Here is a 144,179-nt window from a genome sequence, read left to right on the forward strand (position 1 = left end):
TCAAAACATAATTTAACATTACAAATTCCATGCTAGGTGTCGTTGACGAAGACGGGGCAAACAAGTACAGACAATAAGTCCTCAACACAGACGCTTGGCTGGTTAGACTAGTTTACAAGTCACAGCACTTTACTCCTCATAGGGCATAGTAAGCGTACACACAAACACAATCAACTAGAATAACCACAGGCTGCATGCACCACCAACCAACGCAGATTCAGTCTACATTAAGTTTGTTCTCCAGACACATGAGGTCATGAGAATTCTAATCAGTTAATCTCTGAGTCAAAATTTGAAGAAATTCCCTAAAGGCAGACTTGAGATATCGTGTTCAATGAGGCCACCCAGACTTTAACCTTTGACCAACCAAATCTAAATCAGTTATGTGTCAAAGTTACTATTTATACCGAGTTTGAAAGAATTCCCTTTTCTACCAGGAAAGGATCTTGTTTTCAAAACAAACTGTATCAATGTTTTTAAGTTCTCTCTAACTCATACCTGACTCCCGTCGGCCCCCCCGCCGTCCCTTGGTGACCACAGCGATCTCCGTCTCCTCCTGCGGCATCTGTGTGATCTTCTGGAGAAAATGCTTTTCCAAGGCCTCCGCCATTAGGACGATATCATCCCCCGGCTAAACAAACAAAGAAAAACATTAATATCTCTCGTCTCTTTGAGTTATAACGTAGGTTTGGTAGGACACTGCCTTGATGGAATCAGAACTACATGTTGTTGGGATTCATGTTGCTGACCTTGTTGTAGATGTAGCAGTTTGTGAACATCGTGTTGAAGTCTTGGATACACTCTTGGGCGTTCCAGTAGTAGTTGCTCTCCAGGCGTTTCTTTATTGTGCCCATGTCCATAGGAATCTTGATGATCTTGTAGTAGTCCTTGAAGAGAGCAGGTGAAGAATAGATTGTTGATGAAATAATAAACATGGACTAATTTGTCCCGCCAGTTTCATAATGAACCACTACTCATAATTTCATAAGAGGTCTATAACTTAGTGTTCTGCTCTGTGATCCCCCGTCGCTCTCAAAAGAACATTTAAATTGGACCAAATCTCCTCCGGTCTGATCTCAGCTTTTGTTGCAATAACAAATGTTTTTTTAAATATGAAGAAATAAGTATTGCAAGTACTTCTACTTATTTCTTCTTTTTGACAAAAAGAATAACCGAGGATTTTTTTAAAATTTTTTTTAAATCAAGTGAAGAAGTAGAGTCCGGTAAACCGAGGCAGAAAAAAAGCATATTCTGCTGCACTGACAATCACCTGCACTGCAGTGTCATTTGCATATCATATTAATTTACAATATCATTTGTGTATTTTGAACTACACCACAAACACACATGGACACAAGACTCACAGGTAAATTGAGTTTGATGGCGTCTACGGGAGCCTGGAAGGGCCATGCAAAGTGGTGCTTCCATACCGTCTTAAACACCACTTTAAGCAGGTACTGAAAAAGAGCAAAGTCATAAAATCAATTCAACTCAGATCCAAACACCGGGGAAAGTTTTCATGTATTGAAAGACACAGAAATCTCCCTCTACCTCCAGCTGGTTGGTCTGTCGTTTGGGTCTGGAGGGGTCCCACGTGTCGGGTGCTGGGGCGTTGAAGGCGAGAGGGGGTGGGGCAGAGGGAGGGTTCTGGCTGTTGCCTGCCTGCAGTCCGTCTCCCATCGCAGCGGTGGGTTGCAGTGGCTGAGCAGACAGTTGAGGCAGTCGGGACCTGGCAGGGGCAGGCGGGACTGGGGGGACCCCCCTCAGGCCATTCCACTCCTCACTCGACTCTCTGGAAGGACGAGAAACAAAATTCATCATCACCGCTGCTGCTGCCACTCCTGCACTTTTTAGTGAAACCTGCTCTGACTCAACTTTATCAGCCCATGAAACCACATTCAGTATTGCGCCACACGTCAAAGATAAATCCAGCCCATTACATTGTTTCATCTGTTGAAGAAAACCTGAATGTTAACATTGGCCAACACATTTTAATTTTCTTTTTTGGTCAAACTGGCTAGATGTTATATAAAGTTATATCTAATATTTAAATTAAGAACTGACCCACCCACCCCTGTCAACTTTCACCACAAATGGAATAAACACTAAATGTCACATCGACTAAAAATCTGGCAGTTTCCTTCACCCTCTTGGTTCCGTTACTTGTCACGTCAGCAACATGAATTATTTATTGTAATTCATAGAGAAATTAAGGTATAATGGGCTGGACTGGAGCAAGAGAAAAAGATGATTGGGTGAGAAATACCTTTCTTATACACAAACATCCAGCAGTTACAGATAAACGTCTAAAAGAGGACATTCGACATGGAGAAAGAACAGTTGTTGTTTCCTCCAGATAATTGGGTTCTCTAAAGATTAATGTCACTTTATGTACAATGGAGCCTGTGGTTGTAAAGTGAAGAGAACACAAAATTTCAACATTTCCTTTCTAAAGGCCTTAAATGGCCCTGCACCGACTTACATCAGGTTTAAGAAGGAAGCCTGTCGTTTTGCAGGGACTCACATGTTTGTTGCCGTGCCGCTGTGGTCTAATCCGATTGTGTGATCATATCTCGGTTGGTGAGGGGGCGATTTCCTGAGGTAACACCTGAAGTCCGTCAGAGGCGCGCTGTCGAGGCAAGGAAACCGCAACACGCCGGTAGAGGGCTGAGTGTCACACCTGTGAGAGAGTGAGAACATTATGTCTTTGGTTTATAATGATGTTTAAAAACAGGAAATATCTCTGTCCACACCAGCATTGGTGACATACACTGATCGTCTACTCTGCAGTTTGCTGCTTAGTTGTACAAAATGCTGAAAACAAGAAGCCGCAATTTAAGGTAAGAGAGTTGCGATTCCTTTTCTTGGAATGATGATGAAGTGGAACTGTTGTGTGTGAGCAAGGCTTTGCTGGTAGTTGAGCCATGACTGACATGAGAGCCAGTGTCATTTCCAAACGTCTCTGTATTTGTCACTTAAAATATCCGCAGTAGTGGGGACGGCAAACGTAGCAACACTGAAGCGCTTTAAAAGTAAAGTGTGGCCTAAACCTGAGGTAAACATAAAGACACATGGATGTTTTTAAACTAACATTTAAACACATTAGCAGATTAAAGATTGATCGTTCTGTGCAGTAAGCAGCCGAGACCAGTCCCACAGAGAAAGTGGTATTTCGATACGACGGGAATGGGACAGATAAACCTTGGAAATGTGACGTCACCTGCACCTTTATTCATTTGTGGCTGTAGCTGTTTTTACTCTTGTACAATTTTCCAAACTGATCTACCACCAGCCAGTTGGAATCAATTAAAGAGCCTCTCGTGAATATTTCATGAGGAAAACAACTCAATCTAACTGGATGTGCTCAAATGAACTGAGACTTACGAAGACACACAACAGGTGCTTGACATGTTCCTTCTCGTCTCGATGTGTCAGTAAAGGTCTCTGAGCTGTTGCAACCCTTCGCTTATCTTTCTGTCTGAAGTTTCAGCCCTTTGGTGCTTTGCCACCATGACACTTGTGAATGTGTCTTTTTTTTATTCTGCTGCTATTCTGCCGTCGGTCAGGATGCCTGCAACTTAAGGATAAGAAGGACCACATGCACGCATTACAAACCATGTATTGAATTACCAAATGTTCTCCTCGGGACAAAGAGCAGTTTGTCGGGCAAACATCATCCTGAGTCTTCTAATGCTTCTTCTATAACTTTTTGTGTGGATGCTTTCCTCATGTTCAAGTATAATTTGTTGTTTTATTGTGTTGTGTTGTGTATTCCATTCTATCTTGTTTGAGTGTTAGTCAAGCGATCTGACAAGAGTGGGAGTGATGAGATTTCCATGATTTATTGGATGAAAAGACCAAACCCCGACCTCGGACCTTGACAGTTTCTAGATTACTGTTTATCAAGTAGGTTGCACTGCTCAAAGGTTTTTAACGGGAATTTCACAAAGACGATGACAGCTTGTCGTCAGTCTGTGTTGAGCTGAAACTTTTATCCACTGATGATGTCAGCTCAATTTCATCGCCAAATTACCTAAATATTGATTTTAAAAGATTAAATGAACTATGCAAACTTATGTATATTAAAAATGTAAACAAAATGGTGGCAAATACTGTGATAAAAACTGCCTTCTGTTATACACTCATACTACATAATATTATTAAAAGTATTAAAAAGTTATAAAGTTTGCATTGGTATTCATGTTTAGCCATATGAAAACTTTAAGTTTACAGAGCGATGCATTTATTTTTACATTTTTCGTAAGAGAATGTTTATTTTCTTAATGCAAGGTCTATATATTTGGTTTGGTTTTCCATTTATTTATAGTTAGTAAAAATAAAGTTTAATAAGGTTCATGGTTAAACTGTAAAATCTCCCGCCTCACTTAGATTTCTATAGCAAAAGGATTTGATAACGACTTCTCTGGAATCATTGGTAATTGTTTTTAAACATATATATATATATATATATATATATATGGACTCAGCAATAAGACAATATCAATAATTATCCCAATATAATTTTCTTTAATAACAATATAACAAAGATTAAGTATATAATGATATAATGCTTATGAGTAGTAAGATATAACACACAACTGATCTCCCTCAGATTAGTACAAAGTTTTGCTGTTTATTAAGTGTTTATCCTTAAGAAGAGTTTAAAACCGAAATAATAACACGACATTTATCCAGATAGTAAACGTTATCAGCTGATATGAAGGTTTTCATCTCAATATAACTAGTCCAGCCCTGATATATATCGACTAATATATCAGAATCTGAATTTTTGTGTTCTCCCTGATATCAATATTGCCATAGGCCTAATAAATCCATATCTGTCGACAAAGTTCCAGACATTAATTAATGCTACAACAAAACAAAGCATGTATCTTCAGTGGAATATTCACAGGAACAAAGTTATTAATGCCGCATCCAATATAATAAGATAAGATAATCCTTGATTAGTCCCACAATGAGGAAATTTGCTATATTACAGGAGCAAGAATCAAAAATAGGCACAAGTAAGTAATAAGTAACATGAAATACTTCAGTGTAAGGAATATAGAAAGATATGAACGGAATAAAAACGAATATAAACTGTGTAAAAACAAGAAACCCACGTGCAGAGTGAGACTATGCACAGTGAGTGGATTGCACATAAAATAATGATGTTGCCATTTTTAAAAACTGTGGTCAAACTGCCACTGGTACGTGATAACATCAGATGTGAGTGACCAGCAGGACGAGATGAGAAGGAAATCAGACCAGAGATCAGCTCACCAGCCTTATCTCTAACTCCTGCAGAGTAAACACACGTCAGCTGACACACAGAGCCGAGCACGACGCGTTGAAGAAGTCCTTCAACGCTCAATCTACTTATTGAACCACATTAATCAGCCATTTTGCTCCTGTCACAGTCTGAGGGGAGCTACGGAGCCGGCGCAACTGCGCGTGGTGAATACCGCTACGTATCTTACGGAGGGTTCCTGCGCAGCTGCGGCTAGCAGCGTCTTGCTAACCTTCCTGTCACCGCATCGCCATGTCCACTCGCCGTAAGTGACAGTGACAGCTCCGCACGCGCACGGCCGTTCAGAATACCACTCGCACGCGGTTCACACGCTCCACATGACGCACGTCGCGTCTGCGCCACCTGCGCGTAAACTACGCTGCCGAAAGGTACGTAACTTATGTCACGAATACGGCCTGCGGGGCTACAAACAAACAGCCTAGCCGCTAACAGGCTAGCGTGGGAGCGACCTGCAGCGAACGTGCGCGCTGACAGCACGGAGGGTCCCGCTCCGCGAACAAGGACGAGCGCCGCGAGGGGACGGGTGCGACCCGGGGGCGTCCGCGCTGAACCGTGCTAAGTTAAAGGGCTAAAATCCATCTGACTCGTGTGCTCCAACCCGGTGCGAGGCCTGCGGAGAGCGCTCATGCTCCGCTCACCGAGGAAGCTCACTGACAGCGCGCCAAACGCGCCACCGACGGCCGGCGCGGCCGCTCCAGCGCGTCCCGGAGGCTGCGAGCCGTGTTCGGGTGAAGCTCCGGCACCGACCCGGAGGCGCGGGACGCGGGTTTTACCTTCTCCAGGCGGGTGTCAGCCGCGCGGACCTTCCTCGCCCCAGATCCAGAACAAACAGTCCCGTTTGACGTCGCTGACGTCAGACGCACGGGGGCAGGGCCGAGCGTCTGTCAGCGCAAATGTCACCCAACCTCGGCCCCGCCCACTCGGCCGCACGCCCCGCCCACCCACCCACGGGTCTGCATCACGCAAGAGACTGAAAGAATTTCAAGTTTCAATCTTAATTAAAAAAATTGTTGAATCAAAACCATTCAACCTTTTTATATGAAGTAAACAAGTCAGAGTCTGAAATAATTAAAAATATTAAATCTATTTATATCATTTATATACAGTCTATGGATTGAACAAGTTTTAATTTAAAACTATTCAACCTCTTTATATAATTTATATAGATTCAACAGGTCAGAGCCTGGAATTAAAATGTTTTATTTAAATAAGAAAAAAAAGATAGTTTAGAGCTTTTCAATTTCTTCATATAAATCCAACAGGTCTGAGTCTGAAATAGTAATAATTAAGAAAACACATGCAAATCACTTGAAAATCACTTAAAAAAAACATTTCTTTGGAAAACTGCATGTGTAACAATAAACTGCCCTAAAAATATTGTATTTTCCATTTTCATTTAAATATTTACCAAATATTCCTTTATATTCACTGCTTCTATATTGTCTCTCCCTCGTCCCAACCAAAATAAAAAAGACAAACATTTCCATAATAAAGGCATTTATTATTAGTTTTCCTGCTTTTTCAAATTGATAAATAAAAACTAATTTTTCTTATTTCAGTTTTCTGCAGGGATTGTATTTACTTATTTTAAATAAAAAAAATTTACAATAACCCAACATTTTCATACAACTGTATTTACAATGCTGGCAATATATGTTAACTCAGTTTTATTTAGTCATAACAGAACATATTTATAAAACAAAGGTAACAAACACAGACCTCTGCCTCAATTTCTCGGCTATCATTGTTTACATAAAGTTGTGTATTTATTTTTGAATAACTTTAATGGATAAATCCTTTACCTCAGCGGTAATGAGGCACTTGACTGAATTTGGTAGATTCATCATAACTGTTGCAACCAAATTTAGCAGTAGGCTACATTATGTACAATATGTCATGTTATTATTGTGTCAGATGTAACAAGGTCAATTCTGACCTCTATAGCTCAACATGTGAATAACTTATTCTAAAATGCCTATCTGCGATGTGGACTATACTTTAATTATGCATAATTTGTATTGTTGTTAATCAGTGCATGTCTGCATGTTGTTTTTGGTCTTTTACTTACCCTAAGACAAATTACCTTCAGGCTTCATTAGGTTGAATAGTATTATATTGTACAACTACTACTTGGAAGCTGAAATGCAGTGAAAGGTGAAACGTTTTTTTCTTGTAAGATTTAACAAACTGACTTAATAACCTTTGTGTTTGTTGACAATGTAACATAGGTGGTCCAGCCTGTCACTGCTTTAACTTCTCTTCTTTTGACTTAAGGTAAATGACTCCATTAAAATCTTCAAAACAAAAACAGTGAAAGTGATTTCTTCAACAAGTTTATTTCTTATTCAGAGTGACACAAAACCATTAAAGAGGACGACGACTGAATATCCCACTAACTCTACAAACAGTAGAGTTCCCCGTCGTATCTCAGTCACTGCAGCTGCAGGAGAAAAACCCACATCGTTCTAGATTTAAGTAAAACTGAGAACAAACATCCATTCATCATGAATACTGATAATAAAACAGAAAGCTGCGACATTGTGTCAACTCTGATCAGAAGAAAAAACAAAGTACATCATGTCTCAACTTTACAATACTCATGACAAATTCGAAACAAATGAGTCCAAAATTTAGAGGCACAAGAAAAAACTATTAAGAGGAACAGTTAAACATTCTAGGAAATACAATTATTTCGTGTCTTAAAACAAATGATAAAGTAACGGTACAAACCACTGCAGTGGTGATGTTTAATATTATTATGAGAGTTCATCAGGAAGCTTTGGAGATCCAGTCTAGCTAATAAATAGAGGAACACCAACATGAGCCGTTTTCAGACATGACCTCCGGGTAAAATCCGTAGAATTGGTTTTGGAGTTGACCCAGAGTTTACCTTTCACCTATGCACCACACAGCGAGAGTTTCTCTGCACAGACGTGTTCACACCAGCAACAAATCCTCTGCGTTATTCAGGCAAGAGGTGGAGCAGCCGGGTGCAGCAGACAGGAAGTGACGTATTAACTCTGCTGCGAAGACCACGTCGTTTTGTTTATGGCAGCCGGACACCGTCGTCAGCTCTTATCACCATGTGTCGTCTGTGTGTGTGTGTGTGTGTGTCACCACGTTGTTTCATCTTTGCGTCCATCTATCGGATAAAGTCCACAGAAACTGCGCAGCGTCTTCACTCTGACATTTGCGTTCACAGATTGCAACTCCTCCGGGGGAAATATGGAGAAACTGCAGAAAGCAGCTATAGTTAAAGTGATCTTTTTATCTAAAAACTGCAAAAAAATAAAACTATTTCCCAAAATGTCAAACTGTTCCTTTAACAACAACAAAAAAAAGTCATTATAGAAAGAAATGGAGGGAGCAGGTACAATATGTGTATTTGTTAATAAGCCTGACAATGAAATTAGGAAGCGAGGGTGGAGGGGTCGCTGACTGGTCCAGACAGATGTTTTAGGTCGAGAGGTCAAACCCAGGGTGCAAAAGTCATTTGTGATTCTCTTCCTCCTCAACTTCGGCTGCCTCCACTCCTTCATCCTCATCCTCCAGCTCGCCCGGTAATCCCTCTTCGCCAATCTCGTCGTGCACCACATATCCCTCCTCCCCCTCGTCGTCTTCTCCCACTTCGAAACCATCCTCTTCTTCCTGGTTCTCCTGCTCCTCCTCTTCTCCTCCCATTCCTAGGTCCTCCTCCATCTTTTCCTCCTTTGCTGCTTCAGTTACTGCTTCACCCTTGACCGCCTCTTGGCCTGCGCCTCCCTCGGCCACCTCCTTCATCTGACCACCAGCAGTCTGACCATCGGTTGCTTGAGCGTCTGCCTTCTGACCATCGACTGCTTTACCGTCGGCTGTCTGATCAGCTGTCTCACTGTCTGCTGTCTGATCATCAGCTGTCTTACTGTCTGCTGTCTGATCATCAGCTGTCTGATCATCAGCTGTCTTACTGTCTGCTGTCTGATCATCGGCTGTCTGATCATCAGCTGTCTGCTCGTCGGCTGTCTGCTCATCGGCTGTCTGACCATCGGCTGTCTCACTGGTTAAGTCCAGCTCGGACACGTCCATCACCATGGAGTCATCTGGATCCTGGTCGTCCTGGTTACCAGTGAACGGGTTTTCACCCTGAAAATGACAGAACAGTTTTAAGTATATTTGCTTGTGTAGAAGCCGCCCTACACTCACGATCACATGAGATTCAAATAAGTGTCTTCAACAATATGTTTTGCAATTTGGCGATATTCCGATTTAAGGTGCTGCTCTAAATTTCAGTTAAAAACATGAACATGAGCCCACAATCTCTTATCCAGGTTCCCACATGCGAAGCAAAGAAAGGTACAATTGTACTCGTACAATGCGTTTTAAGCCCCTGGCCAGAAGCACGACACTGTACATACCTTGAGGTAACTCTCCAGCTTCTTGCCAATGAGTTTGTGGTTCAGGATGCTCCGAGCGACAGACAGGCTGCCCCTCTTCGACTGCTCCATCATCCCCTTGAGTAAAAGAAAGCACAGCCCCAGGTCATTCACAGGTAGGGATAGGAAGCGGAGTATCATCAACCATCATTAGACCAAGACTGTAAGTGTCTTCGTTGGTTCAGTCTGTACGGGACTTGTGGTAATGAGCTCTATATAAAATATACGACTAGTTTAAAAAATAATCTGTTTGTACAAAGTATTATTGAAACAGTTTACTGATATAATGAAGATAATTGTTTTTGTTTTTTTAAAAAAGGTCTTGAATTGTACATTTAAGTTTTGTGTATGAAAATGATGAGGATGTGTCGTACCTTGCGGTTGTAGTTGTGGTCAGCAGACTTGACGTGTTTCTGTATCAGGTGCTGCTGCATGGGAATGAAGAGGTCACATGCTGCACAGTGAGCAGCTTCCACCTTCCTCATGAAGTGCTCCATTCCAAGATCTACGGGGGCGAGTAAGATTTCTGTACTTAGCAATCACTTTGCCTGTACACACAGACACACGTGCACACACACCAGCTGTTACCTACCTCTGGTGAGGTCCTGCTCTTTGTAAACCTGGCAGATGGCAGCGCTGTGGTTCTCTACCTGGCTGATCCTCTGGTCCGTCTTCGTAAACTTGTTCTGCAAATACTCCTACAAAAACACACAAATAAAGTTTTCAGTTCCATCAGAAAGAGAAAATACCAGCACCAACTGTAAATACAGTGAATTACAGTTTAAAGCAATCGCCTTTGTGAAATATATTTAATTTGTCGAGATTCACATGTAGAACTTCACGATATGGTGAAGAAATTACCCGGAATATGCAAAAATTTGACTTTATAAAATTATGATTTAAGGACGGCCACGCTCTGTTTAAGTGCGCTCAGGAAAATGATAGAATACAAAGTGTCTAAAAGCTTGAGTGTGATTGTGATGAATCTCAGTCTCACCTGTAGGAAGTCTGTTGTGGGCTTGGACAGTTGGCCGGAGAGGAACTTGAAGTGGTCCTTGTGGAAGCGACTGTCAAGATGAGTTTCCATTTCCTCCTTGTAGAAGGAGCGGAACTTGCAAACCGAGCAGGCAAACATCACCCTGAGAAGACAATTCAGAGGGTCAGGACCCGACGCCACTCAGAATACAGCAGCACAGTGAGAAAAGGAGCAATGGTGTAGATACAAAAACCGAACAAGGGGGTGACGTAGTGACTTGCGAGGAGTTGTTGTTAGGTGTTTTAAATGTTCTCTCTCACCTTTCCAGGAAGCCCCGTCTCTTTCTCATTTTGGGGTGCTTGTCTTGACCTTGTACTGGGCTCTGTTTCCCCTGTGGCTTTTTCTTCTCCTCTTGCTTGGGTGAAGCTAATCAAGAGCACGAGAGCAGAAGTTAGACGAGCAAAGATTAACACGAGACACAAATAGTACAAGACAAGTAAGTGAGGTAAAGTGAAACTCACCTTTATCCCCATCTGTGTCTCCAGCAGGTTTTGTCGCCTGTAAGACAGGAACCTACATTTAGATAAAAGGACAAATAAATCTTTATTTTTGTGCTTGGATTAAGAATAAAAGTTGGTCTTTATATCTTTACAAATGATGTTTGAATTCTTCTGTCCTGGCTTGATAGCTGTGCAACAGTCCAGTTAACGCAGTGATGTGCCATCAGAACAAGCAATGCAAGCGGGGCTCAAGTTTAAAAAATGGACATTAGATTAGAAATCAAAGACTTTCTGTGACTTCTCACCTCAGCTGCAGTCTTTGGTTCACTGGCACTACCGTTTTTCTCAGCTGGCTCTATGGACACAGACAACAGAACAACAAACGTTACCCACCTAAGTAATGAGGTTGTTTATTACATCCGCCAACGTAGAGATGTTTTACAGCTGTCGGTTTGTTTGCTAGGAGAATTTAGGGAATAATTCATGGATCTTGAGGACAAAACTACGGCACATTTAGGGGACTGATATCTATGCGTATCCAATTTGGTGGAACTTGATTGAATTTAAGGGGACAGTTTGGGCCTTGGTGGAGGTAAGACAGTTTGTGTTGTTTTTTTTGTACCTTGGGTAACCTCTGTCCCTGCACTCTCCGTCTTATTTATCTTGGACTCAGGTTCATCGGCTGGAGTGAGCATCTGTTTTCTCTTTTTCTGGACATCTGGACGTTGTGGCTTCACCTGCTGCTGCTGCTGCTGTTGTTGTTGTTGCTGCTGCTGTTGTTGCTGCAGTCAACAAAAATCAATTCATATTTTCTAACAAAAGTGACAGTACATCCAGAGCTCCTCATCAACACATCAATGAATTCTACACTTCATGCTGGTCAAAGCCAATTAGCAGTATTGATATGGCTCTTTTTAATGGGAAGTTTCCACTTGAATAGCGTTAGCCTTATCTTAAGAAGACCCGGGATTGGGGCAAAAGATACAAAAAAATAAAAAATAAAATCTATAAAGTGAATCAACGACCCCACAAGACAAAGAATTGGGCAGAGAACTGTCACTTGCATTTCTGACCACATCCAATAAGGGCTGGGGGAAGATTATATGAGCAAGTGATGTCTAAAATGTGTGTTGGGGGTTATTTGTGACATTTTGATGGCACAGCAGGCACTAGCTCTTTAGGCTGACTTGCCAGTTGGTAGAGGGAACACAAACAGGGGAATCAGAAAGGGCTAAACTTTTGCCCAGTGTCTGAGGAGGTCTTATTTGGCAAGAGGTACTTACTTTGTTGAGGGGTCTCTTGCGGCCTCGCTGGCGGCCAGCCCGTGGGCCCCCTCCAAAGTGCCTCCCAGGAAAGTCGTGAGGCCCTTGAGCGGACCCCTGATAGAAGCCCCCGCTCTCAGGGTACATGCGGTTGGACAGGAGGGATGGGAGCTTGCCTCTACCACCTCCTGGAGAGTGGCCACGGTGGGACTGGCCACCACTGCCACTGCCACTTCCCCTCCCACCGCCTAATGGAGTGGAATCAGACCTGAGATTTCCAAAACCTCCGCCAGCTCCTCGACCCCCGGCACTTCCACCCCTTCTGGGGGAACGTCGGCCTGCTCCTCCCCATACCCATGCTCCACCTTCAGAAACTCCTCCCTGGCTACTGGTGAAGGAATCCCTCATATTCTGTCGCATTTTAGCGACTCCATAGGAAGAGGACGGGCTGTCAAAGCCTCCGCCTCCTCCTAGCCCCATTCCCCCTCCGAAGCCAGAGCCTGCTCGCTGACCCAACAGCAGATTGTCCCCACGGCCACCATCATAGCCATAGCTACTGCCGCCAGATCTGTAGAGATCTCGGGAGGAGGCGAGGGAGGAAGTGCGCGAGTCGAAAGACTCGTACTGGTCAAACCTGCGGGAGGGAGGGAGAGGGTTGATAGAGAGAAGCACAGAGCAAGGGAGGCAGGGAGGACAGTCAGGTTCGGATTTCTCCACCTGCTTTTCCTTCTCCTCCATGATCTCGCTTTCTCCATTTGTTTTGTTTGTATTTCACAAACCACAGTAGATCAGAAATCAATGATCCAAAACAAGTTATTACGCTGCTTGGGGTCTTTTGTGATGTAGTGAATTTATTCTTATTTTTGCTCAGTTTCATCCAACCACATTTTTCTGTTGGAGATCAAACACTATCCTGCAGATTATGGAAATGCAGTTTTTAACGCTGACAATCCTTCAACAGGCATGAACATGGTCCATGAGAACCAGTGGCCCTGAGACACAAGAGGTGACATATCCTGGAAAGTGACTGGACTAGAATGAATAATCAGGAAGGGGATTAAAAATACATCCTGGAGTTTTTACCCAGGATTATGGGCATTGTTTAAATTAATATGGCAGGCAACCTACAGTAAACATTTCAGCTTGACAAAGTAATATCAAGCAACACTTGAAAACTCATCACTTGTGTAACCTAAAGCCAGAACATAGGGTTAGGTCACATGGAGGATGAGAGGAACAAAATGAATGAACAAATAAACAAATCAAGACAAAAGTAATGTTCAAGAAGAGCTATATAAAGATGGCTTCATGTTCAAGGATGTATGTCTCCAGCAGGGGGCGGCCATGCATTTTCACAACATGTAAAGTTTTGATGGATCACAACTTTTCTTACCAGCAACCAGACAAACCACAACACAGCAGTCAAAGCTTCGTCAGATGCACTGAAATGAAGCCTGTGGGCAACTCGTGCCCTTTTCATCCCAAACAGGAGGTGAGGCCAACATGTGTTCACCAAAACTGAGTGTGAAATGTGAGTAAACACTAAAACAACCTCAACATACTTAAACAATAACGCTACGTGTCCAACCACTTATTTTTAAGAATACGGGACCCACACTAGGACAAGATAACTTGACTTTTTCATTACCAATAGCTTTATAAGACTAAAACATCTTTTTTGCGTCAATACGAGTTAAGACATTTACCGAGATGTTTGTCCAGATGAAAGGAAAAACACTTCGGGGTGGACTTTTCCAGGCATTCAGAAATATGGTTGGGTACTGGCTCAGCCGGTGCTTACCAGATGGAATCCCAGTGCAGATGTTGTGGCCTTGTGTCCGTGGAAACTTTAACAGCACCCGTCTAGTTAACATTTCCCTTAACTCCGGTGACAACGCTCTCTCTACATGGTTCAGGCAGCACGCAACATAAGCACTAAGTTAGCTAGTAGCTACAAATCGAGTCGACGCAACAACTGTGTATATTATTGATTGATGACTTCCAATATGAAATACACTAGTGGGAAATTGGATGCTCTTGCTGTCATGCATGTGTGAAAGTGGTGATGTACGGATGAAGACAATATGGATCAGAACGAGGTGAAAAGTTTTTACCTGTCTCCCCGGGTCCCTTTCAACCCCCCCTCCAACTGAGTGAGCATGTCAAGTCGCTGGTTGATCTTGGCAATGACCGCGTCTGCATGCGTGCCTGAAGATGAGAGCATGGATGCTCCAGATAGACTCCTCTTCATTTGACCGCTGCCTCCTCCTCCTCCACCTCCTCCTCCGTAGCCCCCGAGCCCGGACATCGAGTCCTTGTAACCTCCACCGTACATGTCAAAACCACTAGAACCTGGGGGAGTTGAATATAATTATGACAAAGTGACCACTAAAAACAGATCAGCGCTTTAATCACAATGACGCCTCCTCTCAATTTGACTCTTTCCTATTCATGATTACAAATTGTTTTAAAAAACTGTAGTTATACGGCAAACAAATACAATATCAGAATTTTAATAGAGATACTGTTGGCTGCAGACCTGCTCAGACCCTGTATTTACATCTGATCACAAGTGGACAGAATCCTGTCTGTCCATTCATGTGATCGGATCTCACTTTACCGCTCTGTCATTTGTGTTAACAAAAAACAAATCATGTTTTTACCTAGTCAAGAGTATACAGATGTGTCTGATGTCAGCACACAACACACATTCGGCTTTGTAGGCGGTCCTACATATGTGGCCACATGCATCCCAGAATGTGATCTTTCCAGCAAAGTGAACCGAGTGCTACGACCGGTTCAACTTGTGACCCCTTTAGGAACGAGTTTGCTTTCTCAGTCTAACTTGCGGTGACTCCACCACAATATCAACACTAACCACCACATGATGATCTTCAATTTGTAACAAATTTTCTTCATATCTGCGCGCTTTCATTCTCTATTTCAGCTCGTCCTGACTCCACTTGCTCTCAAGAACAAAGTTGTGGTTGGTCTCGGTGGTCACGATGAACCCACCCCATCCTCTGATGTAGTTGGTTCTTTCTTCTAGACCAGAACCGAGCTGGTGCCAACCTGAAACCAGTTTTTCTGACCGAGAGCCTGTTAACTGGTCATCGAAACACAAAGAACTGGTTTCAGATTAGGCGCTGGTTTCGAAATGGCCCTGGCGGAAAAAGGGGCGTGAGCGATCGGGTCTGCGGCGCATCTCGGGTTCAGAGTACAGAACTAAAATTAGTGCTGAGCACTGAAGATCGGATCACACAGGGCAGATGTAAATACCAGGTCTGAACTGGGTCATGGTGTTATTGTGTGGTTTTCCTCCACCGTGCAGTACAAGCATTTATCCACACATTTCCTTACCTCTGCTGCCAGACCCCCCACCTCCACCTCCCCAACTGTAACCTATGAAAGAAGAAAATGGGAAATTGATTATTTACTCGTTTCAAACTTTAGCTGACAAAACATCTGGCAAACAACAAGTTTAAAAGGTCTGTGTGGATTCATTTCGGTCACTCTAGTAGATACATGCAAGGATAAAAAATATCCTGGGAGCTTCCCTTGAAACACTGCATTCGAGAACTCTGCAATGTGAATTAATAAAAAAACAACTTTTGGACACATCTTTAGACAGGCGGCCATTTTATTCACTTTAAAAGTGTGTTATCCCCAGGCTGACTCCATTTTAACAGAACTAGCTACATCAAGCCCAACAATGGGCCACAATCCTTTATGTTAGCATGTTAGCAAATAAGCACCCTGCTAATAAAACGGGTTAGCCCGGCGAGCTAACGGGCACTCGCATGCGTTTCCTTGGTAATAAAAAACACAATCTCACTATCAACACAACCCTAATATTACCAACAGCAATCAGCCAGCAGGTTATTTTGTTCAGCGCAAACACAGGCTAATGTTTGCACGTCGCTTCCATCGGCTAGCTGAAACGTGAGCTAGCTAACGGCTAACACTTGTAACAAAGCATGTGGCTAACCGGTACGAGAAAAAAAAAAAACCAAAATAACATTCGTAACTGCGCACTATTTAACGCAGTTAATTTTCCTATCTGTATATTTACCTACAAATAGAAAACTGGGTCTGTACCTGAACCGTAGCCTCGATCCATGATGATCCCGTCGCGCTGTTCACACAGTTGTTGTTCGATCGCTTCTCAAGCGGAGAGACACCCCGCGGCGGTCACGCCCGTTATGACGTCAGCGGAGCGCCTGTCCATTTTGTAATCGCCGCGTTGTCTTCGCACTGCCGCCACCTACTGCCTCGGAGGTGTGGCGGCGCAATACACTCACTGTACGCTAATAAATCAATAAATCAATAAATCTATAAATCAATAAATCAATAAATCAATGAATCAATAAATCAATAAATCAATAAATCAATAAATCAATGAATCAATAAATCAATAAATCTATAAATCAATAAATCAATACATATTTCGTGCCTTCTGTATATCTTTTTGCCTTTTGTATATCTGTCCTTAAATAGATAAACAAACGTTTTTTCTACTCATCCTGTGCCACCGCACTTTACTTTAAAAAATATCTATACATACCACAGTGAAGGTGTATATATTACGTACATACTCAGCATTTTTTATTAAATTTGTAATTTGTATTCTGTTGTCCTTTTCTTATATTTTCTATTCTATTGTCTGCCTCATTCTGAACGGCCTGCTGCTGCAACAACTGGATTTCCCCAGTGTATGAATCAATAAATGTTCAACTACTGAGCTCTCTGTTATTCCCAGTAGCCTTTTTAAACTGGTACCAGTCCTGTGACATTATAACCAGCAGCCTGCAGAGCAACACTCCCAACACAGCATCAGTCTGTAGACACAGAGAAACATCAGCTCAGTTCTACTTTCAGCTCAGTGAACTCAGAGTTTCAACTTCACAAGAGGGCGACAGACTGGACCCAGCTACTGAGAGTGTGTGTGTGTGCGTGCGTGTGTGTGTGTGTGTGTGTGTGTGTGTGTGTGTGTGTGTGTGTGTGCGTGCGTGCGTGTGTGTGTGTGTCATTTGTTTCTGCTACAATACAGACATATTTTAGTTTTTGTTCCTCAGCTTCTCTGTCAACACATCACATCTGGAATAAAGTTATATCAAAATAAGTCTAAAGAAGAGTCAACAGCTGGGGGAGGAGGCTGGATCTCTCTCTCTCTCTCTCTCTCTCTCTCTCTCTCTCTCTCTCCCCTCCACCCCCCTCTCACTCCCATCCTCTCTCTACCTCCCTCCCTCCCTCAGTCTCTCCCCCTCAGTCTCTCCCTCCCTCCCACAGTCTCTCCCTCCTCTCCTCCTCCCTCTCTCTCTCCTCCCTCCCCTCTCTCTCTCTCTCTCTCGCCCCCTCCTCTCCTCCTCCCTCTCTGTCTCCCTTCTCTCTCTCTCTCTCTCTCGCCCCCTCCTCTCCCTCCCTCCCTCTCTGTCTCCCCTTCTCTCTCTCTCTCTCTCCCTCTCTCCCTCCCTCCCTCTCTGTCTCCCTCTCTCTCTCTCTCTCTCGCCCCCTCCTCTCCCTCCCTCCCTCTCTGTCTCCCCTCTCTCTCTCTCTCTCTCTCTCTCTCTCTCTCGCCCCCCTCCTCTCCCTCCCTCCCCTCTCTCTCCCTCCCTCCCACAGTCTCTCTCCCCTTCTCTCTCTCTCTCTCGCCCCCTCCTCTCCCTCCCTCAGTCTCTCTCTCTCTCTCTCGCCCCCTCCTCTCCCTCCCTCCCTCTCTGTCTCCCTTCTCTCTCTCTCTCTCTCTCTCTCTCTCTCTCTCTCTCTCTCTCTCTCGCCCCCTCCTCTCCCTCCCTCAGTCTTTCTCTCTCTCTCTCTCTCTCTCTCTCTCTCTCTCTCTCTCTCTCTCTCTCTCTCTCCCCCTCCTCTCCTCCCTCCCTCAGTCTCTCCCTCCCTCCCTCCCCAGTCTCTCCCTCCCTCCCTCCCTCCCTCCCACAGTCTCTCTCCCCTTCTCTCTCTCTCTCTCTCTCGCCCCCTCCTCTCCCTCCCTCCGTCTCTCCCTCCCTCCCACAGTCTCTCCCTCCCTCTCTCCCTCCCTCCCTTCAGTCTCTCCCCTCCTCTCCGCAGCTGGAGCTCCAGTTGACCAGCGTCGCAACCGAGCGATGCGCCTCCAGGATTCCCGTCCTCTTCTCCCTTTACGCGGCGTGTTCGAGCTCCTTCAGCCTCTCACCTGACCGAGTGCTTCTCTGCAGTTCCTCCTTTACACGACGTCAGTCTCATTTCCAGACGAAACTTCCCCCGGACCCGGTTTTCAGCCCTCTCCCAACAGCGAATTCCTGAGGGAGGATTTGCTTCGGAAACACCGACTCGTTTCATTTTGAAACCCGCCACCTGACAACTGATAACTTCACCGAAGATGGTTCAGGAGACACCGGACAGACTCTGATTTGTGTCCTCAGACTCGAGAGCATCTCCAGGCAGAAGAGCAGGGAGCGGAGGAGCGACCGTCTACAGGCTGTTCTAAGGTAGAAACAACACTCAGACACTGGTTCATTTATTGTGATATAATATCCACCCAACAAACCCTGCTGTTCCTCTGTGGCTGCTCTGGTATTCGTTTGTTGTCTCAGTCACTCACATAATCAGAGTCATATTAAAACACATTAGATATTCGTATGTATTTGTACTTTCTATTAACTGGATAAGAATTTACAAAAATTCACCTGCAACCTTTTTGATAATTGCTGGTTCCAGCTTCTAAGATTTGAGGAGAGAGTTTTTGACGAAAATAATTGACAATTTCACCCGGGATTCTGGGAAATGTATCCTCTGACAATTGAAAAACTCAGACATTTGAGAGAAAATAGCCAACTGATTAATTGAAAGTGAAAATAATTATTACTGTTGCAAATTGTAGCTCCATTCTCCTCTTCCTCTAACCCATCTCAGATCTGGAGTTCTATGCTGGGCCCTCTGTTATTCTCCCTATGGTGATAGCACTTGCATAAATTGCTGAATGATGTTGTTTCTTTTGTCAAATTGTTAGTTTTGAAATGTTACAAAAAATGTGCCAAATTATAAAATGATAAATGCTTGTGGAGAGGGGCTTCAGATTCTGTTTTCAGTACACTGAAGCAGTGTGATGCCTCTAGACTGCCTGGAGGAGTCAGGGTGGATGGATGGAACTAATGGAGGAAGTACGGTGTATAGATGGATCTTATGGAGGAGGAAGGGTGGATGGATGGAACTAATGGAGGAAGAAGGGTGTATAGGTGGATCTTAAGAAGGAGTCAGGGTGGATTGATGGATCTTAAGGAGGAGGTAGGGTGTATGGATGGATCTTTTGGAGGAGGTCAGTTGATGGACACATTTTATGGAGGAGGTCAGTGTATGGATGATCTCTTAAGGAGGAGGTAGGGTGGATGGATGAGTGTTTGAATTTCACGGGTTCACTTGAAAAGGCAACGCTGCTTCCTTTTTTCCTTCCAACAGCTTGGGTGATCAAATCCCACAAGTCCTCCACCTCCATGACACCAATCATGACGCCTCTTCCTCCCTACAGGACGATCCGCCTCTGCATCAGAAACACGTCCCAACTCCAGCTGCACTGGTCGTCACGCTTTAACTTACACTGAAACTCCACGGTGTCTGACCCTGTAGAGCCGTGAGAAAACCACCACCAACCCTCTCCTTTCTGATTTTTCGATGATGCGTCGCGGTGGCCGGGGCAAAGAGTTTCTGGGAATGTGGGGTTTTCGTGTGACGGCAGCGATGTGCACGTTGCAGACTCGTTGCATCATGCTGTTCTCTAAAGGTCGGACAGACGCTCATGGATGTTTTTTCTCTAAAAAGGCCTAGAGCCAAGCAAACTCCTTTCCTGTTGTTGTTGGGTGTGTCTGCTTTAGAGCCCCTTTCCACCCACACTGTCTGATGCAGAGTGGGAGTGCTGCTCATACATATGGCATATACTGCGTGTGAGTGTGTGTGTGTGTGTGTGTGTGTGTGTGTGTGAGTGGTATGTTTATGTGGAAAGGGAGGAGGGAAAGAAGGAAGCTATAGGAAAGGAGGGGAAATAAGGATGGAAGGAGAGTGCGAATAGGGTGAAGGTAAGAAGAGAGTGTCAAGGGTAAGGGTAATAAGTGAAGGAAGCGAGAACAGGTATAGGGAAAGAAACAAAGGAGGCAAAAGAAAGTAAAAAAGAAAGTTAAAGGAAATAGAAAAAGAGGCGATGATGAACAGCAACAATTTGACAAAAGACATAAAAAAACTACTTAAAAAAGAATGAAGGAAGAAAAAATGAGAAGTGAAAAAAGAAAAGAAAAAAGTGAGGAAAGTAAATAATAAGGAAAATGTCAAAGAAAGAAAGAAAAGATGGGGAGAGAGAAAGTAATGCACTCGGAGGAAGATGAATGTGGAAGAAAAGGTAAGTAAAGCAAAAGAAAGAAAGAGGGAAGAGTTAAAAAATAATAAAGACATAATATATAAAGGATATAATATATAAGAAAGAATAAAATAAATATATAAAGTGAAGAAAACAATGACAGCAAGAAGAAATGACAGAAGTAAACCCAGGAAGAGTAGAAAGGAAAAGAGGTGAGAGAATAAAAAAAGAAAAAGAGGTGAAGTGTAGCCAAAGAAAGAAAGTGAGCACAGGAAGGAAGCACGTAGAAACTCCACCCAAACTGATGGTGTGCAGCCGAAAAGAGGAGAAGACCTGTGATGAGCCTCCTTCTTTTTCCTCCATCACTCTCCTCCTCCTCCTCCTCCTCCTCTTCGTACCTCCGGCCATCCCATACTCGGGTGGCCTCGACCCTCGGCTGGCTCCCTACTTGCCCTGCTGTTTGTATATGGTGGGTTCAGTGGGTTCAGCTCCGCTATAAAAGCTCTACTCCCCCTCTTTCTCCCCCCCGGCACAGGCAGGAGTGAGCAGGCTTCATAGGAGGAAGAGGCCTCCCCTGGTTCTCCTCCTCAACATAACTTATTTTGACTTTTCTCCTCTGCTCCTCTCCTCTGCTCCTCTCCCCTGGCTCGTTGGCGGGTTGCGGTATCGTCTTTGGGCCCAGCCCTGGACCAGACATTCATTTTTCTCCTCTTAGTTTCTAACCACTAACTAACCACTGGCTCCCTACATCTCCCCTCCTCTTCCTCCTCCTCCTCCTCTTTCTTAGGAATGTCTTATTCACCTCCTCCTCTCTCTCTCTCTCTCTCTCTCTCTCTCTCTGCCTCGTTCCTCTCTCCGAGTCTTACATGCTAAAAGCTCGCGAGCATCTGTGCCAACATCTGCAAATAAACGGACAAGATGTACACACATGCTGCGAGCGCAGATATCATTAACATTGTCAACATGCCGACACCGTCCAGCAAAGACACAGACCCCCACTGACAGTATGTGCCGACCACCTGTGAGGGTGCACACACATCCATAAACCTCCCTTTCTTCTCCCTCTCTTTTCCGTTATCCTCCTGAGAGCCCAGCGCCGGGGCCTTCACTTCCAAACCAAACATAGAGCAAATTCCACAAACCCCACCCCGGCAAATCACTCCCCCCTTCACCCTCTCTCTCTCTCTCTCTCTCCCGTCTTATTCTCCCCTCGCTCCCTCTCTCTCTCTCTTTCTCCTTCTTCCATTTCTCTTAGGTCTTGTGTTTGGGAAAGGAGGCGAATGAGAAAAAGGCCTGACAGAGAGGGAGTGAACCAGGAGAAAGAGAGAAACACTGGATAAAGGGAAAGAATATGTCTTGGCAAAGTTGGAGAGGAATGATTGTAAAGAGGGATCAGGTGGCAGGGCAGATGGGCGTAGGATCAGAAATGGACTTCCTCTGTGCTCTGGTCCATAGATGTGAAACTACAATGGACAGACTGTCAGATTACTTCTCTCCTTTTTCAGCTCTCTGCTGCTTTGAAGATGTCGAACCATTGATTTGGTGTCTGCTCCGCCAGGGCCGCAGCCAACACACACTTTCATCCAATGTAACCTGGCAAATACTCAGTTAAATCATCTTGTCCATAAAGTATTAGAACATAGTGAAAAACACCCCCTCACAGTTTCCCAGATGCTAAATTACTTGTTTTTTTAGGCCAAATGTCCAAAGCCGAGAGAGACTCAATTTGCAATGACGTAAAGAGGAAAGCAGAAACGTTGAGGGACAGGAATAAGTGTATGTCTGGATAAATGCCCTTAATGGTTAATTATCAACATTTTTTATTGATTTGTTTTCTACCAATGGTTTTATTCAATATTTGCCAGCACTATTCTCCCCACGGACATATAATGGACAGAAATGACATCTTACACAGAATAAATGACTGAAATAATTTGTATAATAGGAGACTGGGAACATTACTGGTCGAGCTTTGATCTGATTCTGCGGAAAATGGTGACATAAATAACTGAAAACTGTTGTGGGTGCTGGAAGGTTGGTGGTCAGACAGCCTGTTGCAAACCCATCGCCAAGCAAGAAAGTCAATATTAGATACTTCTACAAAACCCAAATTCTTTGGCCATGTTTTATGACCAGTGGTTTACATGTTTTGCTTTCTACAGCTTCTGCTACATGGTTTGTGCGACACAAATAAACTTGTCTTATACCTTGGACATGTTTTTTCTAATTGGCAAAAATGGTTCTTGTCAAGGTGAGGCGACTAAAATACCAAATTATGGACATTGTTAATGAGAAAGTTACATTTAATTGCAAGTCGGTGATGGTGTGCAAACCTCAGTTCCATTACTTCATTTTTCGACACCCAAACCTGTTCCTCTTCACTACACAGTTAGAATTTGAGGAAATCGTGGTCTGCTAGTTGGTGTGAGCAGCTAAATGCAAACATGCTAGCAGTCCAGTATCGAACACGGACACATTGGACATGCTTGATACGAGCTGAGTCTCAATTTAGGGGCCGCATCCTTCGTCGGCTGCATTCGTAGACAGACAGCGGCGTGACTAGACTGTCCCAATTCAAAGGTGGATCCTTCCCGGCCCAGCATTTCCCATGATTCATTGCGCTTCCGTGACAAACCTTTCAAAGAGGTAATGGCGATAGATTGAAGAGACATATTTTCATGCAGTTTCCCATAAGCAGTGCCAATGCAATTCCCAATAATAGTGACATGTGTGTGTTAATGTTTACTCAAGTTGAACTCAAAAACACACATTGACTCTGTAAAGTTTACAAAATAAGCTTTTGCAAGAGGCTGCAGGTCGGATGTGGGGCCTAACGATCAAATATCAGTGTTTAGATTTATTTAAAAAGACACTGACAGATGCATTTAAGTCAACTTTGAATTCCCAGCCGTTCAATTAGTATTTATGCTTATTCCCCTTCTGTCCATCTGTCTCTTGCTTCCGTTCCTTCGCTTTCATCAATTCTCTTCTTAACCTGAAAGTGAAAAAAAGATCCACGCTGGTTTTGTTCAGATTTCAAACCCACAAATCCACAAAAATCAGGATGAAATTCTGAGGTTATTTTAACCCACTGTGACGAAGCCAACTCAATTATTAATTGTTTTAAAGACTTTTGAAGGAAACTGCCGAGGTTATTTAGCCGCGCGGCAGCTTTGCCTCCGGCAGCAGGATGGAGGAGCTTTAAGGTGGTATGACCCTGAGAGCGCTGCAAGAAACCAGTACAAAGTGATTTTTCTCTTTCAAATGGCATGTACACTAACTCCCATACACAGAGACCATTGACTAGCAGCTCCACAGGACTCATATAATGCCAGTTAGCATTAAAATGTTATTGATTCTTCCTGCTTAACTCTCCGCTGACTTTTTTCCAGCTCATTACTCTGTAATTTGATGGAGCCTTTTTCCTTTCTCTGCCTCTTTGTTTCCCCACTGAGAATGAGAGGAACGGCCTACAGTACAGCTGGGATTGGTTATTATTTACTGACTTGGCACAGACGCGCGCGCACACACACACACACACAGTGGAAACAAATTGGGTGAATCTGCTCTGCACGTAGGAATGTGAGGCGCATGTGTTTGTATGTTTTAGGTCTGGATGACAGGGCTGAGGGAATGAAAGAGGGATGCAGAGGAAGAGGGAAAGGAAAAAGTAAAAACAGAAAGGAGGAAAAAGGCAAAAAGAGAAAGAGCGAGAGGGAAAAATGAGCAATAAAAAGGGAAGAAGAGTTAGATTTCTGTGATGCAGACTGATGTCGGCTGCATGTCAACGTGACAGTCTTACTGTCTCTCTTCCCCGACTCCCCTCCTTCCTTTCTACGTCCTCCACTTCCCAATATTCCTTCCCTCCTTCTTCCTCTTTGTCCTTTTAACACAACCCAGTATATCTGCACTCGTCCCTTTTTTTTTCCAACATCCCCGGCCGTCTCCTTCATCCTCCTCTCGATCTTTAGTCTTTCTCTCTCCCTCGGTCCTCGGAGGGCGGCGGTGGATGAAAGGATTGGCAGAGGAGGGAGGGATCTGTTGCTCTGCTGATGGTGAGGAATTACAGGGAGGGAGAGCAGAGAGTTAGAAGTGAAGAGGTTTCTGTGTTGACCTTGTCCCGCTGCCAAACGGTGGGATGATGGCGGTGGTGGTGCAAGGGATTATGGGAGGGGGTTTTGAGTGAGGAGCAGGGATAGGGAGGGCAATAAATGAAGAACGAGAGGGAGAGAAAAGAAAGACTGGGAGTTGTACTGCAAGAAAAGAATTAGGAGAAAGAAAGTTGTGGCGAGGCAGTAAAATACACGCGATAGTGAATTCCGGAGCAGAAACTAAAATCCAGCTCAGTTAAACTCTTTCAAAACAAGGATTTCAGGTACAAGATGAATGAATACGCCGCCCTGGACGTATAACTGCTCAGTGTTTTACCATCCTCTTGTCCGTAAGTGTTTCCAACTCCCTCAGTGATGCTGCGGTCATTTGTCCACTCGGAGGCAGCATCACAAAAACGTAAGAACACAACTTACAGATGTTACCGCTCGTGAAACTGTACGTGACAAACAATTCACATCCAGTGAATAAGTCAACGTGAGCGTGTTTCTTTATCTTGAGATGGACGACATGACTGCTCCCCAAAAGTGAAGATGCCCCCCTGGTGGCTGGCTGCAGAATAGGTTCTAAACTCGGCCTCCTCCGTGTTAGTGGATGGTATCAAACAAAAAAAACAACAATGGGAATAAGTGGAGAGGCATTGCCCATCTTTACACATCTGTCCAGCTATTATCCGGATAACGTGACATTGCTGCTGTTTGGTGGCGGCAGCTGGAAACCACAGTCGGAGCAGAGAGACTGAACCACAACAGTGAAGTTAAATCAAAACAACGAGCTGAAAGATGCTAAAATGCTCCACAGAGCTGAGAGAAAGCTGAGAGATAACTCAAAAATACTGACACAGCTTTAAAATACGTTATTAAATGTGATTTTCTTCCATTTGAAAAATAAAGACGGCTAAGTTTAGCTTTCCTTTATGAGAACACGATTAAAAAACATTAAACCTCATGGACAAAGCAGCCACCACTTGGTAAGATGGTCCATGTAAACTGGTATCACGTTGAAGGTTTGTATACTATGACTATACATGGCTAAGTTCATCTTCCAGCTACAAAGGGATAAACTGGGATGAGGTGGGTTTATCCTTTATTCCAGTCGCGGCTGATCTCCTTTCCATTTCTACATCTTCCAACCACTAAAGCCAAGTATTTCTCCTCTGCCCTCTGTTTGTCTAACAATGAACTCTATCAACCTCCGATCGTCTTCCCTGTCGACAGCAGTTGCCAGTATTTTTCAATTTCTGTGCAAACCGCCTTGTGTGTTAAAACTAAATCTTCCAACATGGCACTCAGCGACCCAGAGATCGCGTCTGACCTTGTTCCACTTTAGCTGTTGAGAAGAAATACAACTGAAGTACAAATATAAAAGACTCTCCCTGAGAAATGCAACAAGGTAACGCAGCATCGATTTCTGGTCTATTGGAGCTTCTCTCCGCAGGAAAAGGAAAAATAAACCGAACCATCGAAGAACGTTATGATTTTTGAACAATGTCCCTTTAATAGAAGCTAAGAAAATGTCCCCATCAAATAAAAACGATTTCATGAACACAACTCAAAAGATATATGGTTGTATTTTTGACATTAAACGTTGTTCTGTCCAAAGTAAGGCTACAGATTATGGGGTGTCTGTGTCTAATTAGGGAAATGTTAATAGTTAACAACCTTATTTATGTGACTACATATCTTCATTCTGCATCCCTACGTATCCATTGTTGATTTTGATAGTTTATTATATTTGTAGGTTCAGTTTAATTCCAGTAAATGGCATTATTTAAACATGTCTTAAATGGAAACCCTACATTCCTTGAACTAGTTTGTGTTAAACATTAGCAGCATATTCAGATAATGAGAATAATCTTATGGATCATTGCCAAAATATCGTTATTGAAAAGGTTTTGATATTGGAATCAGCCCCCAAAAAATCTGTCTGACTCTAGTTTTGATAAAACCCGACAAGTACTAAACATCCAGTTGTGTCTTTATGTAAAAACGGTCAACGCACTTCGTTGCTCTAAATCTCTGGGTTCTTAGAATTAATTTGGCGATGTACTGAGAGTCTGGAAAGAACATTTCTTCAAGTGAAGAATGAAATAATCCTGTTTCGGAGAGATTACTCGCCCACTCCTCCTCCCTTGACAGCTGCCACCACTCCCCTCCTAAGTGGTTAAGACGCCAGTGTCAGTGTGAGAGACACTGCAGGCTCTACTGGTGGCGATTGCAGTCTCGCTCTGCAGAGTTGCATCACTTAGCGCTGTGGAGACGCAAGAGAAAGAGAGGGAGAGGGAGAATAGGAGAGGAGAGAGGAGGAGAGGGTGGGAGGCCATGTCTGTCTCCCACAGTTTTCCTCCCTGTTGTTGCCGTTTTTTGCCGCTTTTTGCCGCCTCCTCACTCTCTGTCTCCCCATATGATGCCATTTTTCTCATCCAGAGGAAAATCCCCCCCTCCCAATGCCGCCATAAAGAAGGTGTTGTGAATCACAGCTGACATCATATAAAACAGTGGTTCAACACATTCACAAGTTGTGAACACTGACAATAAATTTCCTTTTTTCTCCTGCTGCTGTGCACGGCGGCAGGAACCACCTACGTGCAGCAGTGGTTTTGTTTTTTTGGGACTCGGGTTTGAAACATGATAGAGTTTTGGAACTGAAAGTTCTGGTCGTATTCGGATGCCGAGAAAGAAAAGAAGAACTCTTGTTTGTCTCCCACGTTTTGCCCACCAGAACTATGTTTGTCTCCATCTCACCACATCGTTTGTACGTCTGTGTGGTAGCTACAACCCCCTGTTGTTTTCTCCACGATCCTCAGTGTCCTCAGAATCCCTTCTTCTCTTCTCCTCTCCCTTTGTTTTGGTTCCACTGCTGTCGGAGCAGGTGTCCACTTTCAGCCAAATCCAGGCATTTTCCCATGAATGCACATAAACCCTCTATACAGTCAGGCTCCCCTCCTCCTGTCCCCGCATGCCTCAGAGCCACAAAAACAAAGTGTCCTGCCATCGTTGCGGCAGCATTGCATAATACCTTATAAGGCCGATGGTAAGATCAAACGGTGTAAACCCTAAAAAAACAAGGACTGACATCATTCCTGAAGTGATGGACTGTCCTCAGTCACTCCTCCCTCCTCTCCAGAAGTTTCTCTGCTCGCACATCAAACACAAACCCTCTAAAATACCAACTTCTTAAAACTGGAGATTCTGCCTCCTCAACTTTACGCCCTAACCTTCTCTTTAATTCATCACACGTATGCTAGAAGAGGATGAAGAAGATGAAAATATGTGTCATAATGCAAACAATCCACGGAGACGCACCAGACCCCCGGAGTCAAGAATGTCTCATTTGAGCAAATCTCCTCTGACAGGACGGAAGGACGTGAATCAGAAAAAAATGGAAAAGGGAGTTTTTAAAAGAAAGAATCACTGGAGAATAAAAAACGAGAGGGAAGAAAAAAAGGAGTGGGAGGTGCGGAGGGCAGAGGAGAGGGGAGGAGAACGGGAGAGGTATGCTCTGCTGGAGGACTGGGAGAGGAAAACCACAGGAAGGAGTGAGAGGGAGGGAAGTAAAGAAAGACAGGAGTAAAAAAAACAGGGAGAGAGAGAGAGGCCAGATCAGGGCGCTGTGGAAGCAAAGGTTTCCTGTGAGAGGGGGGAGAGACTCTTGTGTGTGTGTGTGTGTGTGTGTGTGTGTGTGTGTGTGTGTGTGTGTGTGTGTGTGTGTGTGTGTGTGTGTGTGTGTGTATATATTACACCCGAGCGGCAGCCACACTGTACGATTTTACAGTGTAGCTCTTTGAACATTTCTTTTAGTTTCTTGTGCATTTCTATGAGAAACCATAATTTTTCTAAGTGTGATTTCATGTGTGTGTGTGTATTTGTACGTTGCATGTGTGTACTGCACAACTCTAGTGCACACAGTGATTCTCACACATCTACTTTTCTGAGTAGATGGAGACATCAGCAACTGTGGGTTTTGCACAATTTAGTGGGAACTGTTGAATACACTTTAAAGGTCCAGTTGGACTGAATATAAAATAATCCTAGTGATGTTTTCACTCGTGTGTTTCATCTTAATTGTACGAATTGTTGTTTTTTTTACCCTAGAATGGGACCTTTATATTGAAATACTTTATATTTACATACTTTTATATTCACATCAGGAGCGGGTCCTCTCTACGGAGGCCGCCATGTTTTTTACAGGAGCCCAGACTGGACAAACTAAACACCTTTTGAGTTTTTATGACAACTGAAGGTTTCCACAGGTTCTCTTTAATGTTTGGAAGGGGAGGATGAGGGGTATTCAGCTGCAACGTGACACTTCACCACTAGATGTCACTAAATTCTACACACTTGAACCTTTAAGTTATACTGGAAAAGCTAAGAGCATGCTACACTTGCACAATGCTGGTTCTTTTCTTCTGAGGAATCAGCGAAGGCTGCTTCGTGACTGAAAAGACCCAATAAGCGAGCGGTTGTGAGTCTACGTCGTTCTTTCCATTTCTGCCCCTCGAGACTAAAACGCAGTCCCACATTTTTCAAACTAAAACGGGTCCAGCAGCGTTTCGACATTTCTCTGTTTTAGCGGCTGTAAAACTTTGGAGTAGTGTGGACGCCAGGTGTGTCCGTAGCAGAGTTGCTGGGTTTTCAAACGCAGATGTCGTAGTGTGGATGCAGCCAAAGTTATGGGTAAATTGAAGGGCTGGGGTGGGGTTGGCGTTTAATTGAGACTGTGTGGGGGGGATATAGGGAGTGCATTATGACATACAGGCAGAAAAACAAGTGCGTGCGTGAGTGACTATATGTGAGTACGTATGTTTGTGTGCAAGCGTGCGAGCAGTCAGGGTGTTTTTCTAGGCAGGAGGGGATCCATAAGAGGGTCCGGGCACGCTGCCCAAACGCAGGTCATGGAGGGAAAAGGGGGGGAGGAGCTGCTGGAGGTGGGGGTCCTGTGCACGTCTGCTGTGACTTGAGTGTGCGTGTGGATGCCTGGATACATATGGTCCTGTATGTGCATGCCTTCACAATACCTCCAAATAGCAGAGTGTGTGTGAGAGAAGTCAGCGAGGTTGCTGTGGAATGTGAAACCAGTGTGGTGAGGTAGCTGGCAGGACGGCACACGGACCTAAACACTGACTTCATTGTGGTTTAGCCTCTGCCTCATATTATGTCGGGGGATCCTGTCGGTGATTGTGGAAGAATTTGTGGCGACAGCGAGTTTAGAAGTCAAGGAGGTGTACATGTAGCTGGAAAGTTGCCGGTTTGAATCCAGTAAATTAAGAATGCTCTTGCTGTCAGCTATCATTAAAGAGCCATACGGCGAGAGACCCAATGGAGGTTTTGCAGTTGTGTCGCAAATCTACTTGCAATCCACGTCTGGCGCCATTTAAGAGGTCGGCTGAAGACAAACACTGGATGACTATATAACCACTGTAAAGAAAAGCAGATACCTGGAAACACGTCTGCACCTTCTGACACGTACAGTTTATCGTCTGTTCTTTGTGTAAAGTCTCCGAGATAAATTTGTTTCCAGACTTGGTTTCATGAAAAGTTTGACATTTTGGGAAATTGGCTTGTTTGCTTTCTCTCATGTCTCTGCATTAAGTTTGTGGCTGGATCCGGGATGCGATTAGCTTAGCTTAGCTTAGCTTAGCTTAGCATAAACACTCGAAGCTGCTAGCTGTCCCAAGTTTTATAGGGATGCACCGATCTGATATTGACATTGGATACTGGACACATTCTTATAGATTAATCTTTGACAATAGGTACAATCTCTTTAGATAAATTTGGGTTTGTTTGCAGGATTACACCAAAAAATACTCATGGTCATTTTTCAAAATTTTTCACTGATCTCTCAGAGAATGATTCATGGATCTTGAGAAAATCTGGATCTAGAGAATTTAAACATGATTTCGTAAAGGGACTATTTGGCCTTTGGCTCCACTGAGGGTCCATTCTAGTTCTATGTCTCCTTCTGCTTGTACAACTTCATTGCACCCATATATTTAACTGTAAAGGAGAGCGACCATAGCATAGAGACAGCTACAAAACAAATGGACAAATGGTCAGTTTGGAGGTATTTCACCTTCGCTTCACCAATAAGTTCTACGACCTAATTCTCTTCCGCACAATGAGGCATACAGCATATTAATTACCTCTGCCACGGAGGTTGTGTTTTCATTTCCGTTTGTCTGCGTGTCGCGAAAAACCACTGAACCGATTTTCTTGAAAGTTGGAGAAACGGTGGGGAACGTGCTCAGCGACTGACTCCGATATTTGTGTTCCCGCATACAGCCCCTCTGGGTGGATTTCATTTCTCAGTTCAGTGTTCAGTGCATGTCCAATATCCAGAGTTCAGTGCATGTCTGACAGCGGCTTAAATCTGCCATTGGCGATGTATTTCACACGGCTTTCTCCTGCCTCTCTCCTACATATCTACATGTTCAAAATCCCCTCGCCTATATGGGAAAAAACCAACAACAACCGACACCCTGAAAATGACACGGTTTAATAAAGATGTGGGTCATTAAAGAAATACAAACAAACAATGACGATTGGTGCAGACAAGACGATGCTCCAGTGCTGACACGGTGCTGTGGGCTTCTGACAGGCTGGACAGAATCAAGTATGAGTAAATCCTCAGCACATGACAGGCTGTTTGCTGTCGGCTTGCGTGAAAGCTTTAATTAACGTGTTGAAGAACGGTGACAAATACAAATCAAAACAAAGCACTGATGAGAAATAAACATGTCAGAGCTTTTCTCCCAGACAAACTATTTAATGCTGTTAAATGCTCTGTTTCTAAATCCCCTCGAGGATCGTTGACACTTCAGTTGACACATTTCTAATTACTTATTGGCAGATTTGTTGCTGGTGTAAATCTTAGCGGCTCCTGCTATTTCAAGAATCCACGTTTAGAAAACAGAAAGCGAGTGATGGTAAACTGAGTCAATATTAGACCGGCTGAGGTGTTTGTAAAACAAACAGAGGGCCGAGGATGTCGTGGGCATCTCTCTGGTGTAAATAAAACGTGTAATAATGAGACAGAGAAGCAGAGGTTGGCTGAAAAAAACACGTGTGTGAGCTGGGTCGTCTTTCCCAGCAGCTGTGAAGCATTTCCCTGCAGGTTTGGTCCATTTCACTGCAGAGTTTTCCGCCTTTGGTTTCCTACTGCGAGCTTGTTTTTTTTTCTGCCTTTGAAACAAATGTCTGGATCTTGAGTCACTCGGCCTAACAAGAACTTACGAGTTGAGTCACGGACCAGTCAGAGGAGCGTTCCTCGTCTCGTGCTCCGTCCAGGGTATCATATCGCAATGGGTGGAAAACTACTGCAGAATCTTGGTGAGGCTCTAAGTGAAGGCGGACCACAGAAATGTAGAGGATCACAATAACGAAGAAGCCACGGCGTAATGCTTCTCAGAGCTGTTTCCCTCAGGAGCAGAGCAACAACGCAAATTCTCAACACAGCAACAACTCTGGTATTATTGACTGAAGGGTCTTTGAATACTGGACTAATACTGCTGAATACAAATAGAAGTAAACCTGGTCTATAATTAAGACTTTGTGCTTAATTGTGAAATCAAACTTGTCTTTCTATGTTGTCCTCCCATCTGCTCATTCCATTGATTGATTATTTGATGGGATTTTTTTTTGATAAATGTGACAGCAGCCATTTTGGCTCTATGGCAGTAGGAAAAGTGCATGTGTTACTAATAACGCTGAGGATCGCTGTGCTCCACTCAAGGGTTCCAGTAAGACGTGACAGTGAGCCAGAGTGATCAGTGCCAGGAGCCTGAAACTGAAACTAAATGGAATTCAGCCATCATCACTTCTATTACTTACACATGTGATTTTCCTACTGCAGGAATTTCCTGTGACGTTCATTCTTTACATTCAAGAAAAGCCTTACGGCACACGGTGTATTTTCATATACTCTAAGTACTTAAATACAAATACCATTTTCATTATATGTGATACAACAAATGACATGTAACAACAGGAACAATGGTAAATATTTGTTGTTGTTGTTTTGGTGAAGCCACATTCGCGTAGGTTAGATTATGTAAGACGTTATTAACATTGCACACAGTAAGTTCCATATAAACTATAAACAAAGATAAACTAATCAACAAAAGTATGAATAACTAAGTATATTTAGAGTTATGGGAAATGCAGCTGACAATGAGCAGCTGTGGTAGTGCAATACATTTGCAATATGTAGTTGTTTTGGATCATTGAAGAATTAGGCAGAAGTTTTATTATTATTACTCAAATTGTTATGTCATTATCATTTAAAGCATTATCAAAGTTTTTGTTTATTTATAACTTTGATTATGCATGTCCCTCTGTTTAAGTATTTCAAAAGAAATTAGTGATTTCTTAGAAAAGCAAACAAACTAAAACAATAGTTCTGTCGAAGACCTTTTTCTGAGTTTTCTCTTTGCTTTGCCGTCATCACACATTTTCCCTATTGATGCAAAACCATTTTATTCTCACTGGGAGACACTGGGAGTCTCACTGGGAGACACTGTTCCTGTGGTTGTTTCTATATCAGGTATCAGACCTGTGGATCTGTGTGACTGCAGCTTGTTGTGCTGCTGCCTAGTGGATGGAAAAAATAAATACATGCTGGTTTAATCATTCTTTCATTGCTTTTTCTGATTCTTTTGAACACAAAGTCCCAAATGGCAGCGGAACCACATTCAGTTCATTTATTTCCGTGCTTCTGTCTCCCCAGGTGCAGCAGCAGGAACCAGCAGCCATGCTGTCACTGGACGAGCCGCTGGACTTGAAGCTTCCCTCGGGACGGACGCACGGCCCAGTGAGATTAGGAAAGAGGGCTTGTCCTTCGTCCATCTGTGCGCCGCTCAGCACCACACGACCACGCCTGCTATGTTCCACCTTTCCTTCACCGCCCTCCTCCCCAGGTGAGAATTAACCAGAGGATTTCATAAGCCATGTTCCAACTTCAGGAATCGTCCCCTGGAACTATTGAAACATGTGCGTTTCCACCGCAGTTACAAGGGTGTAAATAAAGTTCCCGGTACAAAAGTCCCTGCAGGTTACAAAAACACCAGAACCTTTGGGGGTGGGGCTTGTACTCCAGCATTTTATTTTTTTAAAAGCCAGAAGAAAGCCTCCGACAGACGTCCTGAGTATCTCTTTTATAATCAGAGGGAATTGCAAACAGTCTAAAGTCAAAGTTTATTTAAATATTCGCCCACTTCTTTATCGCTGCATCTCCCCTCACATACGGACATGTCTTGGCTGATGCCATGTTGCACTGAGGCCACACATGTGATAATGCAATAGCATAATAAGTGGATTATCTGTTCTCACTTTCCCAGTAATTTAATATTGTAAATCCAATGAATGGTCGTCCTCAAATAGACATACATTGTCCCCAGAGTGTGATAACAAGAGCAGCATGACACTGACATAAAGTGTCCTCAAAGACAACCACCACATGGGCTCTGTGACCGGATAACCTCCTACTTCAGGTATCTCATTAAGTGTTTCACCTATATATATTTTCTTGGAGTTAATTAATGCTGTTTTACACCGGTTGTTCACAAATATTAATAAATATTCTTTATTTTAACATTGGATCAAATGATCAAGTGGCATTTAGAAGAGAAAAATGTGCAAAATGTTGGTTAAAATGTCAAAATCATAGACTGAATAGAAAGATGGACGACATGACAGCCCCCTCAATGTGAAGCCGAATCATCTAGACTGCCCCCTGGTGGCGGCTAGCTGCAGTATAGGTCATAAACGTATCAAAGACGTTTGGCTTAATTTTTGTTCAACAGCAGGAAGTGGAGCCACGTCCATGTTTTCATACAGTCTATGCTCCAAATGTACATCGAGTACATTCATTTGCAGTAGCTACAGTTCATGATCGCTAACCAACCTTTAAATAAAACTACAGGATCCACAGAAAGGTTTTAACGATCCCATCATATCTCCTCTAATCCTCCACGTAGATTCCCAGTCTCCCTCTCATGAACGACCCGGGTCCTGCTTCACTCCTCCGGCCATGGACCTCAGCCTGTCCCCGTCCTCCCGCCACGCCTCCTCCCTCTCCCCGTCTCCTTCCTCCCCCTACTCCCCATCCCCGTCCTCCCCCCTGGAGTCCCCTCACAGCAGCCACAGCCCCCAGCCTCACGTGTTCTCTCGGGTGAGTCCAATGTTTACGGTTTTGTCCAATCGTGGGTGTTTTGTGCAAAAGTTTGTTCTGCTCAATAACTACATTATGTGGATTTAGACTTCTAATTTCAAGATTTGGATTCTGTGTATGAGTGGCAGGATTGTGTCGGGGCCATGATCTGATTCTCACAGTAGAAATATAAAAGAAAAACAAACCTAAACTATTTATTTGTCAAAAAACAAATCCTTAAGAGTTGAAAATCAAGATTTGTGACTTATTCCCGGAAAAAATGTAAACATGCCCCATGTTGCACGTCAATGTATAAAAATCTGCCCTTTAATCTGCATCCACAGCAAAATTGAATTGGTTCTTCACCATCTGTGAAAATATGTTCAGCAGTTTTTGCATGATCCTGCCGACAAACACGGCTTGGTGGAGAAATAAGTCCCACAGGTATTTGTCTTTAGAATTGAAATGTGTCAAATCAGAGTTTATTTGTTGCTTGTTTGTACAGTGTAATGTTAATTAGTGTAAATCAGTTAATTGAATGTGTCTGATCAGTCTTCTCAGGTTATTTAAACCCACTGGCTTCTGACTGCTTGTCTGAAGGCTGTAGCTTTGTATTTCCAGCGTAGACATGTGAGGACGATGATCGTTGGTTTATGTCAGCGTCGTATCCTTGATCTCTTCAGACAATCAGTAATTTAATCTCATTCACATCAGTGCTTCTGTATCTTCACCCCCTCCCTCTTGCCAGTATGTGTTTCGCTTAAATTCAAATGATCATAAGAACCAAAATCTGCTGTTTCATAAAAAAATGCACATGAAGAAAAAAACTATTTTTTGTGTCTGCGTGTTATAGCTCCATCTTGTGTGTAGGCAGGAGCAGAATAATGTAACCAGAAGCGGGTCGTGACTGAATGTGCTCCGCTCTCCTTCAGCAGCGTTGAATTGAATTGGGATCCTGGGAGTGAATCTAATTTGTCGGTGCAGCGTCTGCACACAGTCAGTCCAGTGACTCCAAATCTAATTCCTGCCATATTTAAATGTTCAAACATCAAACACACAAGCTTCTTTGTTTGAGAGTACGATCTTTCCTCCTGGCTCAGATTTATTGTTCAGCTCCGAAAGTACTTTTTAAGAAAATTGTCTGTTAGAGACGTTGGTTATTTCCTTTTCATCTACTGATTGGGTTCTTTGAAACTATTACTGCTGCTTTTTGTTCATAATAACTCACAGCGCTGACTAGTGTGAATTTTTTTACTAAAACAGTTTGAGCATTGATCCCAGTTGTAACAGGAGAGGAAACGGTGTAAAAATGTATTTGTATCAGGATTAAGTGACCAAAATTATCATGGTTGTCAGGATCAAATTATGGTTTTCAGTTTGATCTCCATACTGTTAAAATGTGCTAAAATGTTCAAAAAGTACTGCTACACAAACTGAAGTATTTTCACCGAGTATTATATTTAAATTACATATTTATTTTCAATAAAATGAATTATAATAATGCACCAACAGTAAATGTGCATAAGTGCATTCTAGTTGTTTTTGTTGAGTTACATATTTGCGGGGGGGGTTAAATATCAAGTAAAATCAGATACAAATGAACATTACAGCTTATTTTAAATTAGCTGAATGGATTATATTAGTCTTCAAATTTTTATTTTATTAAAGGGCGAGAAGCGAGAAGCGAGTTTTGGATGATTGGAGATTGGTATGAATGTTTTTTTCACCTTCAGGAAGCAGCTCGTCATCAAGGTGTGGAGGGCAGAGCATCACCGCAGGGGTTTCCGTTCTACCTGCCCATTGGAAGCCCGTCGAGGAGCTACAGCTTCGCCTCGTCCATGTTCATGGGCCAGAACAGAGAGAAGCCAGTTTCACCAGAGCCGTCACTGGACGGTCAGCTCGCCTGCCGCTGGATGAAAGTAAATATAAATATTAAAGCAGAAACACAAATAAACAGATGAATCAATATTCTACACAGGTTTTAGATGTATTCGATTTCATGAGTACAGGTGTGCGAGCAATGCATTTTGCCACAGGCTTATTAAAGTTCCCTTGACAATGACTCCACACAGAAAAAACATAATTAATCTCTGTCGAACATCGAGCTCAAAAATTAAATGACACATTTAAGTGTCAACAACAATCGAGCAAAAACTTTCATCTGTTCATGAATTAAGAAAACATGAACTTAAAAGGTAAATCATAAGAATACCATAGAATAAAGAAACACATGGTCCTAATTTACAGGTAAATTCAGATGTAAAATGTTTTTGATTCAGGAAAATAAATTAAATCAGCTCAGTGATATTTGAGATATTTGGGTCATCGCTCTCTCTCGCTCCTCTATCCTGCAGTGCCACCTGCTGTTCGACTCGCTGCAGGACCTGGTGGATCACATCAACGACTTCCACGTCAAGCCTGAGAAGGATTCTGGGTACTGCTGCCAGTGGGAGGGCTGTGCTCGGAACGGAAGGGGTTTCAACGCCAGGTATGTTCACACTAGTGGTAATTGCAGTGTCAACATGAACTGTGCTTAAGCAAGTATTAAAAGAAGATGTCGAGCAAACAGAAAGTGTGTGCGTGAATCACAGATACAACAGCGGTTACATCAGAGAACAATGAAAGAAAATATATTTGCTAAGTTTCATGTCCTGTTACGAACTTTGCATAAAAAGCAGAGACTATTTCCCTGTTTTTTATTCAAATATATTATTTCATTGGAAGTCTGCAGCCGCCCCTCATCTTCCTCATCAAGATACAATCACAAGAGGACAGCTCTAAGTTCCTCAGGCCAAACCTGATATTGAAATGTGTCCTGAATGTGTTTCCTGTTACCTGATCGGATCTCACCTCTCCGCTCTATATGCAAATTCAGATGTCTGGAGAAACCGGCTCGGATGTGTGCGTTCTCACATTCAGCCCTTCTGGAAAATGTTAGTTCAGCCTGTGTCGGAAAGCAGCTACACAAACTTGATCACTCCAGTTCAAAAGCTACAGTGAAAAATGAAATGATTGTGTAGCTAGTGTACGAACAGAGGCCATTAGAGGTAAAGATAATTTGAAATACGTTCACCATTGACAGCCTTATAAGGTAACATAACTGGGTCCAATTCAAAAATCCACATTCTCCAAACTGAACATTTCAAAATCAACATTGTCTTGTCTATGTTGTGCGTTTTTCTTAGATACAAAATGCTGATTCACATCCGCACACACACCAACGAGAAGCCGCATCATTGTCCCACCTGTAACAAGAGCTTCTCACGCCTGGAGAACCTGAAGATCCACACCCGCTCACACACAGGTGAGTTCACGGGGACACAAAGTGAAGAGGACGGCAAAGGACCAGTGAGTCTGATGTGTCCAGCAAAAGACTTCAGCCAACAAGGAATCAATACCAACAAGTATATCTGTGTATCCCAAGCCTGATATGTTATACCCCTGTGCCACAGACATGTTCCTTCATTAGAGTGGTCTCTTCATATTTTCATTTTAGTCACATTCACTTTTTTCACTCTGAAGACGACGGGGAATAAGGGAAGTGAGGGAGGGGCTTAGGATCTAAGGGCTCCCCTGGAGTTAGAGTGTGACCGATCGCGGTTGGAAACTCGCCGTCCACCATCACATCAATTCTTTGGAATCAAACGTTGGGGAGGAGGGTTGATGTAGGACACAGCAGAGGAGAATAGATGGAATGAAAATCAGTTTCCTCCGAACAGAGAAATCAATCATTTACATCCCAGCAAACATGAATCCTTTCCCTTGATAATGTTTAATGGGGCTTGAGTGTTTCCTTTTAGAGACGTTGTTATGCTCCACGGTTTATCAGCGTCATCTTCAAGAAGGAGAAACGAACAGGACTCCTTATCGATTCTTTCTCGGAGTGAGATATCTAACCACATCTGCAGGTGGTGATATGAAATAAAAACGTTGATATATACAGTATAAGTATCATGAACAGGATGAGAGTCAGCCACACCCATGCATTCATTCTTGTGTACACTCCACACAGCGAAGGCAAATACAGTTTGAAACGGTTCAGTGACCTTTTGAGAACACAAGGGATTCTTGTTTTCAGTGTTGAAGGTCAAGGACGTGTTCACGTGTTGTCGGTTATTGGTGGTTTTTCTCGCCCCCGTCTGCAGATCGAGATCATCTGTAACGTTTTTCAACATTTTCCTTGATTTCTCAGATAATTCCTGGACCTTGATGAGAACAATGCTGGTTTATTTAGGGGACTGATGTTCATGTTTGTGTGAAATTTGGTTCAGCTCGTTTGAATTCAAGGGGACTGCTGGACCTTGGCGGAGGTATGAGTGTCGTTGGGCAAGATACCAAACCCTAATTTACGAGTGTGTGTTTTAACGTGTGTGAGGGTCATGTGGTGAAAAGACCAAAATCAAACCAAACCGAACCAACTACCCCCACAGAAACATGGTGATACCGAACCACATCATTCCAATCTTCTAATGATAGACACATCGTACACACAAACAACAAATTATGAAACTTTTGCAGAAAGCTCGTGGTTCAGGGTCTTGGTGTCATTTCAGTGTTCTGTCGATAGATCATAGAATTTAAGAGGTTTCTCGTGAAATTGTCGTTGCTCTGGACCAACGTAATCAGCCATTCTTACTTTGCCGTTCTTACATAATTTTTCTACCCTGTTGCAACGCCCCTACAATGTATATGTAAACAGATATTTTAAGCATCTTCAGTGTCACCTCTTCATACTTTCTCTGGATTTGTTTGTATTTATACTGTGAACAAATAATCCATTGTTTGAATCTCTCCCTTTTTCCTAGGAGAAAAACCCTACATCTGCCCTTATGAAGGCTGCAGCAAACGTTACTCCAACTCCAGCGACCGCTTCAAACACACCCGCACCCACTATGTTGACAAGCCTTACTACTGCAAGATGGCAGGCTGCTTGAAGCGCTACACAGATCCCAGCTCGCTACGCAAGCACATCAAGGCCCACGGGCATTTTGTTGCCCAGGAGCAAGGAGCAAGGCTGGGGTCGGGGCTGGGCCTGCTCGGGCACCAGAGCGCCGCTGAACTGCCCTCTGTAGGCGCAGCCCACATCATCATACCCGGGGCTGCTGCAGCTCTTCTCGGGGGTCTCGGAACCTCTTTGCCTCTCTCCGCTTTCTGCCATGCCAGAGCCCTGGGCCACCACGGGGCACCACTCTTCTCTGTTGGAGGAGGCAGCGGCATGGGGCCTCTCGGGCTCTCAGACTCCCCTCTGTTGCACTTTGGACTGTCGGCGGCTTCGATGTTAGGGCTGGGAGTTCTGGGAGGTCTGGGACGGATCGTGGGGAAGGAGATGGAAGGCGAAGAACAAGAGGATGAAGGAGACTTGGGGGAGGTGTTGAACCTGTCTGCAGGGGTGGTGACGAGACGTAATGACGCTCTGTCCTGGGTGGTTGTCCCCCCGAGGGCGCTCCTACTCAAACCAGCTGTGGTCAGCTAAGAGGTGCACTCAGCAATTCCAAAAGAACCAGGGAGTGTTTATTTGTGGTTTTCTTTGTCTGTGTTTATGTGCATATGTCAGGACGTGTGTTTTTTCTACAGAAATACATAAGAAAAAAAAGTCAAAGTTCAAAGTGAGCGAACAAAACCAAACACACTCAGTGTCTGGTCGCACAATGTTTTTGCACCACGCATGTTTCAGTTGTCTCACAATGAAAAGGGTAACTTCACCCAAATTACTGAAAACATGTATGATTTAGTCCTGCAGAAGCATTTTTACCTCCTGAGATTTTCAAGTATCCTTCTAAGATGAAGATGTACAATCATTCATGGTCGCCAGAGGATAAATCCTACTAACTTTATCCTGTGCCATAATAAGGTCAACCGGTCAACAACGTTAGTCCTACTCAGCAAATGTTAGCGTGCTAATATGTTAAAGCAAACAATACACCTGTAATCATCATATTAGCATTGTCACTGTGAGCATGTAGGCATACTAATGTTAGCATTTAGCTTAAAGTGACCATGCTAACATGCTATATTAAACATTATACCTTTAACAATCATCATATTAGCATTGTCACTGTGATGTTAGCATTTAGCATAATGCGCCACTGTGCCTACAGCCAAGAGCTGCTAGCGTAGCTGCAGTGTTAAGAACAATATATTTAACGATATCCGTTACAATCCATTACATGGAGGTGGTGGCAGATGTTTTAGAGGAAGATGTCTCAAAAACTCAGGAGATAAAACATCTGTCTGCTTGGTCTGTTTCCAGAAAAGTGAGGAAAACATGTTTTGATTTGGGGGAACTGATCCTTTCATATTTCTTGATCCATCCATATCCTCTCGTTCATCTTTGTGATCAATAAGTATTTTCACAGCAGACAATCAATTGTATGAGATTTACTGGACCAGGTGCACCAATCATTTTTGCCCTTGTTATTTTTTGACAACCCCCACTCACTGCTTCACACTGAATTCACAGATACAAAACAGCAGGATTATGGGGCGCAATGGGAAATACAGTCCGTGATGTACAGTTAATTAATACATGTTGGAGATTTCATCATGATCGGCCTGTGCTACAGCCATTTATACGTTTCCTTCTGGCAAAGATAAGAGTTTGTGCAATTAAGGGGTTGAAATTCAAAATATTTCCATAAAATGACACCTGACTTTAAAAAACATTTTAGTTACGTGTAGGTTAAGTCGTCTACTTACAAAGATTAAAGGCTATTTAAGTTATTCAGAATCAAACCCTTTACGGTCTGACTCCTAGTTCGATCTTTTAAAGACGTTCACTGTGGATTTAATCCGACATGTGCAATATGAATTAAGATAACAACCTTATGGATTTAACTCACAAGAGCTCCAGCAAACATTTGAATTACCCCCTTGGAGGAAAGCTATATCTCCTGAGGCCTATCGCCATGGACATGCATTTATGACGCAGTTATCTCTCTGGGTTACTCATGGTTACAGGATCTTGACTCTCAGCCGTGGTGCTGTTTGTCTTGACTCAGAGACCTTGACACAGAAGACATGTGGGACATTTACAACTGCGATAACGTGACAAAAAGATGACCATGTGATTTTTCAAGTCGCAAGAAGAAAGAACGAGAAAAAGACTGTATTGACGTAACTGAATGTAGGTTTGAGTTGAACTCCTTCGCTTGCAGTTTATTGTAGCTAACTCCTTGCTCTGCTTATCAGTACAAAGACAATGATCTGGATAAGGTCAGCCATGCCTTTCAGACAGAATGAACTGAAGAACACATTCAACCAGGAACAACCTAGACAAAGGTGTGTATTAGGAAATAATGCGTACACATTTGCTTTTGATAGTTTTCTAAACACAAAAAGGTACAAGAAGAAGCCAAACAATGGTTTGAAGAGTATTTTGGAAGGGGACATGTTTGACAATGGCCACAAGTGGCCTGTATCTGTGTTGTTGTATCTTGTATTCTTTGTTTGCACATTGATTTATCCTAATCAGTATTTCTAAAGTGTCCAAGTGCCTTGTGTTTCAAGTGAAATATATCACACGTTATATTGAAAAACATATTTACGCAAATGTAAAGTGTATGAATCTACTTTTCATTACATTTTAGAGAACTGAATTTTAATAGGTTGACAACAGATGTGATTTGCACATCAGGGCCGCTGCAACACTTTTTAAAGACGTCACCGGTGTTGACTATGACGACAACTCTGTGAAAATAAACACCAACAAATGAAAGAAAATCTGCTTCTGTCTCCTGTTGTGTTTGACAGCGAAACACCTGAACACCACTTGATGATTTGTGGTGGACTGTGTAAACTTTGGACTTGTTGTTTGTCAACACAGTGATTGTTCCTCTGTTTATGAGGGAACCTTCCTCTGCAGGTAAAGATAGCGTCAACATAGAACCTGTAGCTGTGAGTCAGGGGAGACCAGGGATGGTAGGAACGTTTTTTACATATCTGTATCTTAGAGATCTGTTATTCACATATTAACATATGCAGCCGATGTGAACATCACATTTGTGTAACGGGGGCGGAAAGGAGGCACCTGGCTTATCTTTGCGCGACGCGGCGCGGCACTTCAGCGTCCGGTGTAAACCCGGCGTAAGTGTCGCATTATAATTGATATCACTGATTGGCTTATGCATTAATAAAATGTGACATGGGGTGGGAGGGCTGAGGTAGAGTAGATTTAAAGCAGAAGCACAAACCTGAAGTTCCTGTTTTTGGTGACTCTGTGTGTCCAATGCGAGAGATCAGTTGAGCACTGGAAACCCTCGCCCTACCTTTTTCTACAGACGTCAGAGGTTGCAGAGATTGTCCTCGTCTCTCGAAGTGAGTCGCTACGGGGAGCAGGACGTGCGCGTGGCCACAGGACTGGAGCACCTGGATTTAGTGGCTCGAGCAAACTTCACGAAATAAAGAAGAATTAAGGGAATAGGGAAGGAAGGAAGGAAGGAAAGAAGGAAGGAAGGAAGGGTCGCGGGAGTCATGGGGAATGTAGGAGGTGTCTCAGGTGCTAACAGACTGAAAAGGTAAGAACTTTTCTCTCCCTTCAAAGTAAATCGTTTAGTCCAGATCTCACAAATCTGTAGAGAGATTGGATTTAGTTTATTGTAGCCTCGTGCAGAAAGACACTAAAAACCTGTCAGATGACCGTTAATGTCGAATGATCATTCGGTGCTGATTCAGCATCCACGCGGTTGTTTTCCAGTTTCTTTATTATATCGATTTCAATCATTTAAGCTCGTTCAGGACATTAATGCCCCTATTTTTTATTATTTCTAAACCATTTATAAAAATATGTATCTGTCTCTGCAGTTTTTCTTTCATTCAAATTTACAATTTTTAAAACAGCATCCCTATCTTATCTGCAGGAAATGCATTTTCTAGTTAGGAATAATAATAATGCATTTCCTTTGAAATCCTCATTGTGAAACTGTCGGAGGTTTTCACTCCTGCTTCGTCTCCCAGACTAATCTGTTTGACAGTTTGACAGTTTGACTCTGACAGTGCTGTCACTAAAACACATCAAACACACACGCACACACCAAAGAGACTACATGGCATAACCCAGTGTTGACTCTATAATGTCAAAGAGTTAATAAAACAACAAGTCAACCACAGTAATTCTCTCTCTGAAAGAGGATTAAACTACATGTGACAGCTCTCTGGTTACAACTCCTCACTTTTATTATCATGGAGAGAGTTTGAACTTTCTCTGGCTGCTACATTTCTCAGATGAACAGGCACATTACGTCACCAGGGTCTTTTGTATCTGTCTGTAACTGACCAGCTGCGGCAATGGTCCTTGTTACACGTCCCAACTTTCTGCCCCGGTATTTAAGGGAGGGTGCAGGGAGGGTGTCTCTCTCTCTCTCTCTCTCTCTCTCTCTCTCTCTCTCTCTCTCTCTCTCTCTCAGTGTCTCCCCCACCTCCCCCTCTCTCTCTCTCTCTCTCTCTCTCTCTCTCTCTCTCTTTTATTTATACAACTGCAGCAGTGGGTGGAGGCTCTGGGGGAGAACTTTTCTCTCCCGTTGTTTGTTTTTGGGCCTAAATACCACAAAGGAAGCAGAGCAACACTCGTCCTGGTTAACTTCCTGTTCGGTATGGCTAAACTGGCCACCTGGAAGAGCAGGAAGAACCAGATGTTGAACACGCCTTCTACAGCCTGACCAGTAACATGGAAGCTTTTACGTCTCAGTGGGGGATCAGACAGGTTTTATGTTCAGTAGAGGAGGACGGTTCACTGGTCCTTCATTTTTAAACTCCATGTGTGTGTGTGTGTGTGTGACATGTAGTTTTTCTTTTGTAAAATATGAGTCTGATTGAAGTGTTATTTATTAATTTTGTTTTTGCTGATGCATGAAATGATCTAAATAAAAGTTATCTTAAAAGTCAAAGTCTCTCTCTCTCTCTCTCTCTCTCTCTCTCTCTCTCTCTCTCTCTCTCTCTCTCTCTCTCTCTCTCTCTCTCTCTCTCTCTCTCTCTCTCTCTCTCTCTCTCTGTTCTAGTTTGAAGGACTTCCTTATTTTTGTCCGTCCCATTTTTTTAATACATTATCTCAGTTGGTCTGTGTAATTTTAGAGTCTTATCTGTGTCTCTCTCCTCTTTACAGTCAGGTTTCGGAGAGCCTAACTCCTCTGAAGAAGCCTTTGTTTCACCTCTGGTTCAAGATCCTGCTCGGCCTAGTGCTCCTCATGTTGTGCTTAACTCTGTCCAGTGGCTCTCTGACATGGATGACCTCTCCACTACAAGGGCATTACCACAGGCTCCTTAATTGGACCAATCAGCTTGAAGTCCCATTTTCTAACAAAATTCATCCAAGCCCCACAGTTAATCTCAGTGAAATCGAAGAAACCACCCAATCCCACACTGAACTTCCTACAGCACTTCCTACTGCAGCACCTACAGGAACTTTGTACCACCAAGCCTACCCACGCAACTACCACTTCATTATGAATAACCCAGAGGTGTGCAAAACCAAAACCCCTTTCCTGATCCTGATGGTTCCAGTAGCACCAGGTAACTTAGAAGCCCGGGATGCCATCCGGCAGACATGGGGCAACGGCAGCGTGGTTCAGGGGGAAGTGGTGGTAACTCTCTTCATGCTTTGACTCTCTGAAGAAGCTGATGTGCAGCAGCAAGAGAAGCTCCAACAGGAGAACCTTCAGCACCACGACCTGATCCAGAGTAACTTCATGGACACCTACCTCAATCTGACTATCAAAACCATGGTGATCATGGACTGGCTGGCTACCTTCTGCCCTACAGCAGCATACGGCATGAAAATTGACTCAGACATGTTCTTGAACATTGACAATCTGGTGATTATGCTGCGTATGCCGGGTATACCCCAGGTGAACTACCTGACAGGGATGCTTATGTGGAGCAGGGAAGTAATCCGTTCAATGGGCTCCAAGTGGTATGTCTCTGAGGAGTTGTACCCAGACCCCTTGTACCCGACCTACACCCTGGGCATGGGATACGTCTTCTCCAATGATCTTCCAAGGAAATATGTGGACATCTCAATATCAATAAAGACCTTTAACATAGAGGATGCCTACATTGGCGTATGCATGAAAAAGCTAGGAATTGAACCCACATCACCACCAAATCCCTCCCAGTTCAAGGCCTATAACGCGAAATACGACCGCTGTGAATATTCACAGATCATCACCTACATCCTTGGTTCTGCTCAAGAGTTGATAAATTACTGGACAGACTTGAAAAGGCCTGAGCCACCTTGTTAGGACACTGACTACTACAAATACAGAGAAATCGTTTGGCTTGAAGGGGTTGGGTGACAGAGTTCTGGGAATTGTACTTATTTATAGATTTATTTTACCTTAGTTCAGAATGTGAATGAGCCAATTGTGAGTCAATACAGTAGTTTCTAAACAACTGCACGAAATAAATATGAGCATTTATTAACTTTGGTGAATTTAAAACTCCTAAAAAACTTTATGAAGGATATGTGTATTTGTTAAGGTTTTGTTTCTCATAGAAATGGGTGGAAGTGGAAATGTAATCAGGGTTATTGGCGCCCTGAGGATCTTTTTGATGAGAGGGTTTCTGTATTGTTTATCCTGTATTTGTATGCACAAGGTGCATTTACATACAGTACATTTTTTAATTACATTTTATGCAATGATGCTGCACAAATGTTGCAATGGGTCAAAACCACTCGAAGCTAATGGAACAACGATGCCATTGGTACATTTTTGGGAAGAAATGTTGAATATTAAAATGATTACCTCTCAGGTAACCTTTGAAATGAAAGAAGCCATTGGCAACTGACAGAAAGGTGCACAAGTTATTATTTTTTAAATGATAACAATAAAACAAACTACTAAGGAGTCCTTTAAAAAATGTTGGAAAAGAAGGTGACTGACTCATTAACTTAATATTTGTCTGTCTGTGCTCCTGCTCTTTGTTCCCCTCTTGTCTCCCCTGTAGCTGATTCTTCTACGAGGTGGACCTGACCTCGGAATTAAAGCTGCTCAAGGGACGTTTGGGACGTTTGGTTCTGATTTTTATATTGTGTTGAGTTTTAAATTGGTGTCAATAAAGCTCATGGCTCAGGTGGTTTCAATGGTTTTCTGATTTGAGTTCTTTAATCCCCAGTGGGCTGTCCATTGACGGGCCTTATTAAAACAGATTGGGTTCCACTTTTACTACAGTGTCTTTGAAGGGTTCAGGAAGTTGAAAGTCCAAGATGGATGGATTCGTCTTAAACAGACTTTTTCAGACCCTGATCACCGACTTCATCTGCAAATGTTCGAGACTAGATGTCAACACAGTCACGTGACTGACCTTATAAAGCTGGGCTCGTCGCGCTCAGGTGTATCCGGGTGAAGACGCGTCCTCATCAACGTCCGTCAAAGTCAGGAGCTCCACCAGCGACCGTCCGCCATTGTTGTGCAGGTACCTCGCGTCCCTGGGGATCCCTCTGCGTTTCTCCTGGTCCGTAAACAGCGGTCGGTTGGACTCGTCACGCCAGACAACGCTGTAGGTTGCGTGTAGCGCCATCGCAAACGGGTAAGAGCTGTGTGTCTAAGAAGATGTTCGGAGTTCAGTTAACGTGATCACCAGGTAATCTCCACCTGGGGCGATTAAGTGATCTTCATTGACTGCTGTTCGCCACGAGTTGGAGTTTTAAACCACATCTTCTGTTTAATTCACGTGTTGTATGTTTTTCTTCATAACTTTATTCCCCCCATTTTTGATTTATGATGGATTCAAGATGATTGTTATTTGGGTTCTAATTAGAGAAATATTGCCTTGCCAATGGTTTTTGGTTTTATGTGAAATTTCACTTCCCATCTGCCCACAAGCCGTTTCTGTGGTTTGAGGTTAGGTAGGTGATGGCATTCTCTGCGCCGCAGATCAGCTGTGTGTCGGTTGTCTGTTTTTCACACGCGCTGTGTGTCGGTTACTGGCGGTGGAGTTGCCGGTTTATCTCCTGCATTTCCTTTAAGAACAAGTTGGTTTATGCACTGAAGTTAATGTCAGGACTCGTATGAAGATGCGCATCTTCCGGTCTGTCGATAACAGTCAGAGCCCCGTTAGAACGAATGAGTGGATTCAGAAGGTGACACGCTGGAGGGCTTTTACTTTGAAACAGGTTCTGAAAAAAGTGTTGTAACTACATTTGTGTCTCAGACCGATACACGTTGTGGTTCACAGCAGAATAAACAGAGAAAATGATCTTTCACATGAGTTTTAATGTTTATCTGAATTTATGTCACAAACAAATGGTTGCAACACTTTCTGAATGCCTTTTCAAAACTGTGTAGTACTGGTATTTATTTGTGTACAAGGGACTTCTTTCATAGAAGGAAAAGTCAAATTTATGGCCACATTCAAATCAAAGCCTTTATGTAAAAACATTGTCCTGCAGTAGCAGCTCCTCTGCAGAACATGCACGCTATACATTGTGCATTGTAAATATGAATTGATATTAATTTGAAAATTTTTGCATTGAATAGAAAAAGTTGCACAACTGCCCTGTGTATATTTATTTCTTGTACATTCAGCCTTTAACAGAAATTGCAAAAAAATAATAAGTATGACCCTCCTGACTTTTTTTTTGGAAGATATCAGGGTGGTAGATCTCGAGGCCAAGTGATCTTGGCCTCGAAACACTTAGTTAGTAAAAGCCTTGCCAAATTAAATAAATGTTCTCCAGAGAATTTATAAAAGCTCCCTCCCTCTAACGTGTGTGTGTGTGTGTGTGTGTGTGTGTGTGTGTGTGTGTGTGTGTGTGTGTGTGTGTGTGTGTGTGTGTGTGTGTGTGTGTGTGTGTGTGTGTGTGTGTGTGTGTGTGTGTGTGTGTGTGTGTGTGTGTGTGTGTGTGTGTGTGTGTGTGTGTGTGTGTGTGTAACCACCAACACTTCCTTTCATTGTTTTATCATGTTTATATATTATCCAGTACTTGTTGTATTTTAGCTCAGCTGTTTGTCACATTCATGGATAGGATATCTCGTTGCATTCAAGGTCTTCTGAAGTGTCTGGTTTGATAAATAATTCAGAAAAATTGTTTTTTTTATGTTTACATTTGTAGAATTGTTTATATTTGGTTGTATTTTAGATCTATTTATATTTTATGATAAAGTTGATGGTTAAGCTGTAGAATATTAAGCCTTAATCATTATCAAATTAACAACAACACGACTAATACAAATTTGAGGTGTAAAATAAATGATGAGATTAAATGTGTTGATTAATCTGCTGTAACTGCTTTTGATCACTGATTTCTAATTACTTTCTCAATTATCAGATAATACGTGTGTATATCTATATATCTCGCTCTCTCTCTCTATCTCTCTATATCTCTCTCTCTCTCTATCTCTCTCTATATCTCTATCTATCTCTCTCTCTATATATATATCTCTCTATCTCGCTATATATATATCTCTATCTCTAGACAAATGGAAAAAAAAAGAGTTCTAGAAACTTTAGACACTGATTTAGTAAATAAACTGGTATATTTTGTTACTGGTCGACCCGTCTGGATTCCTGTGAAGAGCAAGGGCCTGCAGGGAGTGTGTGGACTGGCAGGATTCCTGTGAAGAGCAAGGGCCTGCAGGGAGTCTATGTGGACTGGCAGGATTCCTGTGAAGAGCAAGGGCCTGCAGGGAGTCTATGTGGACTGGCAGGATTCCTGTGAAGAGCAAGGGCCTGCAGGGAGTCTATGTGGACTGGCAGGATTCCTGTGAAGAGCAAGGGCCTGCAGGGAGTCTATGTGGACTGGTGAGAAGCTTGATTTGTCTGTTCGGGGTTTTACTGTGGAACAGAGAAAACGACGCGGCGCAGAGGTCCGTTCAAGGTAAGTTAGGAAAGGTAGCGATGGTGCGTTGACTGCCCATTGGTGACCTCCGCAAATCAGAAAACTCAGCGACTCGAGTGTTCCACTAACGATGCGTTTAAAAAAAGTGATATTTCATGACTTCGAACATGTGCAGTGTCTCCTGGTGTTTTCTGCTGTCATTGTTGGTTAATTTGATTTACCGATGTGCTCGTAATCTCTGTCGGGTGAATTGAGAATATAATTGAGTTTTAGTTGTTTGCTTGGATTTTATAACTAACTGTGTAAAGTGACCCGTTTCAAGAAATGGACAGAGCCACACTATTCTTTCCACCAATTGCACCTTTTTTATAAGATTTTACATTCTCAAAAACATCAGTTACCGAAATATTGATTTTTTTTTTTTTAATCCCAATCCTTGAGTTATTTTGTTGGTTAGTGAAAAGGTAAAAGTCCCTATCTGGTAAGTGCCATGCAATATCATTATAATAATAAAACTCATGGCCAATGACAAAATAATTAAATGTCTGATTTGTTAAATTATATGATCAGTGACATATAAAATCAGTGTCTTGAAAATTATCTAGTGAAAGAACAATAATATCTCAACAATATGTGATGCTATTTAATACTTTGTTTATTACTTTAGATAAAATTTAACAAAGATTATTAATTATATCCAAATGAATACAGACGAGTATAGACTGAGCTTTGACAGTGTTTGTCGCCATGGTATTCACACTAAACAAAAGAACAAGAGTGTGTGGTGAAGCAACTAGAGGATCAAAGCGGCGGCAGCAGTCACTGAAGAGCTGGTGAGACTCTTTTGTTATGGATTGTACTTGCAAATATTGGGTAATCGTTTGAGATAATCGCCACATTACAGCTTAAATGTGATGCCAGATTAAAACTAATGTTTCCATATATCCTCTTGGTCACTCTAAGGTTGCACAAAACCGATTTCAACAGGCTCTACCTGCTGAGTCGCGTTTACCCCCTTAAGCTCCTGGAACATTCTATTGAGCACAAAGGCAACAATGTGAACCGTGCTGTCTTTGAGAATCTTGGGTGACAAGTTGAGATGAAAGTGTTTCTTTGGCTGAAGAACGGTTATGACACATCCTAGGAGGAAGAGATGTGTGTACATGTATATTTATGTTTCCACTGACAGATGGTAGATGACTGAACTGTGAGCTGTTGTTTAATCTGGATTGTTATTTCTGAGAGTGCTGCTGTCGTTGGATAACACGAGTCTCTTCTCTTTGCAGTTTCAATGGAGAACGGGAGGATTCAGATAAAACACATCTTTATCTGCATCCTGGGAGTGGCAACCATCGTCTTGGTCAGTATGAACTTCGACAGGAGATTGATTCTCGGGAATTCAGTAATCAAGAGTAAGCTATGCTGCTTTTAAAAGTCGAGGAACTACCTGGCTCTAAGAATGACTCGATAACATCACCACCATCAGGAGAACCACAATGGGAGGATCTGGGCATATCATGTGGCCTATCCAGGAACTACAAATTCATCATAAACAACACACCGACGTGTAGGACCAGGTCTCCTTTCTGGTCGCCCAGTGGTCCCAGTCGCGCCCAGTGATGTGGCGCTCGGGACGCCATCAGAAAGGTATGGGGAAGTGAAAGTGGTTCGGGGTGAGGTGGTGGGGGCCGCTCTTCTTAGTGGGCCTGCCTGGAGGAGCTGATGCTGGGCGCAGCAAGAGAAACTCAATCCCAGGAGAATCCTTCGGCACCGCGACCCACAGTCCAGAGCGACTTCCAGGACAGCCTACGGCAACCAATCTGACCATCAAGACCATGGTCATGCTGGGTGGCTGGCTGCTCACTGCACCCAGCGCTTCTTCGTCATGAAGATTGACTCAGACATGTTGGTCCATGTCCCCAACTTGGTCAAACTGTTGCTTGATCCCGGCACGGCCAAACAAAACTACATGACAGGTTTGGTGTGGTGGCACAGCCCAGTTACGAGAGACCCATTTAATAAGTTCTACCTCCCGAGAGGCGTTATCGCTGGGCGGAGTTCCCCCTATCCTCTGGGCATGGCCCTACGTCATGTCCCTGGACCTTCCCTGGAAGATCCTGCAAAGTCTCTCCTCGGATTAAACCGCTCTTCATTGAAGACGCCTACCTGGGGATGTGTCACAAACCTGGGCATTTCCCCACCGACCCCGGGCTTACCATGTTTATCGTCGGCCCGTGCATCCTCTGAGCAGCTGCAGCTGTCTCAAAGGTCATCGCCGTGACAGCGGCCAGGCATCGCACAGATGTGAGATACTGGGAGACGAGCAAAGGACCAGACGCTAAATGCTGAGCTTCAGATCATGTTTCTTTGAACTGAAAGTAGTTTCTTGTAGGCGATGGTGGGCGACTTCATCTCATGTTAGTCTGGGGGAAAAACCAGAGTGAAGTTTATTCAGTTTTGCGAAGTTGAACATAAAATGTTTGTATAAAATATAATGTAATGCTTTGAAACCACAATATTTGTGTAATCTAATGTTTTCTCAACTGGCTGACAGTTCGAAACTGTGCTACTTCATATCATGATCTGAACCGAGTGTCTCTGTCTGAAACATGATTTTATCCACATGAAGAGATTGAAAAAATAGGCTGTTTTGAATTTATAGGCGTGTTTGGAGGTAGCAACTTTAAAAAAATCCTTGTGGATTCAATCATCTCTTGTGTTTTCGGGGAAAGGATCCTGCTTGATTCTCAGACAGTCAGAGAATCTCTTGACATTCTCTCTAGAGGGGGTGTAACTGCAGAGAAGGTCTGGACAGCCCAGTTCTGCAGCAAGAAGTAGCCTACTAATGATTGGAGAAATCTGTCTGTTTGTCTTTCATTTTGTGTTGCTGCGAGTCTGCAACGGAACTGTATAAAGATGGGCGACATGATGACTCCTCAAAGTGAAGCCACCACGTCTCCATCGCTGTTTGGCTGCAGTAGGTCATAAACCCTGCCTCCTCCATGTTAGTGGATTGGACTTGGACCAAAAAATGAATAATCAAAGTACAAAAGAAATCAATGATTTTTCTCTGGTTAATATCATTTATTCTTATCTGATTTTATTCAGCAAGCTTAGTCTTAATTACTCATCTGGTTATTATAAAAATGGGGTGAAATGTCAACTTTAGTATCTTAACAGATTTTGGCTTCATTTCTGGATGGAGACGTGTCGACCACGTTTATTTACAGTCTATGGTTTGTAACTAGAAACTATTTAATCCCATCAGGCTATTTTCATCACCCAGTTGCTGGTTTATTTTGAAATGTTGCCGCTCATACCGCTTAGAATTTGAAGGTGCAATAAAATGGACGTTCATAAAATCTTGAAAAGCGTCATATTTGGAAAATGTATGTTGCAATTTATTAAGTTAGCAGTGAGTTTTGTTCCTGCCTCTGCAATCAACCCTCTGCACTGCTGTAGTTGCTCCTTTTGTCCACAAGAGGGCAGAATAACACCAGGTAAAATCTACAGCAGGCATTAACACAAACGGCATTAGATTATGAATGAGTATTGAATAATAATCATACTGGCTTTGATGTATTTACATCTTTACTGTACAGTTTTTACAACATTTAAGTTGATAATATTCTAAACTGTCAGAATTAAACGCTGTTTACAGCCTGATTTGATCTCAAGCTAAATTTTATGCTGACCTGTGGGCCTAAAGTGATGCATAATGAAGGGGCGTGGCCTCTGTAGCGTTACCTGGGTGCTGTGCGCGGATGCCGTGGCCACCTTTGCTTTATGAACTGTGGGTAATTGTCAAAGTGTGTGTGTGTGTGTGTGTGTGTGTGTGTGTGTGTGTGTGTGTGTGTGTGTGTGTGTGTGTGTGTGTGTGTGTGTGTGTGTGTGTGTGTGTGTGTGTGTGTGTGTGTGTGTGTGTGTGTGTGTGTGTGTGTGTGTGTGTGTGTGTGTGTGTGTGTGTGTGTGTGTGTAGGGAGTTTTCACAGTGGGAAAGTTGCTTCCTCCTGATATATTTCTACTCTCTTTCCTTCCAGTTTTGCGTCTCTGCTGTTTTTCTTGCATGGGCCCTTTTGGATATTTGTCAGAGGGCTGGAAGGAAAGGTATCAAGGAGATTATCCGGAGTACAGTGCAGGTCTGAGAAAGCAGCTACTGACGTATTGGCACCAACACCTCGGCGTCAGGTGCTGGCGGTGAACAGTGGGTCTCGGCCTTGAGGACCGTGACCTTCCCTTGGTCTCTTCCTCTCTCCAGCTGTCTGATCTGTTCTCCCTCCGTCAGATAGGGGAGGATCCTCCAGTCAAGGCCCTGCTCGCCCTCTTGCTGCTGGCGGCATAAATCTTACACATGTTGAAAACCCAAACCCTGGCTCCATCATTCGTGTGTGCTGCCATCTAACGCCAGAATCCCGGCCTCAGTGTCTGGGACCACGACATAAATCACTGCTGGCTCTCACCCACTGTGCAGCAAAGTGCCAGGTTACATCTGGCAAGTAACTGTCTTTTTCTTGAGTGTGAATCCTGTTAATGATGCAGTGAAGCGAATTGCTTCATGGACAGTCTGGAGTTTTGCGCTTTGTCTCAGGAACAAGATTTACAGTCATTACCTGAAGCAGCAAGTCGGAGCAGGATGACTCGTTTGTGTTCAGACACATCGTCACTTCCTGTCTGCGCCCACCCGGCTACTCACACACACACTGCAGAGAATTTGCTTATCTCCTTTTCTATCTCTAGCAGATTGGGTTGGACTAATGTTTATATTTATATTATTTAGGTCTGAGACAGATTTGAATAACAATGAGAGAAAGCCCGAAGAAAGTACGAAAGAAAATGAATGTCTTGAAAATATGTAAATCCTTTAAATGTAATATAACTTGAGTCCTGGTCATGAGGTCCAGTTGAAATCTGTTTAAAGTACAACACAGATACTTTGAAAATGTAAACCCCATCCCCCTCTCACCCGTCATGTGCCGCTCCGTGGACCGATATAATTTACACGAGGTGAGTCGCTACGTTTAAAAGGACAACAAATTACTAACTTAAATAACACGATACTTACTTGAACATAAAGAACAAAATAAACCCAACCCAAATAATAAATGAAACAATCTGCATAACCTACCAGGTTTAGCAGTCAGTTACATTATATGTGTATGTTCGAACTGGTTCTTGCAGTTTATTCTGTGTTCAGCAGGTGGAAGCACCACGATTTCAGACAGAACCAATGTACTGGGCTCTGGGTTTGTACCCTCATGGTTAAATGCACATATTGTAAGTCACTTTGGATAAAAGCATCAGCTAAATGAAATGTATTATACAGAAGAAATAAAACATTGTGCAAATAGATAAAATGTCTTTCTACCTCATCTGTAACATTCAAGGTGATAATCTCACAGAGCTGTTGATAACAGTCACACATCAAATCTCTCCACTTCTCTCAGTGTGAAAACATAATTATATAATAAATATGAGAACTGTTTACAACAGTGGTGTGTGGAGATTATAATCTTATCTAAACTGTCTAATTCACTATAAATTCCATAACAGGCTAAATAAAGCAGAGATGGTAATAGTAATGAGTGGTTATACCAGCCTGTATCAGAACATTTGTAAAACATATAGTTACTATCACATGCAACTTACACATGTAGCGTATTGATATTAACTTATTAACTTATTAAAATCAAGTCACAACTAAACACACGACTCTGTAGTAATTGTTGGTTAATTTGCTTCGTCTGTTCACCGTGTTAAATAAACAATTACATATTAAAAACCACGCCCGCGGAGGAGCAGCAACTAGGAGGTCGCTTTGGTAAACTGGCGCCAGGTGAACGCCCACTGCGAGCCTCGACTCATCTTCAGAAAACTGCGGCAGATCACGGACTCTGCGTTTCTCCTGATCGTAAACGGCGGTCGGTTGGACTCGTCATGAACAACTTCCAACAGGTGCGTGTTGCTTTTTTATGCCAAACAGGTAAACTGTGTGTCAGAAGGTATTGGAGTTCAGTTAACGTGATCTGAGTAATCTCTCCTGGGAGCGATTAAGTAGTCTTCATTAACTGCTGTTATACGGTTGATTTTTAACCATCTTTATGGCTAATTCGTATTTGTATGTTTTCTTGATAACTTTATTCCCCATTTTGATTTATGATGGATTCAAATTATTAGTTATTTGGGTTCTAATTGAAACTATGCCTTGCCAATGGTTTTGGTTTATGTGAAATTTCTTCCCATCACACAAGCCGTTTCTGTGGTTTGAGGTTAGGTAGTATTCGGCATTCTCTGCGCATGAGATCAGCGCTGTGTCAGTTGTCTGTTTTCACGCGCTGTGTGTCAGTTCTGGCGGTGGAGTTGCGGTTTATCTCCTGCATTTCCTCCAAGAACAGGATTGGTTTATGCACTGAAGTTAATGTCGGGACTCGTATGAAGATGCGCATCTTCGGTCTGTCGATAACAGTCGAGCCCCGTTAGAACGAATGGAGTGATTCAGAAGGTGACGCTGGAGGGCTTTGCTGAAACCGGGTTCTGAAAAAGTGTTGTAACTACATTTGTGTCTCAGACCGATACACGTTGTGGTTCACAGCAGAATAAACAGAAGAAAATGATCTTTCACCTGAGTTTTAATGTTTATGAATTTATGTTACAAACAAATGGTTGCAACACTTCCTGAATGCCTTTTCAAAACTGTGTAGTATAGTATTGTTTGTGTGCCAAGGGACTTCTTTCATAGAAAAATAATTCAAATTGTATTACATTAAATCAAAAGCCATTATGTAAAAACATTGTCCTGCAGTAGCAGCTCTCTGCAAGAACTGCATTGTAAATATGAATTAAATGTAATTTAAATACTTTGCATTTGAATATAGAAAAGTTACTGTACCTTTGTATATTTACTTCTTGTACATTCAATACTTTAAACGAAATTGCAAACCAAATAATAAGTATGACCCTCTTGACTGGTTTGGAAGATATCGGGTGGTAGATCTCGTCTTATATTTGGAATTAAAGTGATCTTGGGCTCAAAGGTTGGTGACCACTGATTTAAGCTGAAGACTGCAGTAACTCTTTGATCTCATAGATCCATTGTTACAGTCATATCTTACGTTATTGGTTGCTGCAATACAGTGAAGTGATTCCTTCTTAAAATCAACCGCAGAACTTTGTGGCAGACTTTCCTTATCCTAGTAATGTAATGTATCCTAGTTTTGATTGTCATGTGTAAAACGCCACAGAGTCACTACCAGGATGTGGCTCAAGACTAATGCTCTATGTGAGAGCACTCCAGACTGGCTGTTTGTCACATTCATGGACAGGATATCTCGTTGCATTCAAGGTCTTCCTGAAAGTGTCTGGTTGCAGAGCATCGCAGGTCGCCAGATAACGTGACCTTGTATGTTCATCAGATCGTGACGTTGATTCCGCATTCGCTTGGAGGCCGAGGTGGAAGTGGTTAAAGGTGTGTGTGTGTGTGTGTGTGTGTGTGTGTGTGTGTGTGTGTGTGTGTGTGTGTGTGTGTGTGTGTGTGTGTGTGTGTGTGTGTGTGTGTGTGTGTGTGTGTGTGTGTGTGTGTGTGTGTGTGTGTGTGTGTGTGTGTGTGTGTGTGTGTAGACTGCTTCTGCTGTTGTTTGCTGGGACTTTGTTTCAGGAGGATCAGTCAGATAAACTTCTTGAATAATGTGTAATAATTGTACATTTAATTTAAGCAGAGCCTGACTAGGTCATTTGTTGGATGATAAAATGGACATCGAATCTATTGTTTTGCAGATATGAACACTTTTTATTTTGCAAATAAATAATTCAGAAAAATTGTTTTTATCTTTACATTTGTAGAATAGTTATTTATATTTGGTTGTATTTTGGGTTATTTTATAGTTGCAGTAAAGTACAAAATACAGCAACAGGACTAATACAAATTTGAGGTGTAAAATAAATGATGAGATTAAATGTGTTGATTAATCTGCTGTAACCTTTTGATCATAAATTTCTAATTACTTTCTCAATTATCAGATAATACAAATATGATATCAAGACAAATGGAAAAAAAATCTGCAAATCAGTGTCTAGAAACTCTAGTGTTTTCACTACAGGTAGGTTAATAGTAAAAAAGAAATCAAAATTAAATCAGGTCACCGTCTCGAGACATAATATTCACAAGACGCCACTGTGGGCTGTGTCTAAACTCTAGACACTGAGACTAGTAATTAAACTGGTAGGTGTCTTTACTGATGAACCCGAAGTCGGATTCCTGTGAAGGGCAAGGGCATGCAGAAGTCTGTATTGCACTGGCAGGAAGCTTGATTTGTCTGTTCAGAGTTTACTGCAGAAAAAAGGAAACGACGGCGCAGAGGGTCCGTTCAAGGTAAGGATTAGGAAGGTAGCGATGGTGCGTTGACTGCCCATTGGTGACCTCCGCAAATCAGAAAACTCAGCGACTCGCGTGTTCCACTAACTGATGCGTTTTAAAAAAGTGATATTTCATGACTTCGAACATGTGCAGTGTCTCCTGGTGTTTCTGCTATCATTGTTGGTTGGTTTGATTTACCCAGTGCTCATGTCTCTGTCGGGTGAATTGAGAATATAGTCAGGTTAGTTATGTTGTTCACTAGACGAATTTTCGTCTCTACAAACCTCTGCAAACTCGCCTAATCCCTGGCAGACAGTGCCCGTTTACAGATAGCAAGTTCCGCGTTCGCCTGAACACATACAACCAGGAACGGGTTCCGCAGTGGTGGGGGCTGGGGAAGGGGCGTGCCGCCGTGGAGTCATGGAGCAGAGGTGTTTTCTAATTAACATGAGTGGCAAATCACTTGTTAGAATTTATCTCACTTCACCATTGGATGAAACCACAGACGAAAAGTCACTTGTGATTGGCTGGTAGGTCTGTTGCTATTGGTCACCCTGAGTCATTGTAATACACACATTAAACCCCTCCCACACAATATTAATAATAATAATTAATATATAGTTATTACTAATAATTTATATATATATATATTATTAATTAATATATATTAGTAAGCCATTACCAAAAGCACTGCAGTTACTGAAGACTATACATTTCACATTCTGCTGATGCTTGATGTTATATGTTGAACATATTGTAGAGGAAAAAAACATTAACAGGTATATGTTGAGTCAAAGCTTTATTTACATACAGCACAGGCAATGTAAAGCACAACTGGCCTAGCCAGTGAAAAACTAATCAGGTGAAGCTTGACAAGTCTCTTTGCCGCCTCTGGGTCATACGAGGTGTGGGGACTCTGTCGAGATGCCTCCAGTGTGTAGACGTCTGTGGTGTGTAGCTGTGAGATTCAGTGTAGCTTCCCAGTCTTATTTGAAGTGTGGCACACAGGTCGTGACTCCTGGCTGTGGAAGGATGGATCCATGTCATCTGCCTTCAATCAGCTATTAAACAATCAGTACAATTAGCACAGTTCAATGACAACATACACCTACATGTAATGAAAAGTGATCTAATGAATCTTATCTTACCCTCTTTCTTCTCTATCCGACTCCTGAACTTCTCAATGCTGCTGCAAGAGCTGCAGGTCAGTTGGATGTACAGTAAGTTCCTTCATACTGGCTCTTAGTACGTCTTAGTACGTCATAGGACAGGCAGCTGGAAAACAACATGAGTAACATGAGTATATTATTAAGCGGGAATAGCCTCGCTACATCACCGTTGGAAGATCCACAATAAAGCAAACACAATTACTTACATACAATGGCGTCATTTTCCACACTGCAATCGGACTTGCAGCTAAGAGTCTCGGCCAAATGTGCAGTGACCGCCTCAGTTGTGTGTGTGTGTGTGTGTGTGTAGAGGCTCAGGCTGTGGCTACTGGCCGTGAAATGGATCAGATAAAGTAAACCTGGAGAATGTATTTTATACAGCACCAGTGCGTCTCTTCTTTAATCTCACCTAAGCTCCGGTTAGGTGACGGCCATTTGCCTCCGAGGTGTGAAGAGGCGAACTGATTTCTATTAAATACAACAGGACAAAAGTCACGTTTATGAAAAAACTTAGCAAGAACAAACTCTTGAGTTGAAGCAGTTCGTACATATTTAAACATGCACTCGTTCTGCTCAAGCACTCGATGCTCTCTTCTTCATTTAGCAACTTTCTCGCTAATCCCACAGTTGTTAACACGCTATTCAGATCTAAGAGAGTGTGTGTGTGTGTGTGTGTGTGTGTGTGTGTGTGTGTGTGTGTGTGTGTGTGTGTGTGTGTGTGTGTGTGTGTGTGTGTGTGTGTGTGTGTGTGTGTGTGTGTGTGTGTGTGTGTGTGTGTGTGTGTGTGTGTGTGTGTGTGTGTGTGTGTGTGTTTCACTGACATGGTAGGTGACTGAACTATGAGCTGCTGTTTAATCTGGATTGTTATTTCTGAGAAAGTGCTGCTGTCGTTTATTGAGACTGTAATCCGTGGCATAGTCTCAACACGTTGGATAACACGAGTCTCTTCTCTTTGCAGTTTCAATGGAGAACGGGAGGATTCAGATAAAACGCATCTTTATCTGCATCCTGGGAGTGGCAACCATCGTCTTGGTCAATATGAATTTAGACAGGAGATTGTCTCTCGGGAATTCAGAAATCAAGATCAGCTATGCTGCTTTTAAAAGTCGAGGAACTACCCTGACTCCAAGAATGACTCCTAAAATAACAACACCATCATCATCATCATCATCATCACCAGGAGAACCACAGTGGGAGGATCCTGGGCCATATCATGTGGCCTATCCACGAAACTACAAATTCATCATAAACAACACACCGACGTGTAGGACCAGGTCTCCTTTCCTGCTCATGATGGTCCCGGTCGCGCCCAGTGATGTGGCGCTCGGGACGCCATCAGAAAAGACATGGGAAGTGAGACAGTGGTTCAGGAGTGAGTGGTGGGGACACTCTTCTTAGTGGGCCTGCCTGGAGGAGCTGATGCTGAGGCAGCAGCAGAGAAACTCAGTCCCAGAATGATCTGCACGCGACCTGATCAGAGCGACTTCCAGGACAGCTACCGCAATCTGACCATCAAGACCATGGTCATGCTGGAGTAGCTGGCTGCTCCTGCACCCAACGCTTCTTACGTCATGAAGATTGACTCGGACATGTTGGTCAATGTCCCCAACTTGGTCAAACTGTTGCTGGATCGCTTGCGGCAAACAAAACTACATGACAGGTTTGGTGTGAACGCAGCTAAGTTTTTGAGAAACCCATTTAATAAGTTCTACCTCCCGAGGAACATTATCGCTGAGCCCGGAGTTCCCCCTATCCTCTGGGCATGGCTTCGTCATGTCCCTGGACCTTCCCTGGAGATCCTGCAAGTCTCTCCTCGGATTAAACCGCTCTTCATTGAAGACGCCTACCTGGGGATGTCACGGCTTGCTGACATTCCCCCACGCCCCGGAAAACACCATGTTTATCGTCGACCCGTGCATCCTCTGACAGCTGCAGCCTCTCAAGGTCATCGCCGTAATGACGTGAGCATCGCACAGATGAAGAGTTACTGGGAGACGAGCAAAGGACCAGACGCTAAATGCTGAGCTTCAGATCATGTTTGTTTGAACTGAAAGTAGTTTCTTGTGGGCGATGGTGGGGCGACTTCATCTCATATTTAGTCTGGGGGGGAAAACCAAGAGTGGAGGATTTATTCAGTTTTTAGATTACAATATTTGTGTAATCTAATGTTTTTCTCAAACAGCTGACAGTTCGAAACTGTACTACTTCATATCATGATCCTGAACCGAGTCTCTGTCTGAAACATGATTTTATCCACATGAAGAAGTTGAAAAAATGAGCTGTTTTGGTTATAAACGTGTTTGGAATGTAACTTGTGGATTCAATCATCCCTGGAAGGTTTTGAGAAAGGGTCTCAACGATTCTCAGACAGTCAGAGAATCTCTTGACATTCTCTAGAGAAGTGTAACTGCAGAAGGTCTGGACCCAGTTCTGCAGCAGAGTAGCCTACTAATGATTGGAAATCTGTCTGTTTGTCTTTCATTTGTGTTGCTGCGAGTCTGCAACAGACTATGTATAAGATGGACGACATGACTCCTCAAAAGTGAAGCCACGCGTCTCCGCCAGCTGTTTGGCTGCAGTGGCGGTCATAAACCCTGCCTCCTCCATGTTAGTGGATTGGACTTGGACAAAAATGAATAATCAAAGTACAAAAAAAAATCAAATAGATTTTCTCTGGTTAATGTAATTTATTCTTATCTGATTTTATTCCAGCAAGCTGAGTCTTAATTACTCATCTGGTTATTATAAAAATGAAAATTTGAAATGTCAACTTTAGTATCTTAACAGATTTTGGCTTCATTTCTGGATGGAGGCGTGTCGACCACGTTTATTTACAGTCTATGGTTTGTAACCAGAAACTATTTAATCCCATCAGGCTATTTTCATCGCAGTTGCTAGTTTATTTTGAAATGTTGCCGCTCATACCACTTAAGAATTTGAAGGTGCAATAAAATGGACGTTGTTCATAAAATCTTTGACGTCATATTTGGAAAATGTATGTTGCAATTTATAAAGTTAGCAGTGGAGTTTTGTTCCTGCCTCTGCAATCAACCCTCTGCACTGCTGTAGTTGCTCCTTTTGTCCACAAGAGGGCAGAATAACACCAGGTAAAATCTACAGGCATTAACACAAACGGCATTAGATTATGAATGAGTATTGAATAATAATCATACTGGCTTTGATGTATTTACATCTTTACTGTACAAGTTTTTACAACATTTAAGTTGATAATATTCCCCAAACTGTCAGAATTAAACATGTTTACAGCCTGATTTGGTCTCAACGGCTAAGTTACCCCTTCATGACCTGTATGGGCCTAAAATGATGCATAATGAAGGGGCGTGGCCTCTGTAGCGTTACCTGGGTGCTGTGCGCGGATGCCGTGGCCACAACGCTATGAACTGTGGGTAATTGTCTTTGTCAAAGTGTGTGTGTGTGTGTGTGTGTGTGTGTGTGTGTGTGTGTGTGTGTGTGTGTGTGTGTGTGTGTGTGTGTGTGTGTGTGTGTGTGTGTGTGTGTGTGTGTGTGTGTGTGTGTGTGTGTGTGTGTGTGTGTGTGTGTGTGTGTGTGTGTGTAAAGGAGTTTTCACAGTGGGAAAGTTGTTTTCAGACATGAACTCAGGAGGATGTCGGCACGACGGGGTCTGGACTTTCTCCGGAGTTTTCCTTTCACACATGAGCAGCCCTTGTGCATTCCGGCTCACACCGTTCTAACATAAGAAATCTCAGAGCGGATGTGACGTGTAAATTCTTCCTCCTGATATATTCTCTCTTTCCTTCAGTTTAAGTCTCCTGCCTTTTCTTGCACTGACCTTTTGGATATTTGTCAGGGGGCGCTGGAAGGAGGGTATCGGAGATTATCCGGAGGAGTACAGTGCAGGTCTGAAAGCAGCTACTGACGTATTGGGCACCAACCTCAGCGTCTGTGAGTCCTTGGCGGTGAACAGTGGGTCTCGGCCTTGAGGACCGTGACCTTCCCTTGGTCTCTTCCTCTCCAGCTGTCTGCGATCTGTTCTCCCTCCGTCAGATAGGGAGGATCCTCCAGTCAAAGGCCCTGCTCGCCCTCTTGCTGCTGGCGGCATAAATCACACACATGTTGGCTTAAAACCCTGGCTCACACATCATTCATTGTTGTGCTGCCATCACGCCAGAGATCCCGCTCAGTGTCTGGGACCAGCATAAATCACTGCTGGCTCTCACCCACTGTGCAGCAAAGTACCAGGTTACATCTGGCAAGTAACTATCTTTTCTTGTGTGTGTGAATCCTGTTAATGATGCAGTGAAGCGGGTGCTTCATGGACAGTCTGGAGTTTTACTTTGTCTCGGGAACAAGATTTACAGTCATTACCTGAAGCAGCAAGTCGGAGCAGGATGACTCGTTTGTGTTCAGACACATCGTCACTTCCTGTCCGCTTCCTGAACACTCACACACACACACACTGCAGAGAATTTGCTTATCTCCTTTTCTATCTCCTAGCAGGTTGGCTTGAATAATGTTTATATTTATATTATTTAGGTCTGAGACAGATTTGAATAACAATGAGAAGACCGAAAGAAAGTTGGAAAGAAAATGAATGTCTTGAAAATATGTAAATCCTTTAAATGTAATATAACTTGAGTCCTAGTCATGAGGTCCAGTTGAAATCTGTTTAAAGTACAACACAGATACTTTGAAAATGTAAACCCCATCCCCCTCTCACCCGTCATGTGCCCCCTGCAGACAGTTGTCCTCTCCGTCACCCTGACAAAACACAGCAACACACACACACACACACACACACCCCTGCTCATCTGCATGATCCATTAACTCATCTGATCACGGTTTATTTTACTGAGTGCACCTTTATAATTCATGTAAAAGTCAATTTACAAGATTCCCTCACGTTATCTGAATAAGATTTTTAAATACTGAGGATTGATTCGGACAGAAAACTACAGAAGTCACTACAAGAGCCTGATACCAGTGTTGTTTATGAAAGACAAAAAAACCACATAAATATTAATACATTAATCAATATACAGAAATGTAGAAGTACAGAAAACTCTGAAAACATCAGACTTTGACAAACCTCTAATGAGGAGAATCAGTTTTTATGTTCAGTATCTAAATCCACATGATGTTCTGATCCGTGTCCGACCTGAGACCACGTAGTGGTTTGATTTATCACTTGTACACACACATTGTTCTGTGTAACAAAGGGAGTAGGTGCCTCCATGTTGTCTGCAAACATAATAATCATCTTTATTTAAAACAAAAAGGAAGCAGCAACTAAAAGACGTCACAAATTCAGTCAATTTAAAAGACAGCAGTTGAAAAAGTTCACTCACTAAAAGAAAATTAAAATTCAAGTAAAACCAGAGACGTCTCTCAGAAAAACTTATAAGAAATTGAGTCAGCCGACATTATTTCCTCGGGCAGATCGTTCCAGATCGTCTCAGAGCCAGATGAGATGATTTTGGTCCCTTTAGTTTCCAACCAGCTTTCTGAGACAGGTAGCAGACGTCTGCCCGAGGATGTAGAGGTAGGAGCTGGGGTGTAGGAGCTGGGGTGTAGGAGAGGGTGTAAGAGCTGGTGTGTAGGAGCTGGGGTGTAGGAGCTAGTGTGTAGGAGCTGGGGTGTAGGAGCTAGGGTGTAGGAGCTGGGGTGTAGGAGCTGGTGTGTAGGAGCTAGGGTGTAGGAGCTGGGGTGTAGGAGCTAGGGTGTAGGAGCTGGGGTGTAGGAGCTGGGGTGTAGGTCAGATACACAAGACTGAGAAAGACTTTAAACTTAAAATAAAATTCTAAAACATGGAGCCGGTGTAAAGAGGCTAAAACAGGAGTGATGTGATAACGTCTCTGGGGTCTAGATGAAAGTCTGAAAATATGCTCCACTTCATTTAGCAGTAGAGTTGCCCCACCACCGCCCACAAGAAACTACTTTCAGTTCAAACAAACATGATCTGAAGCTCAGCATTTAGCGTCTGGTCCTTTGCTCGTCTCCCAGTATCTCTTCATCTGTGCGATGCTCGTCGTTGTCACGGCGATGACCTTTGAGAGGCTGCAGCTGCTCAGAGGATGCACGGGGTCGACGATAAACATGGTGTTTTCCGGGGGGTCGGTGGGGGAAATGCCCAGGTGCTTCAGACACATCCCCAGGTAGGCGTCTTCAATGAAGAGCGGTTTAATCCGAGGAGAGACTTGCAGGATCTTCCAGGGAAGGTCCAGGGACATGACGTAGGCCATGCCCAGAGGATAGGGGGGGAACTCCGGCTCAGCGATAACGTCTCTCGGGAGGTAGAACTTATTAAATGGGTTTCTCAAAACTGGGCTGTGCCACCACACCAAACCTGTCATGTAGTTTTGTTTGGCCGTGCCGGGATCCAGCAACAGTTTGACCAAGTTGGGGACATGGACCAACATGTCCGAGTCAATCTTCATGACGTAAGAAGCGTTGGTGCAGTGAGCAGCCAGCCACTCCAGCATGACCATGGTCTTGATGGTCAGATTGTGGTAGCTGTCCTGGAAGTCGCTCTGGATCAGGTCGCGGTGCCGATGATTCTCCTGACTGAGTTTCTCTTGCTGCTGCCCAGCATCAGCTCCTCCAGGCAGGCCCACTAAGAAGAGCGTCCCCACCACCTCACCCTGAACCACTGTCTCACTTCCCCATGTCTTTCGGATGGCGTCCCGAGCTGCCACATCACTGGGCGCGACTGGGACCATCATGACCATGAAAGGAGACCTGGTCCTACATGTCGGTGTGTCGTCCATGATGATTTGGTAGTTTCGTGGATAGGCCACATGATACGTTGACAAAGATCCGGGACTCCAGTTGCCATCAAAGCTGAGATAGATGAGGAAGACGGCCGCCGTCCCCAGGATGCAGATCAAAATGTGTTTTAAATGTCTCCTCCTGTTCCCCATTGAACCTACAGAGAAACGACACTCGTGTTGTCACATGACGGCAGCAATTCTCTCAAATATGATTCAGGTAAAACAGCAGCACACGACTCAGTCGTCCACCATGTTTGAGAGGAAGAAACATGATGTAATGATTAAAAACAAATGCAATCGTTAAAAGCTTTATATCAGTGTAATCATTCCAAATGTTTTCAAGTAGCAATCATGCAAATTATAACTGATTTATACAAATGACTGTGCTGTAAACAAAATGATATTTAGGAAACAACGGTTGTAATAATGATTATATTCTAACCATGTTTTGTATTTTTAGTCGTTCATCTTCTCTGGTGAAGTTACATGACTAAATGCTGGAAAGACTGTATTTGATTTGCATTCACCGGCCACACTGTCAATAAAAATATTTTAAAAACCACGTCCACATATTTACAGATTGATTTTTTTTCGCCCAGATGATGAAACTTAATTCTGTTTTCATCCTGTCACAAGGTTTTTTAATTCCATATCTGGGCTCTATTGCTGTGGGATCTTCAAATTGTTTTCAAATCACTTCTTATTCTTTGCTTTTAAACTGTTTACTATTTGTTTCAGTTTTCAACTTGGAAAACACCTTGTTACTGTGTGTTGAAGGGAATTAATGAAGATTTTTACTGTTATTCTACAAGTTTAATTTCTATTATTATACAAATGTATTATTATAATATTATTATTAATAATATGTAGACACATTAAAGTCTTGTCTCATGAATGATCTCAGTTTAAAACACTTGATGCTAAATGTCTATAGTAGGTTTTGATTGATTTTCTCCTTTTACAGCTTAAAGGTGTGGATGTTCCCCGTGTGGCGCGGTCCCACCTCTCCCCGGGGAAAGAGACTCTCCCACGGCGCAGCTTCTCACTCACCACCGCTGCAGAGACTCGGTGAAAACCTGGTGACTCTTCCCTCTCCTCTCCGTTTTCCGTCTCCGTGTAGGTTTGGACGTTTTTCCATGACTTACAGAAAATGTACCAATTACTGTCACTTCCTCGTTTCAGTCCAGTAATCAAGAAAACCCGAAGTGGAGTTTCTTGATTACTGGACTGAATGGAAGTGGACGGACATCAGAGAAATCCTGGAATGGAGTCCAACACCTCTAACCTACGGTGGGCGAGAGAGCTCAACGCGTGCAAATCAATTTGAGGACACGTGCGCTCACAAGGGGACACCCGCGCGCGCACACACACACACACACACACACACAGAAGATGCACCTGCTGTAGTGTGTAATGCTTTGAAAGGTCCGTCACCATTGACCAATAGAAGACTGAGATCATTTCTCAGTCCGTCCGACCTGGAGAAAGTCATTCATGCTTTCATATCCTCACACCTGGATTACTGCAATTCTTAGAGTGCAACATGACACCTCACCACTAGATGTCACTAAATCCTACACACTGAACCTATAACATTGCCTAAATCACATTTTTGACTGTAGGCTATGTCTTTGTAATCCCAATAAAAGACTTTTATCCTTTAAACACAAGCAAACATACCAAAAAAAAAAAAAAAAAACTGACCAGAACTAAATCTGTGAAATACTCTTCTATCACGTGTACTTATGTCTTTGTCTTCTCCAACGCCGTGTCTCTGTCCGTCTCACACACCATGAGCAGAGTGAGCCAGACTCCGTGGTGATTTAGTGGTCGCAGACAGTGAGAGGGTAGAGGCCAAGCTCTGGATCTCATACTATCTCTCCCCATTCACCAGCCCATAAATAATCACACACACACGGTGACACCAGGGAAACTGCAGACGGAGGAGATGAAGGATGGAAGGAGAAAGACGGAGGGGGAGGTGGTGTCTTTTGATGAACAGAGAGAGAGAGAGAGAGAGAATGAAGACAGGTGTGGGAAAAGAGAGAAATAGGGACGTCCTGCTGGTTCCAGTTCAAACACTGTTTGATTGATTGATTTGCAAATGTGGACTCACCTTTATTTTCACTTCTTAAAAGATAATTACTTGAGAAGCTTTGATTATGTTTCACTATTGGATGTTTTTGTTAAAGAGGCAATGCATTATTATCAAGTAAATGTTGATTTTGCACAATGAAACTAGTACAAAGCCCAACAAACAAGTTTAAATTCACTACATCTGAAGTTTTATTTTCAAGATCCATAAATTACTCTCTGAGAAATCAACAAAAAATTTGCTAAACGTCTTACAGTGTTAAAGAAAGTGAAAATAAATTCCTAGATCTGCCGCTGAACCAAAATGTAATAGATTCAATCAATGAAATCAAATGAAATTTGTACAGCCCGTATTCACAAACCACAATTTGCCTCATAGGACTTAACAAAGTGCGACATCCTCTGTTCTTTACCCTCATGAATAATATAATATAATATAAATAAACTTCAAACAGGAACCATAGAAACCTCAGAGAGATTTGATGTGTCCCTCTCTACCAGGACGGACAGAAGAGTAATAGATGCCATGTGCAGCAGAGCACATCAACACAATTACAATATTTACAACACTCACGAGAAAAGACAGCGACTAACATAAATGAAGATGTTTAAAGTATCAATACAAAAGAAATGTGTCTGACAGAGATGAAGGGAGCAGCAAGGACAGCTGCAGTGACTGTGTTGTGTTGTTGACGTCCACACTCGCTGCCGTTTCCCTCCTCTTTACATTTTGTGGACTTCCTCCTCACCACGAGGACCCCTGCCACTCAGGTTCTCACGATCCCTGTCGGAGAGTCACTGCGGGCTGTGAGAACCACCGCCGGCCCCCCCGACCGTGCCGGGGTCTGCGCTCCCCTGACGCGAGCGCGCAGACGCAAACAAAAACACACACAAACATGTCGCTGCTGGACGTATATGTTGTACAAACAGATTCACACGACGGCAAACACGGGCTCTGCATCCTGACTTCACTCCATCGTCTCTTAAAACAAACACAGCTGCAGCTGGAGCATCGAATGTGCTTTGTGTGGATCATGTAAACCATATGTGATCAGTCTCCAGTACATGTGTGTGTGTACATTCATGATAGTGCGTCATTGTCAGCGAGGAGCAGGAGTAGAGGAGGCAGTAACTAAGGCGAAATCTATACTACTATTTGAAAATTGGCGATTTCAAACTAAAACCATCACTGTTCACCTGGAAACGCACATTAAGTCACTACGGTGTAAACAGGAATTGCTTGATTAATAGGAAAAAATGTATTCCCACAACAGGGACAGCAAAAGCTTTGAATTGATCCCCCACGTTGTGTCCTACACTGGAAGCTGACGTTGTCCTCTGGGAGGGGGTCACGTGAAAGGAGCCTGATGAATTAGCGAAGGCTACGACTTGACTGAAAGGACCCGATCAGCAAGCGGTTGTGAGCGTCTGCGTCATCTTTTCCAATTGTCTCGGTTTCAGCTCGTCTAGAGGGGGTTTTCAAACTAAAACGGGACCAGCAGCATTTCCAAACGTCCCAGTTTTAGCGTCTCTAAAACTCCGGAGCAGTGTGGACGTCCTGTGTTTCAAACCAGAACGTAGTGGTGTGGATGTCACCTTATGATGGTAGAGGATCAGGTATTTGCAGTCAGATTAACTTAGGCTGTAGAATGTGCGCCTCCTCCCCAATCGGGGGATGGAGGCGTGTTGTTGAGGTGCAGCTCGTACACCTGCTCGACCAATCGTGAGTCACTCTCAGCCATCATTCGTTCACTGTGTTTTTAAAGCATCTAATAACTAATTAAAACCAAACCTGAACAAACGTACCTAAGACGACAGAGACCATCTTTGATCTATTTGTTGTGTAATTTGATATTTTCAGGTTTGGTCCATGTCCTATCTGCTAACATGGAAGAAGCGGGGTTTATGACAAGTGCTGCAGCCGTCCACCAGGGGGCGATCAAGATGATTTGGCTTCACTTTGGGAGATGGTTTCCTCCAGCAAAGTTCAGCTCAGTTCATTTTGAGTTCATCTGCAGATCTACACTCTCCCTCCGTCATCTCTGGAATATTTGTGCTCTTTTCGTTTTTTCCCCCGTCGCTGCAGCATCGTTGCCTCGGCGATGGCGTCCGTCCTCACGAGGCGTCTCACGAGGCGTCTCACCACAGCTCATTAACAGCGCTGATGACTCCGGAGCCGCCGCCGCCGCTGCTGCTCTGAGATTCGTCATTAACATCTGTTTGTGGCCGGCGAGGCAAAGGCTGAAGGCCGCGAGAAAACAAAACAACAACACTGACGAGGCTGACGACTGCAGAGTCTGGAGCGTGGACGCAGGACGGGTTCCCATGGCTGTGTCCTCCTCCTCCCTCGTGTTTTCCTTCCTCCCCTCCTTCCCTCTCACTGTCCCTTGTCAAATCCCTCCCCGTCTTTACCATCCTCCCTCCTCACTTTCTGTCTTATCTCCCCCTGTCCTTGTGTCTATCACCTCTCCTCCGTCCTGTCCTCACCTGCTCTGCCTCTTCTCTTTTCCGGCTCCTTCTCTCTCAAAGCTTCACTCCTCTCTCTCTCTCTGTCGGAGATAAGATGTGGCAAAATGAGACTCTGCTTCAAAGTGGGAATCCTCGCCTGTGTCGGCCCTGCCAAAGTGCTCATGAGCAAATTCATCACAGCTGCATGAGTGTTCTGCAGCGTTTGTAGTCAAACATGGCATCTATAGAAGGAAGAAGACAAAACAAATGTTCTTTAGTCATGAACACCTTAAGGGAAAATGTGCACTGTCCTTAACTCTGAAGCAAATTGATGTGAAGTGATGTTTGTTGTTCACTTCATGCACCTTGATGTGTATTAAGGTGTCAGGAAGGCAGCGGGTTTATCACACTCACTGGATTGATGCATCGCATTTGTCTCCAGCTGCTTTCAGACGTTTTACTGAAAGTTTCCAGAGAGGCTGTACTACGTGAGAACGCAAATGTCCGAGTCAGTAGCCATGGACATTTTACAAAACTCTTCCTCTCAGCGGATCATCGTGTTCTGCCCCAGGCGTTCAGGGACAGTCTCATTCTGGGTACTTCATATGTTAAAGGTATATATATACTATGTTTATGTTTATGTTTACTTATTAATTGTTTGGGCAATGTACTGCAATGACCCCTTCAAACTTATTTTTAAGGTAATAGTATTTGTATTAATGTGTGTATCTGTATACATATTATATATATTTAAGTACATGCTGTGTATGTACTTTTTGTATGTGTATGCATTTACATGTATGTACATTAACTCAAAGGGTTAAAATACTAATGTAAAATATTAACTTTTTCAAAGAAATTAAATTAAGAGGGAAACAGGTGTTTTACTATTCACGATAATAATAAACTAAACGCACTAACCGATGACCAGAAATATCACACTCACACACACACACACGGCGTGTGTGTGTGTGTGTGTGTGTGTGTGTGTGTGTGTGTGTGTGTGTGTGTGTGTGTGTGTGTGTGTGTGTGTGTGTGTGTGTGTGTGTGTGTGTGTGTGTGTGTGTGTGTGTGTCAGGGTACAGGTGGCAACTTCATCATCAGCGGTGAAAAGTTATATTAATACACCAGAGTTAAGAACAACTGGTGTGTGTGTGTGTGTGTGTGTGTCAGGGTGCAACTTCATCATCAGCGGTGAAAGTTATATTAATACACCAGAGTTAAAGAGGAACACACACACACACACACACACACACACACACACACACAGACATGACAGTTATATGGAGAAAGAAAAAGGCAGAAGTCAAAAGACAGAAAAATAAAATCCTTCTGCTTTCTGGCAGTGAACCAAACACAGAGTCTGACTGCCCCCCCCCCCCTGGGGAGAACAACTCCAGGCCTGAATTCCTTTGTGTTATTTCATGTTTTCCTCTCCACCACAGTTTCTCTCTGAAACACAGTCTGTGTGCGAGCCCTCCATAAAGCAACTTCCCCCACGTCTGCACTGCTGTAAAACAAGCTGTGTAGTCAGGGCGATGTAGTCAGGGCGATACAAGCCGTTTGAGCATTTATTCCATATCCTTGATATCAAATGTCAGTCCCCTCCACTAGTTCGGTCTTTGTCAGCACTAGTTGGACATTTGGTCGCACTAGTTCAGCATCTTACTGTACTAGTTGAACAAAAAATCTTCCTAGTCACTCTTTTTCAGCAACTAGTGCCACTTTTGTTCAACTAGTTACAACAGAAACCTTACTAGTAACACTGTGCACTGAGCACTAGTAGCACCAAAGTCCCTACTAGTTGGCTTTTTGCCGCACTAGTGGCCCTCTGGACCGAACTAGTAATGCTGAAAGTGTTACTAGCTAACTAGTGAGCTGCAAAAGCTCTGACATGTAAGCTAGTCAAACATGGATTCAGCTCACTAGTAAACTAATTTTCTGCACTAGTTGAACTAGTGGGAGCCAAATGTCCAACTAGTGCTGACAAAGACCGAACTAGTGGAGGGGACTGACATTTGATATCAAGGATATGGAATAAATGCTCAAACGGCTTGCCATAAAACAGACAGGCATGACACACACACACACATGTACACTGCCTGCTCTGCACAAGTCAAATAAGTGCACACACACACACACACACTCCCAGAGCAACACCCCCTGGATCTTATCCCTCTGTGTTTTCCTGTGTTATTTACATTCCTGTGAAGCTACAAGTCTGAGGAGGTTGGGAGGGACTCAGGGAGACGAGCGAGGGTCTTACACGGACAGAAGTCATTTCCGCTGCTGTGTTGGGGGTGTGGGGGGGTCTGTGAAGGGTCAAGTCTTCCCCAGCCCCGACTGTGTGAATCACATAAACACTGCGACTCAAACACTCCCACTTGGTACCCGAGTGCAGCCGAGGAACCTTCCACGCAACACTCTGTACTTGTTCACAGACGTGTGGCTGTGTTGAGGATCCACTGAGGAGATAATATGTAACAATGAATTAAGATGTCTGAAAACCTTGTGTACTCACATTATCACAAATGATGGAGGGAAAAACACACGTCCAGCCAGTTACATGTTTTTACCTTTTTTTTATTGGTCACTTGTAATTGATCATATTCATTTATTGCTGTTTGCTGCGTAATGTGAATAAAACCATCCAACTGGGTCGTTGTTTTGATCGAGACCTCATGTGGCTGAACGACATATTGCATGTTTAAGTCCTGCGGAACATTCTGGATCATTTCTAGATGTTAAATCACAGTCAAACAAACAAAGCCTCCAAGATAACTTTGAATCACCAACTGAAGTAAAACTATTTTTGTACTTGGTAAATGCTGTTTTCCTTCAAACGCCAGGAAACCAGTTTATATATATATATTATATATGACATAAGAATTAGTGTTATTATGATTTGTTGGTAAATCAAATGACATTTATGTGTAAAGTTGCTGTAGCGATGCTTTAATCCCATCATGTGATTATATTACATTATGATTATGACTTTAGAAGGTGTAGAAGTTGTTCGTAGCCAATTGCAACATACACTTTATTCAATACTATTAAATAAAAAACACAAGCTTCTGAAGAATTTCAATAAAATAAGGAGAACAAACATGGATGCAAAATTTGTGAAAAAAACAACAAATAAATGTACTAAAAAAATGTAATCTTTTATTCTAAATATAAACTAATTTCAGCTCATAAAAACAAATCACTCCATTTATTTCTTTATTTAAAAAATGTAATCTCACCTTTTTAAATTTGTCTGCCGGCCTTGTTCTTCACTTGTTGTTGAGAGAAACGTTATCACCCCCCAGTTATCAGAGCTTTAAACAAGATGCTGTGTTTTTAAACTCGTCAGTTTCACGTATTGATTTGTTCCCATGAGAAAATCCCTCTTCGGTGTTTCACTGTAAAGCAGCAGAACAAACACAAGTGTGAAGGATCAGGGTCGTTGTGTTTGTTTTCTCGCACTGCTGTCACACGCACGCACACACACACACACGCACACACACTCGACACACACACTCGACACACACACACACACACTCGACACAAAGCAACTCTTTACTGGGACTCATCCCACAGCCCAGCTGGCCTTGAACCCACTGATAACGGCTACGTACAGTAAATGAAGAATGTGATTAAATGATTAAATATTAATGAACTTTTCTAGTTATGATCTGCTCAAAGCTGTTTACAGTACAAAACCCATTCACCCATTCACACAGTGCGTTTATTCCCAGTCCCTCTTCTATCACACACACAGCAGTTGTCAGGGGCAGTTGTGGTTCAGTGTCTTGCCCCAGGGACACTTTGGAATACAGACTGGAAGAGCCGGGAATGGAACCACCGACCCTCTGGTTAGTGGACGACCCGCTCTGAGCCACAGCCTCAAAATGTCCTTCTGAGACACGTATGTCAAGGAACTGACTATGGCGTCTGAGTTTGGGCAGTTATGGCTCAGGAGGTAAAGCGGGTCGTCCACTAACCGTTTATCTATCATATATTTTTGCTTGTTAGAGTTTGTAAGCAAACCCAATAGTGGACAGAATGCAATGAAATAAAGAAAATTATTAAAAAAAAAAATAAGATAAAAGAAGAAACGGCCCATTTAAGGGGGATTAGGTTTTCAGTTCTGAGATGAAACAACTCCAACGTAGTTAAAACATGATTTCACTTTGGGATCAAATCGACGACGAGCACATTCCTCTGTGTTTTTATTGAGTGTGAGTCATGTTGATGGAAACTGGACTTCATCTGGACACAGCTCGTGCAAGTCCCGGCTCGACTGAGTGACCGCCTCGTTTTAGACTCTCAGATGTCAGTGTGTGTGTGTGTGTGTGTGTGTGTGTGTGTCGCTGCTCATGTATGTGTAGATTTTATGTATGTATTTAAAAACTCTATATTTAGACGTGTGTCTTGTTTTTCCTCTGTCGGATGGATTGTTGACATCTGTCCGGCCGTGTTAGCACATGTGAGTGACACCGGCTCCACTGGCGGCGCACGGCAGTGTCGTCGGCCGTCTGGTGAATGCGACGGCAGCGTCGGGTTTCGCCGTGTTCCCGTGCACGCAGCACAACCCTGCGTTTTTTTACTTTAGTGTCTCCGTCCACAGCTCATTTGCAGCTGAGGTGACAAGTGGAAGTATTTGGTTAGAGCTGCAGCGACGACTAACTTTCCCAAGACTGGGTATAAATACACCGGCTCAAAATGGAAAGGCAAACTTGGAGGGTGAACTGTAAATAAAGAGAAATGTAATGGGAGGGTGAACTTTCGTAAAATCTGCGGCGAGGAAATGCTCGTAAACCCGCCTCCTCCATGTTAGTGGATAGTGCATGGGCCAAACTAAAAAATCTAACTACATGTTAAAGTTTCTATTATTAAAAATTGGGGGAAATGTCATGATTGACAGCCGAGACTGACTCATGATTGGTCGAACCAGTGGAGACAGGTCACACTCGCGTCGGGTGCGGACAGAAAACACAGGATCACCTGTCAGGTTCACGTCAGGCTCGGTTAATTCACTCTCGGGCTCGGATGCGTGCAGCTTGTTGCACTGCCACCTAATGGCCAAAAAGAAACAGTTAATGCAGCCGCTAGGCTCAATGAATCGCTACATCGTTTAAAAAACAAGATGGTGAGTGTCACTGGTGCGTGTGCTGCTCCTCTGAACCACATGATCGATTGAGTTATGTACCTGTCAGATTTAATTATGTAGCTTTTGGATCACGTTCATCTGGTTTTAAACCTTTGTTTGTAATCAACCTTTTATTTCCTTCGTTGCACGACACTACATCTTCCCACTGAACAGTTTTCCTGACCTCAGGTTTGTCTTCTTCAGTCGTAGACCCCTGGATCATAGAATGTTTCGGCCATTATTACTAAGCCCCCTCGGGCCGAGACGTGCAGGGTTGCCCATAGCCGATCACGTTTTATATAAACGTCGGTTTTAGGGTTTTTTAGGTTTAAATTTATTCAGTTTTCGTGAAGTCAGAATTAAGAGCGGGATCTAATTTTCTATATACTTTATTCTGCTTGTTTAATAGCATTTAGATTGTGGACTCCATGCCTGGTTTATCAAGTTTATTGATATTAATTTCTCCTCTAAAGCATTTAAAACTTCTGACTCACCACCTGATCAAGTCCCGGCCTTTCTCGATATCCTTTCCTGCAGCTGCACAACTCCAGGATCCCATCATGGTCCAGAGCTGGTTCGGACGTGATTCTTAGTCCTAGAGGGGGTCGTGCCAGATTTCTTAATTCACTGCAAACATAAATCAGAGACAGAACATGTTACTCACATCAACTGTAATACAATAACACAAAGCTGTATCTTGTGCAGAGGTGTGTGTGATCCGCTGATATGCGTCACAGCTCTGACGTGGAGAATAAAGCACCGGACTGAACCATCCTTCCTGCTGCGGATCTCTTTTGCAGGTGCCTCGGCCTCGGGGATGCGCCCGGCTGCGCGCTCTGGCTCCAACTCGGCCCCTCCCACTTCTCCAGCTCGTATAAGTGCTCGCTTGCTTCACTTCAATGAGAGCTATTGTTGGAGAGTCCGTGCGCCCCTGAACGCTGGCGGATCCCGGAGCCGGACCCTGACAGACGGATCGTGCGCTCCCGTGACTCGCCTCCTCTTTGGTTTTTAAAGTTTGTGCGTAAACGCGAACTCTGCTGCGTCAGTGGAAGAAGTTTGTGGAAAGTTTTTCTGGGGTTTTGCATCGAGAGACTCGCTGACAAAGTGGATAAAAAACATTTAGCGTGAAACGCTGCTGCAGTGCGTCCCCGCGGATTTTGGATTACTGTGCCAAGGTACGTGTCTCCTGCGCTTTTCTCCCACTTACGATTGTTTCTAAATGTGCCTTTTTACGCACAACGCGAATGACTCACCCACTCCTTCTCCTCCTCTGAAATGAATGTGATTCCACTAGCAGTTAAATGGCAGAACTCCTGCTCATGTACGAAGTCTTTATGATGCTGTGATATCCATTAGAGCCAGTGCGCAAACCTGTGAATCTGCAAACTTTGATGCTCTCCGATAATTGATCCAGGATCAGCCCCCCTGCTGCGCCTGTGCCCAGAAGTCCCTGGCTCGCATATGAAAAGCTTCCCTTGTGGTCGGAGACTTTTTTTTTTACTCAGCGTATCCATTGATTCCTCTTCCCCGGCGCACGGATCACTATCTCGGGTCAGGATCTACCCGGCCAGACGCGCGGGCAGGAGAGACACAGGGAGGAGTGTTTCCCTGCAGAGATATGTGGAAACAGGATTAGCTCTTATCTGCTGTCATTGCTCCAAACCGTGCTCGTGTCGAATGTATCGGATTAGAGGTCGTTATCTGCCCCTCCACGGTTTCTCGCACTTGTGGCTGTTTGTTTGCACCTCGGATGGAGGATACTTTAATCTGTGATGATCCCCAGAGACGAATCAGGAGGTTCCCGTTGGGACAAACAGGCTTCCTGCGGGGTTTTAAGACTCATGTCTCATGCAGTGTGAACTAGATCTTATTTATTGTCTCATTTTAAATATATTTTGGTCCAACAAACCAAACATTGCAACAAGCTGGAGTAAATAATTGAAGCTTATCTTAAGAAACAAGTCAAACTTTTGGACTAATGATAAAACAAAAGAACGAATTTTGGAAAACATTTTGGCCATTTTCACTGTTTTCTGACAGTTTAAATAATGAGTGATTAATCAAACATTTACTAGCTTCTTCCCTGACCTGCACCACAACCTTCACACCAAGTTCATGATAATCTGTTTCTGTGTAATCCTGCTAACAGGCAGACGGACGAGGTAATAAACTAGTATAGTAATGCATGGCCGAGTTCCTCTGAGAACCCATTCACTGTTCAAGAGCTCGACGATGAGTTCGGGGACAATAAAGTTCCAACTCAATATTATTTTTTCGGTGAGTGGGCAGGAAAAACAAACCCAGTTTGGAGTGCGAGTCTGGGAAAAGCAAAGAAAGGTGGAGACGGGGATGGACCGGAGCACCGACAGGAGAGCGGCTGAGAGCAAAGCAAACATTCCTGACTCGGTGTCTCAGCAATTTAATTAAGGTTCCTGTGAGATGCTGCAGCGAGCACCTCGAGGTGAAGGCTTAACCCCCAACTCCCACCACCCCGACCCCCCACCCACCCCTGTTTCCAGCTTGGACTAATCCCAAGGGGTCAGCTAAATAAGTGTTTGGGTCACGCCACGATGACAACTAAATAGGGGGGGGGACCCCCGAAGGAAAGCTCCCCAATCAGGGAGTTAATAACCCCATGAAGGAAGTTAAGAGGTACAAGGTGAAGGGGATCGAGACATGGGTTGGATGGTGTGTGTGTGTGTGTGTGTGTGTGTGTGTGTGTGTGTGGATGAAATTTCAGTTGTTATCAGCCACACCAACTAAAAGCCCCTCCTCTTAGTGGAGTTTAAGTGTGCCCTGTGGTGCTCTGATGACACACACACACACACACACACACACACACACACACACACACACACTTCAGGTCAGATTTCGGTCACTGTACCACTGGCGGGATATATTTTTATAGGGAGATAAATTCCTGAAACAAGCTGCTATTTTATTTCATCCGCTACTGATCGACTCGTGGCAAAGTTTTTCTTGGCCCCTGGGGACAGAAAGCGTTTCCCTCCTGTTGTTGTCCTGACCAAAACATCTTCTTTGGGTGTTCTTCCCCCCCCTCGGCGTCCACAGCGCTCGGCGTGTGCAGACGCTGCAGAGAGGCTCGTCTCCAGCCACGCCCTCCTGCTCGCTTGTTGTTGGTTTTCTGTTCGATCTGTTTTCCATCTTGGTTTTTCTGCCACGGCCCTGAAATTTGCTCTGGGTTTTCTCTTTTATGTTGAACCAGAATGTCACACTCACTCTGCCTCAAATCCTCGTGATACCCAACCCCCGCCAGACTCCTCAGTGATATTGGAAGGTCTACTGCCAAAGTTTACTACAGTATAGTTAAGGTTATGGAAAGATCTTGTGTATATATATATATATATATAAGCATGGAAAACAAACTATGGTTAAAGCGTGGTAAGGGTTTGGCAATGAAATCACTTGGTTAAGTTTAGATAAAGGTTGTGGTTATGGTTTAAAAGTTTGTCGTGGGCGGTGAAAGCTCGACTTTACGCTTCACTAAATGGAAACACTGCAGCTTTTCACACTGGCATTAAAGCTGCTGTGTTAATCGTGCACTGCAGATCTGTCCAATATGATTCAGACTGATACTCGGCTTTAATATTCATCCGCACTTTCTACGTTTCAGTTTGAACATCCATCACCTTTGCTAGATTTTACATCTGCGGTCCACACAACTCTGGAGTTTACGAGCCCCTAAAATTGAGAAATGCATCTAGCCTGGTTTTAGTTTGTGTATTTGTATGGACAGAGATATGCAGTTAAAATCCTCATCTGGACGGAGATTGTTTATGTTTTCAATTTAAAACTTAAAATTGACATCCTTTTTGGTCTTTTGGGTGTTTTTGCAACTTTCCACGAAAATTGGCCCAAAAAAAAGGCAAAGTTCCACATTTCCAGTTGCTATTATGTGATAATTCTAAAGAGGCATATCTCCTAATATCTTGCAACTTTTGTATCTTGGGGAAGCGAATGAAATACAACTTTTAGCGCCCTCTAGTGGTAGTGTTACGTATGACACTGTGCCCCGACGCCTTGAGGAAACATACTGCATCACACAATGCACCAATTCAAAAAGTGTTGTATTTTTCCAATAATAAGAAGAAACCAACTCTATTTTTAAGTAGAGGATCTAAATGTGAATCCTGATCTCTTCCCCCTCGTGTTGTTGTGCAGATGTGTAGGTGGGTGGGTGGGGTGGGTGGGGGCTGAGCGGCGTGTCAGCTCATTTGGGAACCAATTGTGTATAAATATATAGAATTTGAATTAAGAAAATACACATAAATGCACATTTTCTGCATCAACAAACATAAACCCAGATACCGATGCGTCTGTGAACTGTTCATATTGAACGGTCCAGCTCTGATTTAAAGATATTGATTCACACAATCTGACCTCTGTATTTGTTAATTTGTTAAATTCTTAAAACACTTTATAACATGCGTAATGTAGATGAAGCCATTTGGGATATGGCTAAATTTGGTTTCTGTTTTCAGCGACACGTAAAGTCTCACGTTACGTCTTTACAGGCTTCCTTGACACCACAGGAATGCTTCACTCAAACCTACAGCAGGCGGAGACTTAACGTGCCCACTGAAGGGGAACCCCTACTTTCCAAGAACATGAACCCACCCATCCTCCTCACCCCCTCACCCCCAGGGAGGGTTTAGGGGGGACGCTACTCCTTTACTAACCCATGAAGCGTGTCTCTAAACCCCCTCATCCTCACAGTGTGTTGTATAAACAAGGAGGTGCGGTAGGAAGGTAAAGAGCGTGACACACACACACACACTGTATAAACTCCGACATTCCTCCGCAGTACCAGGAGACACCAGGAGATGAAGATGCCTCCGACAGCAGATCTGTGGTCAGATTTCTCCGCAACAGAAACACAAGGCCGAGATTGTAACAGCGTTTAACCTCTTGATAACCTGATATCAGCAGTTTTCTCTCTCCGCTCGTGTCCCCTAATGAAGTGTTGAAAGAAGTGCACGTGAAGTTGAAGTTAGAACAGTTGCCGTGTGTTCGGGTTTATCTCGCGGAGGGAAGCAGTTGTATGGAATAAACGTTGTGTGGGATAAAAGCCAAGTTTCTCCAAATAATGACGTAAATGTTGCGAAAGGCAGAGGCTCAGATGTCAGACTGTGTTTTCACTCTCGTATTCCCGATTTCAGATTCTGGCTCCAACAGGTTCAGATCAGCAGTTGTGTCTAAATCCAGCTGCAGCATCCTTTGGAGTAGAAAGCCGGGCCGAGTTGAGATGGTTTCCAGGGAAGTATCTGCTTCACCAGCTTGCGTTAGCTACGTCGTTCGGAGTCGTGAGCAGTGAGTGGAGCTGTACTTTTGAAGTCCTGTCCTTCCACACGTCTGACCAATCACGAGTTAATTTCCTCTGTCAATCATGACGTTACACCGGGACATGAGTGGCTGGAAATGACAGACACCACCATCTGGACATGGAAGGGGTGGAGGTCAGGACCTCTACTGTAGTCAGCCACCGGGGGGGCGATCGTTTTCAGTCAACTTCATATACAGATATCGTTACAGGTGGATTTGAAAAGTCGTCCATTCCAATAGATTACAGTCTGTTACTTAGTCTGAGGCACTAGTCTATTATGTTCGACCAATCAGAATGAAGAACTTCTCTCCAGGACCCAAACAGATATGAGCTGTTTCAAGCAGTGACTGTATAAACAGGTCATATTCTTCATATCAACACCCAATCTGTCTGATGTCATAAAGATAACACATCTATCCTCCGACAGCCGTCACTACCTGAGGGCGAGGGGGGGGGGGGTGCTCTCAACTTCCAGACCTCTTTTAAATACCCCCTTTCCCCCCTGAGGGCACATAGTCTACCTGTACACACACATCCTCACACTCAAAAGCCCTCAGACCACACACACACACACACACATACAGACACACACACAGAGTCCAGTTTGAAGTACACAACACCGTTTGACCGTGGACGCGTGCGCCGGAGCTCACACACGTGTGCGGCGCAGCGTATTTGTCGGGACGTGTGAAAGATCGCTGAGCCAGTTGCCTCGGGTGGAAGTGGAGGTGAATGGGTCTTGTGCCTCGGGTGTGTGTGTGTGTGTGTGGTGTGTGTGTGTGTGTGTGTGTGTGTGTGTGTGTGTCTGCATTCAGATGCACATGTAGTGTCATGTTCCCCCTTTTACTCTCGTTTTGTTGTAGCACTGACATGCAAATCCTGCTTTTGTGCTACTGCAAATCTGTGTTTACCTTTCCTGTGCCATTCATGAGTTGTTTTGTGTGAGGCCACCGGCAGCACAGGGATGTTAATGCAGGAAAATCAAGCGGGAGCCAGATAAACCGGTGATGAGAGACAATAAGACAATAATCAGGGGGAAACTGAGCTGAAGTGGTTTGAAACCGGATGATTTTTACAGACACGAAGTTTTAACCGATTTGGTTGACTCATCGGTTTTAAACGTTATTCAGTTCGATGAAAGAAGTTCATGTTACAAACAAGTTCAGCGGGATATTAATCCAATCTAATCCCTCAGTGTTGACTGGAGATAATCACAAAGATGTGGTGGAAATACACAGTTTACGACAATGACAGCAACGAGCATAGATTCACAAAGGGAAACTGCCCTTTATCACCACAAACGTCTTTTACCACTTGTGTAAGAATCACGTCGAACTGTTCGGACACAGTTGTAAGAGGTTGTAAGAAGCTTTTGCCTGTGACACACACTCGCATGTCAATGAATCATGAAGATATAAAGGAGATGCTGCCACGACTTAACTCTGCAAAGGCCCCAATTCACACGGTCGATAGCCACAAGCTAGGCGCCAAGTGTGCCACTAAAACGGGAGGACAAGGAGGTGGGAGCTTTGATGATCTGATGTATCGATATCTGGATATGAAAGTTTGGTTATGTCGCTCGGCCCTGGGTGTGACTGTTTAGGTCACACCCAGGTTTAGTTTGATTGATTGACAGTTGTGGTGGGAGTGAATTAAGATGTGATTGATAGGTTCGCGCTGTTTGGAGCAGCGTCAATGGAAGGGCTCAAAGGTCGATGAGATTATCCCACCATTGTTTTTTTTTCTCAAAGTAAAAACAACTCGTTGGCAACATGAAGCTGGATTTCATCCCAGGAAGCTGCGGCTGCTGCTTCACCGCAGACAAATCAAATGCCGATCAATTAGTGTCAAGTGTTTCTCCCTGAGATTCAACTAAATTAAAGATGGTGTTGAGTACTCGTTGCTTGATGAGGTGCAACTCGCAAAGGTGTGGCTTGTTCCTCAACTAATTCAACCAGGACATTCATAGTTTGGCCTCAAGTCATCTGCTCAGTGTTTGGGCACAGGAGGAATTATCCCCAACAGCCTTGTGTGTGTGAGTGTGTGTGTGTGTGTGTGTGTGTGTGTGTGTGTGTGTGTGTGTGTGTGTGTGTGTGTGTGTGTGTGTGTGTGTGTGTGTGTGTGTGTGTGTGTGTGTGTGTGTGTGTGTGTGTGTGTGTGTGTGTGTGTGTGTGTGTGTGTGTGTGTGTGCACACAGTCTTGCCAGACCCAGTTATGTTGTAATACTCTGCAGCTCATTATCAAACTGACACTGTAGCTCCTACAGTGTTGAAGTTACACTACGTTTTCGCAGGTTTTTCTGACTAATCCGCGCTAATTTGGAAATCAACACCTTGAGCGCTTTTCAAAGAATCCGGGTACACGCTGTATACGTTTGCACACATCCATTCTTGCACAGACAGTTTCTGCTCCCCCTGCCTCTCACACACACACACACACATTCACACATGCATGCACACAGAGCCGCCGTCGTCCTCGGAGGCCCCGCTTCAGCTGGCAGGGGATTAAGAGGTCAGGAGTCAAAGGAGGGACCAGTCAACCTGCCGAGCACGACGAGAAACTGACCAAGCAGAAGAAGACTCACAGATATTGTGCTGAATCAGAGTAAAAAAACACAATCCGGATTCTCCGAGTTAGAAAAGTCGACCCCACGGAACAAGCGCCGCACAGCCGAGTGTGTTCTGTGGTTCATCGTGATCCCACTTGGCTTCGAGCCGAGCGTCGGATGATGCTTGGACCACCAAAGATAGACAAACAGATGAAACCAGCATGTTGGGGCTTGTGCAAGATTCACAAGTGTTACTCACTTGTTTATCGAAATGAGAGCTGGTTAAGGTCACGATTTCAACAGTTGGCTCGGATCTTAATGTCAAAGCTCGTGAGGTGTGTGGCATTTAGAGAGCAAAGGGGACTTGAGGGCAGCTGTAAACAAATATTATAAAACCTTATAATTAATGTAGCGCAGTAAAAAAAATCAATTCTCATAATGTTGACAGTAATACACAGAATTATGGTTTAATATAACGTTTCAGTGAAGAGTCTAAGATGGTAAATATACTTCTTGAGCCTGACAACATCTGTCGGCGCGGCTGCAACAATGAACCCAGTCAATCAAGAGGGCAAAGGAACAAAGGCACAGAAGAAATGACCCATATAATACAAAGTGTCCAAATAAAACAACTGTGGAGCTTAATGTGTTTCTGTCAATTAAACTCAAACTGCAGGAAAACAAGTTCAGAGCAGAACTATGCCTTTCATTGTCTGTGGATGGCAACGTTTGCTTTACTGCAAAACAGACCCGCAAATGTTCAAATGTGCTGAAAGCTGAGAATAATTACAAACCATGTCCACAACAACCTGTCAGCTTTAAACTGTTGTGACTGTTTAGCATGCACATTTTTAAAACTGTTGTTCTGGAGTCAACGAGGCACAGATTATTTCTTCATCACACCCACGTGACATGTCTGCAGAGAGCAGGAGACAGACACAGCTCGTCGCGTCGTCCTGTTATTTGCACCCGGGTGAAAAGTGCAAAAGGCAAATCAAATTTATCTGATGAAAGGAAACGTAACTCTCCCTCCGACTTTATAACCAGCTGTTTGTTTGACTCGGTGCCGTCTCAGATGAAACCTCCGTCTGAATCGCTCGGCACTTGACTCTCCACTCTGTCCTGTGCCCAGCGTAGCAAACTGTGGCTGTGGGCGAGCCTGTGGTATTTTTAATTTGGACATCTTGTTCACAGATGAGAGCCGAACGCCACTTCAAAGAGAAGGGAGCGGATCGACAGTGAGGCTGCAGCAGCGTCAGTGCAGCGGGGGGGCGATAATGTTGCTCGTTCACAGAAAAACGACGATAAACACAGATATTGTGAACAAACGTTAATAAAGCACAAGCTAAAGAATTTAAGTGAGGGAACATTAAACGTCAGAAGGTACAAAAGATGACATTTTTGATTTGTGCATAGGCCGTATATAAAGAGGGACGACAGGATGAAGCTCCCCAAAACGTCTTGATCGCCCCCTGGTGGTCGGCTGTAGTATCGGTTTAAACCATTTGCATCCTCCATGTTAGCAGATGGGACATGGACCAAATGAAAAAGTCAAATACAGTTTCCCCAAACATTATAGGTAGTTCTCATCACACTGATGTCCGAGGGTTATTCAATGTTATAAAAAAAACATTGAAACTTCCTGATTGACAGCTGAGACTGACTCGCGATTGGTCGAGTGGGACCTCAACACCACTGTGGATATTTTGGCTTCATTTTGTACAATAGGAAATTATGCTCGATTATGGCAAAAGTTATAATCACGATAATTCTGGTCGATATTGAACTGACGATTATTTAACATGTTTACTCACGCATTTATTGAACTTGAAAGACAGATAAATCCTTAAGATAATATGCAATATATTGAGAGTTCTTTCGTATACTTTGTTGTTGGAAGCCATAATCATAGCTGAATTTCATCTAATCGCCCGGCCCTAACTGGACGGGGCTGTACTTTAATTATTGCCTGTAAAACCCATCGTTGTGCTGCCGGTAATTCACAGGATAATTGCGTCCGCTCTGCTCATGTGTAAGTGCACCAGCCTCGAGTCTGAGGGAACAAATTAAGTAATTGGAGGGTACGTTTAGGGACGGCTAACTAAACCTTGTGTTTTCCGACACCTGCCAGGCTCTGTTTTAAAGGGGGACAGTGTTTATTTCCTTGTGTCTGTCGTGTGTTTTGCACCGATGCACTCGCGCCGGCCACAGACAGTCCATAAACACAGACAGACCCAGACAAGTCCAAGACAAGCAGTCTGTCGTTCAGTCAGCGGCAGGAACGTTGCTCCACAGCTTCGACGAGGCCAAGACACACCAGACTGCTGCTCTCAGCGGAACAGATGGGATGTATTAAGACAAATTGAGGTAGCAAAGGCTGATGGAGCAATTTCCCGCGTCTCGCAGCAGCAAGAGAACTTGTATAATATATCTGTGCTGGGTTTCAATTGGGCTGTTAAAATGTGCCATTGCTCAAAGGGCTGGGGAAGGGGTGTGTGGGGTTGAGGAAGGGAAACGTCGATGAGTTTGTCTGTAAGTTTGCAGGATTGTGCAAAAAACTACTGAACGCATTTCCACGAAACTTGGTGCAAGGATGCGGTATATGTTTTTCAAAAATCTGGCATGTTAAGGGGACTGAAATTTACGTTTGGTATTTGGTGCAGATCCAAATAAGAATCTGGATCCAGCAGATTCAAATTGGGCCTTAATGGAAAAGTGCCATTCTAGCTCCCAGAGTTTTATATAATGTATAAAGCGATGATAGCTTGTGGGTTTCCTTCATATTATTGCCTCTGCTTCATTAGAGTGTTTCTAATCTTGGACGAGGAGAAAACTATGCAGCTGAGGGTCACATCACATCAGGGTCGGCACAGAGAACAGCTGAATAAACAAACAGCCGTGGACGTGGAGTAAAAACTGCAAGTCGACTCAGTAATGTGCCTACGATTCATACTAATGTACAGTATTTTCAAAATGTATTAGTGTCTTGAAGGAAAACTGAGTTTATAGACATATAAACCAGATCTTTTCTTTGCTGGAATAAAAAAAAAGTGGTCTCAAAGGATTTCAAGTAGGAAATAAAGGTTTTAAATGCCAGGATTGACCGAATATAGAAAATATTTAGGTTTTGCAGGATAATGAAAGTTCTTTTTGAGACTGGCTCTATGAGAGAACATGTTTGGGACGTTCTGGAAAGGAGAGTGTGTTTTCTTTGGAATCGCATCCGTGTCCCTACGGACAATGTGAAGAAACCAGTTCCAGTGTATCTGATCTCTGCGTCTTATCAGATCCACGGCTGTGATTAACACGACCGAGCTGCACTTGCTCAGAAACGTACCCGTGTTTGTTAAGCTGAGCCTCTGTATGTTCTCCGGTTGACGGAGTCACATACTTGGTTTTCCCATGAAATTCAACAGGACAGATAACATCTTTAAAGGAATCTGAAGGGAGCAAGGCCACACTTTCATTAGAACATTTCAGCTCCTTCGAGATTCATTTAAATTCACAGTTTGATAAAACTACTTTCGAAAGTCGTTCTAATGACGATTAAAGTAAAGCAATTTATTTGCATGAAGTTTCACGACTAAATGACCCAGAAGTATCAATAAAACGGCCAAATCATCTCGTCCCCTTTGCGTGAAATGTTTTTAAAAAGGACAGCGTTGTTTGTTATTAGTGCAAAAATCAAGTGAAGTCACTTGTGGCTTCAGTGGGAATCTATGCGTGTGTTTGTGTGTTTGCGTGTGTGTGTGTGTGTATCCACGCTCCCATCCATCCTCACAAACACAACAACACCATTTTCCCCTCCTGGTTCCCTCTCCAAACATCCCCTCCAGCCTCGGGGCTTTTTTGTTTTTTTCCAGAGTCGTGTGTCAGCGCCCGCTCTGCAGCGGAGCATGTCGTCGCCATTCCTCCACATTTCAGAGTCCAGTTACACCACAGAGGCGGCGCCGCAGCTCGCAGGGTCCTCACAAACCGGCGAGGTTGTGATAAAAAAAAAAAAAGAAGCATTGCACAACTTTTGGAGTTTTGGAAATTTACTAAACTTTGCAGACTTGGTTCATTGTTGCCCAACACTGTCCTCTGCTCCGAGTTATGTTACTGCTTTTAGTGTTGACTGTGTATTTTTGGGCTTGTTTGTGGTGATTTTACTTTCTTTAGTTGCGGCTGTAACCTGTAATTGGTTTTATTTGGGCTGTTGGGTTGAAATGGAACATTCATCAGAGTCCAATTACATCCTCCGAGGTGAAATGTTGCTCTGCTGGTTCACCGTGAACTCTCCTCCGAGGTCGACGTTTTAGCCATTTCATACATTGCCTGAGCAGCACCTGTGATAAGTGTTGTAACAGTCGTGGTTTAGTTACACAGAAAAACACTCCCTCAACTGTTGCATGCAACCAGTAAATCCTTTTAATTATGAACTCAATTATCATTTCAATTGCGACACGCAAAGTCGTTTTCCACAGAACAAGAGGGTACCGACAAAGAAGGTTGTTTGAGGTGTGAAACCCGTCGCCTGCAACTGCTCCTCTGACTGTGGCTGCGCCTTCTCAAAGAATTAGAAAGGATTTAATGATGAGACAATGCTAAGAATGAATGGTTAACACCATTAATTAAGTCTTAACAACTACTCAAAACGCTTTACAGTACAAGTCACACACACACACACACACACACATTCATTCACTGTCAGCACAGCCATCAGGGGCGATTTGGGGTTCACACACTTTGGAATGCAGATCCGAGGAGTCTGGGATCGAACCACCGATCCCTCCGGTTAGTGGACGACCCACAAACCCATCGACTACACAAGTACACTGAATCAGAGTAAACACAAGTATACACAACACATCAGACTTTTAGCATCAAACAAGAGAGTGTTAACGTGACCTTTGACCATTTTGAACTAAATCACTTGTGAGGTAATTTTCAGCTGATTTTCTTGATGCGTTTACAATCTGCAAAGTAACTGAATGAATTGCGGACACAGTGGCTTGATTCAGGACTTTAAATAAGTCGTCTGTTATTCGCAGTGAGTCTGACATGAGCCTGTGCTCGTGGTGGAGTGAAGGCAAACAGAGACAGAGCCTGGGATCTGTCCTGATTAATGATGTGTTGACGAGATAAGAGCTACGAGTGTGTTTGTGTGCGATGACATCAGAGGTCTGAACTCGGTCTGATCCGTGAGTATAGGTAAACATCAAGTCCGATGCTCTCCGCAAAAACAATTGGCCTTTTTGTTTTCCGTCCGCGGTTGTTTGCTATTTTGAGAGTTTTCTTAATAAAAGCATCAAACTTTATGTAACAGCTGCAGGGAAACTGATTTTCTGGCAGTGACATTTTGCACAAATAGCACAAGATGATCTTTGTCCAAACTAAAGTTAGATTCAGATTTTCCTCGGCAGAGTTGACCTCACAGGACAGATTTTGTGTGCGTGGAGAATAACGGCAGGGATCAGATCTCGGATCAGAACGACCCCACGAAGAGTTAAAAACATCAGATTTTTCTGTTCCTGTGTAAAATGCAGCCTTTGTTTCTGGGTCATGAACCTGCTGAGGTCACTGACTTTGACCGAACCAAACAAACACACACACATGTCACTTTGCACTAATTGATTCCCCTCCCAGCAGAGACGCGAATTAGGGTTTCTCTGTGTGTGTGTGTGTGTGTGTGTGTGTGTGTGTGTGTGTGTGTGTGCGCGCATGTGTGTGTTTACTTTAAAGGATCTTCCAGGAGTTAAGTAAATAGATAAGTGACAAAGTAAACACCCATCCCACACACACACACACACACACACACACCCTAACGACATCCTACTTCAGTTGTACATTTCTACACACACATTGAATGTACGTGCGTCATATTAGTGAAAGTCGTCCTGTGTTCACAACATCCAGACGGTGAACTTTTCCCAATCATAATCCAATTATAATCGTGTGTGTGTTAGTGTGTGTGTGTGTGTTCCTATAGAAATCTCTCTCTGCAGTAAATCCGTCCACACTCCCTGACCCAACACTGGGATAATGAGGTGATCCAGCAGCAGGGGACAAGTTCGTAGAGGTCTTTGGGCCATGGGTTTCAGTGTGTGTGTGTGTGAGTGTGTGAGTGTGTGTGTGAGTGTGGCTGCAGCAGCGCTCATGATGGTGTAAATTTGTGTTTGCGTGAGACAGATATGATCTGGGAGACGTGTGATTGTAAATAACTGCTCTGATTGTTGCTGATTTTCTGCCATGTCTGGAAATTTCCAGCACAAATTACTTATTAGGCCAGAAGTCAGCGCTCAGGCAGCGTGTCGCTCGCTGCCGTGGCGACGATCCGAGCACATTCTCATTACCACAGATTTCACGTACGGCTCCGCTCAGTTGGAAAATGTTGAGCTCTAATACAAATGTGCCTAAATTCCTACTTTGTTTCGAGGCAATTTGGTCATGTGACGTTTATGAACAAGCAAAAATGAAAGGGTAATTTACTGAGTCTCCACGTGTTTGGAAAACTTGCACCAAATGACCTGTGACAGCATCGAGCACTGTTGCACACACAGTTAGTCACAGTGCCTCGAAGCCAAGAGGTTAAAATCATGGTTACAAGTGTTTTAAAATAAATATTTACACACAGACGGCAATAAAACAAGTTAACATAAACATTAACATAAAGCCTGAAGTCGTGTTCAAGGAGACAGTCAGAAGTCAAAGGGACATAAAACTGTGTGACACGTTCTGCAGGAATTTCACAACGTGATTTAAAGGAGGGACCCAGTTTCTGTCATGTTCTCATCTACGCTACGAAGAATTCTGCCTTTAGGTACGAAAAGAGACGCGTCCGTTGCAAACGATGTAACCGTCCACTTCCAATGCGTCTTTTACGTTGGCATGATTGTCAACAATACATCCACCAGAGGGCAGTGCAGGGTTGACAGTTTCTGACAACAGCAAACGTGGCGACGGTGAAAGGAGGTTGTGATTAAGTAGCTTTTACGAAAGAGGCAAACGTGGTCCAGCGCACCAACTTGAAAAGGCACTTCACCATTTTGACGTTACACTTTCCCTATGATCGTCTAGTTTGAACTATCGCTACACTGCCCCCCTGTGAGTTTTGGTGGTACTGCTCCATTTTGTCCGTTCGTCTACATCCGTAGTTTTTAGAAGACGTGGACAAATACAGACGAAAGGAAACACAGAGTACGGACTAAAGGCTCCGTCCATATCCGTCTAACAACGCTGATCATAAATGAGCGACATGTCCCTGCACTCAAAGTTATTCTAAATATAATAATCACTCTAATAACTTCTGTAGATGATCCTCTAGAAGACAAAGTAAGTTATTTTCCAGTGTTATTAAAGTCGTACTCATTTGTGTTGTTACTACAGAGTCGGACTGTTGTCGTCAGCTCATCCAACAGCGACAGGAGAAGAGGCAGCGAGGAGTTTGCTCCACGACAGTAAAATAAGTAAGTAAAGCTGTCAAGGTTTTTATGTTTTTACGTCTGTTTGTTGGTTTGTTTGTTGTTTGTCAGGAGGATTACGCAAAAACTTACAGAACAGATTTTGGCAAAGCTTGCTGGAAGGATGGCACATGGTCGTTCTCCTTAAACTTCGGTGCAGATCCAGGGTTTTGTTTTGTTTTCACACTTTCTTTAACGTCGCCATTTTTGAACGTTTTCACTGTTTTCCCAGAGAATAATTCATGGATCTTGATAGAAAGAATCTGGCGTATTTAGGGAAGGGATAAAAATGAGTGCGTGAAACTTAAGGGTCTGTGAGGTACGTGCCAGTCTAGTTAAGTGCATCGAAACATTGAGTGATTACAGGCACAAAGATGCAGATCTGGCTCGTGTTAATAAGTTAATGTGTATGAATGGGCAGCTGCGTATCTGACACATCGTCCATAGAGGAGAACACAGAGTGGAAACTTTCCCTTTGGCTGGTGAGCCAACCTGGTTCGGTATTTTCGGGTGGCACAGTTGGGCACACCTCTTGGTTTCAGGGTGAATTTTTGTTACACTGGTTTTTCCACTGAGGGTTTGACATTTTGAAATCCAGCGACGAGGCGCCACATGCACAGTCAGGCATCGTGCCACAGCAGCTACAGCAGCAAGACAGTCGTGGATGTCAAAGGTTGTGTGTCTGTGTGTGTGTGTGTGTGTGTGTGTGTGTGTGTGTCTTCACCTCACACTCCACTGGCTGCGAGCCTGTCCTGTCTGTCAGCAGTTGGGAATAAGTACGTTACCTGCGCTCACACAGGTGTGCCACAGGGCACCTGGCAGTAGGAACAACCCCCTCAAACATGTCTCCTCTTCTTTAAATCCTCAGGGAAGTTGCAGATCCTCCAGGTGCTTTGACGTCTTCTGTGAGCGAATATTTTAATCTCTACAGTTGAGAAAAGACATTTATTCCAAACCCCTAAAAACAACTTGATTCTAGCTTGTTTTTGTTTTTTTTACGAGCTGGAGTTGAGTTGATTGAGGTAGATTACTCCACTCTTCTCGACTCTTTTGATGTTTTGTCTGTGAAGCGTGAAGCAGTGAAGCGTATCATCAGTCCCTCCCCCCGTCACCCTCCGATCTGTCAGATCCCGGCCTGCCATCACTTGTTTATATTTAAATGGCATCTCGCCTGGAGCTGAGATACTGACAGAGGTCACAGACACACAGTTGCTCTTTTCTTTTCAGCAACAGCAAAGGATCAGTTGGGTTTTTAACTTGGGTGTTAAAACTTTAATTCTTACTGCACCCAGTTGTAACACTGTGTGATAGTTGATATGCTGCATTACCAATTTTCCCTTTTGGATTCTGATAAGTGATCCTGGACTTTGCGAATCGACTGATATCGAGAACTGATCCGATTCCAGTGCATTTAAAAATATAACAACTTATATTAGACTCACAGACTTTGGTTAAACCCTTTTCAAATACTTTATGTGATCGCTAATGTTTTGTAATTTACAATATGAGCTTTTCACAGACAGTTATCAGTGTTGGTGTTTATATGGAAAACTTTTGTTTGAAAGAATAAACAATGCAGAGAAGACATATATGTTTTTACGAATCCTTATATCAGTATCAGAGTTTGTTTTTGCCTGTTATCAGTCTCGGTCGGGCTCCGCTAAGTTTGTCACTATTAACATTCCTGTTGTTCTGGACAGTCCACATGAAGAATAAGTGGTAATGGAAGTAAAACACGATAAAGACTAAACGGTCCTTTTTTTCTAGCAGGCATTCAGACTTGTTCCACACAGATGTACCCAGAAAACTTTTAGTACCGAGCTGACGTCAGCCAGCAAGTGCCAAACCAAGAAGTGTGGCACTGAAACAGGTGTCGATGATATGATACCACTTCCTCATAAGACGCAGTGTTTGGTCAAACAATATGAGAAACGTTCTGGTGATGCTCCGGCACCATATTAAAGTATTTCAGTTTCATTAAAAGCTCTAAACTCGTGTTTTTTATTGTAGATGGTTGTATTTACAGTGTAAATATGTGTGTAGACATTAAAAGATCTATCAGACCTTCTAGTCTCACACACACCTCAAATATCTAAATTATATCTATAAAGTTTTAAAATAGTTTGGATGATTTATTGGCGTTTACCAATGTCGGAGACTTGTCACTGCAGTTCTGTTCTGGAACCACATCAGTGGGAAGCTAACATCAGTTTTACCACAGAAACCTCAATCAAAACACAGATACTATCGTCAACAGGCAGGTTCTGAGGACGGGCCTGTTTCCCCTGAGAGCAACATTTCCTAAATCCTCCGAGCAGAGATTTGACGGGCGGCAGCAGCAGGGGCGGCGTTGGCAGCGGTGGCAGCAGCAGCACACCTAGATACCACTTTACATTTTCATCATAGCTGCAGGAGCATAGCTCGCATCTCTGCCATACCTGAGTGAGACACCAACGACACCCAGGCGTCACCGAGACAGCCCCGTGGAGCGAGGCGGGCGAGGTCGCTGACAAATGATTGATTATTAGACTTCAGTGGATTCGGTGGTTCTATAATAACATGTACCTTTGCCAAGGAGGTTACGTCTTCATTGCTGTTTGTCTGTCTGCAGAAACTACTGAATGATTTTCTTGAAGCTTGGTGGAAGGGTGGGGGGGGTATGGGCGGGTGGATCCAGCGTCTTTTTAAAAAAAAATCTCTTTCCAAGGGAATAATTCATGGATCATGATTGAAAGAATAAAAGACATATGGAGAGGACTGATATCTGTGAGTTTGTGTAACCTGGTGCCGCTCTAGTTTACATGACAATCTCCCCACAGCTTTTATAATTACTGGGCGGAACCAGGTTAAGCAGAGGTTATTAAATGCCTTGCGGCTCTTCCAAGCATTAACAAGGACAAATAAGACCATTTCCGCCTCAGACAAAGAGGTTGTCTCTTCATGAATATCTAAGTTACCAGCTGTTACTGATAATGCAGGGAAGGAGTACGAGAGGTTTATAAAGACCTGGTATCTGTGCTGACAGATCTGATCTCATGTACACAGCTACGTCTGTTTACCAGTCGTGATCGGATCTAACTTCCCGGCTCTGTATGCAAAAACTCACGACCATCATTTGTGCTAGTGCAGATGTGTGTGTGTGGTGATGGTGTTGTGTGTGTCGAACGAGCGAGGCAGCGAGAGAGAGAGTTGGGTTGACGCTCCTCTACATGCAGCTCAGGACGGATTCGAACACACTGAAAAGAACGTGGCCACATGCGTCCCAGACCAGCTCCCAACGTGGACCGATCTCAGGACGTATTTGGGTGCATTCCGATCTAAATTAAGCGCTGACCACATGTGATTGGATCTCTCAGGACGGATGTCTAGGTCTGACGGGGTCAAAGTTGGTTCGAAGGTTAGAGGGGGGGAAGGACTGGTGGAGAAGAAGAAGAAGAAGAAGAAGAAGAAGAAGAAGAAGAAGAAGAAGAAGAAGAAGAAGAAGAAGAAGAAGAAGAGAAGAAAAGAAAGAAGAAGAAGAAGAAGAGAGAAGAAACAACCACAGTATATAAATCACAGACGTGACTCACATCCGATTAGGATCCAGCAGCCAATGAAAACTCCAGGAGAGAGGTTCACAGAAGTTCAGCTACAAATGACAAGAGGAGATGAGCCGTCACACACTGCGTTATTAACTTGTTCCAGAGGTGCCTGGTCATGCCCCGTCTGTGTGTGTGTGTGTGTGTGTGTGTCACGCATTTTGTCAAAATGAGTGACAACATTAAGAAGACGGTGAAATCCAAAAGAGGTAGAACTTCCTCTAAGAGCTCGGTGACGTGAGAAAACAGGACCAGCGTGGGAGGCTGTGTATGTAATTGAGCTTTTACACTAATAGTTAGTGTGTGTGTGTTTGTTTTTTCTTTCACCTAGTCTATTGTGTTGAGTGTGACACATTCATGTGCTGCTGCTGTTAGTCTGGAGGTGTTTTGGCTGCGTCTGCCTCGCTGCAGGTACGAGTTGGTTCACTGTTGTGTGAGAAGCCCTTTGACACCAGTGTTTGCAAATAGAGCTCAACAGCACGGCCCCAGAAGATTCATTTTCTGAATAGAGGTTTTGATAATCAGCCACAATATTTTAACCATCCAAGGTAACTTAACAGAGACTGTGAAACAATGTTTTATTCTCCTGTAGACGCCACAAGTCTGTATGATATCAACTGTGTTTTAAGGAAAAACGTGTTTTAATCACAATGTTGATGCCATGGAAATGTTTCCCACAGCCGTGAAAACCATGACGACAATGATCGGAATGTTCAGCGTAATATTAAGACAAATCTGCAAATGCGTACCGAGATCTGTGTCGCGATAAATCTTCAAATGTATTCACAGATAATAGACAATCAATCAATCACTCACATTTTTTTTTGTGTAGCCCATATTCACAAATCATAATTTGTCTCATAGGGCCGTAACAAGGTGCGGCTGATAAGTGGCTGAAAGACGAGTCAGCAGTTACGGCTCAGACGCACCTCGCAGTCTGCGGCTGTTTTATATGATTTGTGCAGATCTGCACATATGTGGGGATTTGTCCTTTTCATCTTGTCCTTTTACACATTTATAAATCGGATTATGCACGTACAGATTGACACTTGTGTGTTTTGCCGTCTGCTAAGCGTTCAGTCTTGTGGATGCATCACTTTAACCGGACTCCCTGGATTGTATCACTGTTTATTTCCGTCGCACCTGAAACAACACAGCCACACCTTGTCCTGCTACTGCAGAGCTATGTTTAGCAATACAAGTAACAACAGTGTCAGCGTTTCCTATTCCACTTTCCTCTAATGGACTGGTCCTTCATTGTTTGTGCCGTATTGTGTGTTGTTAGTTGTTAATGTTAATGATGATTGAGGCTGGAGGCCGTCCTGGGTGTCGACCCATCGTCTCATCAACCATTTGGTGTGTGAGCTGCCGTCATTCTGACCAGCGCCATCTTGGTTTGTGAAACCGGAAGGAACCAAAGTTGGAGGAGCCGGGGGTGGAGCCTAACTGAGAGTTTGAGGACGGTGCAGGCCCAGTAGCACCTGTGACCTGCACCCATTGGACGGTACTAGCTGTCAATCACATATAATCCACGCTAAATGAACCATAATTTACAAAATGAGCATCATGCTTGAAACTAGAGATTGAGACATAAACTCCTCAGGAAAATGTTTACTGACTTCCTTTAAAACCAGTGGAGTCGCCCTCTGCTGGTGATATGACAGAAGACAGGTGTCAGGCCCCTCTGCATTGGCTTCACTTTACGGATCCGGAGTCTACCTCCCCTTTATATACAGTCTATGATATGGAGAGATTAGCTGGAGTGCACGGAGGTGAAAGGTCAGCACTTCTCAAAGTGTCTCAGGCTGTAGCTGCACTTCAGTGATTAGATTCAGTCGGTTACTTTATCGAGCCGAGTGAGGGAGGAGTGTTTAAAATCTGCCTCTGAGACTTAATATATATTTTTTTATTATTTCCTCACACACTTGCTTGAGCATGTGCACACTCTCCTGAGCGACTCGGCACCAACAGCGTGTCGACTTCATCTGCTTACACAATAGCTTCTGCAGCTAAAGACTTTTAGACAGATTGAAGTCGTTAAACTCAGATTTTACTGCTGAGCCTTTTCAGACGTGAGGTAACAGGATATTCCACTGCGGGGAGTTTTCGGGGGTGTGGGAGTGAAGGTAAAGTTCGTCCCACTAACTCATGGGCCCCCTTTTTTCTCTCCACGAAAGTGACGCAATGTCCCTGCAGACCGGCCAAATTCATGATCCGTGCTCTGTCTCTTTGTACCTTCACTCCTGACTTTCCTGTCCTCCTGTCTCCCACACAACCCCCCCCCTCTTCTATGCACTTTTACAGACCATGAGTTTGTACAATTGTAGTGGGGATATAAGTCATCGTTGTAACTTTACAACAGCTGTAACAGCTCACTCTGCTGCTCCTTTAGCAGCCATGTGGTTACTGCTTTTACAGTATTTCCAGTTTCCCTTGGTGATTTATTTAATGTCCTTAAGGCGTCCTACTTCCTACATTTGGTGTAAATAAAGAAAGAAAGCCAAGCCTCCGTCCTGGTAAGAATCTCAGTGCTCATCCTCGACAGAAACAAAGAGGGAGAAACAACAAAAAGGAACATTACACGTTGTGCTGCTGCGAATCCGCCATTAATTGGACATGTTTGACGTTGATTGGGATGCACCGGACTATGTTGGAGAGTAGAGGAGGAACTTGAGCAGGACGTGATGTATGAATCCTGCTGCGGAGATCATGTGTTTCTGTTTACATCACATCGACCCCAACGGCGGCGGCCCTCATCACCAAAAGCTTTAGAATCTCGAACGTCTTTCCAAGTTGACGTCGACGTCTTCTACGTGTGTGACACCTCTGAGATATTTATATTCTTCCAGTTTCTTGACATTTACGTTTTTCATAAGATTTCAGAATAATAAGTTCAGAGTTCAGTGCTTGTTTGAAAGCAGCTCTGCAGATCCGGACCCAAAGATAAACACAATGCATTTTGGGTAAGGTGACTCCTACAATCCTGCTGCTGTTACCTTAGCGAGGACAGTGTTTGTATAAATGATTTAAACAACTGGTCAAAACTATGAAAAATCCGATGTGAGTTGTAATGAACTTGATTAACAGCTAATGTTTGTTGTGCTTGACCAGGATATCTGAGAACGTGATCCCTCTGCCGCAGCTCGAGAGAACGTCAGCGCTGTCGTATCTGGCTTCTGTCAAACACTTATTAAGTCTCAGTTTTGTTTACAGCACATTTTGGATAAATTGAGGCCGTCGTCAGCTACCAGCTTTTAAATTTCTCTCCCTTTCTCTTGTGTTCTTTTCCTCATCGTCTATAGGTCTCCCTCTCTTGTTTCTTCTTTCCTCCGTCGCTCTACCTTTCTCTTATCGGGGGGGGAGGACAAAGGTTTATGTGGGCTGTTCATTCTGCCTCACAGTGAGGGATGGCTGCAGTGTATTGTGGGTAACAGAATCCAGCTGTGTTGTAGACTAGTGTTTGTGTGTCTGCTGGTGTGAACATGTGCAGGAATGTGCGTGTGTGTGTGTGCAGTATGTGCTGCAGGTCTCACGTGCACGTTGACCTGTTTCATGTCGTTTTGACGGCGACGCTTCTCTTTCACCACGTGTCCTTATCTTCACTCGTACAAATCGCTCAGGACTTACTGTGTGCCGCAAAGTCTTAACAGCAGAAAACTCCCTGTCACATCTGATCATGAATTTTTGACGTTGGGGAGGGAACATAAATCCAGGTTATGGGATTACAGTGTAACGCTCGCAGGGTAAAACTGCTGTGCATGTTTTGACGTCCTAGGTTGATGTTAATATCGCAGTTGGCAGATTCTTGGCTGTGGGACATGGGCACGGAGTCTCTATCAAACTGCAGGACCAACAGCCCAAGATAATAAAATAGACGCGCTCAGATTAGGCTGGAAACATTTTGTATTTCACTCCTTCTCTTTCCTCCCACTGATCTCCAGTCATTCCTTTTGAAAAGCTGAGACAGCTTCAGAAATAGGAGGATTTATATGTGAAGCAGCTGCGATCGAAGTTCAGAATAGATTCGCTTTTCTGCAAATGATCTGCTCGGAATATATATACTGTGGAAAAACTCTGGTTTACGATACTTCTGCTCTGCCAATTCCTTATTTAATGCCTGACCAAAGAGATTTAGAGCGTTTACATGGTTGAACTGAACAGTGCAACAACTACTGCGACTGATAAGTGATGGAAGGATAATTTCAAAGACGATACAGATTATGCACAGACTCCTAAAAAGTGGAGAAAATCTGCAGCGATAAACTAAATTAGAAATTAAAGGAGATTATATTTTGTCTTTCTTTCCTCTAGGTTGTTATTTATGTTTTTTAGTGATTGTAAAAGTTCTGCAAATGTTTTTTTCTGAACATTACAATTATGAACCTGAATATAATGATAATATGTCTAATTTAAGCACTTGAAATCAGCTGCTACAATATTTCCAAGTTTTCAAACTGATAAAACCAAATCAGGATTAATTTAGGAACTGCTACACACCAGGAACAAACCATAATTTAACACATGCAATTATTATTTTTTTTTAACTCAACTTCAAGACAGAGATGCAGAATTTAGCTTTTGAAAAAGGCAGAAAGAGCCAACGCAAAGAGGCCTGAGCGTAAATCGAGGTAAATGGGAACAAACTGTACATCTTGTAAAATCGACTTGACACATGGTTTAATCTACATGTTCTAACACACGACCAGAAACACACTGTTTACTCAGGATTTAAAATGGAAGATATATATCCTTGGGGTAAAGCCTGTTTACTTTTTCCTATACAGACTTAAAGCCTCCGTTATGCACGAGTGCTTTCTTCTTTCTTTCCTTCATTCATATTTCGTTCAGTCATTTTCTCACGAGCTTACTGTTCTATGAGCGACTGCACACAAAGAAAGATCCAGATTCCCGAGCTGAGTGCGTCTTTAAAGCCGAGATGTAAGGACATGTACCTGAAACAAAAGCCTTCACATGCCTCGTCATCGCAGTGATACCTGGTCGTCGGTGCAGCATGAGGTCGGACAGCTTCAGTGTGTGTGTGAAGGTGTGTGTGTGTGTGTGTGTGTGAAGGTGTGCGTCGTGTGTTTGTGTCTTAGTGAGAACAATGCTGATGAGAGCAGCTCTTTTCTTTCTGCGGCTGCTGTGACAGAGTGGTTCGGTAGCTTTAGACGTTTCTTTATGTGAACTGTCTCCACTCATCTCTGTGCGCCGGGTAAAAAGAATGTCAGTGGCTGGGTCGTATTTATTTCAGCACATTTGCACAGTGGTCGTTCTCGTCTGAAGTCAAACTAACGGATAATGGAAAGTTAAAATCTATATGTATTTCAGTTTCAAGGTTAAACAACATTAGCATTCAACCACTTCCTCAGTAACTATTCTCTTGTTGTTATGATCTTTTATTATTTGTTAAACTCACCAAAGAGGTCACGCTTTTCATCGTGTGTCATGAAAATAATTTTCCTTGGATACTAGATGTTAAAAACTACTTAGGACTGGAACAATAAAGTTGTTTGTTGATTAAAATACTTCAAAAGTGAAGCAGAGTTCAGGTACAAGTCCAAATATTTCGTTCAGTGCTATTTGTGTATTTAGGGAAGAAGTTCAGGAGTTTGGGAGGATCAGGGTTCGACGTGCACAATTTGACTTTCATATTTTCTCCCCATTTCCATGTTTTGGCCCCGAGACATTGTACCAACAAGACTCCAACTGTAACTAAACTGTAATTGGAAACCGATTCATAAAACTTGTCACAGAGCAGACATCACTCTGTGGTTTGCAGCAAGACACAGCAGATCCAGAGACGTTTATTCTACACACTCAGTTTTTTTACCCTTTTGCCGCATATTTGTCAGCATCTTGCATTGACTTTTATATCAAACAGAAAAGCACCAGACACATGTGTAGAACTTGTGTTCACAGACGAGCCGATTGCAGCGTCCAGCCACATTGTTTAGTCTGTCCTGTGAGTCGCAGGTTGGAGGTTTGATCTGTTTCTGAAGTGCCGCTGAAGTCCTGAAACGAGACTGTCAGATTTGGCAGCTTCTGGTTTATATTAGTTGCCCTTGAAATCCCAGTTGTGGTTCTAAACACAAAATTAATTTTGTAACCATTTAAATACCATTGATTTCTGTAAATAGTCACTTTGACCTTCCTCTCTCTTGCCTCACTTTCATTCTTCTTTGTTCTCTTTTCAGTTTGATCTCAGTTGTGACAGAATTTGAGGGAATATTGCAAATTCCTGACAAACCCTGACCTCCGTCACTGCATGAATGGAGGTGTGGGGCCAGAGGTGCGCTCCTGACTTCATTAGCACATCCTGGGTTTCTCCTTCACTTTCACGTCAGGAGTCCTGGAAAGGGCACGAGTGCAAGAATTTACTAATGCAAACCAGGTCAGGGGGCGAGGAAAGAGGGAGTGATGAAAGCGGGAAGAAGAAGAAGGGGTGACATAGGGATATGTGCTCGAATTTATTGGACGTTGTCGTGAAAATACTGAAAATACCAAAGATGTAGCCACCTCCATGTTAGAGGGCCGTCGGGTTCCAGTTGGTTACGTTGGCTGGGCAGATATTTTACACTGCACATGTCTGTGATGGGCGAAAACAAGCAATCACCATGCATCAGGCTCAAGTCGGGTTTGGACACAAAAAAAACTGCGCTGGGTTAGTTGTTCCTGTTTGGTCATTTAAAACCTAAACCTTGTATAACAGAATAGATCAGTGTAAACATGAAATGTGTGTATAAACATTAATGTATGGAGAAAATCTGTGTGTGGCGCCTATTTTTTCGGTAACACGATAAGGCAAATATGTCAAAACATATGATTGAATGTTCGGGGGTGTATGTGTGTCTTCTCACTCACAGCATATTTGCTCGGAGTATGTTTGTATGTTGTAGCCGTGTGGCTGCGGGTGTCCAACTGCTCTGCGGCAGACTGGGTTTCACGCACTAAGGACTGTGTCATAAACACAGGGAACAGGCTGAATGTGTTTCTCACTTACCCCAGGAAGGGTCACCCTGGGTGGGCTGTGTTAACTCATGGTCTTGGTCTGTGGGTCCTGATCCCGGGGGTATCTGCTCATTAAGGATATAAAACATTAAATCCACTTTGATGGAGCAGTTAGTGTTTGTATATACTGTCTGCCTGTGTGAGTGTGGAAGCTAGGGTTTGTTGATTATGCTTGTTTATGAGCTAATAGATTTAGACTTTAGGAATTACATTGAGAAAAATACTTCTTAAATGTTCTTCTTCATAAATTCATCAGTAACGGTGTCTTTAACTGGTTGTTTCATACTGTACTTAGTATGTGTCACTAACACCAACCGTTTTCTTTCTTGTGTCTTTCAGAGTTCCAGGCCGGACACCACGATGTTACCTTACTTCCTGCTCTTGTTCCTCTCATCTGGGCAGGTGTTATCCTCCGACTGCCCAGTAGACTGTTCCTGCCAAGCCCAGGACTCTATATTCTGCATTCAACGACGGTCCAGCACTGTGCCCCGTGTCCCCACCGACACCCAAGAACTCTACATCTTCCAGAACGGCATCAACACTTTGTCCCAAGATGACTTCAGAGGCTTGGTGGAGTTGGAGATGCTCGACCTGAGTCAGAATAAGCTGGTGGAGATTCCAGATGGCGTGTTTGAGATGCTGTCAAAGCTGAAGAACCTGGACCTGTCCTCGAACGACATCACCCACATTTCCAAAGGCAGTTTTTCTGGCTTGGTCCAGCTTGAGAGGCTGTATCTCCATGCAAACGCCATTCAGAGTATCCACTTGGAAGCTTTTGAGGGTTTAGATATGCTCCTGGAACTCAAGCTCCAAGGGAACCAGCTCACATCTCTTCCATCCCTGCACTTCCCCAGACTTCTGCTTCTAGACCTCAGCAACAACAACATCCCAAGCCTGGGACCCTCAGACCTCCAGACTCCTCACCTGGAAGCCCTTAAGCTGGCCTCTCTGGGGCTTACCTCTGTGGATGAGGATCTTATAACTTCCCTTGGGAACCTCCACAAGCTCGATATCTCCGCAAACAAGTTAACTGAGGTGCCACAGGCCTTAAAGCAAGACTCCCTCAAGGGGCTGATCAAGCTCAACCTGGCAGCCAACCCATTTGGAGAGCTTAGGATGGAGGACTTCCAGAAACTGACAGGACTTCAAGACCTGGATCTAAGTGGACTTAATCTCCAGGGTTTTCCACAGAGTTTCTTCCAGATATTCCCAAAATTGATGCGCCTTACAGCAGCTGAGAACCCATTCAACTGCTTGTGTCCATTAGCCTGGTTCCCTCTGTGGCTAACTGAGAAGGGTGTGAGTCTTGGGAGGCCTGAGGAAACTAGATGCCACTTCCCTCTAGTTAATGCTGGAAAGATGCTGTCAGCACTTGAGCACAAAGATTTTGGATGTCCACCTACCACAACAGTGCTGATTGGCTCACCCATTGGAAGCACCTCTGTTCCCCAGATGCTCACCACACCACCTGAAGCCACCCATACCAATGCTATTCCTCCTCCTCCACCTCCCAGTGAGGAAACAGTGTCCTCAAAAACAGTCAGCTATCCCCTTCCACCAGAACCTCCAGTCTCCCCTAGTTCCACTAGCGGGGAAAATGAGCAGCACATCTGCCCACCAAACATCTGCCTCAATGGGGGCACCTGTAATTTTGATCCATTGGGTCAACTCAGCTGTCTGTGTCCATCAGGAACCTCTGGCCTCTATTGTGAAAATGTGGATGAAGTTCCTGAGCCACCACAACCTGCAGCAACAGAGGTTCCGGTAGTTGCCGCTGTGATGCCTGCTGATCTTGATGCCATCAGCTCACGCCAGGTGACCTCCACGTCTATCCTTCTTGACCTGCATCGCTTCATTGAGACACGGCCACACATTCGTGGGATAAGGTTGACCTACCGTAACCTCTCAGGACCTGACCGCCGCCCCATTATCCTGAGTGTACCGGCATCCTACCCTGAGTACACTTTGCGTGGTTTGAGACCCAACTGCACCTATTCAGTATGTGCTAGTCCCCTGGGCGAGAAAGTCCTCTCTAGGTCAAACAGCTCCGTAGAAACAGGGTCGTGTACAGAAGCTCGGACCGAAGGGGTTCCACTGACATCCTTAGAGCCCAGGGTGGAGACACAGAGCCAGGTAACATATACTCTGATCCCTGCCCTGGCTGCCTTGGCATTGGTACTGGGGTTGGCTGTGGTGGCTGGGACGATCATCTGCCTGCGGAAGAAGAGGCAGTCCAAGGCAGGAATGGAGCTGGAGCTGGGCCCAGCTGATCCCGATCCCATGGAACTGGAGGGGATCAAGGCCTGCCTGGAGAATGGGGGAAATGGTACATTACACCAGAAGCAGCCTGAGATTGAGCGCTGTCACACTCCTCAGCCACCTTCATCCTCGCAACAAAATGGGGGCTTGGACTATGAGGTACCATTGATGCAAGGACATTGCCCATCAAACAACAATCTAGCATCACTAAAGCCTTCCTATTTCTAAGATGCAATAAAATACAAACACTTGGAAAGATTTAGGTGTGAGTGGGCTTACCCATCAGGACTTTTTACATCCTGCTTTGGCTCGTTTAGTGGTTAAAGTCTAGTTTCATTCTAATTTCAAATATCCTCAATTTGAAAAGCGGCACTTACTTATTTGGATTTGTCTAAATGATAGATCATCTATTTTCAAGACACTAAATGATACTGAATGTTGCAGATAGAAAGCATATTGGAAATGTGCTAAACCACTGTGGGACAATAAACAGGATGTGTTTCAAAGTCATCCAGCTGAGTTTGACGGTGGTGAGACCCAACCGAGTGATTTAACTAAGTGCAATCGACTAGACCGGTCTTAGTAGAGGAGTGAAAATGGAAGTGCCTTTTTGCATTGACACAACTGTATTCAACAGCTTATTTTTTTTATAAAAGAAACTATGTGAATGAGCTGTCATCCTGTTGCTGGATTTGGGAGAAACAGGAGGAAGGTGCGTCAGGCCACAGAAGTCGAGGATATGACGGTGGTTTAAATGAAAACAGGGACTTGCCTGGACCACAGGCCCTGGAGCATAAAGGGGGTTTGAACAACTCCACCTGCTCCATGGGAACTTTAAAAAGAACTTGCACTGAAAAGACATATTCCCTTCCCTTTCTGGTGTCCCAGTGACGAGCCGCCAAAAGACTGATGGTCACATGAGGAAATGCAATAAGAAAAAATAAAAAAGCTGCCTAAACTCCACATTATGTTGTTGACATAATCTAATCTGAAAGTTTCTTCACGTGCGGATTTGGATTTTTTCAGTATCAACAGACAATGATTTTTCTTTCTATACATCTCAAAAGCTTCTGGCTCCGCAGGAGATACATTTGCTGTGAAAGATAAATGGACTGAATGAAAAGCCATTGTGAATTGACTTTGTCGACATTGTTTTGTGCCGTGACGAGAAGACTGTTGTGTGTAGCTGATATCATGATATTCTGTATGATGTGTTTTCTTTTCTATTGTTTGTGTATTTTCTGTTATTGTTCTTTCAGTATTGTCAGTTGAAACTTTACGGATTTTACCCACCGTGCAAAAATGCTAAAGTCATTATGTGTTTGATAATTTCCCTTTTTGCATTTTAGGTTACATGTTCTCCTTCTAGTGGCTGTAGAAGTAAATTACTAATTTAAGTCTATGATACCTTCTCAATCTCTGAGCCAATCGGCTTTTATACGACGACGAATTAGCCTCTGCGGGAAACGACCAATATTTTGGGGCTTCCGGTGTAGACAGCTGATATCCGAGCCGAAAATCCCTTCGCTGTACACAGTTTACAGTCCGACTAGTTGCTTTTATCATTGGATCTTTGCGCCACACAAAACACAAACAGTGATACTTTCTTTACGTGTTTAAGGTCTGGACCATATGTCGACTAATCTCGGACTGTCGGCAATCAGAGCCTGCTCAAACGTGATTGGTCGAAGTAGAATATACAGAATCTGTTTATAGAGATTAACGAGAACGGCAACAAAAACAACCGGCAGCAATCAACTCTAGGAAGTTAGAATTAAATAATTGAACTACAACTCGGCAACAGAGCTTTTTCGCCAACATACAGTATAACTACATCTAACCATGAAGTGTCAGACACTTTATTCTCTCTGCCAGCTCTGCCAACGCTTCATAAAGACATGGTTCAGCCTCAGACCGTTTGCGACTTCCAACACTGTGTTCAAAGGCCTTTTGCCACAGAGCCCAAACCCATAAAGCTGCACACATGTGCCGAGCAAACAAAGCAAGTTCAAAGAGATTCAAGGCAATTTGCTGTAAGTGTCAGTAACTTTTAGACACTGGTTGTTTCCTCTCTGTGTTGCCGACTGTATCGTTTCTGAGATAGAGTCTAAACAATGTTCCATCCATCCATCCATTATCTATTCTGCTCATCCTTTTGAGGATCTTTGGGGGATGGAGCCCATCCCAGCTGAGTGAGTAAGAGGCGGGTACATCCCGAACATGTCGTCACCAAACTGACAAATAAAGTCAAACGATCATTCACCCTTATGTTCACAGCTACAGGCAAGTTAGCGTTGCCAGTTAACCTAACCTGCTTGTCTTTGGACCGTGGGAGGAAGCTGGAGTGCCTGGATTTATTGCACGCAGGTGTGAGAACATGCAAACGCCACAGAGCTGGAGTGAGTCGACAATGTTAACCACTGTTCCACCGTGCCGCCCCTTTCACAGTGTTCCCCTGTAGCTTTTTTCTCGTCTTACACGCTTTCCCTCTTGCTGCTTCTCGACACTTCACTTTAACCATCCTGTGTTTTTGCCTAACAACGATCATTGGCGTGTGTTTGTAGACTGTTTTTCCTGTTTACTGCTTAACCAGACTGTGAAATGCACCATTCGGAGGAATTTAGAGTCTCGGAAAGTCACAAACTTTTAGTGCTTTTTTTCCTCCCTTCTCCTTAGAAAAAGATTGCTGAATCCCAGGCAGGTTACCAGAGACGTGCCTTAGCAGCACTCTGAGCCTTACCGAGATCTCGTAGAGTCATGTTACATACTGATGTGTATTTCAGGAACAAAAGGGCCTTTATTTTGCCTCACAAGACATCGCATTTTATTACATTACAAACTAAAAATGAAGAAACATGAAATGTAATGTAACCAATTTAGCCAGTTTTTTAAATGAAAGAGCTTTCTTTGTTCTCGGTCGTCTAAACAGCCAAAAGCTAAGATGACTGTGTGTTTTCAGTTGGATTGTTCAGTTGTGTGTGACGTATGTGTGTAACATGTGTGTTTTGGTAAGTTGTCGTCTTTATAATGGAGCTCATGCACTACACTGTCCAAAATCAACTCCCCATCCTCCAGCTCCTCTGCGCTCTTCACTCTGTCAATATTCCAGCAAACACAGACACAGACGCTCATATACAATATCTGCTTTCCCCCAATATATCAACTGGAAGACTCTCTGTTTGGCTTTGGACAGCGAGAGGGGGCAGGAAATGTTTGACATGTTTTCATCATGCTCGTTACGGTATCTTCCCTGTTTATTTAGGGGAAGCTTTTCTGTCTTATCGTTTTCGTGTTTGTCAGATTCGTCTTTACATGTTCGTCAGATGCTGAGAAAAAAAGAGCAGTATTAAAATGCCTTAATGACAATACGCCTGTGGTCTTGTGTGTTTATTTCATGAATGGCACTGGCTGAAGATTTAAGTCACTTTTAAACATTTTAATGGAGCAGTAACGAACATGTTAACGAGCTCAGTAGCGAGGGTTTTTACAGTTTTCCTCCTTTTTGTGGATTTGAGGAATCTGGGCACGATGCACAGGGCTGCTGCCGTTTACAAGCTAAGTTTAAGACTTTTTAATAAATGAAATTCAAGAGCTTTGTCAAGTACGACCGATATGAAGGAATAGTTGCAGAGGATATTAGTGGATGGAGATAATAACTATTTGTGTAGCACTTTTCAATACAAGTTACAAAGTGCGTTACAACAAACTATGAAAATCACATCAAAATATCAGAATAAAAATGATAATTAAGATACAGATAATAAAAGCAATAGACATCACATGATAAAATCTCAAATATATGAATTAACTTCACCCTGATGTTAACATAATTAAGAGCCACCTAAATTAATCATATTTAAGATCTAGTATATAATATTTTTATGTATTTTATAAATGCAATTTTAGACTTAAGACGGAAACCCGTGGTTGTAGTTTATGAGTCTGTTTCGAATGTACAGGGGTGTTAAATATAAAGAGTGAGAAAAAGATTTCATTCCCAACAGAAGATTCCACACACACACAGAGACACACACACACAGACACACACAAACAGACACACACACACACTGACCTCAACCACAACCTGATTACTTTATAAGGTTACGTTGGTGTGTGGATGGAGGTCATTTGCTGTATTTTCCGCTAATAACCAAGAACAGATGCTGATGGAAAAAAACAAACTAAATAACACACAGTTTCCAGATGAGACGACTGAGCTGCTTTTGCCAGTGGCTGTTTTCTTGCTGACTCAACTTTTACATTTTTTCTTACACCCTTCTCCACAGTTCACTGCAATGAAAACGCACACAAAGACCCAAAAGTCCACACTTATACAGTGAGGAATACAAGATGCAGCTTGTGAGGGTAAATCATCCACTGAACATCTGGTTTATCTGGTTTACATCTGGTTTATCTTTGCCATAGAGTGAATGTTTGGATTTTTCGATCCAGATATAAACACTCCTGCTCCAGTGTTGTGTCACTGATCAGAAATTCAAGTCAAACCCGAGTGGAGACGAAGGTGACTTCACTGCTTAGGTATGTCTGCTCTGATAAAAAAAACCCACTGGAGCTGCAGTGCAGTTTGAGTGTGTTGTGGATCTTCTGAAAATTTAACACAAACGTGTGGAAACGACGGAGCGACCCTGGAAGAACACAGGTGTCGCTCGGTCCAGGTCTTAACACAGAGCTGTGATAAAAATACCAGGGTTCTGGAAGTGACACAGACACAGTCTGCAGCTATTATACTAATAAATACAACATTGTGCTTTGTCGAGGGCTGTGCCTCGTGCTGGATTGTTACACAGCTGCAAGGTTAAGAGTGGAGGAAGACTCACAATCTCTATATGAGCAGCAGTGGTGACACTGTTTCTTATTTGTTCTGGCACAGACAGACGGCATCAAGGTCCCATTGATACACTCGCTCGAGCCATGTTGATTCAGGCCTCGTCTACACGACAGCACATATTTTCTCGAATGGATATTTTTCCTCTTTGTCCAGAAAAGGGAACTAAACAGACATTCCGGGCCGGTAGGTGGCGATAAAGTTTACATCAACGATCCATCAAATACTTGATGAAGAACATCATTGTTGTTTCTGGTGTAGTTTGGCTCGTGTCCCATCTGCTCACATGGAGAAGGTGTAACTTATGACCTATACTGCAGCCAGCCACTAGGGGGCGATCAAGGCACTTTGGCTTCACTTTTGAGGAGCTGTCAATCTTTTTAAACAGTCAATGTTTGCAGACAGCGAAGGTCAAACAAATAAATAAACTGTTATCTATCATATTTATTTAGAGTATTTTTGTTACTATTTATTAAGTTTCCCAAGAATTTTAAATTTTCAAATGTAATTTTAATCTTACATGAAACTTCATTGAGCTCATTCTGCCACGAGCAACAGTCGACACATCAGGAAACCGTCGCATTCAGGAACTGCATCCTATGTTTCCCATGTGAGCGTGTTCACCGAAATAAAAATGCTACCGAGATGTGATATTTAGTCATAAACTAATAAACAAGCTGCAATAAGACAGAAGCAGATGCACATAGAAGTTAGTGCAACTTCCTGCTGACTTCTGAATCCGTCACTTTGCCATTTGAAGTGTAAATCTCAGAAAAACAGTGGAAAGACTCTAAAGAAACACAAATTATACTGTTTCTAAGAGTTTGGACGACTGACGCAGCCACATGAGGCTCAGGGGGCAGGTTTCTCAGATTATCATCCTGAATTCCACAGAAAATTACTGTGGGATAAACAGTTTTGTTTGGTTGTTTTATGCGTTTACTAAAACAAGAGCCAGTTTGAAAGGATGTGGTGTTGGATGGCAAACTGTAACCGAGGCGGTAAGTGATTTCCTTTTTTAGGATTCTGCAGAGCAGTGGGCAGCGAACATAAACACTGATATAAAGCTTGTAAAATGTCAGAATAGCACAGAAGCGATAGAACAGGAAACTCAGACGGAGCCGCCGGAGTCTGGAACATTTTTTTTGCCCACTTCTCGGATCCGCGTGTTGGTGAAAGGAATTCGTCGAGAAGCTGGAAAAATACTCTCTGGAAAAACTATCCAGTGACAAACAAGTGTTCAGGACAGTTTGCTAGAAACACAACACACATCAGTTCAGGAGCAGAATGTGCTGCAGTGTCGTGTTGTAGGTCTCACTAAGAACACAACGTGCACACCGAACGCCTTGTGGAACTATATTCCGTCTCAGACTTACTGTGTAGTTTACTTGTTGACATGCAACTGTTTATGCCTTAAAGGAGACGTATTGTGCTTCTTCTGTTTGTCTTTCCTCTTGTGTATTTTTTTGTGTAGCCTGTGTAACAGATATGTAAAGTTCAAGAGCCCAAAGTCTGCAGTACAGCAAAGGGAGTAAAGTCCTGCTCCTGAAACATCAAGTCAGGAGTCCAGCCGATTTCAAACAATAACCCAAATAAAAAGTATGAAAAGGAATATGAGCAGAATATGTCTCCTTTAAGTAAAAGCATTGAATGTATGAGGCTTCACTGGAACAAACGAGGAGGAGGAGGAGGAGGGGGATTTAAGAACTGGACCGATTGGATGAATCCTCTGACTAACTCTCCTTGGCAAGTTACTTCCTGAGCATCTTCAATAACCTCGTACAAGCAGGTTGTGTTTTCACCTCTGTCCATTCGCTGGTTGCTTTGTTTGTTTGTGAACAATATTACACAAGAACAACTGGACGGATTTCCACTAAACCTGGTGGAAGGATGTGGTTTGTGTCAGGGAGGAACCTGTTAAATCAGGAGGCGAAACCAGGATGCATTCTTTTCACTTTCCTTTACACGGATCGGGCAGGTTTTGTGGATGAGTGTTTGCAATTCGGTGCAGCTTGATGGACCTTAAGGCGACCGATGGGCGTTGTATGGTTGTTGTATATTCTCTACAAGTTGAATAAGTTTTTGTTACTTCACACACATTTACTCCAACTTTAAAAGCAGTTTTGTAATTATCAACACATGCAGAATCTCTTTATATTTAACAAAAACCTTATTGGTGCAAATCAAGACAACTTTTTTCACAATTTCTGCAATGCAACATTAATCTGGACTAAAAAAAGGTGTTTCAGATATATTCTCCCCTCACAAAAACCTTACAACAAACCTGGCAACCCCATTAAAGACCTAAAGTTACAGCGTGAAGGTGTGGCTGGTCCCCGACGTGATCAAAGTTTGCTTTCATTTTTTAAATTTCTCATCAAACCTAGCACGTATACAACCACACAATGGAGCCACCGCGAGGCCTCCAAATTAAAACAAACCCCAACTTCACAGCCCATCACCCTCATTAGCCCCAAAATGTGCTTCTCGTTCAGAGAGCCTGCTCCACATGGACGGCTGAGGGCCGCTGAGAGAAGAGAAAGAGACGCAGAGAGAAAAAAGAGAAAGCAGGGGAGGGGGAGAGGCTTGATTTATTTGAACAATCTGGTTGTAATGAAAGCAGCCGGCGCTCGCTGGGGGTGGATAGATGGAGCGAGCAGAGAAAAGAGGAGGGAGGAACCAGTGAACGGGGTGAAATCCAACTGCAGACAGATTGTTGGACTTGATAATGGTTTAAACGGACCATACAAACCTCTTAACCCCCCCGGCTCAGTGTGTGTGTGTGTGTACATGTACTGTTCCTCACTTACCATATTACAACTGCGAATTCCAGATGCTGCAATATATCTTTCTATCAGTGCTGACATACCTGTGCAATATATGAGGGCCAGAGAGAGAATGTTAACTACAGCTGCTCACACACTAAAAGCATGCTTTATGGTTTATGTCTCCTGGAGGCTGACGCTTTTTTCAAGAGAAAAACGCCGCCACAAAGATCTTGGATGTCTAAGTTAAAAGGGTTTGTACAGACGCCAGAGTTTAAAAAACAATTTACGCATGCACTGAATCTTTTGGCACTGATTCCGAACTCGGATCTGTCCCCAGAATGCATTTCAACTTGTGAGCTGGACGTTTATGTCTCCGCTCGGATCAAAACCCAGCAAATCACAGCCACTTACTGGAGTTACGCAACGATTCACAGAAACCGGACCTGCCTTCATCTGCGGCAGGAAGTTCCAAAACATTCTCCGACCTGACGACCACGGACATCATCTGCACCTTCTCTCCGATACGACCCACAGGAGCCTTGGTCGTCACGGTTAACGGTCATGGTTTGGTAACGTTTAGGCAAAAACAAACCTGATAAGATTGTGAATTGGATTAAAAATATGTTCTTCCTTAATGCTAGAGGATGTTTGGTGTCATGGTTACAGTGTTAAACCAGAACGGCGCTCAGAGATCACATGATTCCATCAAGGCCTCTTTCATTTCTTGAGAAATTTATGACAATCTCTATCTTGCCATGTTAAAGATTGAGAAAAAAAATTCCTTGATCTGCTCGTTTATCTGAATGCTGCATATTTATTAATTTAATTCATTTTTCTATTTTAACGAGTTCTTCTCCAAAAATATGATGTGGTATAGATTACTAGAATCTAATTGAATCTTTTAAATGTATCTTGCTGTAACAGAAAAACTCTCGGACTTCTCCCAGACTATTGTACCTCCCAGTGTGTTGTATCTATTCCCATTCAATCATCACTGGGAGCAAAATTGGTCTTTTGAAAGAATTTGAAAGTTTGTGTTAACCACATGATTAACACAAACATTTATCAAACTCAAGAATTGAACACATTTACTCTTGTTTGAGCAACATTTGCTAAGATCTGTGATTCCCATCTGTTTTAGAAACCAGAGAAGGAAAGAATGGAAAGTATTGAGAAATAAACTTTTTATTGGTGTTGGTTGATTCATAGGATTCATAGACAGTGAAAGTTTATCCACACTTTCTTGAATATCTTAAACAATTCTGACTTGACTTAAATTGAACCTTTCTCTATCTCAAAGCCCTTTTTGGGCATTTGGACTCCATCAATCACTTAAAAAGCAGAACTGAATAAAGCGAATCACTTAAAGAGGAGCCTGACTTTGTAGTCGTCTCCAAAATGGCTTCCCACACATTCTGGGTTGAGTTCTCATGTTCCTTCTTCTCATGAGAAAATCACGGTGGATAAAGTGCTGGACGGCTCTTTTCCCCTCTGAACTACAACACACGCTTTAATTGAATTAGCTTTAATTGCCATTCATTTGCCCGAAGAGCCCAAAGGTCTCCTCTTACCCAGGGCGCCTAATGACTTCCATGTTCTCCGAGGCACAATTTGAAGTTAAATGGAAAAGTAACACAGCGCAGCGCTACCCGAGATCTCTGAGATAAAAACATTTTCCCCAAGGACTGGAGGAGAACTCTGCTTTAGCTAATCGATGAAATGAAAATTGAGGAAGAATCAGAAGAGGAAACAAACTAGAGCAGAAACAAGATCCTTAAATTCGACTGGAAATTTCAAAGCTAAGATGACACAGTAAACGATCGCACCCGTTTCCACTCACTCATAGATCAGTTTTCTATCTATGCCTGATTTTATTCATCAAGATCCATGAATAATTCGTAGAGAAATTCACAAAAATGTTGAATGTTAAGGACAGTGAATAGACTTGCTGCGCCGTCCCTTATCGCAGAGTTCCTCCCAGGCCCATATTCCACCCTTTCACCAAGATTTAATAAAATCCGTTGAGTAGTTTCTGCATAATCCTGCTACCAGTCGGACACAGCGATGCAAGTGAAGTGAAAGGAAAGTGCAGTCAGCAGATGTAACCTGTGTGTCTCTGCTGGGAGGACTCGCGGCCCTTGGAGCAGCAGCTGAGGGTTTATTGGGCTCCAGTTTTTTTTTGCGGCACAACAATAGGGCCCTGGGGCCAGGCAGGGTCGAGTTGTGATAGGAGATGACATGAGTGCACAGAGCCGGGATTACCAAGGACTCGCACCTTCTCTGGGGCCGTCACTGCAAAGCATAACAGACACGGCCGTGTAAAACACATGTCTGCGTACGATGTGCGGGAGGCGTAAATCACACATGAGCATGGGAAGGTGCAGTCATGCGGGCAGACATGTCAAAAAACACAGATGCAGAGAGGAATCACAGCGCTGACAAAGCCACGTAAACATTCAGTCCACTGAAAGAAGAAAGGGGAGAAGTTTGTCCAACTTTAACAGAACACGTATTGTTCACCAATTGCTGACTTTTTTCAGCGTAGAAGATCTCTGATTCCCTTTGTGTAGAAACTTTGTTCGAGAGCAGTTTGATGTTGAAGTGGCTCATAGGGACAAACGCACAGAGACCGTTTGGCCTTAGTAGTTTTGGTTTGAAGGCCTCAGACTCTGATCCTGTCCTCAGCAGCAGGCGACAGATGTTTTAGCCCAAACCGAAGAACCTGCTGCACAGAGGTTTGCAGAGTTATTCAACATCAGCCTCTAATCTGGTGATAGGATTCAACATTCACTACATGCAGTCAACAAGGGGTTTGGGTCTTTTGTAGGGAAGTGTGGCCGCCCCGCCGTGAGGAACATGCCGGCGCAGAGTTGGTGAAAGCTGCCCCCCCCCCCACCAAGCTGCTAAGCTACAACAGAGGTATACCTGTAAACCCAGGTGAGCACTTGTGTGCTTTCTTTATTCCCTCTTAACTCCTCTCAGTCTCCTCCTCAGCTCCACAGAACAAAGCTCCTCTCTGAAGCCTCCACTGCTGCGGGGCCCGTTCCCCTCGACCTTTCCCCCCTCGACAGGTGACCTCCGACCCCCGCAGGCTGCAGGCGTCTCGCGCCAACAATACAGGGTGTTTCCAGTGTCTTAGCTATTTCCAGCCTCCGATCCCTTCCCCTTGTCATCTTTAATTACTCCTTTTCTGTCGCTCCTCTTCTCCGTGTGCCTTCCTGACCGCTGCTTTTTTATTTTCTCTCCCACTCGTGTGCTTGTATGTGATGTTACGAGCTCATTCTCCCACAGTCGTTTAAACCGACGCGTTGGCAGCGACACACGACTCGCTCTAAATGTCCCTGTTTTCTTTTTACCTCTCAGTTTTCTCCCCCCCTTTCTTCTTCCCTCCCACGTTCTGTTTGCTGTCCCCTGGACTCAGGAAGCGTCTGGTACGCCTCTGGGCCTCTCCCCTCCCCTCCCCTCCCCTCCCCTCATCAAATTGATACCAATTGAGTTATTAAGCTGCCACCCCCATGACAAAGGCCCCTGTTTTATTGGTGCTTGTGGATCCAGATGTGAGGCAGGTTTGGACGTGACCTGGCAGGAAGGAGGAAGGGGGTGGAGGACGCGGGGGCGGGTGGGAGTCAGGAGGGAGAGAGGGAGGAAGTTATTTGTGTTTGGACAATATCAAACATGTTGATTTCAGATTGGACAGCGTGTGTGTTGGTTTTATGAGGTGTGTTTCACTGTTTCCTGAAGGTACCAGCTGGTCAGAGCTGGTGCTGGTTCACACTCGGCCCCAAGTGGATTCGTATTTGGATCATGATAATACAGCAGAGTTTCTCTTGGTAGTTTTCAGGCTACACCAATAAGAACTAATGACACAGGCCCAACAGTCACAGGCCCAACGAGATTCAGATTCTAAAAGTGCTTTAAAAACACAGATTTAACATTTAACTAAGCTTTAAATTCCCTTCAACAGTAACAGATTGAATTTATGTTTAGTTGCTTAAGTTGCTGTGGTTTCTACAACTTCATTCTGGGCCTCGTCTCCTCCATGTTCACTGTTTCCTACTGGAGACGGCTGGTGCTGTTTTTTTCCCGTGACACCGGTGAGTGACGGTTGGAGGAGATGAGGAAGGGAAGAGATGGAAAATAAGATGAGTTCGTGAATCATAGCTCAAAATGTGACAGTGACAGGGGCGGATCTAGGAGTGGGGCCAGGGGGGCACCGACACCAGCTGGAATCTGATTGGTCCTTCAAGTTTATTTGAAACAATTTTGCCAATATATTCAATGATGTGTGGCTTTGCTCCAAACTATAGAGCCAACAGTTAACTAGTAATGATTTCAATGTGCACCTTACTCACTGTGTCTCGATCCAGACGCTGCATTTGGAGACAGATTGCATCACAGCAGCGGGACAAGTCTGTTCCATTTCAAAGGCTCCTTCAAATGCAGCCAACAAACGCACCCGTGCACTCCAGAGAAGTTAAGGCTCCAAACTTATCCCAGGATTCATTCCGCTTCAGCGACAAACCCTTTTTCAAAGAGGTAATGGCGCTGACAAGTCGTCCCAACGCTTGAATACGATGCTTCAACTCAACCAAATCAAAACCAAGACATTAAAACTATCTTCAGCTCTGTTGCTATACAAACAGAAAACAGAAATCCTCTGTAGACCAGACCGTCTCATTTCGGTTCGACCTACACGCTTTACGTGGCCCACGAAGGAAATGTCTTCGTACGCCAGGTAGACCACGTCCTCCGAAGGACGCAGCCCCCTGACTTGAGACACAGCTTCTGAATCAGGAATTCTTCATGTATGTATGTTGGCCCCTACATATTGTGAATGCCACTGCAGTGAGTGCAGACTGAACTGGGACCTGGAGGTTTTTCATACTGGGTGCGGTGTGTCTCGTGTCGCTGATATTTCATAAAACCCATATTGTTCTCTGCAGCTTTACGAGCACATTGTTCCTTTTTGTTCCTTCTCTTTAAGTTTAAATGTTTTTTTCTTTCCTCTGCTGAGCAAGAACGACTCTTTTTGCACTAAATCCTCCTCCAGTGTTTCACGTTGAACAACAGCCAACGGCAGGAAGTCTAAACCGTCCTCAGAGAGGCACTGAACATTTACACTTAAACATTTTACGTACACGTCCTCCTTTTTTCTAGATTCTCCATCTGCTCCTCAGTCATGTTTGGCTGCTTTAAGCTTGTTGACCGACAGACATCAGCTCATTTCCTTTCACACACACGGGTCCCTGAAGAGCCTCCACACAAACGACAGACCTCCCTCAGTTATGAGTTTTTCCTGCTCAGACAAAAGACATTGTGTGTCCGTCTCTATTGAGACGACCGAGTGTGATGAAATGTTTAAACTCGTCAGACTCGGCACTTCGGGAGCAGGTGCAGGCGACGGAGGACACAATGATTTCACCTCGGAGACGAGACGCACAAGGTCAGCTATGTTCTTATTGTGAGAGAAAGACACACAAAACACACACAAAACACACATGAACACACACACACAGACAGACACACACGCACACACACACACAGACAGACACACACACACACGCACACACACACACACACACACACACAGACATATTTAAGCTCTGTTGTATTTCGCTGTCACTATGTTTCCTTCTACTTGCAAAGCAAAATCAATGCTTTAAAAAACAGTAACTTATATGATGGACTGAAGTTATATGAAGTGTTGATTTGTTTCAATGGCTTCTTAGTTCTTGTTGATTTTGGATCATCTGATTGAAACTGGCTGGTCAATGCTGCTTTTACATATGAAAAGAGATTCGTCCATAACAGCCACTGCCTCACACACTTTGATGCATCCTTTACGTTGGCCTAGTTGTTAAGCAACACAGCAACAAACATGGCGGCAGTGGAGGTTGTCAGTTCCAGCTTTCAAACTCTTAAAGTCTCTCCTCAAAAAGTTCAGCCATTGACAAAAACATTACATTTTGGTGCGGATCTGGACCAACGGGTGATTCTTTTTTACATTTTCATTAATTTATCAGAACATAATTCCTGGATCTTGATGAAAAACAAATCTGGAATGTTTAGGGAACTTAATATTTAAGAGTGTTTGTAATTTGGTGCAGATCTGAAATAAAAATCTGGATCAAGTGAATTTAAACGTGGTTTCATAAGGGGAAGGTTGGGTCTTGGGCGGAGGTGCGACCACAGTAGTTGTCACCTACTTTCCTGACATCCCGACATCATAGCTAATCAATAATAAAATAATACGTAAAAATAAGTTTTAGGTACAAGCCAGACTTCTTTGAATGTTTTGTTCCCCCCGCCCCCCTCACACACAGGCAGATTATGGATTGTGTGGGATCAGCAGTGACTGTGAGAACACTGGAAAGCTCGCAGGTGGGAGATTGAATATTAAGAACCCAGCAGCAGGCTGCGTGGCGCCCGCGGAGAGGAGATATGAGAGAGTGTGTTTAAGGGATTCTTGTGTGTGTGGTGATGCGTTGCCAGGGGAGAAACCGGAGAGGAAATGTTCTAATGGGACACAGATGTGTGCACCAATACCTTCTGGGTCAATATGGGATGAGTTTCCTGATTATATTAGTTCAAACTTTTCAAAACATGTCTTCACCGTCCGGGATATTTTGGCCTTGTGCTTGTACGATGGGAGGATTAGTGGAGATGCATCGTCCATCTTCACGTAGAGTTGGGTTGTAACACAGCGGTGATGCATATACAAGACCATTAAGCTGGAGGGGATTTAGGAAAGACAGATTTTAATACAGATCGGTCAAAACTGAGGAAGAAGAGGCCGAGATATCCCAACTTTTAATCTCAAGCATTAGTTTAGCTCCAAAAATAAAGTGAAGCTCCAAAAATGACCACAGCTCAACCACACGTCCAATCACCTGTCACGCTCCCTTCGTCTCAGATTTCCCTTAATCCATTCACCCTGTAACCCCGTCCCTCCTTCTGCTCATCTAAACTCTCATCCCTCCATCCTCTTTCACCTCCTTCCCTCATCCCTTCTTATTCCATTTGTTTCCTCTCAGACGTCTCACACACATTCTTCTTTCCTCTATACATCCCAACCTTCGTCGTGTGGTACTTGCTAGTGAAACACTTTTTAAAACCTCAAATCTTCAGCTTCTAACCTGAGGCCAAATTTCAGATAACGCTGTTGACATCATCCATTTTTTTTTTACCCATAAACAAACTTTTTCTTTACAGGTTGAGCAGTAAACTGATCTTCACGTCTCAGCAACATCTAGTTGCAATATTCTCGGCCTGAAACAACTGCTCTGTCCTCATTCGTCCAAAAAATATTGCAATCCTCTGCCATTGTATAACAGTTAAATGTTGTGTTATGTGACATTTTAATTAGGATTTTCATTATGAATAGATGGATTAGAGCTCTAACGCTGGAACATGAGCCAGCGTTGCACAAGGCGAGTTAATCCAAACCACAGCTGCAGCGCTCATGATGCAATCTCATGAGAGGACTGCTCAATATTAATGAAAATAAAAACACAGAGAGAAAACATCCTGATTCACATGCTTTTCTTTTATTCCTCTTTCTGCTGACTCACTCTTTTCCTTTCCTCCCTTTTCTGCTCACTGATAAACTGAAAACGAGTTCACTAAGAAGAACAAAGAAACACGAGTAACACCATTATTCCAACAGACGACTTACATTCTGCAGCACATCTGTCATGTTTGTTTCGGACAATGTTATCAAACTATTGAAGATAAATTCTAAACTGTTGACACATTTTACGGTGACGTGTTATTCAATCAGAGGTTGAATGCCATGGTCTTGTACTGACTGTGTTGCATCTACTTAAGGACATAGTTAACCAGTATGTCCTCCAGTAGCCACAGCAGGACAATATCAAGTTTCATGAACTCCTCACTCACCAGATCTTCATCCCATAGAAGGAAACACCTTGTCCAGAACATCCAATGCTTTCACTGTTAAATGTGAGTAGCAGCATAACAGCGCCCGTGTTAAAAGGGGGCATTCAAACTTTGTCTGTTGCTAAGTGACAGCAGTAATAACAATAATACCACCTTTATTTGTATAGCACTTATCTAAACGAGGTTACAAAGTGCTTCACACACAAGTCCGTGGCAGTAAGGGCGGGACAAGCTGGTGACGCAAATCACAGAAATCCTCCGTAGACCAGATCTACATAGAGTAGACCGAGCCCTCTGGAGGAAGTGGCCCCTGAACTGGGACATGTTGGCATGTAGCACTAACTCCATGCATCTCCATGCAGTTAGCATGTTACTGAAACATAGGATCCAACTGGCAAAGCACAAACAAACCCTCCAAACATTCATAAATAACAAATGTAGACTGGGACAGAAGAATAACGTCATCAGAATCTGTGAGTGGCTGTCAGCTGTAGCAGGCTCCCTGCATAGATGAAGGTTTGGTTCTGACCCGGCCCTTTAGCACGCCTCTCCCCATTCACAACCACAGCGAACAACCACAGCGATTGTATTCATAAATAAAACTGGTGTTAAATCTCCATTTACGCAACATTTGGTTAAAGTCCATCAGCGGAGGAGGCGTGTGTGATACTTTATGGATTTTGTTTTGCCAACCTATAACAATATTATGATGTAATTATCTATCTTAGCTTGTTGGCCTTTCGCTGCCTGAGGGAACAAACCTGTAATATGGATATTTATAGTTTGATTCGTTCCTTCTGGAACATTCTTCATCGCTTAGCAAACACGGAGTTCTTTTTCTTCCACCCACCTTGTTTTAAATCAGCCAATGAGATTAATACGTTGTCTGAGAAACGACTCTGCAGCTCGATCTGTTTTTCTCATTCCGTGTCTCGGTCCTTCCGTCTCTGAGGTACGAGCGGATTGAGTGCCGACTGACGGACGGAATTAAGTACGTGCAAACTCTCTGGCAACCCTCCCTTCAGTACCTCATAGTGTTTAATCAAAACCATGCCCCGCACTTGCCCCCGTCCTTCCACTGCAGCTCCTCCACTCTTCTCAAGCAGAAAGAGAAGTCCTTCTTTTCTTCTTCTTCTTCTTCTTTTTGTGTGTGCTTGTTGATCTTTTTTCATACAGTGGAAAGTTTACACAAAGGAGAGCCTTATCCCCGGAGCCTGCCTCTCTCGCTCCGCTTTCCAAATACCTGCAGGATGAAATCAAACTCCCTTTTGAAAATTGCATTATAAGTGTGTGTGTGTGTGTCTCCCCTCTTCCTCCCCCTCTCTCTAACCTCTCCCCTCGTCAGATGAGCGTTCCCGCTCTCCAGGAGAGGGTCAGCCGTCACTCCGTGGGCGTCAGACCTCGTTGCAGGTCTTAATTAATGCGTGGGGGAGGTTTCGTGGGAGAAAGGAGGCGCTGCCAGAGAAAACACAGGAAGCTGGAACAGGTAAGATACGGCTTTACGTGGATGGACGGTGCATTTTTAGGAGCTGACGCGTGAAGCTCGACAAAATGATCTGGCACCTTCTTCTCCGAGACATATGGTCCGAATTGGCGGTAACGTACAAGAGCGTATACTATTCCATAAGTTAACCAGCAGGAGGGAAACGGGACAATGAATAATAAATGTAGAGTTATTTCATTTCATCCCTTCAAACACATGTTCTGAACGAGTGGTCAGTTTGTTATCGTATGAAACTGAACCGGTACAATGACCGACTTTGTGCTTTGTTTGTCTCGGCCTGTTTCCCTGTTTGTGGAACTTGTCATGAATCAAAATGAGAACTGTTGAACTTCATCTTATCGAACCGCAGACAAACGTGCAAACTTGAAGTGAAGAATAGGAAACGAGTTAAAGAGAAATATGAAGCTGCTTTTTGGGGACGTGCAGCGAACTCCGGATAATCTCCTGACGTTATCCTCAAGGGCTGCAGAACGAAAATCACCAAGTCAGAGGCTCAGGACATTCGCTGGAGTTTTTCCTGTCAGACCCTCTAATAAAGAGAACGTAAGAAGACAGCAGGATCATGTTCGGAGAGTTCACAGCAAGAGAGGAGCCGTACACGTAAAAGACACTTGAAGACGACGTCAGCTTGGGAAGAGATTTGAGTACTGACTGATGTTGATGATGATCACGCTTCACGTTCTATCATCACAATCCACCTTCACGCTCACGATCCTGTTTCTTGTTGCTGTGAATCCGTCTGAACTCAGACACTCTCCTGCTGCGTTCTTCATGTGAAAGTTAAACACCAGGAAATATCCAGACCCAATTTGTCCTGAGTTCTTTTCTGTAAATCACATTTACTTTGAAAAATCGTAAAAAAATCTACATCTATGTGTTAAAGATGGCTGATAGCGCCTCCTAGTGTTTCAAACCCTCTCAGACTCTGCAGGGCCAATGCTTACGTAGAGTTAGGGTTTGGCCAGACTTTAGCCAAAAGTTTGTTTTTCAAATAAAACTGATATTTCTGCCTGATGTGTCCAGAGGAATCATCTTTAAGTGTAACCTCACATCTGAGCTTCATGTGGGACACTTTGTTGATCTGGTTTCTCTCCTCCTGGGAGTTCAGAGGTCAGGATCTGACCTCTGGTGATCTCCAGTGAGGTAGATAAAAGTGTGAATGAGATCCCAGGAGTCTTTGGTGTTGAATTATGCAGATAATAGAGAAACACTGTGGCACTCGCTCTTCATATGACGTCTTAAAACACAAAGGATTTATTGGCTAAAGTGATGTTTTGCTAAAGTGATGATTATATTATCATTAGTTTATTCCCCGAGCATGTGGGTAAACAATGAGGAGGGAAAAAGCTCTTCAAACAACACAATTAGCGTTGTGTCACCTCTAAAACTCACTGATAGACTCACTGGATCTCCTGTTTAATCACACATGTATAAAAAATAAACGTTTCTAATAATTGTTACAATGTTTTCTTAGGCGCGGTTATGAGCTGCATGTTTTTCTGGGCCAAACGTAACAACCAATAAGTGGTTCGGGGAGATATAACACGTTGATTAGTGAACTGTGGAGTTTACCTGAGGACAGAGACGGGCTTGACTCGTTATTTCCAGTCTTTGTGCCAAAGTAATTGGCTGCTGGCTGCCGCTCAAGTGTGATGTGTATCGTGCAGACATGACAGTGGCATCTAGCTTCTTATTCATCTGGTGCAATTAAAGTAAATAAGCGTATTATTCAAAAGGTTGAAACGTTTTTTAACTCGCTCTGCCCCAAACTGATGACGTGCGAGAGAAGGATTATTGGTCCTCACAACAGAAAACACCAGAGCGACATAGACTTCACGAGTCGTATGAAGATGTGCTGGATATAACCTGAACTAAAGAGGGAAATGAGGATATCAATTTGTAAAATTAGATTTTACTCCTTTAGTAATCTTTTGTAAAGTACTTTTGTGTGTAGTTGTTGTGCAAATATCTTTTTTAATTTGCAAGCTTTCGGTCAGAAACCCTGAAACAATGAAAGTGAGAGGTAGAGTCATTTTCTCGTAGATTTCTATGGAAACAACTAGTGGAGTCGCCCTCTGCTGGTGATTGGAGAGAATACAGATTTCAGGCTCTTCCGCATTGGCTACAAGTTCCGGAACTGGAGGCTACGTCCATTTTTATAAACAGTCTATGCTCAGAGCATATAAAATGGTTTCAATGCTAACCGAAGAGTGTAAGTAACCTTTCCTACATCGTAATCTATCTCTCTGCTTTCATTTAGTAAATCATTAAATATGCTACATGGAAGTTTCTGAACGTTCAACATCCTGCGAGTTTCGTCCGGCACCTGACGATTTACATCTATAGCTGCAGAGTCTACGTCCATTTTTACAAACGGTCTATGACCTTATTTTAAAGTAGTTGTAGGTCAACAGGACTGATGAAGACTCACATCTGGGTTCAAACGAAGCCGGTCGAATGTGTCCCAGCTGTTTGGGATATTAGTATAACTTTCCTATTATTTTAAGGGTTGAACAGAGAATAAAACGGAGTAAGTTAAAGGTGTAAATGTGTGTAAAGCACCGAGGCAGTTAAAGGTGTAAGAAGTGATTTACTGCAGCCCTGCCCAGTGGTTCAGGGATCTCGTCATAATTAGTTCATCCGAATAAAAGTTTTATTCAGAGATGAGGAAACAATTCCTGGGTCTGTAGTCTTTCCCCCCATACTCCTGTTTCCATGAAGTTCATATCCATAATTCTTTTATGGCGTCTTTGGGCTGGGAGTTTTTCCCTGCTGGCATTTTCTTCCTGAAACCCGAGGAAACCGTTTGTGTTGGGAGAGCGTCCTGTGTTCCTTCATGTTGGGAGTTTTCAAAAAGAGGTTTAGAGGAGGACAGGAGGGGAAAAGAAGCATTTTTTAGACACAGGTTCTGAGTTTGAGTTTATGTGAGAATGTGTGTGAGCAGATTTATTGTATACAGGAACATAAACAGCTCTTTCCTGGGCCGAGACGTCATGTGTCTGTGATTTACACGAGAACAAAAACGAGAAAGAAGCAGAGGATAAAAAGGTCAACTTGCTAAATAGAGGATCTGTCTTTTTCCAGCTCTGAGATCTCCACGAGCAGTTCATTAAATACATATATCACTGAACAAATTACTCAACATTCATCCCTCTGCCCAGCTATGCTTTCCAGCTGTGCCTGGGGGATCCAGAGGTGTTCCCAGGCCTCCTCCCTTCCCCTCGCTCGTGGAAAAGACCCAGAGACACTTAAACCACTTCACTTGGGGCAAGAAAAGTCAACAGTTACCGAACTGAGATATCTCAGCCCAACTTTGGCAACAAGGCTGCCGTGGTTTTTAAAACTAATGAGAAATCATGGTTTTCCGTCACTCTAGTTGTAGATTTAAGTATTACAATACCCATGAGTCTCAGCCATGGGTAAGAGGCCTGGGCTGCGTTCAACAAAAGCGGTGGTGAGTTTAACACTGATAAACACGTTGATGACAGAAAGGGGAGGGCCTTCATTATAAAAACCGTAGCTAAATATTGCAGAATATTTTTGAGATCGGCCAATCAGAGGCACGTATCAGAGCTGAACTGGGAACAAAATAAAGCACCATGTACTTTCTGAATTCATCTAAAAAAGTTGAATATCACGATTCTGCAAAGGAAAACCTTAAACTTCTGTTCAGCAACTTGCAAGGTCTCATTAACTACGATGTTAAAAGGGCTCTAAATGAACTGGACTTGTGTGTGTGTGTGTGTGTGTGTGTGTGTGTGTGTGTGTGTGTGTGTGTGTGTGTGTGTGCGTGCGTGTGTGTGTGTGTGTGTCAGTCACTGATTACAGACGTGTGGATCGATTTCAATCAAAGAGACAGAGTCAAGTCCCAGTCAACCAAACAACCAGGTCAAACACGTCACATGACCCTGACAACCTGGATCAGACAGGCAGGTTTATGACGGGACCCCCCACTCTGGGTCACCCACTTCAAAAAGAAAATCCAAACCCCTTCCCACCTCCACGTCTCCCACAGGAGCCGCTGGGTGTGGGATATAAAGCATGTGTTCTTCCACACGTATGTCGGCTCCGTGTGGATGATATGTTAATCAATGTAAACATTGTGTCTTAATCATGTTTAAAATGAAGAACGGTGAGTATCACACATCTGTAAGTTACCGGCTATATTACGTTTACTGATTCTCACTATATCTCAACTTCTGTTTAACTCCACACTTTTTAATTGTTCATTTTCTTGCTTGTTGTTTTTTCTCATGTGTCTGTCACTTTGAATTAAGCTGCATGAAAGTTATATAAATAAAGTGTGATTGATTGATATTAACCTCTTTGCACAGTATGTTTGGTTTAGGGCTTAAGTATGTTTTATTATTTACTTACGTGTTGTTGTTTTGGGAATACCCACGGCCAATTGCGTCTACTATTTGCACTGCCTCTGTTAAAACACACTTGTTATGCACAGTACGTTTTGGTTTTCAGGTGAAATGTTTCCACATTTAAGTTTTAGTATTTTTTTATTTAATAGTTTTTAGATCTAAAAATGACAATTTTGACTGTTTGACTATTTGCTTACCTCCAGAGAAACACATTTCTACCTACGCACAACATGCTTGGTTCTGGTTGTAGTTTGTTTTGCTCAGTTCAGTCTGTTCTCACAAATTACTAATAACTTACCTTTTGCACAGACTTTCACTTTTACTTTACTTCCATAATTACTTTAATGATTCTCCTGCCTTGTATGTTTGCAGCTATTTACTAAGGGATCAATAACGTATCTATCTATCTATCTATCTATCCATCTATCTATCTATCTCTGGAAAAAGGCACATCCTGAGGTTCTGGATCTTGAGATACAGTTTTTGTTTTGGTGAAATTCCAGTTTTCTGGACAATAATCAACTTGAACGTTTCACTACTTTAGCAGTTGTGGCTTTTCTAAGTTTGAACCTTTTGACATCCACTTGGCCTCTGGTCGACTTCACAGACTTTTCTTGAAATCCCACAAACAACCACTAAATGTTTAATTGACATTAAACCAGTTTTAATGACAACTTCACAGTAGAATTACAGCATCATCTGACCTCCAGTGTCGTGGCTGCACGAGCTCAATGGTGTTTTGTGTTTGGATATGAATGGATGACACCAGACCACAGTTTAAATGTGGCAGTCTTACAAACTCAATCAAAATCAGTCGGCTGTTGTCTTTCGCCTCATTCACATGAGTAATTATTAAAACGGGGGTTTTCCTCCTCTGTTCTTCAGAGAAACAAAAACAAATCTCTGGTCACATGAAAAATGCATAAACAACTGTCAGGCGCTGTCAGGAGTTTGCCAAAGCACCAGGCAGTGATTTAACCGTCACCATAAAACCATGAAGGCCAGGCAGCAGCCAGGATTAAAAGTTATTAACGGGTGCGGTTCTATGACGGGAAGAGCCCAAAAAAAAACTCAAGCTTTCCCTGTCGGCCCTGAAAACGCTGCTGCTGCTGGTTTTCTAAAAATCTTTACCTGGGATGGATTTTTACAAAAGCGTTGAGGTGGATGAAAAGGTCTAAATGTGGAGAAAAAGTATAAAAATACCCACGTACGTGTGGACGGGACCTTGGACCACACGTCTAGGCTAATTAAAACAAACCTCTATTGATAAAGTACCAACTTCAGCATCAGTTGTTAGGAAACATTGCATCAAATATGGAATTTTATCCCTATGGGTCAGTTCCAGAGATGATGACATTAGTTATAGTACAATAATTGTCTAGACCACCCATCTGCAATCTGTTAGTGTGTATCATGGTAAAACATACATTATATTATATATAATGTGTTGTGATTTATTTGATGTAAAGAGCTAAACCAACAACGTCTTTAGAGGTTTTTCTCTGTTTACTCGGAGGAAACGAGCGAAACAACAAAGTCCTCCGGTCAGTTCCTTACACATGTGCAGCCCCAACTTAAATCAAACAACAGAGGAAAGTCAGCATATTACACTGCAACTTTAAACTAGCCAGTAAACGTACAAACATAACAGACGAGGGGTTTACGTTCAGGCATGTGAATGACCTAATCGTCCCGTACAGGAGGAGGGCCCCCCCCCCCGAAGGTGAACGTAATGGTTCAGACCATCAAACGACGGAGGCCCCCACATGCCCGGTAATGGACGAGCATGTGAAGGTGTGAATGCGGAGCCTATGGGAGCTGGAACCAAACACAATAAACTTCAGGTTTTTATTGGTTGCTGTTAATAACAAGGAGTCCCAGGGCTGTCGGTGCTGTCACGCCTCAGCTGCACCTCAGAATGCAGCTCAGACTGTAACTCGCCCCTTCCCACACACTGCAGGTCACAGGGCTCTCTCTCAACACACACACACACACACACACACACACACACACACACCAAAAACATCAGTGTATATATGTTATGCTATGAACTGTGATCTATTTTTAATTGGGTTTAAATGATGCTAATTGATGGGATTTCATTATGTTTTATACAGATATATATTGTAATGATGTAATGGGACGAATAGTGATAACACTTTGTGATGATTTGTTGCTGATGGCATTTTGTACTTTAAGATGTTAACTTCACTTTAAAGAATAAACCTGAAGGTCTTTAACTTAAACGATAAAAACTTTTTAAGGTCTCCACCTTATGTCGTGATTTGACGTTTAACATTGAACCGAATTAAATACCTTTTATTTTTATTCATTCATTCTTTGCCATGGATTTTGTGAAGCACTTGTAACCTTGTTTAGATAAGTGTTTGTTCCTTTGTGTTCTGTATGGAACTCTCTGTTTAATTGAGTTTAAATTGTTCCCGTTTCCTCCTTGTTTTCCATCAGATGACAAACAGAGTCCAAAGAAAACTAATGCAAACTTTAAGATGTGTTGCTGTTGGCCCTGCGTTCTCAGCATAAAGATGGTAACTTCATATATAAGAATAAACTTTGACAGAAACAATTTGCAGGTGTTTTCTTCTTCTTCTTCTTCGGTCGTTGCTCAGTTAATTACCCTCATTAATCAAATATTAGTATCCTGGCAGCAGATCGTCTTCCATTGACTCAGAGTCGTTCTTCACAACCACACCTTTGTTAAACATGCACCTGTGTCAGAAACTGAAGCCAAATCATGTTCATGTTTAACTTTCCTCTCTGTAAACTGACCAGTAAAACCAGTCTTCTGTTGATTTACAAGACACCGGTCAATATTGGGTTTTTTTATGTGTCCGAGGGTTGGCACAGCTCGATGCACAGCTGTGAACAAAGAGCACATTTATGAGCTGAAGAGCCAAACACTGTCTCATCTACAGAAACATTTTATGACGGAAAACTCAACAACGATGGAAGAATTGTTGCGCGGACGTTAATTTGCTCCCAGAGAAACTGTAAAAGGGTGAACACACCTTCCAAAGATCAGCAAGTTAGCATCGTCACTGTGAGCATATTAGCATTTAGTGCGTTAAACTGAAGCACAGGATCTCTTTGTCCCTGAAGCAGCAGATGATGCTTCTCGTAGCGCAGCACTTTACACCTGTCGCAGCTCGGGCCGTGGAGCAGCGGCGCATTTGGCAAAGTTCCACTGGGCCCGAGTGGCATTCTACCTCAAAGCTGCTGGCGTGGCTGCAGGATTGTGAACAATAGCATTCAACCGCACTACTATGTTCTACTTTCAAATCTAAGAACATGCAGGGATTTCTTGTTTTTAGACAAACTACGAACTGGAAGTGTTGAAGAGACCTTTGCATTCAGTAGTCAAGTCGTGACTGATAAGAACCAATCAGAAAGCTTGTGCGTGTGACCACATCACAAATTAAGACGTGTGACTGCGGCCTCCAGATGTTCGGTCAACTACAGCTGCAGGAGGACTGTCAATCCTCACGGAGAGCAGAGGTCAGTGAAGGGCCTTCGTCATCGTCTAAACTTAATGTTGTGCATGCAGCGTAATGTGCATTTCATTCAGCCACAGATCACAGATCTGCAGTAAGGGGCCTTTACGTGTTGAGACTTATGTTTGGAAGCAGAGCACCAGGAGCCCCAGTACTTCTGCTGTACTGGTGTTTACGTTGGCCTGGGCTAATTCCAGTAGAATGAGAGAAGAGAGCAAATTCTTCTGAGTCATGCAGGGTCAAAAATTAGCAGCTGCCACTTATGATGAAACTGGCCAATTTGACTTGAAATCAACATTACAACACATGAGGTGATTCTTTAACTAGCCCCCTTAACTGTCTCTGTAGCTCGACGCAAGAGATGCGATGATGTGAGTTCCGATATCGACATGGGACAATAAGGTTTATATCATCATGGTTTCTGCTGGTGACATTTCTCTGTAGCCCACTTATACAGAGAAATGTTGTATACGTTAGTTTTTACGTCCGTACACAACGAGGGACCCTGCATTAGAGATTCGAAGGTTCCAGCCTTGGTTGCTTCATGCTTCTAATAATAACTTTCAAACCCATGCAGTTCTATGTCAAGATGATAAATATTTCTGTTGTTTTTTTCTTTACCAGCCACAAAGATAAATCAAAGTTAATTTTGGACGCTAATAAATTCTCCTCAGACTTTATTTTTGGATCTATTCATCTCTCTTTTCATCTTAACTAAAACAAGCCTCATGCTCTGTGGGCCTGTAGTTACAGTCCAGTCTGCTTCACTGTGAGCTGCTTGATGGAAAAACAAATATTTCTGCGCTTTCTTTTAAAAAAAAAAGATTCTGCTTTGAGTTTTCACACGACACATTTCAACGCTCGGTTCGTCAAACTAAAAAATTAGAGCCTCTCTCAATTAATGTCATAAACTTTGCAAGGTGATAATTTCAGACGTAATTTCTTTGCCAAGTCGACATGCAGCCTTGATTAAATACACATTCAAGTGGTTTTATTTTTTTCTTCCTTCTCTCTGGCAGAGTCGACCCTAAAAAACTAAATGACTGTTTGACTGTGTCACTTCTCCGCGGGCCTGAGGACATAAAGCTGCGGTGGCAACGTCCTCAGTCTCACAGGCACCACACTCCTGTTTCTGAACGTGGTATTTTGTTCTGTATCTTTTGGTGGAATTGAATCTAAAAAAAACATTCAAACTCACTTCAGGCTGATTTATTAAAGATGTGGTGTCAGTGGTTTTTATAGACTTTCAGCATATTTCTGTCATTTGTACTTTTTTATTGCTGTAATTTAGGGAGAACAAATGTGGTGCATGCACACTGAGACAGACAAATTCCTATTGGAAACAGCAAAAACATATTTATTCCAAATCTATATCATATATCATCTATTTGACTCTAAATGGGACCATCATTTACTCAACGAACATCTTGCTGTATCGAAGAAGACTTGAAACTACAGATTGAGACATAAGCTCCTTAGGAAAACGTTATATACAGAGTGAGAAGTAAAGTCACTTTCATAGACTTCTTTTCAAACCAGTGGAGTCGCCCTGTGCTGGTGATTTGTATCCAGTATCCAGTTAATGGTGGGGGCGGTCTTTGGCCTTGACCAGCTCAGGCAGGGGTCTCATTGAAATGAACGTGGACACTAGTTGTCTGTCACTGTGTTGTTGTTGTTGTTGTTGGTCTGAGCGCACTCACACACACACAGGGACACTGGAAACTCAAAAAAGAAACGAGTCCCGTGTTATAATGTGTAAACACTTTTAGAAGATTGAAATGCAAACTGGCATCTGAAATGTTTTCCATGACCCTGCGCTCCTGCTGTGGACGTCAGGGTCAGGGTCACGCCCCCCCCCCCGCAGGCTCGCCTCTGTAGTATTTTTGGGTCGTTCTAAAACAGGATCAGAGGTGATGGCGGGGGGGGGTTGTCTCTGTTTTGTTGAAAAAACTATTTAAGAAACAATCAATCTGACAAACCCGTCAAACTCTCGGACCGTCGCCTGATCTCATCGGCTGCACTGCTGTGAAAACAATCGGATCCCTAAAATTAGCCTGAACAAAGTGAATTGGCAACATTACTGCCGTGGCTCCCAGAACCAGAACAGTGAGGGGAGAGATGTTCGGGGATGAAATTGCTCAACAACAACAATGAATTTGCTGTTTGTGTCTGAACAGTTTTGTTTTGAACTGTGTGCTTTGTGCCACAGAGGGAAAATGGTGATGAAGAGACGGCTCAGCTTTCACATAATGGAACAACGATCATTACAGACCAATGAAATGGAAAAGTAACAACTTGAAGATACAATTACTGCTCAAGAAACAAGAAACTAAAATAACATTCACACATCTGCCAAGGCCCAACAGGCTTTTGTTAAAGTTCGTACCGAATCATTTGGATAAAGTTCTAAAATTAAAGATACATCAAATAAACCCTGTGGATCAACGGGACGTTTCTAAAAGCGTCAATCGTCTCACAATAGCTCATTAAAAGTTTCTCCCGTCACAAAGAAGCACCGATGAAAAGAAAACCACGAGAGTCTGATTTTCAACACACAAACCAGTCCAACCCGTACCAGCCTTGACTGGTTCCCTGCGTTTGATCGAGAGGAGACACAATGAGGAGACGATGACAGCCCGCTTGTTTCATCTCCTCCTTCTCTCATCCTTCATCTGTTCGTTCGTGGGTCTCAGGTGTCAGATGGTTTCCAACACGAGGCCACGGGGCTGCTGCAGGAGCACACGACGGCAGACGACAGCTGTAGAGATGGAGGAGGGAGACAGATAGAGACGTGTGATAAGAAGTGGATGAGTGGATTGTGGTTGGAGTGTGGTTGTGTATGGAAGGAGGAGGCAAAGGAGAAAAGTAAAGAAAGAAAGGGAAGGTGATAATTATGGAGAGTCTGTGGCAGTTTGAATGTCCTGGGGGCGAGATGGAAAGAAAAGAAAGAGGAAAGACAATGTTGAGAGGACGAGACATTCTGTCACCACATGAGAGGACGATGCTGACGGATGAATATCGACGACTTTAAAACACAAAAGGCTTTAAAACAACTTCAAACAGCGTGTTCATGTGTATTTACTGCACATATTCAGGTTAGTATGCGTATAAACTCAAGTGTGTGTTTGTATTGTTGCGTCCAAACAAGCATCTCATTACAGTCTGAACAGGAAACTCCACATCGGGACGTCACCCTGCTGTGTGTGTGTGTGTGTGTGTGTGTGTGTGTGTGTGTGTGTGTGTGTGTGTGTGTGTGTGTCCCATTGTCTCAACAGAGATAACGACTCATATTTCTCAGCATTCACAGGCAACTAGAGCTCAAACACTGTGTGTGGGACACAAAAGGGATAATACAGCTGTACTTATAATTTATTTTATCCTGATATGTAGTTGTGTAAAATTTTAAAACATAAAAGTATCTACAAATTGAGAAAATATTCATTCGGAAACAAATCTGCAAAACTGTCACTTGAATTTGTTAAAAATAGTTAAAATCCAACAACTGAAGCATAATTTGCATTTCTGCTTATGTTTAGTTCATCCAAAGCTCTTAATTGTTATGTACGGTAACAATTAAAAGAAAAACACAAAACATTTATATATACATTTTAAATTGCTTTAAGTTTAACTTGTAATATTAACCTCACACCAGATCCCGGATGTGAACACTGGTCCTTTATAAACCACAGCGACCAGCAGCCTCCTCTCTTCTCTTGTCTTCTAACACCTATGAGCCCAGTCACGAACAAAACCAGTCAACATGCACGTCGAGGACACTGGACACAATCCAGCAGCTCCAGCAGATTTCAACATCCACACAAAACTTCCACAGAAAGTTTTGGAATGAGTCCATTTGAATGAATCAAAGCTTCTGCTGTGTGTTAGGACCACTGTTGTTTTTCATTACTGATATTACCCCCAGCTGAGAGGGGTCCACTCCCTTTCCCTGGGAGCTGTCAAAACACATGTGAGGACACGTAATAATCTCCCTCGCCCTTCGTCCTGGTCTTCATCATGTTCAGTGGTGGTAATAAGGAGACACGACTCACAATCACAATGATGGCATTTCCTTGCAATTCGCAAATCGGACAATTTATAAGAGCAGTGACGAAAGTAAAAGACGTGGCAGATTACCAGAGCACAGAGAAACGTGGAACAACTTGTTAGGTTTTAATTTAGGTTTTACAAATAACAAAATACGGTTTTCTCTCGGTATTTATTATCGTAATATAGATTTTTTTCTTATTGACCTTTTCCCCCTTAAATTATGACTTTATTCCCATAATATTGTAGCTGTCCTCATTAGCTGCTTGGCCAAAACACAAGCTACTGTTGACCAGAGCTAACACCAATCTACTAAACCCAGTAAAACTACACACAACAGCTACAATCACACTGTTACCCAGTCTGTTACCATATTATGACTTTTTCCTCATTAAATCATAACTTTATTGTCAACATCTTTCTTCAATATGGCTCGAGGCTTAAGTTGGGAGGAAAATGATACGAGGGGGAAATGTCACACGTTTGATACCAGAGGCTGTTGTCACGTAAATAAAAACATTATCTTCATCCTCACAAACAGAAGTTTCCTTTGTGCAGACGACGCGTCCCTCACACCCTGACAGTAGATCCGTCAGCATCTCCCGCTCCCTCCTCTACTTCTATACAGAGACGTGTGCAGGAATTACCGCCTCGGGGGGGGGCTTCGTCGTTTCATCTCTCTCACGTATATTTTTCTCTCACACACTGAGAAACACGGAGAGACCACCAGTGTTGTTTAACGTCCTCTCAATGTGCCCGTGCAGCCCTTTGACAATACACAACGTGCACACACCAGCACTTTCACGATCTCCTGTAACGTTCTGCCTCAGAGCAGCAGTTCAGTGACAGAAGAAACAATTTCTCACAACATCAAGAGATTCACATTCCCTGAAAAGATGTGTTTCTCTGTTAAATCTGCTTTGGATGACACATTGTGGGGTTTTTTTTTTTTTAGGGATGAAAACAGATGGTCGTGAATATTGTTTTTTCCCTCTACACTTTAGCAGACTGTGCTCGATTGTGTAAGAAACCACACACTTAACGCCGCGTTAGTCATACACATGTAAAAAACGGGGATGATTCCTGATAGCGTGTGCACTGGTGGCACCTGTGGTTACAAGCGCATGTTTGGTTTTAGGTGAACACAAATGTACACATGCTGCTAATCTCTGTAAACAGCACTTATTGATCCTGACATGGTAAATAATGGAGACTCTTAATGGGAGTTGCATGATACTCAAACTGAGGCTGAATCCTCCGTTTATACCATTTGTACCATTGAATGTATATCATGTTTTTATTGTTAGTAGTAGCATTTCTATTACATATTTCATTGTATATATTTATTACCTCTGAGGTTTATTTGTTTGTGAACATGTTTATGCAAAACCTACTTATCGTATAACCATGAAACTTGGTGGAAAGATGCAATATAAGTCATAAAAGAACCCATTCAATTCTTGTGCAGATCAGTCAGGGGGGGGGGGGACAGGAATTATTTTTTCACTTTCTTTAACATTGTGAGATTTTATGCATTTTGCTAAATTTTCCTTGATGTCTCATAAGTGGACTGTTGGGCCTTGGCAGAGGGACATTGTAGTTATTGATATTATATATATATATCTTAGGCTGAGCCATGAAGCTAATATACGTCACAACATTGTCGTTGCACTGTGGGAGTAAGTTGGAATACCTGGTGAAAACCTATGCACGAACAGGGAGAAGATAATGTAGTCGCCAGATTCAAACCCTCAACCTCTTTGGCTGGGAGGCAACAGTCCTAACCACTGTAATTGTCCCCCCCAACAAATTTTAAGAGTCCACATTCACTCAACTGGCTCCAAATTAAAAACTCCTGACTTCTTCTCTTTGCAGTCAGGCTGCAGAAACACTTCAGCCTCGAGCCGTCTGTGGTGAAACTTAATGTCCTGACTCAATCATTATGTATTTTCATGACACGAAGCTGCACAATGATGAGCTGATTTAATTACAGAGCATGTTACAGAAGGTCAGAAGAGCAAAATCTTTGAGGATGCAGCAGGACTTCAGATCGTCACGAACGCACAAGTGGAAACCGCTGCTTCTTCATCCAGCGAAGCGAACCACTTAATCTCAACTGCAGACATATGACAGACATTATGAAGTATACACATGCGGCCCGGGCCTGTCACACTCACTACTTCTTTGAGTTTATGAGAACACGGCCTGTTTCTGCTAGGAGCCAAAGTTGTGGTGTCCCATGACATCAGTAATATTCAAGACATAAAACAAAATGTTCTTCATTTAGACAAACAAGGTCAATACCATAAGAATCAGGGACCTTGGTTATTCCCCCTTCACTGAATTTTCCTGTTTTCATAACCACGTGTGTTGTAGTTTCTCCTTCAGTGATGAAACATGCTACAGGTCAATTCAGCTTATGGATGTGTTTAATGATTGTGGAGTTAATGGCGGCAAAAAGTGAGGCAAAGTCATTAAAACAATATATTTTTAAATGCAAGTACACATGTCAAAAGGAAAACACATCTTTTCAACATTCGTAATCAACTGAGGAACTCTTTAAGGCATTGGAATTTAGGCATGGATCCGGTTTTTCATTTCACCCTAATGCTACGAGATAGCTTTGTTAGTTTAGACATTTTAAGGCATATTTAGAGGACTGATATCTATGAGTGTGTCCACATAAAAATCCAGATATGAGATTTGAACGTGGTTATATAAGAGGACTGTTGGGCCTCGGTGGAGGTCCGTACTCTTCTGAGTGCCAGTTTAGTTATTTCTCTCTCGAACCCCTTCGAGTGTTGTTCTTTCCTCCGGATTCTTTCTCCTCGTCTCCCTCCGTCCTCTCACGAAGTCTCCATCAACAAACCTGGTATATTTTCTCTGACTCAGCTCTGTCTCTCCTCCGCTCACTTCAGTCGGGCTCCGTGTCCTGAGGGCGTTGATGCTGCCTGGTAATGGCTTCTCCAGGCGGAGCGTTACTCTCAATGTGCTGTGAAACCACCGGCCAAAGACAACAACAGGCCCCGCAAGCGTCCCAAATAATCACTTTGATCACGGTGAGGGCCGCCGCGCACAATAGCTGCTAAATGCTGCGGTGCGGAAAACGTTCGCCAGGAGCCGACAGTTTGATCCTCGCAGGAGCGGAGCAGCAAAGTCTTTTGGAACAAGAAGCATTTGCGGTGTGGGGACCCTGTTCTTATTTTTCCAGGGACAGTCTTCTCTGAGTATATCAGGTTGTTTTAACAGCATAATGCTCCATACATGAAATTAATGCACATTGGGAACCTGCCCAGTTGAACCACGGTCTTCAACTGTCGGCCTCTTCTCTGGAGAAACAGGAGGTCAAAGGGAATATTCCACCACTGGAGACTCTTTGAAAATCACATTTAATTGATCCTAATGACCACTTCATATAAAATAATAAAACCTTGTGTAATTAACCTTTAAAGTTCACTGACTTTCCAAAAGGCCTCTTCTGTTTCCACTTGAAGAAAAACGTTTGAACACTTTAGGATGTCAACTCTGAGTTAGAGATGGACTGTTCACAAACTCGTCTTTATGTGAACAGCGAGAATCCGCCAATTACAAGAGGGAGACTGACAAAGCAGCAATACTTGCCAAACAGGATTAAAGTTTGAAGGATGTTCCTGAAACGACCTTCACCACCACTTACAGACGAGTCAGTTGTGCAAGTTGATCACTGAGGAACAGATTCTGGCTTTTATCGGGCCGACCTGCAGCCAAAGAGAGAAAAAGGGAACGACCTGTTCTCAGAAAGGAACAGATCCGGCTCATGTCCTACATTCAAACCATGTGTCTTCTTGCTACATTACATTCTGGGCTAATAAACAAAATCTCTTGGCAAAGTGTTTTATTTCATCCTGCACAACTGAGGAGTTTTCATCCATAGTCCCTTTGTAATGGGAGAGCAGGACGAACCAGTCGTAGGATTTCATCGTGCGTTCAGTTTGTGAGTACGTCGAGTGAAGAAGAGTCGGACTCAGGATGGAAACCTCTCTGGGTCCGGGTTCGGACCGGAGTTCACCAGTTGGTGACCCCGGATCGATCCTATTACAACTAATCATCGTTTCAACTGATTGATACAAGGATCTTTAAATGCTTCACTCATCCGTTACCACCCAGAAACAAAGCTCGCCTCTCTCTTTTTATTTGTTTACCTTCTCGCTGACCTGGGAACTGTTCATCGTTAGTGCAGATTTCTTGGCTCTTGCCAAAGCTGCAGATCTGCTGTGGATTTCACGCAGTGTGAAAATGTTGAGCAGCCCACAGCGAGAGGTGGACGTCCCGAGCCAGAGCCGGACATGTGTGAATACTTGAATTGCTTCTGGCAAAGTGATCGGGTATCAAACAGCAGAGAGCGCGAACGAGAGACTTCATGAAGAAGTGGTGAGCGTGTGTGCTGGGGTGTGAAAGGTGAGAGGGGTCGAGTGCAAGATGAGACGTGCGGCTTTTTAAAAACTTTACTCTAATTCCTTTTTGGATTATTTGCTTTAATAACATCAGCAAACGAGTGATGCAGAAGTTTTCTCCTCATAAAAGCCTCTTTGTCTCTTTGTCTCTGAATCTCTGACTCTAGTTCTAGTTTGTCACACGAGTTTGATAAAGACATCTAAGGAATCATTGACATTTTTAATATCGGCCGATATATTGGTAAAGCAGATTTTTTTTTACTCTTTAACATCAGTTTCAGCCTCCAAAAGTCCACGTCAGTCAGAATCTCTCTCCACCACCACTCAACACACACTCATTACTCCCATTCTTAATATCAGTTTCCATAAACTCTCCCAACCCATGCACGTCTGTTTTCTCTGTCAGTCATCCACTAACGTCCCCTTGTGCAGTCTCTCCACATTAGTCATTTTTCTGTCAGTGTCAGGAAACAGTGCGTCGTCCCCGTGTGGGCGTGAGGGCCAGGGGTGGACGGACGTCTGCTCTCCACACAGGGTGTTTCTCTCAATGTCCCTCAGTGCGTCTGTCATTTCAGCAGTTTGCTCTGGAGTCAAGTAATTGATGGATTATCATGAAATATGCTTCTAATCCATGATGAATAAACACTTGATAGTTGGTGGGGGGACTTTTATTTAAAATGACAGCACCCTGCATCAGAGCCAGAGTGAATTATTATTCCAGCAGCTGCTTATGTGTCTGTTGAGAGTCCACCAAGAGACAACTCTGCAGTTGAGAGTTAATGCCAACAGGAGAAGCAACGTGTTATTCCCACTCTCAGATTTCACTAATAACGCCAACGATAGCTGTTCCACCTCACAGCAGTATTTAGTTTTTACTGACCATGGGAACGCAGAGGTACGTCTGCTTCCTATAGGACAATGATCTAAAGTTTATATAGATCAAAAAATGTATCTATGATTGTATGAATACTGGTGAATGTGTAAAATCTTTTGGGATTTGGGAAAAAGAACCAAAAGGCACCAAGGTAAAAACACATCGTGCCAACACTTTCCAAAATACCTCTCGTTTTCTTCCTCACATCACATTTGCAGTGAAATTCGGTGCCTCTCCATCACCATCTTGTATTTTCAGAATAAGACACAAAGTCGTCGCTCGGCCTCTGACTGTTGTTCGGTTGGTTTTCTCGGTTACTCCCATCTGATGAGGTCATCACTCTGCGTCAGGTTGGCGGCGCGCTGGGTGCCGTCCCGCAGCTGTGGAGCATCAGGCTGGAAATCCCCTCGTCCCAAGTCCTGGGCCTCCGAGTGTGTACATACGAACATGAGTGTGTGTGTGTGTGTGGGTGTGTGTGTGTGTGTTGCTCTGCCTGTTGAGCTTGGCTGCCTGTGTGTGTATTTAGGTGTTGGATTTTGTGCATGGGTTATTTGTGAGTGTTTTATTTTGTGTGTTTATGTGTGTGTGTGTGTGTGTAGGTGGATGGTTTGAATTCTGGATTCTTGCAGCACATGTGGGCCCGGCATGTGGTTGTGTGTGGCCGACTGCGAGGAGGCGTGTGGCAAGAGATGTGTGTTGGATGGAGGGAGGGAGGGATGAAAAGAATACAAAGCCCGATTGTGGTCACTTTCATAACCGTGTTATCTTTTTCTGCCTCCTGTGTGTGTGTGTGTGTGTGTGTGTGTGTGTGTGTGTGTGTGTGTGTGTGTGTGTGTGTGTGTGTGTGTGAGAGAGAGAAAGGAGAGAAACTCCCCTAACTTTCGTTTTCTACTCGCTTCCTTCCCTCCATCATCGTTATTGTTCGCAGTTTCACCCCGACGCCCCCGCACACGTTCCTGCGCTGCCTCCATGTTTATACTCGGACCCACAGAGGCAGTTCTCTCTCTCTCTCTCTCTCTCTCTCTCTCTCTCTCTCTCTCTCTCTCTCTCTCTCTCTCTCTCTCTCTCTCTCTCTCTCTCACCTCCTAATCCTTCTCTACGTTTCCCCCACTCTTCCTTCACTTTTGCCCTGGTTCTCTCTCTCGCGACTCCCTCCAAGTTCCAGTCCACTCCCCTGGAAATCTGTCCCACTCGCCTGGAGCTGCGACGCCCACGGTTTCCCCACTGCTGGTTCACACAGAAACTCTCTCACACACACACACACACACACGGTAAACACCATTTGTCTCTGGTTAATGTGTCATTTCCAGTTGCTGCTCTTCTGAGTCACCTCTGATTCAGAACAGCAGACGGATGGTGGAGAATGAGTGTGGAAAACACAGAGAAACTCAAAGTCTGAAGTGGCAATTATCCACACTCCGCTTGTTTGTTTTTGAAATTTCACCTCATCTTTTGGTGCCAGAGTCTCTTCACTTCCAATAGTCGACCACTTGTCAATCATTGAGCGTGGGTGGTACCGGGACGCGGCTCTGTGGCTCTAGTTCTTTCCATTGTGGCTATTGATGCTCATGCCACTTAGCCACTGTCAGAATAAACTAGAAGAACATTGATGTGGATGTTTTCTTGGATACTTTATTTTTTAATTTACTGCATTTATCTCTTTGGTTCAGTTGCTACTTAATGTCTTAACTTGGCTTTCTACATTTTCAAGGCTGCAAGGTTTAAGGTGTCGAGGGAACTTTAGTCTCTTCTTTGTGTGTCCAGACACATGGTGGAAGGAAACTGTGTTTCTCAGGACCAGAGGTGCAGATAAACGAAGGCTACTCGGATCCTAAAAGACCCAATAAGGACACTAAAAAATTTGGATACTGGAGAAAATAATAAATCTCACAGATTCCTGATGTTGTTGATTTTAAAAAGACGAGTGAGACCTTTTAACGTGAGTTGTGTCGACGGCTCGTTGAGGATTAATGTGCATCACACGTCTGATCTTCAGTCGGAGGAGGCGACTACATTTTTCAGCCTGTGAACAATGAAGTGTTTTAAATGAGGTTCTGAAGCATGGAACGTTTATGCAGAAGAGAACGTACTGTAGATGTAAACCATGCTCTTCACCCACTTGTTTCCTCTCTCTCTCAATCTCATTTATTAGAACCAGCGCTCCGCTCTCCTTCCTCCTTCAGTTTGTCTCCTCATTATTTCCATCTGTCTCAGTTCTCACCTCAACACCTTCAGACTCTCCAGCTCAAGCCTCCGCAGTTAAGCGTCAGGGGTTCATTTGGTGTTTTTTAGCAGATTTCTGCACCAGAAATGGACGTCAAAAGACTTGACATTGTACAATCTAACCAAAACCTTATCCCGAACCTCCACCAGGACCAGTTCACGTCTAAAACACACATGTACACGTAAAGTCTCGTCCACAATAAAACACATTCACACATCCTTCCTTGTCCGTATCTAACTTTAGCGCCGACAGTGATGTATTTTCCTGTTGTGTTTCGCATCCGTTTATTTGCTTTAACTTATTTTATTTATCGATTTATTTGGGTTTTCAGGCGGGGGTGTCTTTCCCACGATCTGACTGGGATGAAGCCAGAAGGACGGAGACCAGCGCCAGGACGAGTGTCGCTAATATAGTCGTCACCCTTAACCGCCACACACACACACACACACACACACACACACACACACACACACACACACACACACACACACACACACACACACACACACACACACACACACACACACACACACACACACACACACACACACACACACACACACGAGCCCTTGTAAATCCCCCTCACACGGACAGTAATCCAGTGGCTTCACACATTGGTCTGAGCCAAATTCTTTCTGGCTCTAACTCATCACCTCTTCACCCCGTCCGCATAATGTGAAAAATATTATATTAAAACAAATTCATCAAACACATGACATAATAAATGACATAAGGATGACAGCATGGCCGATGTTTATAAACGACTATAACAGTTCCCCAACAGGGAAGCCAAAATGTTTAGATCTCCCCCTGGTGGCTGGCTGCAGTACAGGTCATACACCCTGCCTCCTCCATGTTTGTGGCTGGGACATGGACCAAACCAAGAAGTCATATTCAGACAGCTGAGACTGACTAGTTTGGTTTAAAGCAAAATGAAGTTGTTCCCTCAATAATACTGTATAAAAAAAATCATCACCTCAATCTTTACAGGAAAAATAACTTTTCTATGACTTCTTCAGAAAATGTCTTTTATTTAACTCCAATTATCAGGAAAGCCAATCAAAGTAAATGTTGGGTGTATGGGGAAAGAAGGTGCCAGCGCTTTGCTGTTTACTGATATTTAATAAATGTATTAAATTCTCATCAATTTCAGGATTTCTGACCAATCAGGTTTCACCTAAATGTGTGATAATGCTCTGTCAGTTCTTCTTTTAATTACAAATACAGTCACATGTCGGATGTTCAGAGAGTAAATCAAACAATCCTGCAGCAAAATAAAGTCAAACCAGAGTTTATTTGCGTTGCAGCGGACCTCCGGGTGACTTTCAGCTTCCTATTGTTGTGCTAGAGTCCACAGAGGAAACACTTGGATATTTACTGAGGCAGACAGGTTAAGTACTTCTCGTGGCCAGTAGCTAAAGTGGGACTGACGAAGACGCTTGGAAAGCAAACCGCTGGAAACTGACTAAGTTTCCCCACAAGTGAAAACCTGTGGGCTGAGCTGCACGAAAGAAGCAAATTCACTGTTTTGCAGTTTAGTTTAGCTGAGACGGCATTTTCTTTTTCTCAATGAGCTGAGAGACACACGTTGGACAAGAACACATGGAAAGACATTTGAACGTACGTCATTCATCGACTGATTCAAGCCCAAAATTTTAAATACATTTTGCATTCAAAAAAAGTAGTGGCCCACATGAACCACAAGCAATTTTTCCAACCACATCATTTGACTCTCATCAGTTTACAGCTTACATCTCTTGTGGCTTGAATCAAATCGGACTGATTCCATCTATTCATACGTATATACAGATAATGAGACCCACGTGGGGGGGGGAAATGACTGGCTGGGGGCGCCGTCCAAATTCAGAGGGGAGATTCATCATAAACCAAAAACGCAGGAGAATTCATGAGGGAAAGTCCCAAAAGGTGGAGATGAAGAGAGAAGGAGCAGGAAGGAGTGAGTCAAGGCGTCTTGTTATTGTTGGAAGGGGAGCAGGGGAAGATTGGAGGCAAAGTGCGTGTGTGCGTTCATATTTATGATTTATCTGTGTGCATGTACCCACCTGAAACTATTCTTTTGTAAACCCTTGACACTTGGTTGTATACCTACCAGCACCTCTTAGTCTCTTTAATTAACACGCTGTAAATCTTTGGTTTAATTGGGTACAAAGACAAAGGCGAGAGCGTGGTTTCATGTTGTTTGTGTTCGTAAAGCTGAAAGCTACAGACGTGGGCGACAGTTCGGAAAGCTGCTAGCTCAGAATCACTATGTGAGCTAAGCTGAGACGACTTCTCACTTTAAATAAGAAAGCAAATAGGAATGTTTCCCAAAAGATAAAACTATTTTCAATCACTTCCCAAATGAAAAATAAAGCTCAGAAGCAAATAACGACCACATTTTTTTATGTTGTTCAAAAACTGATCAGCCTTGAGCCCGAGGACACTACACGTCAACCTCCACCTCCACCCATTGGACAGTACTGGCTGTCAATCACACGCTATCAACGCCCCAATGCACACGGTGCTTTAATGCATTTAATCCCATATGTTCAATCACGAGAATACAAGTTTCAGGCACTTCTGAATTGGCTTTACTTAAAAAAAATTGTTATTATGTATATGATTGCAACATCCTTAACATTCAGAAATCTGACTTCCTCACATTGCTGCAGGAAAAAGATATTTAAAATACCTGTAATCCTGAGTCTGTGTTTTAATACATGAAAACTCTACTGTTAAAAAATGAACTAACAATATGAGCTACAACTTTCAGTCATCTGCGGGTCCATATTTTCTCCGTGAAAAATGCTGCCGTCTTCTTTTAAATTGATCTTTTCTTTGAATTGTGAATAAAACCAATCATAGTTTGCATACCTTTGTTCAAAGTTGGGACAAGTCGTTGAGTTAACGCAACCATCAACATTAACAAAACATCTACAGAACTTGCCTGGTTTTATACAAATGTACGTTTAGCGTAAAGAAACGCGACCATGTGAAGTTATTTAACAGCGGACCATCAAACAGACTTTGAGTAGAACCTGCTGCACAAAGATCTGCTGCCTCATGCATCGACCGAGGTGTTTATATCCTTGAATTCGACTTTCTGACACTTGAGTGTGATGTTGTTTAAGTATATTTATAACAAAACTTCAGAAATGTTCTGTGTGGGTGTGAGAGGAGAGAAGGGATCAAGCCTGAGAACAACATTGAGTAATCAAGTGAGCTGAGGTAGATCCAGGCTGATCCACTTCCTAAGCTGCTAAAAATACCTGCGTGTATGAGAGCGAGCGACCCTGAGGAGGCGGGTGGTCCGTGTTGCAGATATGGCGGCCGTGCCAGAGCCGCTTTCTCACCGGTGTTGTCTTTCAGCAGCTGGCACAGAGCCCCTCACTGGACCACCAGTCCCTTACTGCTGAATCACTGTAACGCTGTCTGAGGTTTGAGTGGAGTGTGGAAATAAAAAGCTCCAGAGTCCTAATTGCTCCTCCTGAATCCAAGGTTCGACAGACGTTTAGAGCCTAATTTCCAGGATCCTGGATTAGATCTTGCAGAGACCCTATGCCCATATGTTCAGTAGAAGTTCAAACATGTCAGGTGGGTGCTGGAGTCCGGGTGGGTAGTGTGTCCATCTTGGAAAACCTTTGGATTGTATCCTTGTTCTCTGCATGACGTGGTCCTGTGGTCCTGTGGTCCCGTTGGCTTCATCAGACCTTTAGCACGCACTGGGGATGTTTACAGTTGATTTAGCAGTCAATCTACCTAGCAACCCTCGCCC

General features: G+C 43.3%; 5 protein-coding genes and 3 pseudogenes across 6 annotated transcripts in view; 5 read left to right on the forward strand and 3 right to left on the reverse strand.

Moving 5' to 3' along the window:
• Positions 1-6,189, reverse strand: part of LOC118124405 (bromodomain-containing protein 4-like) — a 16,316-nt gene extending 10,127 nt beyond the window's left edge. The window contains 6 exon segments of the mRNA XM_047344391.1: positions 499-631; positions 750-887; positions 1,365-1,457; positions 1,552-1,792; positions 2,525-2,680; positions 6,085-6,189. Of these exon segments, the coding sequence (XP_047200347.1) occupies positions 499-631; positions 750-887; positions 1,365-1,457; positions 1,552-1,680 (493 nt within the window). The 5' untranslated portion in view covers positions 1,681-1,792; positions 2,525-2,680; positions 6,085-6,189.
• A 2,201-nt stretch (positions 6,190-8,390) lies between these two features.
• On the reverse strand, positions 8,391-16,679 carry akap8l (A kinase (PRKA) anchor protein 8-like). Of its 2 annotated transcripts, none has more exons than XM_035182264.2 (13): positions 16,560-16,679; positions 15,822-15,863; positions 14,576-14,813; positions 12,483-13,095; positions 11,822-11,981; positions 11,505-11,554; positions 11,221-11,257; positions 11,020-11,125; positions 10,721-10,862; positions 10,316-10,421; positions 10,098-10,228; positions 9,706-9,801; positions 8,391-9,433 (listed from the first exon to the last, which is right to left on the reverse strand). In XM_035182264.2, the coding sequence occupies exons 1-13, from the start codon at positions 16,579-16,581 to the stop codon at positions 8,801-8,803; spliced, it is 2,376 nt and encodes a 791-aa protein (XP_035038155.1). In that variant the 5' UTR covers positions 16,582-16,679; the 3' UTR covers positions 8,391-8,800. The 2 variants fall into 2 exon arrangements, with proteins under 2 accessions (XP_035038155.1, XP_035038145.1); XM_035182254.2 differs by having other exon boundaries at positions 11,221-11,272.
• Positions 16,680-18,507: 1,828 nt separating this feature from the next.
• LOC118124485 (zinc finger protein GLIS2) lies at positions 18,508-42,760 on the forward strand. Its single transcript, XM_035182357.2, has 7 exons — positions 18,508-18,925; positions 33,616-33,805; positions 34,865-35,058; positions 36,771-36,956; positions 37,392-37,525; positions 38,223-38,341; positions 39,843-42,760. The coding sequence occupies exons 2-7, from the start codon at positions 33,640-33,642 to the stop codon at positions 40,508-40,510; spliced, it is 1,467 nt and encodes a 488-aa protein (XP_035038248.1). The 5' UTR covers positions 18,508-18,925; positions 33,616-33,639; the 3' UTR covers positions 40,511-42,760.
• A 523-nt stretch (positions 42,761-43,283) lies between these two features.
• On the forward strand, positions 43,284-47,110 carry LOC118115436 (annotated as a pseudogene).
• A 4,317-nt stretch (positions 47,111-51,427) lies between these two features.
• LOC118100123 lies at positions 51,428-52,054 on the forward strand (annotated as a pseudogene).
• A 7,317-nt stretch (positions 52,055-59,371) lies between these two features.
• LOC124854575 lies at positions 59,372-61,350 on the forward strand (annotated as a pseudogene).
• A 3,101-nt stretch (positions 61,351-64,451) lies between these two features.
• LOC118122108 (beta-1,3-galactosyltransferase 5) lies at positions 64,452-67,264 on the reverse strand. Its single transcript, XM_035178573.2, has 2 exons — positions 67,126-67,264; positions 64,452-66,230 (listed from the first exon to the last, which is right to left on the reverse strand). The coding sequence occupies exons 1-2, from the start codon at positions 67,211-67,213 to the stop codon at positions 65,272-65,274; spliced, it is 1,047 nt and encodes a 348-aa protein (XP_035034464.1). The 5' UTR covers positions 67,214-67,264; the 3' UTR covers positions 64,452-65,271.
• A 9,404-nt stretch (positions 67,265-76,668) lies between these two features.
• LOC118122022 (vasorin) lies at positions 76,669-107,298 on the forward strand. Its single transcript, XM_035178412.2, has 3 exons — positions 76,669-76,926; positions 91,012-91,091; positions 102,011-107,298. Exon 3 carries the CDS (start codon positions 102,032-102,034, stop codon positions 104,156-104,158), a length of 2,127 nt encoding a protein of 708 aa, XP_035034303.1. The 5' UTR covers positions 76,669-76,926; positions 91,012-91,091; positions 102,011-102,031; the 3' UTR covers positions 104,159-107,298.
• The last annotated feature ends 36,881 nt before the right edge of the window (positions 107,299-144,179 follow it).

Source organism: Hippoglossus stenolepis, chromosome 2 (assembly GCF_022539355.2).
Source record: "Hippoglossus stenolepis isolate QCI-W04-F060 chromosome 2, HSTE1.2, whole genome shotgun sequence".
Lineage (NCBI taxonomy): Eukaryota > Metazoa > Chordata > Actinopteri > Pleuronectiformes > Pleuronectidae > Hippoglossus > Hippoglossus stenolepis.

What these genes read in the sequence shown, in the direction of transcription:
- akap8l (XM_035182254.2), bottom strand. Translation starts at nt 16,581, where the DNA reads ATGGATCGAGGCTACGGTTCAG. An exon ending in AAAGGGACCCGGGGAGACAG is followed by an intron (nt 13,096 to 14,575) that starts GTAAAAACTTTT and finishes TCCCTCCCGCAG; the next exon opens with GTTTGACCAGTACGAGTCTT. An exon ending in AGACACAGATGGGGATAAAG is followed by an intron (nt 11,126 to 11,220) that starts GTGAGTTTCACT and finishes GCTCTTGATTAG; the next exon opens with CTTCACCCAAGCAAGAGGAG.
- LOC118124485 (XM_035182357.2), top strand. Translation starts at nt 33,640, where the DNA reads ATGCTGTCACTGGACGAGCCGCTGGACTTGAAGCTTCCCTCGGGACGG. An exon ending in GGAAGGGGTTTCAACGCCAG is followed by an intron (nt 37,526 to 38,222) that starts GTATGTTCACAC and finishes CGTTTTTCTTAG; the next exon opens with ATACAAAATGCTGATTCACA. An exon ending in CCACACCCGCTCACACACAG is followed by an intron (nt 38,342 to 39,842) that starts GTGAGTTCACGG and finishes CCTTTTTCCTAG; the next exon opens with GAGAAAAACCCTACATCTGC.
- LOC118122108 (XM_035178573.2), bottom strand. Translation starts at nt 67,213, where the DNA reads ATGGAAAAACGTCCAAACCTACACGGAGACGGAAAACGGAGAGGAGAG. An exon ending in ACCGAGTCTCTGCAGCGGTG is followed by an intron (nt 66,231 to 67,125) that starts GTGAGTGAGAAG and finishes GTTTCTCTGTAG; the next exon opens with GTTCAATGGGGAACAGGAGG.
- LOC118122022 (XM_035178412.2), top strand. Translation starts at nt 102,032, where the DNA reads ATGTTACCTTACTTCCTGCTCTTGTTCCTCTCATCTGGGCAGGTGTTA.